A 144,179-nucleotide genomic window follows, 5' to 3' on the forward strand; every position below is an offset into this window, starting at 1 on the left:
ATGGATGGCTAAGGAAGGATGAGCTGTCAGGGATTTCCAGGGGATCCCACTGATTGCCCCAGGGGACTGGGAATCACAGTGAGTTCTTTCAAGCGTTGAAGAAAGGACACAGAGCCAACTTCCTGAAGCCTCACCCATAGAATGCTTTATGCATGGTCCTCCCTCTCCCAGCTTTACACCGGCCTCCCTGTTTTCAGAAAAATACAACTGAATGCCTGAAATTTGCAAAGACTTCAGGACTTGAGAAATGGCAGCAATAATGGAGGCCCCAGAAATGCACAGAGAGCCCAGCTGTTCAGGCAGAGCTGCTCTTACTGCATCCTGGTACAGGTGATTGGAGGAACCAGAGAGGTAAGACATCTGTCTCCACAGGCACACCTGGAATCAACAGTGGCTAATTCCAAGCCCCGAGTAACTGCATCAGAGCAAGGAAAAATGAGTGAAAATGAAAGGCCCGGGGCTGGACTCTAGTTCAGGGGTAGGTAGAGTGCTTGCCTAACATGCTTGTGGCCCTGGGCTGATCCCCATCACTACAAAATTTTAAAAAAGAGAGGCCAGGAAACTTAAAAGGACAAGTTGGACACAGTTGGTTGATTTCACTGTCCTGCTTAAAGGTCTCTTTCGGAAGAGAACTCCTTATGCCACAGTGTGGAGAAGAGCTTTGGATTGGCAGCTAAGCAGACATGGATTTGAATCCTCACTCTAACACTTACCAGCTAGTGACCTTGACCCACTTACTTGACTTTTCTGAGCACCCAGGTCCTGTTGCTAAAGTAGAGCTAGTAGTTCCTGTGTCCCATGGTTGCTCCAAATGTAAAATGTTCTTTTAACTAAGATCTTGCACACACACATGTCATTTATTAGAAGCCACGGCCCCACAGTCGTCACCGACAATGTATGTCTGGGGCTGAGATGTTTCATTAGCTGAGCAAATGCTCTCAGCTGTCATTGTTCAGCTCAGCTCTAGATCCTGCTTGTTCTTGGGTGGTGACTTCAGAAGCTGCAAAGACATTCCTGCAAGCTGTTGAGAGGCCATGGGCTTGGATTTCACTGAAGGCTTCAATAGGTATTTTTGCCTTTGGAGGCCAGTGTCCCTTTACCATGTTTTTTCCATTTATTCTTGGCCTTTGGGAGAAGGGTTTTCATCTTTCTGTTCCCCTGAAATTAATTTTTCTCTGAAAGGATTTCTTACCACCAAAGAAGATCTGGGCCTGTCCCCAAACAATCTGCGTAGGGCTGTGGCAGGCACGACTGGGGATGGTTGGGAGAGCCAGAGGAGGAAGAAGTTGGAGTGAATTCAGGAAAAGCCTCAGTGTGAGAGCATCAAGGACAGAGTGTGCAGGGAGCTACAGGTGACAGTAGGGGTCTGTAGCTGGCACTACCTAAGTAACTGTGGGAATCAGCAGTCCCTGCGGACAGGCTTTTGGTCACAAAGAGATGCAGAGGTGCCACACAGTGGTACACACCTATAATCCCCCCCCCCTCAGGGGGGCTGAAGTAGGAGGATCTCAAGTTCAAAGCCAGCCTCAGCAACTTAGTGAGGTCCTAAGCAATTCGGCAAAACCCTGTCTCTAAATAAAATATTAAAAAGGGCCAGGGATGTGGCTCAGTGGTTAAACGACTGTGGGTTCAATCCCCAGTACAAAAAAAAAAAGAAATACAGATGGAGAGTAGGGTGCAGAGCAGCAGCCCTGTGGAATTGTGCAGGAGATTCTGCCGATGTGACACTTGGCCTTTAGAGACCTCTAATCCCCCTTTCTACATGTCTTTGACCTTTTTATTTTATTTATTTAATTTTGGTGGTACTGAGATCTAACCTAGGACTTGGGCTATGTCTCTAGTCTTTTTCTTTTTAAAACATTTTTAATTTGAGACAGTGTCTTGCTAAGTTGCTGAGTCTGGCCTTGAACTTGTGATCCTCCTGCCTTTGCCTCCTGAGTAGCTGGAATTACAGGCATGTATCACTGAACCCAGCCACTTCCTGTCACCTCTAAGAGGCCAGGGGATACTTATGCTATCTGCTCTAGGCCCCATCTCACGTGCTGCCTATTATTCCCTAGCACTGAGCCAGCTTCCTGGGCATCTGCCCTGAGTAGTTGTAAAAGATCTTGAGTTCAGAAGGACCTTGCCAGCTTGGCTGTCTGTCTCCATCTTGAAATTCTTTTTTTTTTGTCATCTTGAAATTCTTAACCATTTTCTTGGAGACAGGTCAATGCAGCGGAGATAAGACATGGGATACATGCAGGATGGGGCAGGCACCAGGAACACAGTGCCAGGTGGCACACACGCATAGGCATGCCTGTCGCAGTCTGAAGCACTGCTGGGCCCACATTGGGCCTTGCTACTGAGACAGCGGCAGCAACCACAGGAGTGGGGCTACACAGGGGGCAGCTCTGGGACCCCAATAGGAAGTCTGCTTCTCTGTCCCTGGCTGTATAAATAACTCAGGTCTAAGTTCCAGGAAAGGAATTGCTGTTCCTGAGGCAGTAAATGTTATTAGTGAGTTATTACAAAATAAGTGTATATGTGAACATTATTAAAACTCTTCAAAGAGTTTAGAATCTTTGGTTTTGAAAAGTGCTGCAAAATTACAACAAATATTCATAGATTTAGAAAGAGAAAGTAAATTTAAAGGTGAATGCATTCAATGGAAAAGAATATTTTCCTAAGAAATCAAAAGTACTTTCATGCAATCTGTAAGTTTACATTGTTACTCATGTAAAACTATTATCCCTGTCATATTTTATTTTATTTTATTTATTTATTTTTTAAAGAGAAAGTGAGAGGGGGGGGGACAGAGAGAGAGAGAATTTTTAACATTTATTTATTTTTTCTTAGTTCTCAGCAGTTTGTATGTGGTGCTGAGGATCGAACCCGGGCCGCAGGCATGCTAGTCGAGCGCGCTACCGCTTGAGCCACATCCCCAGCCCCCTGTCACATTTTATAAGTAGGTTTTTTTTTTTTTTTTTGATACCAGGGATTGAACCCAGGGGGACTTAACCATTAAACCACATCCCCAACCCTTTCTATGTTTTAATTTGAGACAGGGTCTCACTGAGTTGCTTAGGGCCTCATAAGTTGCTCAGGCTAGCTTTGAACTTGTGATCCTCCTGTCTCAACCTCCTAAGTCGGTGGGATTACAGGCATGCGCCACCGTACCCGGCTAGGAAAAATATATTTTTTAAATTTTTTTTTGTAGTTGTAGATGGACAGAATGCCTTTATTTTATTTGTTTATTTTTATGTGGTGCTGAGGATCCAACCCAGTGCCTCACGCATGCTAGGCAGGCGGTCTGCCACTGAGCTACAGCCCCAGCCCAGGAAAAATATTTTTAAAGGCAAAAACTCTTTATATTCTAACTTAATGGCACCATTTCCTGCTCTTTGAACAAGGGCACCACATTTTTATTTTGTACCAGTCCCTATAAATTATGTGGTTAAGCCTCCACCCGTAGCTTGAAGTCTCTCAAAGTGCCAGGGAAACTCATAGACATCTATATTTCAGAGTTCCTCTAAAATCCTTTCAATGGCGGATTTTGCCTGTCTACTGGCTCCCCATGTCCCGCCCCGCAAGTAGGGCATCTGGCAGATAGAGGCCCAGGATGCAGCTAAATATATTACCATGCACAGAATTGCTCCCACTAGGACTCAGCCAGTCCAAAATGTCAGCAGGCCCTAATTGAGAAACTTTGCTCTAGGGTCTTGTTATACACCTGCCCCACTGGATGGTGGCATGCCTGGTAGTCTTTTTAAGAAACAACCTTCAGGCTCCAGCCTAGACCTACTCCATCAGAACCTACATTTTAACAAGATCCCCAAGTGATTCCTGAGCACTAGAAACTTTGAGAAGCAGTAGGCTAGGGGATGCAAATCTCTAATGATAAATTTCGGCCATGCACCTGGTGCACACTAGTAATCCCAGTGACTCGGGAGGCTGAGGCAGGAGGATAGCAAGTTCAAAGCCAGCCTCAGCAACTTAGGGAGGCCCTAAGCAACTCACCAAGGCCCTGTCTCTAAATAAAGTATTTTTAAAAAGGGGTGGGGATGTAGCTTAGTGGTAAAGTGCCCCAGGTTCAACCTGGTACATAATAATAATAATAATAAATTTCAGACATTTAGAGGAGACCTCTTCTGCTTTTTCAGGAAGGTAATGGTAGGCCAGCCCTACAGGAACCCTGAGGACCACGTTGTTCCTACTACTTTTTTATGTTTCTTAGTCTTCTCCTCAGGCCCTCCCAGGCATAGGATAGGCAGGCCCTGGGTATAAGGACCTGTGAACTGTGTGCCACAGCACCTCAGCCCTGGTGCCCGGACGTTGAACTCATACTGACGTCAAGCAAGCATGCAGAGCAGAGCAGGCTGGTGTCAGAGCTGGGAACTTTTTTCTTTCTTTCTTCTTCTTCTTCTTTTTTTTTTTTTTTTTTTTTTTTTTTTTTTTGAGACAGGGTATCTCTAATTTACTGAGAGCCTCACTAAATTGCTGAGGCTGGCTTCAAACTTGTGATCCTCCTGCCTCAGCCTCCAGAATCACTGGGTTTTTTATGTGTATGCCACCATCCTGGGCAGAGCTGGGAACTTTCAGGCTCTGGTCTGTCTCCCTGCAGTTCCCAGGCCTCCTCCTGCTGCAGCAGGCCTGTGTGAGGAACTGGTCCTCAGGCAAGCCTCATCTTGAATGGTATGGGCCTTTAAACACGCCAGTCTTTTCCCACCTTATTAAGCCCCACTTATCTGTTCCTCCCAAAGCTGCCGGGTTTTCTCAGATTCCACAGCTATCAGCAGACAGACTTGTAACAGGGCTCCAAGCTGTTAGGAAAAGTAGCCTAAGGTCAAGTAGGGGCTGTGGCCAACACAGGACTCCTGACCATACAAATTCAGGCCTGCTGTTGACAAAGCTTTGGGTTTTTACAGAGAAGAAGAAAATCTAGGTTTTACTATATGAAATCATCTGATTTTTCAAAGACTGGCCAACAAATTAAAAAAAAAAAATTACAACAAGCCACAAAGCAGATCAAAGCCCTCTGCTGGAGGCTGGGGCCTGAGATAGCCATTCTGCTGTCCCTGGGCTGTGTCAATACTTTTCTGTGGCATTGTTTTTAATCTGTGGACTCCTTTGTCTCCCCGCTTAGCAACTTGAGAGCAGGATGTGGAACAAAAGCCATCCTCAGCTGTTCTTGTGCATGAAGGTTTGCAGGGTTCTGCTACCGACAGTCAGCTCTGGTCATCCAGGGGTGACCAGACAGACCTCCGTGTCACCCCTACAGGTTGTTTGGACATCTGTGGGAAAGTTTTTGATTGTTGATGATGCGGGCACTCTTGGCATTTAGAGGGTGGGGTCCAGAGAGATACAAAGAGTATTCCGCACTGATTTTGTGTTCATGGTGTGCTAGGCACTGATCTGAGCATTTTAATGAATGAGCTCATTTAATCTTCATGACAGCCTTACCCAGCAGGTACCCCTGCCATCCCCCTTTCACAAATGGAAGGAGGACTAGGCCTGCAGGAGACAGGTGAGCCCTACCCAGGAAAGAACCATCCGTTTCAGATTTCTGCATGTCCACACTGGATGTTTATGTAGAATCATCCCTGCGAACCCTCTTAAGATCCAAAATACAACTACCACACATCAAAGGAAGAAAAAAAATCATAAACGATTTGGTGTAAAAAATTAATTGGCTTTATTTTCAAGTCTAGAAACAGGCTACCCTTCATCAAATAGAATAAGGGCTCTATTTGAGAACAGAGAAAGTTGAGTTTTGAGAAGGAAAGAGCTAAAGAAAGCAGAAACAAAACAAAAAGTGAATCCATCATTTCAAAGTTGCTTTTCTGGTAAGGCAGGGGCAGGGAGACAGAAGAAGAGAAAAATAACTGATGGGGTAACATCAGGTTACTTTTGTGTGGGTCTGTCTGAGGATTAAAGCAGAAGGAACTTAATTGTCATGCCAATTGATCCCCCCACCACCACCCGCTGAGGATTAAGCCCAAAGATATAAAGCAATAGCTTGAGTGACTCCATTTTTTTAGTCTGGTCTATTGGGACCCAGTGTAGGAGCTTAATCTAAAACAGTAGCTCCTTGTAATTTTCTTTTCTTTTCTTTTTTTGGAACCAGGGATTGAACCCAGGGGAACTTTACCATTGATCTACATCCCCAGCCCCTTTTATTTTTTATATTTTTTATATTTTTTATTTTTGAGGCACGATCTAAGTTGTTGAGACTGGCCTCAAACTTGCAGTTCTCCTGTCTCAGCCTCCCCAATCACTGGGATTAGAAGTGTGCTTCATGGAACCTGATCCCTCCCCCTGTAATTTTTTTTTTCTCCCCCTGTAATTTTTAAAAAATATTTATTTTTAGTTATAGGTGGACACAATAGCTTTATTTTACTTTTATGTGGTGCTGAGGATCGAACCCAGTGCCTCACACATGCTGGGCGAGCGTTCTACCTCTGAGCCACAATCCCAGCACCCGCTTCCTGTAATTTTTATCTAACACATGTAAACTGCAGAAAGTGTGCTACACTTTTAGCACTTTACAGAGAACTCAGTATTTCAGAATTTTACCAAACCTGCAATGACATTGCCCAATGCAGTTAGAGCATTGTGTTGATTGGTTTTGTATAAATTTTTTGTTGAATAATTATATACTTTTAAAAAATATGCAAATCATAAATGTACAGCTTTTCAAACTTTTCCCCAAACAAACATACCTCGTAACTAGCACTCAGATCAAGAAGCAAAACACATGGAGTGTGGGGGCACACACCTATAATCTTGGCTATGCAGGAGGCTGAAATAGGAGGATCCCTGGAAGTCCATTTCCCAGCCACAGATCCTTCTGAAGGTAGCTACTATCCTGACTTCTAACACGTTAACTTTGCCTACCTTTTACCTTGAGATAAATGATGACAACATAAAAATCAAAATGGTTGCAGAATGGTCAAAGAGAGAGAAAAATATTCTTTTCTAAGCCGTAAAGATTTTTCTGATAGGGATAAATTGCCACATAAACCTATTGTCAGAATCTGAATCTCCCAGACGGAACAATTTTCTAGAACCAGATGCTTAAAAACCTGCTAAGTATTAGATTAGCCAGTTTGCTTCTTGATTGGGACATTTCAAGGACTTAAACCCTGGTTTCCAAACTGAACATAGCTCAGTCCTGCTTATCTTCCCCAAAGAATGCTCATTTTTGTTATAGAAGCTCAGCTCTATTTATCCTTTGTGACGCACTTGACTGTGTTCCCGATTTGCAAATCTAATCTGCACCCAAATAAAACTGTCTGCTTTTACTTTAGCCTCATATATATTTCTTGGCTTACAATGGAAACATGTAGTACATTATTTTTGTGTATGTCTGGCTTCTTTCAGAATTCTATTTATGAGGTTCATTCATATTGTTGTGCAAATTGGAAGTTTATTCATTCTTACCTGCTGCGTACTACTTCATTGTATGGATATACCACAATCTATCCACTCTACCATAAGTGGACATTTGGGGGTATCTCCAGGTTTTAGCTGTTATGAATAACAATGCTATAACCATTCTTGCATATGTCTTTTGGTGAGCATATGCATTCATTTCTTGATTTCTAAAAATCGTGTAAGCAGTTTTTATTTTATCTATGATCTTCATTTCATGGTAGTAAGAGGGGTGTCATCAAATATTTGCTGTCCAAAGGGAGCACAGACAGGTTCCGAGACAATGGTTGAAACCCTATGATTTGAAGGAAGTGCTTCTGTCCATGGCCCATTTGTCTATCCCACAAGAGTTGTCCCTGTGATCCTACACTCCGTGACTGGGCGCACTGTGGCTGTGCCCTGTGGAGGAAGAGGTTGAAGACAATCTTGCCATGGGCCTGAGGGCAATGGCCTGCATTCTCAGGCTCACCACTAGAGGTCAGGCATTCACAAGGCACCGGGACTAGCCGCTGCTTCTTCCGGGCAGGCTTCCTCCCGGACTGGTGCACCTTCATGTCCCCTGGTATCAAGATACAACTCTATTGGGGGAAATGAGAATATAACAAAAGCCGGGCTTGGTGGCACAGGCCTGCAATCTGGTGGGGCCAGAGACTCGAGGCTGAGGCAGGAGGATCCAAAGTTTGAGGACAACCTTGGCAATTTAGTGAGACCCTATATCAAAACTAAATGAATGAATGAATAAATAAATAAATAAGTAAAAACAAAAAAGGCTAGGGATGTAGCTCACTGATTTTGTGCTATTGGGTTCAATCCCTAGCACTGCCATTAAAAAAAAAAAAAAGTCTTTATACTGCATCTCAATGGACCCAATATCAAACATTTATTTTTTTCTTTGTGTGTGCATGTGTGTGTTTTCCCTTTACTGTGGTAAAATGTGGATAATATAAAATTTAACATTTTAACCATTTTAAGTGTACAGTTCAGTGGATTTAAGTTTTTCACATTATTATGCAACTATCAGTATCTTTCACCTCCAAAACTTTTAATCTTCCCAAACTGATACTCGACCCATTGATCGCTAAATCCTCATTTCTGTCCTTTCAGAAATTTTATTTTTTTGCAATATGATCCTTGATTGGAGTCTTTATAAATAAACTAGGTATAGAAAGCAATTAATAAATAATTAGAAAAAATATTTTTAATTGAAAATTAAAATCACATATATTTGTGGTATAAAATACTATTTTTTTTAAAGAGAGAGTGAGAGGAGAGAGAGAGAGAGAGAGAGAGAGAGAGAGAATTTTTTTAATATTTATCTTTTAGTTCTCGGCGGACACAACATCTTTGTTGGTATGTGGTGCTGAGGATCGAACCCTGGGCCGCACGCATGCCAAACGAGCACGCTACCGCCTGAGCCACATTCCCAGCCCCAAATACTATGTTTTATATGTTTTTACAAAATGTAAAATTATTAATTTAGGCCAATCAATGAATCTGTCATGTCACCTCACATATACATTTTTTTATGCTGAAAATTTTAAACCTATTCTTTTAGCTATTTTTTTTTCTCTACGTTTATCTTATTGGTGCAATAGAGTTGTACAGAATTGTGGGATTTGTTGTTACATATTAGTACATGTACACAATAGATCAATATAATTTGGCCAATATCACTCCCTAGCACTTCCTGGGTTCCTTTCTTCCTCCCAACCCCTGGTCCCTTTCTTCTATTCTACTGATCTTTTGCTTTTCACGAGAACCCTCCCCACCCCCTTCTTTCCCTTTTTCATCTCTAGTTTTCACAAATAAAAACATCAAGACATTTCCTCTGGAGTCTGTGGACTTACCTTTCCTGTTGCATGGACAGACTCGGGGTATGGATGCCTTGGCAGGGGTGGGGGAGGTAATCCACCATGACCTTGCTGGTAGAGTTCAGCTAGCCCAGGGCCACTGGTGCTGGGTTCACCTCTTCTACTATTCCTGCACATGGGTGTCTGCAGATGCACCCTGGGAAGCTTTCAGTCTCCAGTTGTAAATGTTTCATATTTCCTTGTGAATGTTTAACAAGTTGTTCGAGGGTGGAGGCTGATTTATAGCATTTGGTAGTTTCTTTTTTTTAAAAAGAGAGAGTGAGAATTTTTAGTTCTCCGCGGACACAACATCTTTGCTTGTATGTGGTGCTGAGGATCGAACTCGGGCTGCATGCACAGCGAGCACTCCACGGCTTGAGCCACATCCCCAGCCCGCATTTGGTAGTTTCTGTGGTGTACATACTTCTAGGCTGTCAACCTGATGTTACTGAATGTGGAGTTGGGAAGAGATGCTCAGTACCATAATATTACTATCTACAGTATTCCTAGCATACAGATAAAATAGATGTAGAGCTGGGTGTGGTCCCACAAGCCTGTAATCCTTGGCTGAGGCAGGAGGATTCCAAGTTCAAGGTCAGCAACTCAACGAGACCCTAAGCAATTTAGTGAGACATTGTCCCAATATGAGAAAGAAAAAAGGACTGGATCAGTGGTTAAGCACTCCTGGGTTCAATCCCCAGTACAAAACAAAACAAAAAATAGATGTAGATAACTTAAAAACCTAAAAATAGATGTAACATATAATAGCACAACATAGCCATTTTTAAACCCAGACACATGGGAGGATGAAGTAGGAGGATCACAAATTCAAGGTCAGTCTACACAATTCAGTAAGACCCTGTCTCAAAATTTAAAAATAAATAAATAAATAAAAAAGGGTTAGGGAACCAGGTGGTGGTGCATACTTATAATTCCAGCTATTCTGGAGGCTGAAGTGAATTCAAGGCCAGCCTTGGTAACTTAATGAGACCCTGTCTCAAAATAAAAAATAAGGGATGGAGATGTGGCTCAGTGGTAGAGTACTTGTATGGCATGTGCAAGGCCATGGCTTCTATCCCCAGAAACACACACACACACACACACAATGCAGTAAAATAATTAGGAAGTGATACGTTTTGAGTATTTATTATTTTAAAATTAAAATTTATGGGCTGGGGATGTGGCTCAAATGGTAGCGCACTTGCCTGGCATGCGTGCGGCCCGGGTTCGATCCTCAGCACCACATACAAACAAAGATGTTGTGTCCGCCAAAAACTAAAAAGTTAATATTAAAAATTCTCTCTCTCTCTCTCCCCTTCTCTCTCTCTCTCTCGTTCTCTCTTAAAAAAAAAGACTATTTAAAAAATTTATTTAATTCTATTTGTATCAATTTTTTAAAGAATTTTATTTTCAAATTTGTAGACAGGGTCTTAACTAAGTTGCTGAGGCTGGCCTCAAACTTGAGATCCTCCTGCCTCAGTCTCCCAAACAGCTGGAATTATAGGGATGAGCCATCACGCTGACAACAATTTAATTTTTTAATGAAGGCTGTGTTTAACAAACAGCTCACAAAGATCTTGGAAGTTTGGTTCTTTTTAAAAAATTTTTGGTGGTGTTGGGGATTCAACCCAGTGCCTGCTCCTGAAATATAACTCTAGCCCAACAATTGGTTCTTTTTTTTTTTTTTTTTTTTTTTCATTTTTGTACACTGGGGATTAAACTCATGGGCACTCAACCACTGAGCCACATCCCCAGCACCTCACTTTTGCTGAGGCTGGCTTTAAATTTTCACTACTGTACCTGGATCCAACAACTGGTTCTTGAGAGATGGTAGAAGCAGCTTCCAAAATACTACTGCAGGTAACCTCCTGTTTTTGTTTTTTTTTTTTAAATCACATTTGTAGGTTGGGGTGTAACTCAAATAGTAGAGCATTTGTGTAGCATGCATAAAGTCCTAGGTTCAATCCCCAGGATTACAAAACAAAACAAAAAAAAATCACATTTTTTTTTTTTGCAGTGCAAATCATAGTCAGGAATGGCTCTGTTACTCAGTAATTGTGGCCTCAATCTTATTTTTAACCTTTGTACCTCAGTTTCCCTATCTATAAGATGGTAAGATGGAGGTAATTGTATCAAAAACAATCATCGTTTGTTTTTTTTTTTGTTTGCTTATTTGTTTTTTGATACCAGAGATTGAACCCAGAGGCACTTACCACTGAGCCCCTCTGCCCTCCGCCCATTTTTAAAATGTTTTATTTGGAGTCAACCTCAGAGTCAACTTAGGGTCTCACTATGTTGCAGAAGCTGGCTTTGAACTTGTGATCTTTCTGCCTCAGCCTTCTGAGTTGTTGGGATTACAAGCATGCACCACTGCACCTGCATGACCTATTTTATAGATTATTGCAAGAGTTACATGAGATCATGTGTATAAAGTCATTAGCACAGTGCCTGGCAGACAACATGTACTTAATATAATGGCATCTCTTTGTTGGGGTGCTGATTAACATGGCTGAGAATAAAGCTACACTTAGGTCTTATCATCACATCTTCAAAATACTCTTAACCAGCCAAAAAGGGACCTGACCCTCCTGGGCCAGCCAACAGGTCCTGGAGCCAAGAGCCCTTGTGAGGCATGGTGGCCCCAGTTTCCTCTCATAGTCTGAAGGAGGAGGCCTCCCCACTCCTCCATTCACCAACTGCTCAGAGCTAGCAGTACCAATCATGCCGCCCTCTTCTCACCATTAAATCACAGGAAAATGAGCCATCAGGGCAACTCTGAAGAAGACAGTCACCAAGGGACTGCGGTGTCCTAGGCTCTGGAGCTGTGGGGTGAGTTTCTGACTGTGTCAAGAAAGGTCTCAGGTCATTAGCTGCCCATAGTTCCTTCATCCTTTCACCCAGGCTGTCTCTCAGAGTCCCTGCCCAGCCCTGGTGCAAAGGTAATCAGTTTGGCTGGCCCCCAGGTGTGTGTGCATGTGTGCGTGTAGCCAGAGCATCTGGCGATCTTCTCCTACTGGGTCACCACCTGGGGACACAGCAGATGGCTGTTCCTTTTCCATCTTGGCTTTCCCTCATATAAAAAACGGGGCCAACACGCTTACCCAGCTTACCTGGACTGTGTGTGGGATGAACCTGTTGCCAAAGATGTTTGAGTGCTTCAGAAGAGCAGAAGGAGTTGGGTTGCCCTCTCACCCACACCTGCAGACTGCGCAGCCTCCAGTGCACATTTTCCAGAGCCCAGCCCTTGTGCAAAGGTGACCCGTTTGGCTGGCCCCCAGGTTTTTTTTTTTTTTTTTTTTTAACTAGGGATTGAACCCATCCAACTTTTTTTGCAGGGGTGGGGAGATAGGGTCTCCCTAAGTTGCTACCTATGTTGCTGAGGCTGACTTTGAACTTGCAACCCTCCTGCTTCAGCCTCCCAAATCACAGGGTCTCACAGGTTCTTGACCAGCTCTAAGGATTGGTACCTTGTTGATGATGCTGGCTGGAAGATTCCGGTAACTGCCTGAGCTTAGGATCTTCCTCTTCTGGAGAGGGAGCTGCCCCTGAACTCCGGCTGACTAAGCCCCGCCCGGCCCACCCATGGTGGACTCTGACTTGCTTAATGGGAAGGGTGGACTGAATACTTCTACCTCCCTGGGGTCAATTGAGTTTACTTTGAGGGCTGCCCAAGGAATCTTGAACTGAAAGAGAAACTCATGCTAATTCCTGGTGAGATCACACAAGCCAGTTACCTGCTCAGTGCCTTGACTTCCTTATAGGTAAAATTGAGGGGTCATAATGTCTCCTCATTTGGGGGATCAAACAAGCAGATAGTCGAAAAAAGCACTTTCAGGGAGATCAAGAGAAACATAAGGAAAATTTGGGTTATTCTTGCGATTTTTGTTGGAAATAGGAGGGGCTATGTGGTTTATTTGAGTAAGTGTGACCTTTAGTACAGACAAACAAGAATCAATTCTGGTTTTGCAACATACCTGCTATGTGGTTTTTGATAAGTCACAAACACCTCTCTGAGCCTCCCATGTGAATTGGTGTTGATGATACTTAACATGGAGGATTTTTGCCAAAACAGAGGTTACAGAGATTAAGTTCCTACCAAGTACTTGGCACACAGTAGGTACTCTATAGATTATTATATGTAATAAGCATAGCAACAGAGGTACCACATATTTATTCTTTTCTCTCCCTCATTTCTCAAGGAATCAAACTCCTCCGTCCTGCTTGTAGGTGGTAAAGCACGCATGCTCCTTATTAGATTCTCAGGGGATGAAGAAGCACACCCTGCCTCCTGACTTCCTACAGGAGGGACCAACTCATCCTAGTTTGCTGAGACTGAAGTCCCACATCCCTAGGACCCTTTCATCCCAGTCAAACTGGGATGGTTGGTTCCTCTACTTGCTCCCAGCCAGGGATAGGCTAACTCCTCTGGTGTTCTCCTGTGCTTAGATTGTGAGCCTTCAGATTTGTACTGGGGGCTGTGGGTGTAGCTCAGTGGTAGAGGGCTTACCTAGCACTCTTGTCTACTCCTCATAGGCCCAGGGTAATCCCCAGTACTGTCAAAGAAAAAAAAAATTGTATCAAAGTTCAGGCATCTTAAATCCTTTCACAGTAAAGCAAAGTCTAAATAAATAAGTAAAAAAAAAAAAATTAGTTTTGGGGCTGGGGTTGTGGCTCAGTGGTAGAGTGATCGCCTAGCATGTGTGAGGCACTGGGTTTGTTCCTTAGCACCACATGAAAAATAAATAAATAAAATAAAGGTATTATATGCAATGACAACTTTAAAAAATTCTTAAAAATATTAGCTCTGGTCTTAAAATTCATTACTAGGTATAACTAACAGAAAACAAAACAAAACAAACAAAAAAATCAAGCAGGGTTTGGTGGTGCATGCTGGAATCCCAGTGATAGGGAGGTTGAGGCAGGAGGATCCCAAGTTCAAAGTCAGCCTCAGCAATTTATTGAGATCTAAATAATAAGGCATTACCCTGTCTCAAAACAAACAAATAAACAAACAAATAAAAGGGCTGGGGATGTGGCTTGATGTTTAAACCCCCCTGGGTTCAATCCCTAGTACCCCCTGCCAAAAATCAATTATGTAGCTACATATTGTATGCTTCAATTTATACAAAGTGCTCAGAATAGGTAAATCTATAGAGATAGAAAGTAGATTATTAATTGGAATGGTAGGAAGTGGAAGGTAGAGAAGAAGAAGGAAGAATCTCCTACAGTTTCTTTTTGCAATGGTTGTACAACACTGGAAATATACTATAAACCATTGAATTGTACATTTTTCTTTGGGGAAGGGTAATTGAACCCAGGACCTCACACATGCTAGGCAAGTGCTTTATATCACTGAGCTCCATCTCCAGCCCTTTCTATCTTTATTTGGAGATAGATCTTGTTAAGTTCACAAGGCTGGCCTCGAACTTGTGAACTTTATGCCTCAGTCTCCTGAACTGCTGGGATTATAGTTGTGTGCCAAATTGTGCTGGCAAATTGTACACTGTAAATGAATAATTGTACATTTAAACTGTGGTCTGGTGGCATGTTAGTTATATTTCAGTAAAATTGTTGTGCTTTAAAAATAGTTTTAAAGATTTTAGACCATTTTTTATTTTTATTTTTTAAAGAGAGAGAGAGGGAGAGAGATAATTTTTAATATTTATTTTTAGTTATTGGCGGACACAACATCTTTGTATGTGGTGCTGAGGATCTAACCCGGGCCGCACGCATGCCAGGCGAGCGTGCTACCGCTTGAGCCACATCCCCAGTCCCCATTTTTTTTTTTAATTAAAAAAAATCAGGGCTGGAAATGTAGCTCAGTGGTGGAGTGCTTCTTAGCTAAGTGGTAGAGCACTTGCCTAGCATGCGTGAGGCCAGGGTTCTATCCCTAGCACTGTAAAAAGAGAAAAACAACAGTTTCCTCTCACTTCAGAATATCTAAATCAAATTATTCTTAACACTCAGCTTGGGATATCTCTTCAATGGGATAAAAATTATATTATTCTGGTTTAGGAAGTACCATCCCCATTTTGCAGATGAGAAGAGCAAGGCCCCATAAGCAGAAAGGACTTTGGCCTTGGTTTATAAGGGGGCAAGTGGAACCTCAGGCAAGAGGGGCAAAGGGCAGGGAAGAGGCTGGTGTGCCAGTGTATACTGAGGGAGTAGAGACTCACCCTGATGCTGACAAGGGAGAACAAAAGGAAATGCACACTGAAGTGTGAGGCTTAACCAAAGTACCACTCCTTTTGGTAAGTAGAGAGGGCATTCCAAGAAGAGGGAACAGCTGGGCACAGGCTCTGAGATGTGACAACAGTGGCTTGTTAGAGACCAGTAAGTGGTGTGGGGAGGCTGGAATCTGGGTATGTGGAGGGAAGGGAGGATTTAGGCCAGATCTTGGTTAGCACTGGTCTCTTGGTCCTAGCTGGGGAGTTTGTGGTACTAGGGATTGAACCCAGGGGCACTCTCCCATTGAGCTACATCCTGACACCCCACCTACCCTCTTTTTTTTTTCCTAAGACAGGGTCTCATTAAATTGCTCAAGCTGGCCTTGAACTGTGATCCTCCTTCCTCCTGCTGGGGAGTTTGATTTCATCCTGTGGGCCTGGGTTTCAGGGGAGGATTTTAAGTAGTGATTAACAGCTATTTAATAGGGTCTCAGAAGCCATCTTGCAGGTTTTGCATGAAGTCACCTGTTAGTGGTCAAACTGACTGTGGTGCAGAGTCAGGGAATTAGCTGTTTTCCTAAATAATCTGACCTGCATGTTGATGCCTACTTTTTTCTCTTTCCTCTTTTTTTTTCTCTTCTCCATTTGTCTTCTTCACTTATTCTTCCACCCTTTCCCCTTGTTTCCTTTGTCCTTATTCCTTTCCTGAACCTTGCATGGGCCCTGGCCCTGAACTGTTCCAGCCTGGGCACAGGTTTTGCTGAGCTTAATTCTGATATTTGCTTTTCAACCCCCTGATGGTCTGGGCAGTTAGCTCCACTAGAGGGAGGAAATGAGCAGGAAAGGAGGGTGTTCATCTTCCCCAAGGAAGACAAGAAGAAAGAAGGCAGAGCAAGGACCGTCCTAAGAGAAAGGTAGCAACTTGCTTCAGGTTGCTGTGGGGCCCAGGCAAGGGCTCTCTTGGGAATGTGTGTGTGTGTGTGCTTGCTTTGTTTGAGCTTCTTCAAAGATATACCCTGTTGATTCACAGCCTGAAAGCCTTTCTCAGAGGCCTTGAGGTGTTGTATTCTTGCCAAAGGGCATCTGGCAAAAGAAAAAAATAAAAATTTCGGGCCTGGGGGTGTAGCTTAGTGGTAGAGTACTTCCAGAGTATGCGAGAAACTTTGGTTTCCATCCTCAGCACTACAAGGGGAAGAGGAAAAAACAAACACATCTGGGAGGATAGGCCTGCCTGATCCAAGATGCAGTAAAGGCATAAGTGTGTGGAGTTTAATGTGGCCTCTGCCACTGCTTTTCAAGGTGGAGTGCCACCTCAACATTTAAAAAATATATATTTATATATTTTTAGTTGTAGATGGACACAATACTTTTTATTTATCTATTTATTTTTATGTGGTGCCGAGGATCCAACCCAGTGCCTCATATATGCAAGGCAAGCATTCTGCCACTGAGCCACAATCCCAGCCTCCACTTCGACATTTATGAAGCACCTCTGAGAGGCAAGGTTCAAGGGCCTCAGGCAAAAGATAAGTTTGTCATACTCCCTGACCTCAAGGTGCCTGAAGCCTTGTAAACACATAAGCCCAAGAAGCATCTGTAGTGAGAAGTCACCACCACATGACGTAGCCTTACAGTGCACCAACTGCTCACATAGGATTTGCTGGAGTAGCCCTAGGAGGCAAGGCTCGGGAGGGGAAAAATAGCTAGGAGCATGGTGGGGTTCTAGCCGTGGCTCTGCCAGTCTTTGCTCTGAATTTCAGTTTCCTTAACCTTGAGATCCATCGCGTGCTTTTAATATGCCTGAGAGATCACTTGCTCATTAAAAGAGAAGCGTGAGGCTGACCCCAGATTTATTGAATCAGAATAACTGGAGGTGGTTCCCCATCTGTATTTCCACACCCACCCACCGCTTGAGGCAATTTTGAGGTTAGCAGGCTGCTCACCAGAGTTTAAGGAGTACTGCTTTAATAGGGGATAATAACCTGCTTCAGAGATTGGTCAGGCGAGCTAACAAGGCAACATGCGTAAAAGTCTTGTAAACCGAGAGCAGCTCACTTCTTTGCAAATGATTATTCAATTATTGAAATAATTCAATAATGTAAAATAACACCTAAATAATAATAACAGTACAACAACTGGAGAGCGCACTGCAAACTCTGTGCAGTCCGAGTAGTTACTACAGATGGTCCACACCAGCTCACTCAGAGGAACTGTCCCTTTAAGGCACCCCCATCGCCGTCTCGCCTCCCGTGGGGCGTCAGACCCGGCTGGCGACGCGTGCGTGCGAAGCCTCTTCGCTGGTCGGTCGCGGCGGCGCGACGCCGGCGCTTGTTGCGTGCGCGCCTGGCTCCGCCCCCTCCCCGCCCCTTTCCCTCCTCCCTCCGCGGGGCCTCCCCCGCCCGCGCGGTACAGCTGGGTCAGTGACGCTGGCGCCGCCGCCGCCGCCGCCGCCGCGTTCCATTCTCCGGAGCCGGCGACCGCCTCGTTGCCTCCCTCCCTCTCGCCTGCCTCCTCCTCCCGCAGCGCCGGCCAGCGCAAGCTAGACAAGGGCACGCGGGGCCTCGCCGAGACCCGAAAGGGTTGCAGGCTCGCGCAGCGACGGAGTGGATCCCGCGGCGCGGAAGCTGCGAGTGTCCCCCTCCCGGAGGTCTCCGCGCCGCTCCCGGGTGAGTTGTCACAGTGGCCGGGGCCGGCATTGTGTCGCTGGCGCGCCTGGCCGGCTGTCAGGGGCGCGGGTGGGCGCGCACCGCCCGGATGGAAGCTGGTGGGAGCCCTGACCGTCTGCTCCCCGCGACGGCCTGCTGTCACCCGGGTTGTGAGCGGCACCGGCGGTAGCCCCGCGCCGGCTTGGCTCGGCCCGGCGGGGTCCGGCGGGACTGCGGGGTGGCGGTGTGAGGTGTACCGGGCTGAGAGGGGACCGGACGGCTGACCGGAGGTCGGGCACTCGGTGCCCGCACTCCGGGCAGAGCCAAGAGGGCCAGCGCTCTTTATCGGGTCGGTACAGAGGGGTAGGCGGAGGCCCTCTTTTTATTACTGTTACTCTTTCCTTCCCTCCGAGTAAAGCTGCAGGTCCTGCGCTGGGCAGGGCAGACTTAGCGGAGGTGGATTTCCTGAGGAAATTGTGGAGTCGCCTGTGCGTATGCGTGAGCCTTCTGGAGCCCCTGTGCCTCTCATCCGCTCTTTAATCTAAAAAACTTTTCTTATTATCTGGGCTGAAACTCATCAAAGCCACACTTCCTGTCTGAATTTTTTTTTTTTTTGTGGGCATACATATAGACTTCCTTTTTTAGAGACTGGTTTTTAGAGACTCCAAATATTAGTGTGAGTCTGACTGTCCCGCACGATGGTGGCTGTGCAGCTGCCAAAGTGGAAAAAGTTACCTGTAACGGGATTGGGAGGGCAGATGGTAATGGGGACTGTAAGACTCAGGAGAAAAGAGGCATCAAAATCAAGTATTTGGCTGGTTCAAGGGAAATTCATCTTTCAGCAAAGAGGCCTAATGTTGCTGTTGCCACAGAATTTTTTCTCGATGGCAGGCAGCGTGCAGGGCTCTGTTGCTCTTGCTAACTGGGGTTGTTTGTGCTCTCTACAGAGGCGGGGAAGATTACCCAGTTCAATTTAACCACATTGAAGGTGTTTACTTCCTTTTTAGATCTACAGAGTGGGGAGTTTGTCTTTCCAACCTTTTCAGTGATTAGTGCACTTCTTTACTGTTTGAATCCCTTTGGGTTAAAAAATATGTATGAACTTTTTCTGTCTTGGGAATTCCACACCCAAATTGTCACCATCTAGTGGAGGCTAGTAGAGACATGCCCTTGGCACTGAGTTCTGAGTGTTCTGAGCTTTGCATTTTTTAGTTAGATGCATATTCAACAAGAAATGAAGATTTTTCTTACAGTTGGATATTCCCCCCTCAGTTAAGGAATATTTTCAAAGAGCAACAATAATAGCAATAATGTGGAAGATTTTTTGACTTACTGTGTGCCAAGTTTTTGCTGAGAGTTTCGCTTTTCATTCTCATTTAATAACAAATTTTTGAGGTGACTATTGTCTCCCCATTTTTTTCAATTGAGACCAAAGCTAGACAAGTTAAATAACTTGCCCAGGGTCACAAAGATATTTTGGGAGACTTTCTAGAACTTTCTTGCACAATTACTTCAACCCGTTTCTGAGATTATATATATCCTTAACACTCCAAGATACACATATGGTATATTTGTACAACACTTATTCATTTTCACAAGTATTTAGGTGATACAGAATGTTTGCCAGACACATTCTATACTAGGTGTTGGGATACTGCAGTGAGTAAGACAGAACCCAGTCATGTCCTCTTGGAGCTAAGTAAGTCAATTTATTTTGGTTTATGTTGTTTGCTTTCCTTAATGGCCCCTTGCTGCTTAAGAAACTTTTGCCTGATAAGTTAAATAGAAGACAGTATCAGTATGAAGCATGTAGATGGGATTCTGGTCTATAGAGTGAGTTCTTGGATACTGTAATAGAAATGGTATATGAAACATATCCTCACCTGCTACTAAAAGGTCTCAGGTCTCCAGGGGATCAGCGTTTAAACCTGAGAACAAAGCCACTATCCAATGGCAGAGTTTTACTTAATTGCAGAGGCTAGCCTTCTCAAAACCCAGAATTTATCCCACTGAAAGAAGAGGAAGATAGGTAGAATAAGGTGCTACATGCAGGCTAGCAGGTGAGGAGACCTCAGCACTTTGCTTGGTTTCCTGGCAGGTGTCCATGGTGCTGTGATTGAACTTGTGCTCTTATGTAATGGTGCATCTCCTGGCAGGGGATTTCCTCCTTGGCTGTTGCTGGGGCAGCAGTTCCTGCTGCTCCCCTCCCCCTCCGCACATACACATACATTTATTCTCCTAAGGTAATAATTCACCTGGCTTCTAAAAGTAAGACTTCTTTCAAGTTTATTGTTACTAAGCATTGTTTCACTTCTGCGAGCTTGTCCATCCCACAGATAAAAACTTGCCTTTTGTTTCAGAACTTTCCTTGTGTTCTTGATCCATATTCTTAGCTTTCCTGACAACCAGGTTACTGCTGGTATCCTCTGTGGACTCAGAGAGATACAGCAGCTTTACAAAACAAACAAAAAGGGAGGAACATAATATTCCTCATTGCAGCAACAGGGGAACTGGGAGAATAACAGGGGAACTGGGAGAATAAAACACTTGCTGGTAGAGAGGAAAAGCCAGAGAGCACAGGCTCTTGTCTTTCCCTTCTAGTTCCCCGTTTACCAAGGGACAATTCATGAGAGACAGTGGCTGGGCCATTTGCAGATCCACTGGGCCAGGTTGCATAACTGCCATACATAGAGCATTTTACTGAACTCCTGAGCTGACATGCAATCTCCAGGCTGAAGCTGACAAGCAGGATTCATTTTCCCTTCTCTGTCTGCTTAGACTCTAGGGAATTCTTGTTTGGGGAGCATTCTCTCAAGCAGTAGGAGAATGATAAGGAACAAATAGAGAAACGAATTCTGTGGCTTTTTTTTTTTTTTTTTAACTGTTAAAGCAAACATTGCTCTCTTGCAGACATGAGTATTGAGGATTAGGACATTTGGGTTAAGGGAAGCACTTAAATAAATGCATGTGCGATGAGAACACCCCCCCCCCCCCCAGTTTCTCTTCAAATTCTATAGTCCCTTTTATGTTGGTTGCTGTAACAAAATACCTGGAGAATCAGGTAATTTATTAAGAATACAAGTTTATTTGACTCACAGTTTTGGAGACTGGGAAGTTCAAGAGCTTGATGCTGGCATTCCGCAGCATCGTAGGTTATCACATAGTGAAACACAGCAATCTTGATAGCTTGGGTCTCTTCCTTTTCTTAAGCCACTAATGCCATCATGGAGGCCCCACCCTCATGACCTCATCTGCACCTAATTACCTTCAGCTACCTACCTCTTCCTGTCCCACCTTCAAATAGCATTAACATATAAATTTGAGGTTTAAGATTACAACACTTGAATTTTTAGAAGACACATTTAAACTAGAACACCTATACACCTCACTGTAGTGAAGTTTCATTTAGTGGACTAATCTTTTAAAAATTCATGTTCTTAAATTGTGTTACCACATCATGGGATACTTAGAAACTAGAGCAGTGAGAAATATTGCCTATAATGTGGGAGGGCTGTTTCTCTGTTGATGGGAGCAAACGCTGTAGCTTGAGGTTGAGGTTGGGGTTGGGGACTTTGTGATGGGTATTTGAGGCTGTTAACAGCTGTGGATCTGAGATCCAGGAGGCAATCAGGCAAGCCTTGGGGTGACTGCCTTCAAGCATCAAGGTCTGCTCACTGGACCCTGGCTCAAATTCAGTGTAATCATTGTTCCCTTGGATGACTGTAAATTCAGGAGTATTGTTGTATATAAACCTTTTATGGGAGAAGGTAGAGGTTCTGGTAGACCCTATATATTCTTCCTTCTTGTGCTCATGACTGTGTGTAAGATTCCCTTTTTCTTTCCCTTTTATTTTATTTTATTTTTTGGCCTAGAAACCAGCAGCGCTCTCATCCTGGTTCTCACTTGGGTGTGGAAGTCTCTGTGCTGTAGACCTCAGCAGCAGCACTGGGCTAGGTCACTGCATCTGTGAAAGGCCAGCTGTGCTACTGTCAAGGTTGGGGTGAGCAGTATCTCTGAAGATACTGGGTATAGTAAGCAGGAAGTGCAACTGCAGCGAGATCTGAACTGAGAACTAGAGTCTGGTGTTGCTTGTGATGTATTCTCCCTCCCTGAATCTTACATCTTAAAAAAGGAAAACAGCCACCCTTAATATCTGAAGGCTACATGCCAAGAATTCATGCAATACTCCCGAAACAGGATATTACTGAAGCATTTTCTCAAGCAGAAACAGATGTACTTCCCTGTTAGTGTGGCCATTGTTAGTAGATCCTTAAAATTACCGGAGAGTGTGTCCCCTAATGTGTACGCTCCCATGCATGGCAGTATTTCATTTAATTTAATTTTTTTTTTTTAATAGAGTCCCATTTCTTGATTTGGGGAAGTTAGCCTGGGATTCCTGATGACAGTAGTAGATTGTCAGTAGGCTTGCAGACTGCATAGGTGGTGACTGACAATTCTTTATTACTCAAAAGAGAATCTTCTATAGTGAAAAATTAAATGATTTAGGATTCTTTTCTCTTGCAATTGGAGATTGGAAATAAAATCTCAGAGAAGAGACATGAATAGGGACTCTTTCCCAGCCTCATCTTAAGTACTCTTTTCTTAAGGAGGAGAAACATCTATCTAATCTTTCCAAATATAACTTAGTTGCCAGCAGTGACTTGTCTTCTCCCATAGAAGTTTAAGATCAGAGTGTGGAGCTGCTTAATTCCTCCCCCTCCCCCCCAGCTAGAAGGATTCAGCTTCTAACAAGGCCAGTAAAAATGAAACTGGCTTCTGGGACTGGGCTGTTTATCCTTCTTTGGGTTGTTCTCTGTTGATCTCGATAAACTAAGTGGGTGGAAGTTTGAAAAAGAACAAGATGGTTTTGCTTATTTTGCATTTTAAATTGTAGTAGTCTGAGCAAACTGACTGAGGGGGATTGAATTCTCCAGTGACATTGTTTTCAAATCTTTGATGCAGAACTTTACACATCAGTGAGAATTGACAGATCTATCAATGCCTAAATTTTGTGTACATATACTACTGCTTTAAAAAAAGAAAAAGGATCCTCATTCTTAAGCCTCATTTCTATATCATGTCATTGTGTTTTACAGGGAACTTTACCATCCCCAATAGGAGTCTTCCTTATCAGGTGAATTTATAGTTCTTAGAAGCTTTTCCTTTCTTTGTGAAAAATTTCATGCCAGGGTTCTATGCACCTGCTTTTGCTAGTCTGGGAAGCCAACCAGCAACGTAGGGAGGAGAGAGAGACCTTAACTGCAGTGAAAATGCAGGGTTGATGGAAAATGCTCTTTAGCACAGCTTTCACAGGCTCTCACAGGTGGACCTTGGTTACACCTGAGGTTAAAAAATACAGATCAGGCTAGATACCAAGAGGAGCAGATGGTACTGCTGAGTGTGTCATTTCCTCTACAGGATCTACCCCTGAGTGATTTTATATCTTACCAACCATCTAACTAGAATAATGCAGCCGTGTGTCTTCTTTTGCCCTTGTCCTAATTAGAACTATGTTCATGATCAAAAGCAGGTCTTCCTTTCCCTGCCTCAAGATTTCTACTAAAAGCTCTTGAAAATGTACACATATAGGTCACCTAATTATTTTATCAGGGAGTCAAAATGGTTCTACTCTGGAGAGACATTTGGAATAGGGTACATGCCCTTTGTCCAACAAGATAGTCAAAAACAAAGAACTTGAATTATTTTTTCTGGGTTTCTGTATCTGTTACCAAGCCCAAGTATTAGTCCTTCCAGAAAGCTCCCTTGCATGTGTAAGTGTGTGTGAATGTAGTCATAACTTTACTGCCAAATTCACTGCCCCAAATTTTGGGATTTGGAGCAGATCCTGCCTGTTAATACAACTTCTGTTCCCAAGTCCTAGGAGTTTCCAAAGGCTAAGTGAGGTGACGTGACACTCTTATCTGAAGATTCAAATTCTTGACTGTAGGTATCTAGTTGCTACCAAAATTCTTGCACAACAAACCAATTATGTAAAAAGAAACACTGTAGACCCATGAGATGTTAAGAGTTGGCAGAATGAGACTCAGGGGATTGTTTTATTCTACCTTCTCATTAAAAAAAAAAAAGAAAGAAAAATGGGCTATGAATGCTCAGAGCTGACTTGTCTGAATGTTGAAAGGACCAATGGAAAAGCCAGGTTCCACATTCCTAGTTCTTTTTCTACCCTAGTGTGATCATCTTGTTTCTCTTTCTCTGGGTCTGTCCCATGAAAGAGAACTGTGAACCTAACAGAGTTTGTGGTTCATATTGTTTTGAACAAAATTTGTGTCTTTTCTGTGATTGTGGTTTTGAGTTGAATAGTTGAGATACAAAGGGAATGAGTCTTTAAGGTCAGTTTGTCTCAGGGAGAACTATTCTGGCTCTTTTTGGGTGGTACTGGGGAATTAATTAAACTCAGTACTTGAAACTTCAATGTTCCAGGCAAGTGCTTTACTACTGAGCCACATCCTCAGCTTTTTTTTTTTTTTGGAACCAGGGATTGAATCCAGGGGCTCTTAATTACTGAGCCACATCCCCATCCCTTTTTATTTTTTGTTGAGTCAGGGCCTTGCTGAGGCTGTCTTTGAACTCTCAGTCCTCCTGCTCAGCCTCCTGAGCTGCTGGGATTATAGGCATAGGCCACCATGCCTGGGTCTTTTTTTAATTTTTATTTTGAGACATAGTGTGTCTTCTTTTGCCCTTGACCTAATTGGAACTAAATTGCTGAGGCTGGCCTGAGACTTAGGATCTTTCTGCCTCAGTCTCTCGAGTTGCTCAGATTACAGGTTTGTGCCACCATGTGTGGATTATTGAGAACTATTCTTAAAATGGGTGCAGTTGTACCTAGGCAGGGCCTCTTAACTATTTTATCTCTATGCTGTGCTTCTTTGCAATTCAAAGTACCACCTGACTTCAGGCCAGTGAGATAGTTCTCTGCCATTTTTCCCTTTGGGTCCCTCTGGCCCAGGTGGGACAGAGGCAAGTTCAAATGAACATCCTAGACATAGTAGTATTGTTGAGGATTGTCCGAGAGACAACAGGAAGCCATCTGGGAGAGCTGATTCTATCCTCCACCCTTACTCTTGCTTCTACTTCACCCCACCCAGCCCCACCTAACCCCTTGAATAGAACAAAACCCTCTCAGTTGCAATTCTTACTTCCTCAGGCTTATTTTATGTGGAATCAGCCACTCACTCAAATGCAGTGTGAATGCACATCTCTAACTGTATGTTTCTAACTACTTAGGAAGGAAACAGGTCATATATGCTGGCCTTCCTTATCCCGGAAAGCCAGTGAGCACAGTTTTGTGTTCAGTGGGTGCTGCTGTTTCATTGGGCATGCTTGAGACTTTACTAGAGAATCAGTGAATGGAATATTGGCTGGTCCACTTCTTTATCAATCCTTAATTTTCCATCCCGCCTCCAGATAGAAACTCTGCCGTGGGAAGGCCATCTCCCTCCTTGTTTCAGTCCTGTGGGGATTTTGTTTGTTACCCAGGATGACAGCAAGAAAAACAGGCTGTGGGTTTCATAAGAGTTCATCTGGCCATCTTTTTTTCCCCTTTATATGCACCCTCAAGTCATGATAATTTGTGAATTGATTATCTGGTTGGGCTCTGATGCTGGGCTGGTGGGAGGTGAGTAGATGGTTGCTACAGAAACCAAAAGGAAGTAAATCTAGTCATTTGTTTGGCATGTCTTTAGTGAATGCCTGTTCTGGGCACTAGGTATACAGGTGTGACAAAGAACAAAATGGGCATAGTACTTGCCTGCATGGAGTTAGTGGTCTGGGGAATACCAGGGACTAATTTGAGATGGTGCTGGAGGATTCTGCTGGTGTGTGGTGGTGCACACCTGCTATGTGTAGTAGACTCTTAGCCTGACTGCTCTGGCTTGTGCATGACTTCTGTCCACTAAGCCTGCAGTCACCCTGGAAGGGACAAGGATGTTTGAAGAACTATCCCCTTGGCAAACAACTTTCCATTCTCTGGAGTGAGCCAGTCTAGGAGTTTGGTCTGTCCTGAGGATTCCTGCTGTTCAGCTTTGTTTAACCAATCAGATTTTAATCCACGAGTGTTTGGAGGCCCTGAATATATATTTTTCTTTTTCTTTTGAATTAAGGGAGAAAAAGCAGGTGAGAACTCAACAGTTGGAAAGTAGACAGTAGACAGGATGAATAGCTTGAATTCTTAAGGGAATCCTTTCTCCTTCTGTTTTCTCCCCCAACCTTCAGTTTTAGATATGAATATTTATTTGTGAAATCTCTTTTCCTGTTTCTTTATTTCTATGACTTTATAACTCCTTGGGGGCAGTTAAGGGTCTAATCTCTCAATAGACATAGGTACCCCTGTATTTTACCTTTCTGGGCAGCTATGTCTGTGGTAGGTCCAGGTTTCAGGCTGACATTGGAAGTTCCCTAAAGTCAGTGACTGTCTTGTTCACTTCTTTGTACCCACTTTTCAATTAATAGGTTGATTAATAAGTGATCAACCAGGTGTAAAGTCTGGGAGGGCAAGTTGACACTGAGGCTCTGAGTCTTGATGGCAAGGAATGAAACAGTGGTATTGTTGATAAAATTTTATTTTATTTTATTTTTAAGAGAGAGTGAGAGAGGAGAGAGAAAGAGAGAGAGAGAGAGAGAGAATTTTTAATATTTATTTTTTATTCTTGGCGGACACAACATCTTTGTTTGTATGTGGTGCTGAGGATCGAACCCGGGCCGCACGCATGCCAGGCGAGCGCGCTACCGCTTGAGCCACGTCCCCAGCCCTGTTGATAAAATTTTAAAAAAGAAAAATATTTGAATGGAGACTTGGTTTGAGTGAAAAACAAATACAAACAAGGAGGTAAAAAGCTGTTGGAATTTGCCAAGTTCATTCTGGTGGCAGGAAAAGAAGACTGTTTAGGAACCATGGTGTTGGGAAATGAAGGAAAGAGGAGATGTTAGAAATTGTCCAGAATGTTTTAACAGACCATAGACAAACTGCAGTGCCTCGTAAGTGTCATGTGAGAATACACCAGAGAGGCATTTCTGCTAATTTTCATGTACAGATCTTTATATCTAAAATATTTTAGTTTTTGTAAAAGCCTCAGGAGGTATCAGTCACTCCCTAAAACCAAGTTACACATTTGCTCCTGCAGTTTGGAGAAGTAAAATATATTTGATGTCCAGCATGAATCCACTTACAGGCAGTGAATATTAATATGGGATGGCTCCTTTCTCTCTTTGTTCTTCAGCATTGAACTCTTTTGGTGGCACTTCTGTTATTTATGGAATTATAGAATATAATTGTGTGAGTCATCATCCCCTTTGATGGCCTGTGTATGCTTTTTTAAAAGCACATCTTTGAAACAGGAGCTATTCTGTACAAATGCTGATATGTATTTCTAAGAATTCACATGAGCAGTAGTAGAATGAAGAGCCTTTGGTGTTAGTGTCACCATCCATCAATAGACAAGATATTGGTAGTGTGATGTTAAGGTGACAAAGTGAAGAATTTTTCCAGCAATGCATCTGAACCTCATTTGTTAATTGAACAAGTAGTTATTGAATGACCTCTACCATATAGTTATCTCCCCACTGTGATTCTTTGCAGTAGACAGTTTAATACCTAATTATACATTTTTGATTTGTTCTCCACAGTTTTGGTTAGTCTTTTCTCTTTGTAAACTTCAAACCCCTTGAGGATTATTTAAGTTTCTTCTGTGTTTAATATGCAGGCTGGATTTCTATATTAATATCAGAAAAGATTTCTTCATATTACAAGATGCTTTCACTTAAGACATCTCACAAATAACAGGTGATCTTCTGCAACTGTTGGTTCTGAGTCTACAGATTCAAGCAACCTTGAATTGAAAACGTTTTTGGGAAAAGGTTGTGTCTGCACTAACCAACGTGTATAGACTTTTTTTTGGGGGTCATTATTCCCTGAGCAATTTAGTGTAAAAATTATTTTATAGCATTTACATTATATTAGGCCTTATAAGTAATCTAAAGATGATTTAATATATATGGGAGGGTAAGTGTAGATCATGTGCAAATACTACACCTTTTTATATAAGGGATTTGAGCACCTGCAGATTTTTTTTTTTAATCCATGGCGATATTGTTATCCCTGTGGATAATAAGAGGATAATTTTAGTCCCATATTTCAAATGGGAAAAAGAAGATCCAAAGTTGGCAAACAGTAGGTATTTAGCAGCTACTGTACTTGTATAGTAGAGATGCTGAGTCATCTGGGGCTCAAACACTAAATCAAACATTTGTAGCTCATACTAGGAAATGGGGAACCTCTAGGGATTGCACACATGATAAACTCACTTGCTGAGAAACAGCAATATAATAACAGTAGTTCCTTTCCTATTCCCCCACCACTATCTTAACAAAAATCAGTATGCTTTTGTGTACTTATGGGACAAAACTGAATGTCTACTAATTTTTTTTTTTGGCACTGAGCATTGAACCTAGGAGTGCTTTACCACTGAGCTGTAGCCCCAGGTCTTTTTTTATTTTTTATTTTGAGACAGGCTCTTGGTAAGTTGCTGAGGCTAGCCTCAGACTTGGGATCCTTCTCTCTCAGCCTCACAAGTTTCTGGGATTACAGGTGTGAGCTACCATTCCAGCATACATGTATAAATTTTAAATGACGGTCTTCTTATCCTAACTGAGGAAATGTGTTCCTGTACAACATAAGAGGTCTTTATTTTTATTCTTTTGGAGGAGGAGGGAAAGACCATAGGGACAAAACCTTTTTATCCAGAAACATGTGTAGCTGACAGATTATTAGAGGATCCAGATGGAAGTAGAATAGCAGGAATTCTGAGTTCCTTGGTGCCCAAGGATTGTGCCATGGGAATTTTGAGCAGCTTTGGAAGCTTACTCTGAATCAGGCATTGTTGGAATCTTTGTCCTAATTGTTCTTCTGCAGGTGTGTTCTGACTTAAGCATCAAGGTGGGTCTAGGGCCCACTCTTGAAATGCCTCCATGCTATTTCCAGATGGAAACTGTCTTTGCATGAGAGTCTATGGGCTCCCAAAGATACTTCCTTGCTTTTGCTTTTGGCATCAGGAGCCCAGTAGCTCCTATAGACCAGGTTCCTCTTTTTTATTGTATTGCTCTTTTTTTTTCAGATCCCCAAGAAGAGCTTGTGTAGACACTGAAGAAGTTAGTAATGGAGGGACTGCCTCACCCACTGGCAGCTTAGAGCTGAAGGACTGTAAAGCAGTGCTAATGCTCTCGGGCAGGAATGTGCTGGGATGGTCCGTTTTTCCCATTTAGTTGGAAGAGTGGAGGAATAAGGCTGGCTGGGCCTTGCAGTTTACCCATTCCTATGTCCAGTGAAAATAGACAGAAGTGGGTACTTAGTTGGAGCCAGTAGCGGGTAGTGGGCTTTGAAATTAGAGTGATCCTGCTTTCAGCCTCATCTCTGCTGCTTACCAGTTATATAATCTTGAGCAAATTTAACCTCTTTGAGTCTCAGTTTTATCATTTGTAAAATGGAAATGGGGTGTTAACACTACCTATTTCTAGAAGGGTAGCTACCAAAATATTAATGATTATCTGGGTAGGGAATTCTTTGTTGTGAAGATAAGGGGAATTATAACTGCTTAAACTTCCTTGTTGTATCATTTGAATTTTTTACCTAGAATTTGGCATACAGTAAGTGCTCAGTAAATTTTAGTGTTGTTACCTTCATGACTATGCTTGAAATGTGGTGGGAGTCTTTAAAGTTACTGAAAGTGAGGCATAACATAATTAGGTGACACTTTAGAGGCCTGATGTTGGGTTATAGCAGAAGTGGTGCTTGATATCCAGTCAGTGCTTGCTTTGTCAGAGTGGAGGGTGGCAAACCCAGAAGTCCCAAAGGTGTGCATGTAGGAGTCTGGCCAGAGTTGCAGACTTGGAATGCAGCAGAGCACTGCTGATCTGCACAGAGGGGTTAACAAGGGTCAGTTTGGTGGGGTGGAGGCCAGCCTCGGACCACATCCTTACCCTGCTTTCCAGGGCAGATGGACCACATCCTGAATGACTAAGGGAGGGGCTTGTTTCTTCTCCTTTTTCTTCCACATCCTTCTGTTTGGTAGGTGACAGACTCCCTGCCACAGCTCTTGTTGTGATTCAGTTCTCTGAATTGTCACATTCGGGACATTCAATTCTGGCCTTCTCTGTGAGGCTGTCAATGTTCCTGGAGGACACCCTGACACCCACATCACAGGAACCTGTGCATTCTTTCCTTCCTTTATCCTGGCAGGCCTGCAGAAGACAAGTACAGCTTTTCTAGGGGAAGGCCTCCCTCTCCATCCACTTTGGTGCTATCATGATGGCTGACCCACTACAGTGACCATCTGCCTGTATTTAGGGACTGAATGGTGGAGCTAAAGACATTCTTGGTAGAGAATATGTTCTGAACTTCATTGTGGAGTTCTGTATGTTCACATTTGGAGAAGAAAAATCTTTGAGTGGTTTTTACCCAGTGTTGTTTCCATAGAAGAGATTTTCATCCCCAAATACAGCTCTGGAGTCAGAGCCAATTAAGCCCCAGCTTCCCACCGTGGGTTTTTACAGTACACTTCTCACCCTTGCCCTTTCTGTTCTTTTCATATGAGGCATTTTCACATTTGCCCTGTTTCCTTCCTCCTTCACAGGGGTCCTGAAATACTTACCAGTTAGGGAAAATATAGATAATATAATGCCAAAAGTTTTGCCAATCTGTGCTGTGAACTCTACGAAGTAGTGTGCAAATTTTTATAGATTCTTGCTTTTGATTTCTTTTTTTTTTTTTTGTATTGTTCATCTGTGTTTCAATACACCCTTTGCCAAATTTGCTTATAGCAGTGGTTAGCCAACCCTGTGGTCCATTTTTCTTTGGATTATCTTCTCGTTGTGGGTATTGGGTTCATAGTTCATTATTTCCCAGCAAGATCTAAAAAGTATAGGGGTCTACCCTTGAGTCACCCACCCTTTTATATGCAGTGCTAACCAGGTGACTGTACCTCACTTCTGTTGGGTTGGATCTTAAAAACTTCCTGGAAGGGACCTTCTTTCTCTTAACTAATTGCAAAATAAAAATCTTCAGGAGAGAAACCACCCACCTCTGGTGAAAGCTCCTCAAAAACACAAGTTGTTCAATACCTTTGTTATGTTTCCCTAGTATTCATCTGGGTTTTGAAGATAGTTTTGCTTGACCTAATTCTGGTTTTAAGGGTGATGACTGAAAATTTTGGAAGAAGTGATTTTATGAAAGAATCGAGTTCTGTATTTATTTTAGAGCTAATCATGGGTTTGCAGGAGCAGCTTCAGGACACCAGGGAGAGAAGCATGGCACACTGCCTTAGAGCTGTCATTAAGGATGTCACCTTTTGGGAACCATATTGTAGGCCGTCCCTAGCCTATGTAAAGTCGTGCCTGTGTCTTATCAGAAATGAACCAGATGGTATTTCCAGTAAAATTGGCAGATGTTCTTTAAGAATTAATTTTAATTTTTTACATGTAAATGTAGAATTATGGAACTCTTGCTTTTGGTATTTTGATCATATTGTGGAGGGGTTGCCCTTACCTTATAGAGATGTAGTAACTCTTAACTCTGTTTTCCCATCCTTTCTGATTACTTTTTCCTCTCCAAATGGGTAATTTGTTGGAGAGAGGTACAAAGTGTCGAGTCTTCTCTTTAGTATTAGTTGAAGATTGCTGATGGGACCAAGTGCTGGCTACAGTGACTAAAGTGGCCATCATTTGGTTAAGACTTTTGGATTTAGCATGTATGATACCTAGAAAGAGTGACTGTATCTGAGTAGACCAGAAAAGGAAGAAGAAAAATCCCCTGGGGAGTGGAACTACGTAGGAAGTATTGAGTGCCAAGCACTGTGCTAGGTGCTTTCCCTAGATAGTGGTCTTTACTTTGATAGATCAGAACACCAGGCTCTGCAATATTAAGGGCTGTAATTTACTTTGTTGAAGTATGGACAAGGTTGGAGTAATTCCAAAGCTTGTGTTTCTTTCATGGCAGATAAAGTTTTTGTAGATTAGAAATTTGATATGGGGGACAAGGTGGTGAAGGAGACAGGAAAACAAATGCCTGGATAAAGGTGGGTGGTGCAGGGGGTGGGAAGCTAGTATAGGGGTGTGTGGGATTGAATTGTCCTGCTGAAGGGTATGGAAAGGAAAGATCAGCAAAAACAAGCTAAATGGAAAAAGAGAGGGTGAGGTGTAAGGCGTCTCTTTGAGGGGATACAGCATTGGTTGGTGGCAGTTCTTCCCTCAGGGGCACCCCGGGGTTTGCTTGAGGCCCACGACTAGATAGCTTCTGTATTTAGGCAGGTGGCAGTTGAGCCCCCCACAGGAAACCTCTTAATCCCTGGTATTTATAGATTGGCTTGTGCTCTGTTGAAAGGCAACTACCATTTCAGTTACCAAGGCAGCATTATCTGCTTTTGAACTGCCTCTTTATGGATCCCCATTTGGCTCAATGGGAAGGTCTGGGGAATGCCCTGCTAAATTATCCTGATTCCCTGTAGCCCCAGAGGTCATGCCAGGACAGTTCTGACATTTCTAAGTGACCTCTGGCTGCTTCCTTTCCTCTCATGGATGAGTTAGAGTAAGGCCTGGGAAAGGTAGCCCTCTTGTCTCTGTTCAGGTTAGCCAGGAATGCCCAGGAATGATGATTCTGGTTTGTTTACAGTTTGACCAACCCTGCAGTCAGTCAGTGGAATTATGGAGTACCTGGTAGCGTGTGTGTATATGTGGGTTGTATACAGAGAAGACCAAGACAGGTCTGTAGCAAAGAGGGAGACTGTTGTGTGATCAGCCTCTACAGCCCAGCTACTTCCTTTTCCTTGCAGAGGGAAATGTCCATAAACTTTCAGTCTTATCTTATTTACATGGTTATTTTTAGAATTAAATGTAGTCATAAGGAACTGAGACTGCTTTAGAAAATATAGAGCCTCAGATTCATACAAAAGACTCAATCTAAGGTAGGTGGATAATAAATATGAACATGTATTGAATGCTTTTTGTGGGCCAGGCACTGTTCTTAGTGCTTTACATATATTAGTTTATTTAATCTTCACAGCAGCTTTGAAGTAGGTCATTTATTTGTACCCATTTGGCAGTTAAAAGAGGATTTTAAAAGTTTGCCTAGCATGACTGGTAAGTAGCAGAGCCAGTTGTCTGAACTCTTGACCACATGCTGCAGCCCCTGTAATAACCATGTGGAAGTCAGAAGAATTGAGGTAGGCCCACCCTGAGGGGAAGTAGCAGCCCCCACTTACACTCAGGAACTGGAAAGGAGCAGAGGAAGGTCAGGCTGGTGCCCAGTAATCTGACAGCATTTCTGCACAACTTAATTCAGTTACTGAAACTGTTTCAGAGCTTGGAGCCATCTTTCTTGGAGAGTAATAAAATTGAAATAGATAAATTAAGTCAAGGAGGAAGGACAAAATTGGTGAGCTTACTTAGAAGGACGGACATTTCCTGATGCTAACTAAAGTGCTGAGTGGCACTACCTTGGAGTGCCTGCCATCTTTAATCATTTTACAAATGAGGACAGAGACTCCAGCAACATGCTTTCGTGTTTAGACTCTTAAAAAGCACATTTCAAAAACAAAATTAAAAATTGTCTCCTCTCAGCCCTTTTCTATTGAAAATTTTCTTAAGAATATCTGAATTTGGGGCTGGGGATGTGGCTCAAGCGGTAGCAGGCTCGATTCTCAGCACCACATAAAAATAAAAAAAATAAAGATGTTGTATCCGCCGAAAACTACTCTCTCTCTCTTAAAAAAAAAAAAAAAAGTATCTGAACTTGGAGCTGGGATTGTAGCTCTGAAGTAGAGAGCTCTTGCCTAGCAGCTGCAAGGTACTGGGCTTGATCCTCAGCATCACAAAATAAAGGTATTGTGTACAACTACAACTAAAAAATAAAAATTTTAAAGAAAGAATATCTGAATTTGACCATCAACATGCAGTGTATCCATTTTGAGCAGCTATTTTCCAGAGAAATCAAGCTTATATTTTTGAGGAGGCCTCTAGCTAGGTTATTTCAGATGTGAAAGACTGAGAGCAAACAAATATGCATATCATGGGAAAAGCAATCTCAGACTTATGCCTTTAAAGACAGCTCTTGAGGTTAATATTTTTGAATTCCTTTTTCATTCCACTCCATTCTATCAGTGGCTTTAACATGCTGCACTTTGACTGCAAAGTGATTATCCAGCTTGTTAGCAGTTCAGGGGAGTTACCCATCATGTAGTGACCTATATTCCCAAATCTTAGAGCTATCTCAGAAGTCTCCTAGAATGCCCTAGAGCAGCTTCTCTCTAAGTGTGCTTTGGAATCATCTGGCCCATCTTATACCTTCAAATATCTGTCCCCTTGAGGGTAGGACCCAGGCTGCATGTGTTCAACAAAATTTCCTCTGCCCGAATTCTGAAGTAGATCTGGAGGAGGGTGGATAGCTTTAAGTGTCAGTGTGAACAATTTTCAAAACTTCCTGTTTTATTTTTTTGTGACGGTGCCTCCTAGTTCACAATACATCCAGAATGATGGTAACATTTAAAATGAATTACATTATATGACATAGAATAAATTTGAACTTCTACCAAGATTGCATACTGTGGGGTCAGGCTGCTCCGTTTGAAATTTTAGCCTTATCCCTAGGGAAGCCTAACATGAGAAATGCTTGCCATAGCAGATATTCTCAGGAAACCTCCTAGATTTAATTTTCTGAGGTTCCTATGTGGAAGAATATAGCATGACTATTATGGGGGTTGCCAAACTGTCACAGGTGGGAGGAAGTACTTGTTTAGAAAATGTCAGAGAATCCATCAAGTTTTTATAATCAACAATTTGTTCTTCATTTATTTCCCCTTATGCCTGTATAATATAGTTAGGAAAGGGCCAGATTGCACTTTTCTTTTGTAAAGAAGCACATCTTAAACTTGTTTTCTCTGGGAATTGATTTTTTTTTTTTAAATCTCTCTTGAAAAATATTAGGAAATGCAGGTTAATCATAAATCATAGCTGTTTCATAGATGGTCCCTGTTCACCCTGCTTTTACACTGCTTCTCTCTCTGGTCTAGGATGGTCAGGGATGGCAAAGTGGCTGACAGGGTGTTGGGCTTCCTGGTAGGTGGAGTGGACTTCATTACTAAGAGCCAGGTTGACCGTCCAAGGGCTTATAGCTTTTTGCCACCACAGCCCTATTTGAGCCAGGTACTTTAGAACATTTATGCCCCCTTGTGTCTTCTTCTTTCCCCATGGAAGTCCATCTCCCTGTTTGCTGTGTACTTGGAAGTGTTTTGTCCTCGTGCATGTTGACACTGACCTCCTGATTTTGTGCTAATTTTTCACACAACTAGGCAGCAAGGGGTAAGGGATCTGGGGCTTCTCTTTTCTGTAGGGATTGGTTCCGGCTTTCAAAGTGGGTACTGAGTCTCCTCCCTTCTCCTTCACTAAACGCAGCTGGGGAGGCTGTGACTAGGATGGGAAACTCTTGCGTAAAGAGAACACTTCCCTCATGGTTTTCAAAATGTAATGCTTCCTTCCCCTTTTCTCCTCTTCCCAGAGTAAGAGCTGCCAGTAAAACGGTAGTGCAGGAATCTTGAGATGTGTTTATAACAGTGTGATGGACAGGAATTGTCAATGCCTTCATTCCTTATCTTTCCATCGACCTCCTTCACCCCCTGACAACTGGAAATTACAGGAAATCACGGCTAGCATTAAAAAACCACAGGCAGATGGGAAAGATGGAATGTGTTTCTGCCATTCCCAGAAATAGGCAGAATGACCGAGCTAACTGACCTTAACATTTGGTGGTCAGTGAGCCAAAGCATTACCTGAATCTTATGGTACCATCTGGGAATGAAAATCTTGAGTCTTCCTGCTCGGTCTTGCACTCCTTCTGAGCCCCTCAAGTCTAGTCTGTTACCAGCCCCTGCTACCTTCTGCAGGTTCCTGTTAATTGGTCCTGACTGAACCTTGCCATCTGACATGGCCTTCCAATTGCTTTAGTCTCTCTTACCAGTTAGTGTTTACCTCTGGGAGACTAGGTAAGACAATAAATAAAGCCCTCAGTATGTGGGAAGTGGCGCTGCTGTTCCTTTCCCTGGTGAGGTCCTCTTTGAGGGCCTTAGTAAATACTGCGGAATTGGATTAGGTTAGGTTTCCTGCCCATGAACATTATTGATCCCTGAAACTACTGACTGAAGGCTGAATTTCTCTGCCTGTTTTTCATAGCTGTGCAAACTGGCCTTACCTTAAAAAGTCAACTGAATACTAAAAACTTTGTGTAATAACCAGAGTCTGCTAGGTGGCAGAAACTAGGAAAACCAGTAAGAATTGTTTCTTGCCCTGAAGAATTTTAGAGTGGAATTTATTTTCTGCAAACCTCTCCCTTTCTTACCACCCCACAATTTGGTGTACTTACTTCAATGTTTCTGCCCCAGAAAGAATGTTTGTTTGTTTATTTATTTATTTATTTATTTCTGGGAATTGAACCCAGGGGTGCTTTACCAGTGAGCCATATCCCCGGCCCTTTTTATTTTCAAACAGGGTCTCATTGGTTTGCTGAGGCTGGCATCAAATGCTTAATCCTCCTGTCTCATTCTTGCTAAGGATTATACTTGTACACTACGGTGCCCATCTTGAAATGTTCTTTCCTAATATTTTCTCCCTCTTTTTCGGCTTTCAAAGCTTTCAGGTCCCATTTCCCTCCCTTCCTTCCTTTTTTTTTTTTAAGACCCTCTTTCATTATCTTGGTTTAATCAGTTTTGCTGTTCTTTATTTCTTCATTATTTTGTCCAGAACTCACAAGTAGCTGCTGCTTGTCTTTCCTTATTTTCTAATTATTCATATCTCACAATTCAGCATTTGTTGCACTTACATAGAATACTGAAATAGATATTCATGTGTACTTGGGTGTGTTGGTTATTTTAAGACCTTGGGAACCTAGACCTGAGAAAAAATAGGGTATATGGGATCAGACTTGTGCCCCAAAAGGTCATCCCATCTTGAGATTGTCCTAGAATTTGACTAGAGTTCTTGGGGAATGGTGTTGGGCATCAATCCTCTGTTTGATCCAGGTTTTTTGTGTGATGCATCACCTCAAAAGGTGGTGTGAAAGCTAGGCACAGGGAAACTTTCATAATTGAAGTGAATGGACAGTTAGAGGTAGGAGGTAGTGGACTTGTTGGGCCGAGGATTTGATTTATTTGTATTACTGGCATTTGTATTGATTTCTCTGGGAAGTTTGGAGATTTAATTATATTCTGCAAATGTAAACATTTTTCTTTACCTTTGTCATTTTGCTTATGTTGCATTTTTTTCTTTCAATAATAGAATCTTGCACGAAATTAAAAGCAGCGCTCTCCACTTTTGACTTGGGGCAGAGTTAAGTATGCTGACTTTCCCCCTATCCTTCCTTTCATTTCTCACATCCACCTAGAACTGCGGAACATGTTGGTAATCTCTGTGGGCTGGGACCAGTTTCAGCCAGCCTAATTCCTTGATATCAGTTTAAACCAGTGGGCACATCTAAATTTACTGGAATTCTAGATGACAAGTATTGTTGCAAAGGCAAAACCTGTTTAATTCTAACTTGTATAAAAATAAAACCAGCTATCAGATTAAATTTTCTTCTCACAAACTTTCTCTAAGATCCATCTTAGGATCTTTTTTTTTTTTTTTTTTTTTGGCAAATGGGTTTTAGGTAGCAGCCCTATTACTATTGTGACGGAGGGAGGGATAGAAGAAATCGGTGGAGTCCCCAGAATCCTGAGCTCTTAAAAATTGCTGTTGCTTTTGGAAAGTAATGAGTGCAGAGGGCCACCTGTCTCAGGTTTATACACTCTTCTCATTCTGTCCTCAACTAGTAAATTTTGTGGTCTTAATCTGCCTAAAAAGATAATGACTTAGATTTATCTGAATGTATGTAGCAGTTTAATGAAGTTCAGTCCTTTGATGATGATGGCAATGATAGACACTCAGTAACAGGTACATTGTTTGAACTGTGAATAAATGCTTTCTAAGGAACCCAGGAAGAAATTTGCCAGCTCACTTTTTATGTGAGGTTCTTAGTGTCATATAGGAGATAATGCAGCCCTGAGGGTGGAGAGTGCCCAAGTGTTGCATTTTAAAGAAGTACTTTGAATAAAGTTGTGTGTTTTCTATTTGGAATAGGGTGTTGCTTCTTTTGAGAAAGCCTTTACAATAGTACAATGGTTCCTCTGGAACTCATAGCAGGCTTCTTTTCCCACCCTCTCCTGTGTTTAGAGCTGCTTTTTCCCCAGGGGAGCATTCATCTGTTCTAAAAAGCAGAGAGAGAAAACAAGAAGTTCTCTGAAAATCAGAACTGTATTTGCCTTTCAGGAGGGTGAGTTCAGAATGGATTTTTGAAGAGGAGGAAGTGTGGTTGTAAGTCATCACTCACACACACACACACACACACACACACACACACACACACTCTCTCTCTCTCTCTCTCTCTCTCTCTCTCTCATTTTCTCTTGCTCTCTCGCTAGTCATCACTCACACACACACACACACACACACACACACACACACACACTCTCTCTCTCTCTCTCTCTCTCTCTCTCTCTCTCTCTCATTTTCTCTTGCTCTCTCGCTCCTCCACCCAGATTTTTTTGCTTCTTTTGGAAGATGTGAAGGAGTTTGGGACACAGGGTACACCTTTGACCCCTTTGTTGTACCAAAACATGCCCCTGAGAAAGTCAGTCCTTTTGGTAAGCCACTTTATTTTAATTTATTTATTTTTGGTGCCAGGAATTGAACTCAGGGGCACTCGACCACTGAGCCACATCCCCAGCCCTATTTTGTATTTTATTTAGAGACAGGGTCTCACTGAGTTGCTTAGCACCTCGCTTTTGCTGAGGCTGGCTTTGAACTCTTGATCCTCCTGCCTCAGCCTTCCAAGCTGCTGGGATTATAGGCCTGTGCCACTACACTCAGCTGGGAGGCCACTTTCTTGCCCTGAATATCACTGGCTGATGTTGACCTTAAGGCCAGGACCAGCCTTTGCAAAATGTTTCAAAATGTCTTTTTTTTTTCTTTTTTCAGTGCTGGGAGTCCATCACCCAGGGTATAGTGCATGCTAGGCAAGCACTCAGGCATGAGCAAAGGCCTGTCTTTGGTGATTGCACAGGAGTGTGCAGAGACAGCATCTGAGGATGTTTTGAACAACAAAGATTTCTGAGCACTAGGATGTTTTCATCACACTCTTGCTTCAAGGTCTTAAAGCTGAGGATCACCAGGCAGTAATGGGTTTGTAAGTGGTTTTAACTCTAGTACCCCTTAGCTTCTTTCTGTACAGTTTTAACCAGCTAGCTGGGTGTTGACATGGATCTTTGCATTTTTATGAGCAAAGGAGAAACTCTACTTTGGCAGTTGAATAATTGCATCTTCTATTTAAGTCGTATAGGCAGTTATACCCAAAGCTAATGAGTGTTCTCTTCCACGCTACGCATGGCCTGATCCAGCATGGCAGTAGGCAGAGGACTGTGGGGATTGAGGTGACAATAGGGCAGCTGGGTCCTCATGCTCCAGGGGCTTGGACACCTGGCTGCTGGCCCACCCCAAAGAGTAGGCCAAGAAGAAGGCTGGCAGCTTCCCTGAAGTGACTGCTTTTCATAGTTAAGTTAGTGTGACCAGCCAGAGGAGGGGGTGGGCTCCGGGAAGAAGGTGGGGGAGTCTTAATTATGCCTTCCTTGTTTGGCACACCCCAGTCTTGCCTTCTCTTCTGTGCTGGCAGATAGTTTCCCTCAGCTCTCAGAATAATCATCCCTCATTTCTGAGGGGAGGCCCATTTCTGCCAATACTGTATATATGTGCACACACAGAGCCTACCTCAGGTACTGTTGTGTGTGCCTTCTGCCTTCCTTCCAGAGAGTTGGGTAGCCACTCATTTTCTCATGAGCCACTTCTGCCACACTGATGTTACTGGAGGCCTGTGCTGCTGACCTTCTCTTCTAACAGAGGACTGGATGGGAACCATTACTTGGATGCTCAGAACAGACCTAGCAGTAGTGGTGCCTCCTGTGTGTCCCAGAGGGCTCTGGCAGTGGTCAGATTCTGTTTAGGAGATAGCCATAGGAACTTTGGAACTAATTATAAATAAATAAATAGATAGATAGATACAGTTAGGAGAACTGGGTTCTGATTTAGCCATTCACAAGCCCTGTATCCTGGGGCAATGTTATCCCTCTTCAGGGCACAGTTTCCTTTTTTTTTTTTTTAAAGAGAGAATTTTTTTAAATATTTATTTTTTAGTTTTCAGCAGACACAACATCTTTTTATTTGTATGTGGTTCTGAGGATCGAACCCAGGCCGCACACATGCCAGGCGAGCGCGCTACTGCTTGAGCCACATCCCCAGCCCATTTTTTTTTAATATTTATTTTTTTTAGTTTTTGACGGACACAACATCTTTGTTTGTATGTGGTGCTGAGGACCGAACCCAGGCCGCACATATGCCAGGCAAGCGCTCTACCGCTTGAGCCACATCCCCAGCTTTGGCATATGTTGTTTATACTTGCAATGTTCCCCCCCACCCCCCACCCCATTCCCAATCCATCTATCCCTCCATCCATTCCTTCATTTTTCTCTCCCTCCCTCCCTTCCTTCTTTCCTTCCTTTTTTTTTTTGTACTGGGGATTGAACTCAGTAGCACTTAACTACTTTTTATTTTTTCAATTGAAGCAGGGTTTTGCTAAGATGCTTAGGCCCTTGCTGAGTTGCTGAGGCTGGCCTTCAACTTGGAATCTTCCTGCCTCAGCCTGAGTTGCTGGGATTACAGGCATGTGCCATTGTGCTGACTTCCAGGCCCTTTCTTTACCTACCTCTTCTTTACCTGGCTAACACTTTCCTAAAACCAGAGTTAATTTAGACTGCTGCCTGCCCCCCTACTGGTGTGAGTGCTGACACATTGCCCCGTGCTCAGCACTTCCTTATAGTATAACCGAGATTAGAATTTGGGGATATGGAAAAATAAAGATATACTGACTCTCAAAAACAAGAACCCAGAACTGGTAGAAAGCAGGAAACATCCGTGAACGTTTAAAATACAAAACAAGCAGTTAGTGAGCAACCCAGCCTATGGCCTTAACCAAAGTCTTTGGCCATTGCCTTGGCCGATGTTCTTGCCTGTCCCTGCCACAGAAAGTAATATGATCCAAGAGCAACACACATAAACTGGCACTAAATTGTGTAACTCTACTTGTATAAGTCCAGCTCCTGGTTATTGTCCCTCTGTAAATATTAATACCCCAGACCAAGGGATTGCGGTCTTTCCCTCTGGAGATGGCCCATATTCTCCCTTGAATGTGTATCTGCTTTCTTAAATAAATGTTTTTGGATAAGTGTCTTGGATAGGCACATGCTGAAATTCTTTTCTGTCACATATGCCAAGCATCTCACTTGTTCTGAGTCAGGTTCCCCTCTCCAGGAATTCCTCTGATAACAATACCATCTGTTTCCTTGCTCATTTTGACCTTAGCATGAGCTTCCGGAGGGCCGATTGTCTGCTGTCACCAGTTTCCCTAGTAACTGGTACTGTGCCTGCAATGTGGTATATACACAGTAAATGTTAAGTGAATGTGCGACCCCTCCTGGGCGAGCACATACCAGTTCCCATTGTGGGGACTCTGCTGGATCCTCCCTTAACCCCAGCTTTCTCACTCCACTCAGTCTCTCTTTCTGAGTTGTGTGGGGGTGTTTGGGAGAACCTTGGATAATGCTGAGCATTGTTTTTAAAGTTGTGCTGGACAAAGCACTGGGTGAAGTTGCCACCCCCATCCCCAGGGCACTCAGTGGGCCTTGACTTTATCCTGCTCCTTTCTGTCTTCAGCCCTGGGGGAGGGGCCTGCTGACTTGTGCAGACTGCTGTCCCCAGCCAGCTGCCTGGGCCATCTGTTGCTGGTGGTGAGTGACCTTAGCAGGGGAGGGAGTGTGGATTATGCTGCAACCTCACCTCTTCCAGGGCCCCCCTCCATGGCAGGGTCCACCCCTTTCTCTCTACGTTCTGCCTCCTATTCCAGTACTCTGTTATGCTCACTTCCTCCAAGTCTAGGTTTTCTTCCAGATGCTGTCCACCCCCGACCCCAGGAGAACCCTTGCTGTGTTTTTCTTTGCTCAGAGTGTGTTCTTTGCCCTTTTGCTCTTGTCCCCGAGAATCTTTATGTAATAAGACAGCAGCAGCAGGGGGAAGAGAAAAAACTTTATAGATATGAAACTTTTTGGATCCCTATTGATCTTTGTTCAGATAAAAATGATGAGTCTCTTGCTGGCAGAGTTGGTACCTTTGGGTTCACCACCCTGTTTTCTGTCCCTCCTGGGGAATCTTTGAATGGCGGGGGTGGGCTGATTGACTCACTTAGAAAAGGTGTAATTTAGCTTGTGCTTCTCTGGCCTTGTGTGAATATAGGAAAGATGCAGGGGGAAAGTTTGGAGATTCTCAGTGTGCGGCTTGCAGTTCCTCCCCCCAGCTCATCGCGTGTGTGTGTGTGTGTGTGTGTGTGTGTGTGTGTGTGTGTGTGTGTGTACGCACACATGCTTGCTCAGAGAGGTAGGATTAGGGGAGAATGTAGATAGAAATAGAAGCCATGTTTTTTTTTTAACTAAATAACAAAGTGACAAAGCAGGAACTAGAAAGTCAGCATACCCTAAAGTAGGGCTTCCCAGACTTTAAGGTGCATATGAATCAGCTGGGTAATCTTACTGAAATGCAGATTCTGATTCAGTGGACCTGGGATCAAGGCGAGGTTGATGTTTCTAATAAGCTGCCAGATGATGCCAATGCTGCCTTTGATGAACTACAGTGTGACTAGCAAGGCCCTGTCCTTACTCTTCCACCTCTTAATACTTGGTTAAAGAGCTTGACATGAGGAATGAAGGGGAAAGACTAGTTCTGACTTTCATATTTTAAACCTGGAGGCCTGGGCTGATTATTGTCTGCAGAGCCTTTTCCTGGGTTCCTCTTACCAGAGTTCCTGTCTTCTCTGCAGTTCTTTTGATTCAGTTTGATTTCCATGTTATAAGAATCTCTGTCCTTCAGAGGATGGATGTGCTAATACACAAGACTGGATCCTGGTCCCATCGCTGTGGTTCATTATAAGTAGATAAGACCATTCCTAGTAGTTAAATTTTAGAATTTTACAGGTGGTATTCTTATATCATCTTTTCTAACTCCTCCAGTTAGGAGAAAAGTGGTCCTTGGGAAATGGTCCCAGAAAAGTTATGTGACATGTCCACAGTCTCAGTCAGTGGCAGAGCTGGGGCCAGATGTCTTCATTCCCAAGCTCCTCTTTCTAAGAGACTGTAAGCTTGAGTTTGAGGCGAAGGATCAAAATGTTGGCTTGTGGACCTGGTAGTAGGATAGAAGGCTTTCCAGTGGTGTGAGGGAGTTGCACTCTTTGTGCATCACCAAGATAGAGCCCCAACATCCTGCAGCTCAGTATTTATTCACTTAGGTCAGGGTTCTCAGCTGCAACACTGATAACCTGTTGGGACTAGTAATTCTTTGTTTGGTGGTTGTGGTGGTGGTGTGTGGAGGGGACATCGGGAGACTGTCCTGTGCACAAGAGAATGTTTAGAAGCATCCCTGGCCTTACCCATTAGATACCACCCCCAGCCCCCATCACGTTGTGACAACCAAAATATGCTGCCATGTGAAGAATCCACACCAAAATTCATTTAAAAATTAATGAATCGCCACCTTTCATGGCCCCTCTAGGATGTAGAGCTCCAAGCTGAACTCTGAACTTGGGCATTTACTGAGGCAGAGATTTTGCAACCCTGGGCTGGATTACATAGCTAAGAATTGAATATCTCTATTCACATCTGAATTATTCTTGTCTGTCACTGTCAAGGAGCATTCTTCCATTTTGACAGAAAGCTTTTGTCTGAACTTGTAGAGGCCAGAAACATTGACTAACAAATGTCTGTACTTGAAGGGAAGGAGACCTACTTATACCTGATGTGGGTAGGCTACCTCATTCCTTATAAGTTGTGTGTGTGTGTGTGTGTGTGTGCGCGCGTGTGTGAACTGATCATTGAACCCAGAGCCTTGCATATGCTGACAAGTGCTGTATAACTGAACTACATCTTAAAAATTTTAGTTTTGAGACAGTGTGCTAAGGCTGGTCTTGAACTTGGGATCCTCCTGCCTCAGCTTCCTAAGTAGCTGTAATTATAGGTGTGTGCTACCACTCTTAGTTTCGTTCTTATTTTTTATTTCTAAGTTGACTTTATTCTGTGGTGAGGTAAATATTTTGATGGACCTTTCCTGTCTCTTTATTATCACCATAAGACTGCAAAGGACAGTGGGGTCTGCAGTATTGTGAGGAAATAGGAAAATTCCTTTTATGTGAGCCTAAAAAGTTTTTATCCCTTTTTATTCTTCAGCAGATACTGGGCTTGCAAATATATATGTTTATTTATTTATTCTAATTTGTTATACATGACAGCAGAATGGATTTCAATTATAGTACACAAATGGAGCACAATTTTTCATTTCTCTGGTTGTCCACAAAGTAGACTTACACCATTCATGTTTTCATACATGTACCTAGGGTAAGATGACCATCTCATTCCACCATCTTTCCTACCCCCATGCCCTTTCCCTTCCCCTCTGTCCCCTTTGCCCTATCCAAAGTTCCTCCATTCTTCCCATGCTCCCTCTCACATCCATTATGGATCAGCATCTACTTATCAGAGAAAACATTTGGCTTTTGTTTTTTGGGGATTGGCTAACTTCACTTAGCATGATATTCTCTAACTCCATCCATTTACCTGCAAATGCCCTGATTTTATTCTCTTTTAATGCTGAGTAATAGTGTGTGTGTGTGTGTGTGTGTGTGTATATGACATGAGGAATGAAGGAGATGTGTGTGTGTGTGTGTGTGTGTGTGTGTGTGTGTATCCATTCATCTGTTGAAGGGCATCTTGATTGGTTCCATAATTTAGCTATTGTGCATTGTGCTGCTATAAACATTGATATGGTTGCGTCACTGTAGTATGCTGTTTTTAAGTCCTTTGGGTATAAACTGAGGAGGGGGGATAGCTGGGTCAAATGGTGGTTCCATTCTAAGTTTTCTAAGGAATCTTCATACTGTTTTCCAGATTGGTTGCACCAATTAGGACTTTCAGATATTTTAAAGCCACTGAGTCAGCACTAGGCCTCCTTAAATATATTTTGGCCCACAGAAAGCATTAGGGATGGAATGGAGCCTCCATTGTCTCTTGTCTTGCATGATTTCTGATTTTAAGTCTGCTGTAGCTCTTCCTTCCTCTGTGTGCCTTGTCTCTCTCTCCCCTCCCATCACACTTTTAAGGTTTTTATTTATTACTGGTTTTAACATTTTGATTGTGATGTGCCTTGTGTCTGTCTTTTGTGTTTCTTGGGGTTTGATGAGCTTCTTAGAGATCTGTGGCTTGATAGTTTTAATCAAATTTTTAAAATATTGGGCCATTTTCCCTCAAAATACTATTTCTGAGCCTTGCTACCTTTCCTTTACTCCCCACTCCAGTCAGATTAGTTGCTTGATATTGTCCCAAGGTTCATGCCATTCTTTTTTTTCTTTCTTTCTTTTGATTCTCACTTTTCTTTTTTCCTCTATGTATACCTTTTTGGACAGTTTCCAATGCTATATATTCATGTTCACTAATTTTTTCTTCTGCATTATCTAATTTTCAGTCAACTTGATCCTATTTACTTTTCATTTAAGAAATTTGTATGTTTCTCTGAAGAAGTTCAGTTTGAATTTTCTTTGTCTTCCATTTCTCTCTTGAACAGGTCGAGCATATTTTATAATAGAAATTTTAATATCCTTGTCTACTAGTTCTATCATCTGTATAATTTCTTGGCCTATTCCTATTATTTGATTATCCTCCTAACTTTAGATCATGTTTTGTTTCTTTGCATGCTTGTTAATTTTTTTTTTTTAAATTGGAGTCCATACAGAGTAAGTTTTACCTTGCTTATGTGCTAAAACTTTTTGTTTTCCTGTAAGTATGTACTTTGGAGCTTTGTTCTCAGGAGTTCAGTTACTTGGAATCAGATTTTTTTCAAGACTTATTTTTATGCTTTGTTGTGGCTGGTTCAGGACAGCCTTTGGTCAAGAGATAAAATGGTCCCACTTTTAAGCCAAAACTCTTCTTGAGTATTCTCTTTGTCTTAAGAGATTTTTCCACTCTGGCTGGTGGCAACACGAAATATATCTCTCTCTGAGCGAATTCTGAAAATTATGCACCTAATTCTTTTGGTGGTTATTTCCTCATCCTTGCAAAAGTTTCCTCATGGGCATATCCAGGTTAATAGTAGGCCAAAAGCTTAAAGGGATCCCTCTGCCAATTTCTGAAGCTTTTCTCTTTGTAGCTTCCTCCTCTCAGTTACTGTGCCTGCAAATTCTAGCCACTTTGACCTCTCCAAATTCTCAACACACTGAGGTTACTGAACTCTTCAAGTCTCTTCCCTCTATAGCATGGGGACTTGGGATTGTTAGCTGGGGTACTACCTTTCCCTTTTCACTGCCCTGTGTTGCCTGTTGTCAGATGTCTGAAAATCATCATTTCCTATGTTTTACCTGATTTTCTATTGTTCAAGAAAGGAAAGTAAATATAGTCCCTGTTATTTTATCATGACTGGAGATAGAAGTCCCTTAGACTTTCACTTCAGACCTTGAATGTTATTTTCCTCTTGTGTTCATTTGTTGAAACATGGACTCATTCAGACAGATTTATTGAGAGTTCATTCAAGTTCAGATCATGTCAGGTTGTCCAACAGTCATTGAATACCTGCTATGTCTGAAAAAAATGGCATGACCCAATATCTTGCTGTATGTAGTATAATCTGTCACTTTACCTGTATTCTGATGCTGTATTTTCTTAGCATGAGACTGGGCTTGTGTTTCCAGATGTTATCCTGGCAAGCATGTGACATATATACACTTGGAGCCTTCTTCCTGATTGAGGTCCCGTTAAACTTGGGGAGCCAACTGAACTCTTTTTTGGTCCTAATTGATGAGCAAACAGCAAGTGCTTGGCTGACTGCCTTTCCATGAGTCAGGCCCAGACAGCCCTGTGAGGGGCAGAGAAGAGAGCATTATGTCTGTATGGTGGGCCTTACTTACCTGGCCTTACTGTGTTCCCGATACAAGAGACTCTGATAGAAATTAGTCCAGAAGCCCTATCTGGAGAGAAATATCAAAATTCTTTCACGAATTTATGATGTTTCTTCCTCATTGGCTCTGCATCTACCACAACCCCTCTTTACGTCTTTAGGATAATCCCTGGACTTTATGAAGTTCTTTCGGTGCTACTGCCTGAATTTTGACATATTGGGGATTACTTTTGACATTTCTGAAGATTTAAGGGAATACTCTTTGATGTGAATTAGTTTCATTCTTTGGTTCCTGAACTAGGGCCTCAGGAACTGAGGAGGGAACTGGAAGTATTGTTGGGGTTAGAACTAGAACATGTAGGATTTGGTAGAGGCACTTTGTTGTACAATTAGGAGTTATATAGGACATAGGAAGGGGTTGGGATATGGGACTAATCAAAGGGAAGGAATAATTCACAAATTCTTACTCTGGTTTTTGCCTGGGCTTCACAGTTTACCCTTAACATTCTATAACAAGATTGGGTAATTTATAAGAAAGAGGACAGGAAGAATCATGAATATAAATTAGGAGACTTACTGGAACTCATACAAGATGGAGAACATTTGGAGCCAGAAGATAAGATTCTTGTTTGGGTGAGTGTACATCTCATTGGGGTTGCTAAGCTTCAGTAGATGGAGGTGGAGAACATGCTTCTAGACTCGTTAATTTGAACCTTAGGAGAAAATACTCAGATGACCTTGGAGTAGGAAGAAGGGAGATGGCAGAAACTAGAACCATATTTTCGGAGAACCTTAAGATCTGAGAAACACTAATGGAGTCACTAGTCACAAGAGTCACTGCTTTGACTCTGCCACTAGAGTGACTCTTTTTTATCCCACTAGTGAATCCTGCAGAAGATTTTGCAATGTTGGATAGAGAGGCCTTTTTTCTTTTTGTTTTTGAACACCAAGGAAGCATTCAGCTCTCTGATAAGCACCAAGAAAACATTTAGCCTCTCACTAGCTTTTGCTACCCAAAATGTGTGAAAACCTTAGTTCATGTTAGTCTATGGGTTTTCTCTAACCTGTCTAGATAGTTCAGGAAGCCTTAACTAAAATCAGTAGGTTAACTGAGAAGACACAATTGTAAGACTAAAATTCATTCTAGCAACTATCCAGTATGTTTTCTCCCTTTGTTTCTAACCCCTCCTCCTGAACAGTTTTGTTCTTATTATGTCTACTTTCTCATTTTGAATTCATGTTCAAATCAATATGATCTGCCCTCACCACTCTAATAAACCTAACTGCTCTTGATGGGGTCACCAATGATCTCCTAGTGGCCAAATCCAACAGGCCTTTTAAAGTTTTCATCTTACTGAACCTTTACTGTATTCACCACTCATCCCCATATCCTCCTTTGACTCTCTGTCCGTCCCTTAGCATCTGTGATGCACAAGCTCCTGGTTTCTCTGTATGTTCTGGAGTGTCTTTCATGGGTTTTCCTTCCTCTGTATTCCTCTTACAAATTATTGTTCTCCCCAGAATTCTTTTCTTAACTCTCTTTTCTTCTCACCTCTTTCCTATGTGAGCTCAACTATTTTATTTGGTTTCAACCTGAGCTGTCCCTCAAACTGAGTGCTCTTAGGGTTTTATACTCATTCCTAATTTGTCTACTAGAACTTTCTACTGATTATTCTTCACGTACCTCCAATTCAGCATGCTCATGAATAATCTGAACCAAGTTCATTATATTCCCTGCCCACATCTGCTTGTCCACCTGCATTCTTTTTCTTCTGTGGTAGCTTCTACCATCTAGTCAGTCACTTGAACCAGAAACTTCAGTATCTGCTGTGCTGTGGTTTGAGTGTGTCCCCTAGAATTTATGTGTTAGAATTTTAATTCTCAGAGTCATATGTTAATTGTTTTTGGAGGGGAACCTTGGGAGATAATCAGGATTAGATGAAATCATTGAGGATGAGAGCCTGTGATTGCACTGGTGGTTTTCTAAGAAGAAGAGGGACCCGAGTAAGCTAGGATGTGTGTTAATGGGCTGCCTTGGGACTATATAGAGTCCTCACCAGCAAGGACTCATCAGATGTGGCCCCCTGACCTTGAACTTCCCAGCCTTCAGAACTAGGAGCTTTCTTTTTTTGTACTGGGGATTGAACCCAGGGGCACTTTACCATTGATCTGCTTCATCCCCTGATTATTTATTTATTTATTTTTAAAATTTTGAGATAGGGTCTTGCTAAATAGATGGAGATTGGCTTTGAACTTAGCTATCCTCCTTCCAAGTTACTGGGATTACATGTGTGCTCTATCACACCCCTCTTAAACCTTTATCCTTTATAAATTACTCAGTTTATGATATTCAGTTTGGCAATAGAGAATAGACTAAAACTATTCTTTATTGTTTCATTCACCCCATTCTTTTTTTTTTTTTTTTTATGTGTGTGTGTGTGTGTGTGTGGCCTTTTTTTGGCGGGTGGGGGGCGGGGGGGTACTGGTGATCAAACCCAGGGCCTTGTGATTGATTAGAGGCAGGCACTCTGCCACTGAGCTATCTCCCCAAACCCCATCCTATTAGTTTTTGATATTTTCTGTAACATGGCACATCAAGGGCACTGAATTAATGAAAAATTGAATGAATGAAACAAAACATTTATTATTTTCCCTGAATTTAATTACAGTTTAGAACCTTGCCCTTGGTAAAACTGAATGCTCCTGGTTATACTGTAACTTTTGAGAAGGACATTTGATCTTTGACCAAGTTAAAGTTACATTAAAGGGCTGGGGATATAGCTCAGTAGGTAAAGTGTTTGCCTTGTATGCACAAGGCCCTGGGTTCAATCTCCAACACTACAAAAGAAAGAACAAACAACAAATAAAGTTAAAAAAAAAAAAGTTACATTAAGGATAAGATTTTTTTTTTTTTTTGTACTGGGTATTGAACCCAGGGTACTTTACAACTGAACACATCCTCAGCCCTTTTTATTTTTTGTTGTGAGACAGGGTCTTGCTAAGTTGCTTAGGGCCTTTATAAGTTGCTGAGGCTGGCTTTGAGCTTGCAGTCCTCCTGCCTCAGCCTCCCCAACTGCTGGGATTACCTCTGTGTGCCATTGTACCCAGCAGCTTCAAGAAGACTCTTTTTACACCAAAAGAGTTGGTAGAGGATTAGTCATTAGAAATGGGTGGGTTGTGTTTTAGGGCTGCCCTAAGGAGCTGCTCAGAAAATCCTTTAAACGTGAGGTGGCTAAGGTCAGATTGTGGTGGCTCCGCGGGTTATTATCCTTGGGGTTTGTGGGAGCACAAACAGTTCATTGTGGGTGAACTTGCCATATGCTGTGGGTTTAATGCAAGAAACAGGCAAGTCTTTTCCATTTTAGCTACTAATAGATTTCCTAATCTTATCCCAATAATTCTAACATAAAGGCTGAGGATATATGTTTAAATATCATGCTAGTTTATCTCCCTTTTCTTGTCTAGCCCCCTTAAAAAAAAAAAAAAGATGAGAAAACTACTTCAAGAATCAGGATTTGGAGCCAGAGGAGCTTTTCAGGTAGAGATTATCTGTCTCAACGCTGTGTTTTCTTTTTTGAACCCAAACATGTTCCCGGGGGGCCTTACATACTCTAGGTAAGCATTCTACCACTGAGCTATGCTCCTAGCGCCCCCCCCACCACCACCACTTTTTTCCTCTATCGTTCTTTTTTACTTAGAATATTTGAATTGAACTCAGAGGCACTCTACCACTGGGCTGTACTTCTGAAACTTTTTATTTATTTTTTACCATATAGCTGAGGCTGGCTTCAAGTTTGTGAACCTCCTGTCTCAGCCCCCTTAGTAGTTGGAATTACATGTATGTATCATTACATTTGGCTCTCACCCTATGTTTTCAGTACAATGACAATAATAATGATGGATGTGATGACTGTAATGGTAACTGCCATTTGTGATGACTCACAGTATACCAGGCATTATGCTAAGTGTTTTGTGTACATTTCCCTTTAAAATACTTAGAAAAGCCCTGAAATAGGTTTTATTGGTACTGTTTTACAAACAAGAAAGCTAAGAACCAGAAAGGTTGGATAACTACATTGGGAGGAGTAGCCAGTTGTGGTGACTTCCAAAGACTGAGGCAGGAGGATCACTAGTTTGAGGCCAGCCTCAGCAACTTAGACCCTGTTTCAAAATAAAAAAATTAAAAGGGCAGGGGATGTGACTCAGTGGTAGAGCAGCCCTGGACTCAATCACTAGTAACCCCTGCCAAAAAAAATATATATGTATACATATATACACATATGCACAAGTAGCTGTTTTGCAGAGATGAAGCATCTTGCCTGCTCAAGGTCAGTTTTTCTGGATAGAAGTAAAACACAAGTAGGTTTCAAGTCTCTTGTCCTTGAACTTAGTTGGGCACATAACTTTTTTTGTTTTGACCTGAGGGTTCATTCTCTGTGGTCATTTTGTCTCATTTTTTGCTCTGCTCCTTTTAATTTCAATGAAATTGAATGAAATAGAGGGGAAGGGTGGTTTACAGTTGGGATTTTTGGTGAGATTTTAAAGTTTATTTTTAAATAGGCAGCCTTCCCAGACTGACTGGGAATGTAGCAGAAGGCCTGAGAACCAGGAAGTGACACAGACCTGTTTATATCATCCCACTTGGTGGCTTTATGAAAGCCATCCACAAAGATGGTAAAAGGTAAACATAACTGCAGCAGACAGTTCCCTTGGGTATGCTATTTTTGACCTGGAGGAGGTATTTCCTACACAACTATAAGTACTTTGAACACCAAAATCTAGCTCCTAAATATACACTGAGTGAAAGTATATAGATAGATCTTTCTTTTCTCTGTCTTGTTTGTTTGATTTCGGGTGTGTGTAGGGGGGTGGTGGTATTGGGGATTGAACCCAGAGATGCTCTACCACTGAGCTACATTCCCAGCCCTTTCTATATTTTATTTTGGTACTAGGGATTGAACCCAGGGATGCTTAACCACTGAGCTATATCCCCAGTCCATTTTTATATTTTATTTAGAGACGGGTCTTGCTAAATTGCTTAGGGAATTTCTAAGTTGCTGAGGATGGTTTTGAAACTTGTGATCCTTCTATCTCAGCCTCCTGAGCCACTGGGATTACAGGCATGTGCCACCACACCTGGCTTATTTTTTTAATTTTGAGACAGGGTTTTGCTAGATTGCCCAGGCTGGCCTCAAACTTGTGATCCTCCTTCCTCAGCCTCCTGATTCTCTGGGATTACTGGCATGCACTACCACATCTGGCTGATTCTTCTTTCTTTCTTCTTTTTTTTTTAGTCGTAGATGTACACAATATCTTTATTTTATTTATTTTTTTTAACATGGTGCTGAGGATCAAACCCAGTGACTCATTCATGCGAGGCAGTCGCCCAACCACTGAGCTACAACCCCAGCCCCAGATTCTCATTTCTAATTACCAGACAGCAACAGTCAGTGGTTGGTTCTAGGCAGACAGAATGATCAGTTCCTGTATCCCAAATGTTTTTGGTGAATTGTTCTTCTGTTTCTGTTTCTTTATCTTTCAGGTAGCTCTCTACATCCAAAACACTGTCTGATAGCCCACTCTAAAGCTGGAGTTGAGGTCCAGGGTCCAGTCAAAAGTTTTCCATTTCCTCTCTCCCCTATTGGTCTCTGAAGTCTTTGTTCCTATCCCCTTTGTGTTCCCATAGCACTCACTCTCTTTTTTTTAAAAAAAAAGAGAGAGAGAGAGAATTTTTTAATATTTATTTTATTTTATTTTTTTTAGTTTTCGGCAGACACAACATCTTTGTATGTGGTGCTGAGGATCGAACCTGGGCCGCACGCATGCAAGGCGAGGGCGCTACTGCTTGAGCCACATCCCCAGCCCCCCATAGCACTCTCTTTTTAAAAGATTTTCTTTTGGGCTCTAGTAACAATTTGAGTACTATATAGATAAATATGTAATTTCTCTCCAGTACACTGTGAATTCTTTGAGAATAAGAACTATGTTCCACTTCATCTCTGAGATCACCCAAACTTTGCACAGAAGACAGTCAGTAAATATTTGCTGAATTGCAGTGTAGTTACTGGAAACACAGAGCACTAAGAAGTCAGTTTGAGCAAGCTAGCTTCATGGTCTTATTTGCAAAGTCAGTACTGGAGCCTGTTGATCTTGGCTCTGTTGGGAACCAAGCAGTAGGGTGTAATCACACATAAGATCTATCTCTAGGGTCTAGAAATTGATTATAGCCACTTGTGCCACGCATCTGTTGTGCTACCTAGCCAAACTTGAGGATTTATACCCTTTTTTCTCTTGTTTTATTATCTGCTGCTGCATTGTCATCTTGTGTTTTTTATATAGATATGTCTTCTGGGTTTATCTTTTTTCCCTCCATGCAGCAAGTGTTTATTGAGCATTTTAGAGCATGGGCCTTGGAGAGAAACAGAGTTCATGGTCTCTGCAGGCATTTTTACCTGTGAGTGTATGTCGACTGAAAGCTCAATAGCTCTGAGTGGGCTTCAGGGAGTGTATGCTTGGTTGTCCTGTTCATGGCCTGGGTGTTGATGTATGGGTTCAGAAGAGCCTCCTAGGCTATGGGCTAAAGGGACAGGTTTTCCAAGAAGAGATGGACTGGAGGTTGACCTTTTATTTGGAAAACAAAAGATCAGGGAATCCTTTTCATAAGGAAAGCAGGAGGAGGAAAAACTTACAGATCCCTTAGATTCCATTTACCCAGAGCATAGGGGTATTATCACCTATTTATTTAATGAGGGAGGAAGTTGTGTGTGTAGATATATTCCTATGACTCTCAGACACTGTAGTAGAGTTACAAACTGTGTTTAATTTTTGGTGAAAGAGAGATAGTGCTACAAGCTTTAAAAATATTTTGGAATTTGTTGGAAAAGAATCTGGAACTACTTGAGTGCCCATATTTTCAGACACCATCCACCGTCTCATATCTGTCTCTTTTCCATCTCACAGAATCCAATGAGATGGGTATCATTTATCCAGTTTTTAGATGGGAACTGAAATTAACTTGCCTAAACTACCCAGTTAATAGTATTCATCAGACCAGAGATTCTGGACTGGTCTTTCAGACTCTTTCCATGATCCCAGCCTCCTTGAGCTATTTAGTTGAACTGTTTCCTTTTTCAGATGAGGAAGCAGAGGCATGGAAAATGAAGTGTTTGATATAGTCAGCCTATTAATCCATGTGAAGTTGGGCCAAAGGAAGTGGTTTCCTGCTTTCAGGTCTGAAATGGATGGCAGGCTAAATTCTGCTCACAAGTGTTCAGTCTCCTCTCTTGTTCCTTTCTCATATTGGGCCTCTCTTCTATCCTTCTTTTGCCTCTTGTTTTCTTTCTCCCTAGGCTCTTACAGCTCTGCTGTGATCCTTGTGTGTGTGTGTAGGCTGGATTTTTTGTTAGCATTTGTTATTTTTGGAAAGCACTTTAGGACACTGTGTACGGATGGCCCATACAAATGTGCTGATGGATTGATTAAATTCTAAGTGGGAAAGTGGACTCTTCCTGGGTTTGCTGCATTGCAGAGAGAGATAGATGCTAGGGATTGGTCTTACAAGATGAAAGGGGAAAGGGACAATGAGTATATTTTTAACATTTCTTCCTTCTAGTATAGAATTTTTGTTGACTTATTAGAGGAAATACTTTTGGGCCCCTCCTATTCCCTAGAAGACATTCCATATTCCTTAGAATGGAAAGGGCCTTTGAGGATCATCCAGGTCCACCCCAGAGAACCAAGAAGACTGGCTGACTTGCCTGAGGCCAAGCTACTGCTTAGTTGTAGACATGAGACCTGGTTCTGCCTCCTATTTACAGCTCTCTTTTGCAGTCATCCTGTTGTTAGGCTCTAAAAAAGAGACGTTGGTGGAAGAGTCAACTTAGGGAGGGCATGGTAGTGGGGTCTACCTGGAGTTCTTGCCATCTGAACATTGGGGAATAATGTGGAGGGAAAGTGTGATGATGCCCAGAGGGTGCCATGAGTGAATCTGGGGAAGACAAGAATGCAGGGAATATCAAGCCAAGAATGTAGCTTTGTGGAGGAGCGCTTTCCTAGTGTGTGTGAGGCACTGGGTTCAATCCCCAACACTGGGGAAAAAAACTTAACAATTCAAGAAAGTGTCTGGCACCCTACAGTGGTTTAGGGGGCTTATGAGGAAAGCTGAGGGTAATTGAGGGTAGTTTTTTTTTTTTTTATGATTTGGAGGGTGTGAGATTTCAAATTTTATGCCTTTGGGACTAAGCCGGAGATTGAAAGGAAAGAGATAAGTTATGTTCTGTCAAAGGATCTCAAATTCCAATAGAAGAATTTATGGCTGTTTAAACACTGAGGTGTTAATGGCACAATGGAAATAGAGGATAGTAAGATTGGAAAGAAGTTGGTTGCAGTGGCATGCACCTATAATCTCGGTGACTTGGGAAGCTGAAGCAGGAAGATCACAAATTTGATGCCACCCTTAGAAATAAGGTTGGAGATGTAACTTAGTGGAAGAGGGCCTCTAAGTTCAATCCCCAGCGCCCCCCCCCCACCCCAAGTTTGGAAGGAACCATAGATCCAGAGGGGAAGGAAAAGAAGGCATTTACAAACCTAACTTTGGTCTTTAATTTTTGTGGGGGGAGGGTAAGAGATATTTAGATTTTTTTCCCCCTTTAAACATGTAGCCTGATCATTTTAGGGAAAGTGAGAGAAGAGAGAGAAGACATTAGAGGGAAGAAATGGAGAGGTAAGGGAGGGCCTGGTTACACTTTGGTCTAGCTAGTTACTTCTCTTGTCATTCCCTTCTGGGGAACTTTGGACTTCTTGTCCTTATACTCTGAGAGATGTAATTAGCTGGTTAAACTATTCATATTTCATGAACTGATCTTTGTTTTCTCCCATCACGTGGTAGCATGGGGGTTGATAAAGATGGTTGATCAAAGGAATAAGCTCTCTTCTTCTAGACTCTCACCATGACTACCACCACCCAGTTTCTGGATTAGTCTGAGGCATGAAAAGGATTTTAGTTGCTTTTGTCTTCCTAGTTCCCTCTCCCAATTAATGGATAGATGAGCCATGGGTTAGGAAGATTTGTCCTAATAATTAAATTTAGAAAGGCTAGCTTCTGCTACCATCTGCTTGGTGTGGGGATACATGCCTCTAATCCAGCAGCTCAGGAGGTGGAGGCAGGAAGATTTCAAGTTCTGTCTCAAAATGAAAAGTAAAAAGGGCTGGTGATGTGGTTCAGTGGTTAAGCACCAATGTGTTCAATTCCCAGTACTAAAATAAATAAATGGGAACTGAGGCTGGCTTTACCTGCTCAGCATGTGGGAGCCAAGCTTGACTAAATCAGACTCCACTTGTGTCCACAGAGGAGAGCTCAGTGTTTCAAGACCTGTAACTCCAGCACTACTGTGGTATTCTCTGTGGGGATAGACTCCAAGGCAGCCAGGCACAAGGGCTGAGAACATCTGGGCCCTGGCTGCTTAGGGAACAGGGTGCCATGGTTGTTTCTTGGCTGGCACTATACTGCTGCCACCTCCCTAAGCTAAGAGCCAATTTTGAATGTGACTCTAGGGTACCTTTAATCTTAGGTTGTTGGGTTAACCTGGAAGCATCTGTGACAACAGCAAGCAGTAAACCATGTGAACTTTGGGCTTGAGTTGCAGGTTCTCCTTAGCACCAGAAGCCTGCCATGTTTGGCTTCGTTTCTCAGATAGCCCTCTCCTCTCTTGGCTCTGGGTCTTTCTAATTTACAGAGCATTTCCTTGCCTTTTGTCCCTTCTTTTTTTTTTTTTTTTCCTGGTCCTGGGGATTGAACTAGGGCCTTATGCATGCAAGGCAAGCACTCTACCAGCTGACCTATATCCTCAGCCCTGTCTTTTGTCTCTTCTGAGCCTCATTAGAGTCTAGTAAGATAGTCAAAACAAACAGTATCCTCACTTTCAAACATGGGAACAGAGGTAGAGATGAGATAAGTGGCTTCCTAAGGGTCATATCCATGGCTCAAGGGCAGTGTGGACTGCAGGGCTCAGTCAGTCACCCAGGTTTTGCTGTTTAGTTCACCAGTGGGAAAGGCTAGCTTCTGCTGCCATCTGCTATTGGGTCAGCAGCACTCATTCCCAAGAAAGAAACCTGTAAGGGTAAATGCAGGTTTTCCTTGTCTCGTCTAACCTGTGTTTTGGAAGGGAAAGCCAGCTGCTCCAGGAAGCCATGGGTTACATAAAGAGAAATGAAGAAGCTGAGGCAAGGTCAGAGTGGAAAGTAGAAGTTTATTAAAGGACAGCAGAAAAGACTTCTAGAGGAAGAAGGGGTCCCAAGAGGTAGAATCCATGGAAGTGCAGTTGTTTCTCCATTTTATAGTTTCTTTCAGTGATGGAATGTAGGTGGGAAGACCTGAGGGGTGGGACACAGGTGGGCCAAAGAAGTAATCTGGTCAGAAAGGACTTCTGAGTCAGCACCTTCAAGTTTGCTGGGGGCTATTCATTAACACTTCTTTGGGATGGGCTATCTTCATGTTTACTTTGATGGGCTCTGGCCTTGGGCTTTTTCCTGGACTTCATTAACATTCCATGAGTTGTCCTGCGTTTCCTGGAATTCATTCTCAACATGGCCTCCATTTTAGATCTTACTCCATATTAGACCCGATTTACCTAACTACTACCTGACTACGCTGACTACCTAACTTTAAATCTGGCTTCACTAGGCCCTCCTTTTTGCACATTTCTTTTTTTTTTTTTTTTTTAAAGAGAGAGTGAGAGAGGAGAGAGAGAGAGAGAATTTTTCAATATTTATTTTTTAGTTCTCGGCGGACACAACATCTTTGTTGGTATGTGGTGCTGAGGATCGAACCCGGGCCGCATGCATGCCAGGCGAGTGCGCCACTGCCCGAGCCACATCTCCAGCCCCCTTTTTGCACATTTCTAAGTTTAGATGTTATATTCCTGCAAAGAGTGCTAGCTTTGAAAATGAGACTTAAGTTTCCTTTTCAGTGATAACTTTTTAAAATTAGAGGATGTGGTCACTAATGTACCAAAAGAATACTGAAGTGAAATGGTTTCTTCCTTCTTTTTGAACAAAGTTTAAACCTCAGTATTTTTTCTAGGGATAATGAATACCCACTCTTTATTTTCTGTGGTGCTAGAGATCAAAACTAAGGGCCTCAGGCATGCTAAGGAAGCTCTCAACCACTGGGCTACATCTCCTGCTTTTTTTATTATTTATTTTGAGACACGGTCTCTTAAGTTGTTCATGCCAGCTTCAAACTTACTATCCTTCTATCTCTGCCTCCTGAAGTAGCTAGGAATATAGCTGTGTGTCATCCCCCCCATCCCATATGCCTGGGCACACATGTGATTTCTAAGAACAGATTCTAGAAGAATTGATAGCGAATGTGTGCATTTTTTGACAGATGTTATTAGGTTGTCCTCCAAAGAGGTCCACATTGATTACAAAATAGGAAATTTAAGACTATCATTTGGGCACCGACCTCTTTTCCTCCCACCCCCACCAGTTCTCTAAAATCACTGCCAGAGTGACCTTAAATGAATTTGATCTTGTAACTTCCCTGCTTATCATCCTTGTTAGCACCATCTGGTTGTGTTTGGAGGGGGGCAGAGGGTAGCCTTAAGACTTCTCAGTTGAGCTCTGTCCTGCTCCTGCCTTCTGCCAGGAGTGTTGGCTCTCACAATATTCTTTATTTTTAATTTAAAACCTCGTTTACTAGAAGACATGAAAAAAGATGAAGGCAGCCCACATGGTAGAAGTTATGTTACATAGGCAACAAATGATAAGTACCCAAAACACATAAAGAACTACAAAACAATGAGAAAAAGGTGAAGCAGTCCACAAGATAATGTGCAAAATGCACCAACAGAAAAAGTTAATGAACATCAGTGCCTCGAGGTTGAGTGCTGCCTGAATATAGAGGAGAGTCACGTTTTTTCCTCACACCTCTTCTCTGAGTTTGGTATCATATGCATTACCCTCCAGAAGCAATAGAAAAGTATTACTGAAAATAAAAATAAATAAAAGAAAATAAGTTAAGTTTTATATTTAGCTACATGTAGTAAAATATCCTATATTTTCCTATATGATTATGTATTTCCTGAGATATGTAGAGATAATATAAAACTTATATTTTCATTTCCTTCTTTTTTATCCTAGCATATAGGACCAGTCTTTGCTTCCAAATATTGTATGTGTGTACACACACACACACACACACACACACACACACACACACCTTTTATGTGTGGTGATAGAGATTGAACTCAGGGCCTCCTGCACACTAAGTAAGAACCATATCCCCAAAGTCACACACACACACACACACACACACACACACACACACACACACACACACTCATACACACACACACACACACACACTCTCTCTCTCTCTTTTTTCTTTTTCTTTTCTTTCTTTCTTTTTTTTTTTGTTACTCGGGATTGAATTCAGGGGCACTTAATCACTGAACCACATCCACATCCCCAGCCCTTTTTAAAATTGAATGAGACAGTGTCTCCCTGAGTTGCTTAGTGCCTTGCTGTTGCTGAGGCTAGCTTTGAACTCTTAATCCTCCTGCATCAGGGTCCTGAGCTGCTGGGATTATAGGTATGCACCGCTGCCCCAAATACATACATATATTAATATTTTTTTAGTTGTTGATAGACCGTTATTTTATTTATTTATATGAGGTGCTGAGAATCGAACCTAGTGGCTCACACATGCCAGGCAAGTGCATTACTGCTGAGCCACAGTCTCAGCCTCCCCAAATATATTTTTAAGCTTACCACTTTTATGGAAGCAGTGATCATTTCTACTATTGTCTCTCACAGCCTTCCACATACCTGTGCTAGGTGAGAACTGGTATTCAATAAGTGCTTAATGAATTTAATTGTGGAGGATATGCATTTTATCCTTTTCCCACTTTCTAATCTGGTAAAGTTTTTATTTCTTAATTTTATTATTTATTTATTTATTTAAAAATATTTTTATTTACTTATTTTTTTTAGTTTTCAGCAGACACAACATCTTTGTATGTGGTGCTGAGGATTGAACCCGGGCCGCACGCATGCCAGGTGAGCGTGCTACCGATTGAGCCACATCCACAGCCTCTATTATTTATTTTTTTAAAATTTGAGACAGGATCTCCCAGCTGGCACTGAACTCCTGGGCTCCTCCTGCCTCAGTCACCCAAGTAACTGGAATTATAGGTATGAACCACAGTTCCTGGCTTGGTAAAGTTTTTAGACTTTACCCATTTTTTAATCAAATCTCTTTTTTAGGATTGTCAATCTTTCACACTTTATCTATAATCCTTTATATTAGGGTTATGACAAACTGAGAACTGAATAGTTATTTACATTCATTTTGGTTACTCATTGCTGTGATGATCCCTAATTACTCCAATCACTTTAATTCTTGATTTTTTTCTTAAAATAATAGTTCAAAATTCATTAAAAATTGGAAATCCATTATTTCTTTCATATTTGATTTGTTTTAACAGAAATTCTTTACTTCTTTTGTCAATATGATTTGGAGAGAATAGATTAAATACAGGAATAAAATAATGCTCAAGTTGTTCTGTCCTGAGACACTCAAAAAAGAATGTCACACAGTTATCAAAGCAGAGTACTAGGTCTTTGAGGTGCTACTGACTGCCCTGTGGGTTCTGGGTATATACATGTAAGAAGGCAGTTTTCACATGAGAAGAACAGAATTTATCCAGTTCTTTTCAGTGTTCAGGCTTTTTTTTTTCAGCTGTTCCAAAAGGAATTTCATTAGTTTTAAACAATCTTTCCTGCAACATTTTATTCCATTAGTTTCATAACATATTTTAGTTTGCGCATGGTTTTTCAAAATATCCTTTTCAATATGAGAGAAGGATAGCTGCCATGTCTCTTCTTGAAAACCATTTTCTTTTTTTACATGCGTGGGTATCAGGTAAAATGGCTCTTAATTTGCTCCTAACTCTTGCTCCAAGCCAGTTATTGATGGGCAGACCTTTTTGGGTGCTAGTGGGCCAGTTACTTTTTGATTCCAAAGCGAGAATTATATCCACAGATATTTCTTCAGGTTCTTAATAAGAAGTCTTATAGCAGGGCTCCATTGTCTTTTCCTCTCCACAGTGACATCTATATCTTCAATGTTTTTTTTTTTTAAAAAATTCTTCTTTAATGATTTTCCTAAATTTTGACAGCATCTTAGAAGCTGATAATATTTCCTCTTCTAAAACTGCTTCAGAGAATTTCCTTTGGGATTTCTTTTGAACTTCACAAAGCAGTGAGCACCACTGTTACAATATTCTTCTAGCCGAATTCTGGGAACTTCCAGTTTAAACATGACATCAAATTCATTAGGTTCAGAAATCTTCACCTGCTTGTAGTAGCTCCCGGTCCCCAGCAGGATGACACTTTTGAACTCAGAATCGCAGTTTTTTGCAATCTCTGAAGTAGGTGGCCTCTGACCTTGTTCTAACACGACCGCCGCTGAGATTTCCTTGTGCCTGAGCCTCAACTTCTCCAGCACAACCTGGGGCTTCCAGCTGCACAGCACCTCCTCCTGCCCAGACTTGGGGCGCAGACCGGTGTGCGGGAACAAGACACTTCCGTGGGTTCAGGCGCGGGGCGGGGTCTCTGTTGGGGAAGGAGTTTGTGCCTCCCTAGCTGCAAGATTCTGCCCTGGGAGAGGGCGGACCCCGGGCTGCAGGAGACTCCAGTGTCTCCGCCAGAACCCTCTCAGCTCCCTCAGCTTGGCTCTACTAAAGCCTGGGGGTGGTGCACCTTTCACGCAGAGACGCCTTTTTGTAGCGGCTCTGGGCGCATGTTCCTGCAGTGCTCTTGGTCTGTAAGCACTGCGACTCCCGGAATGAGCTGCTCTTTGCCGCGTTGGGCTGGGCGGCCTGGGGAGTAGAGGACACTCGTAGGGCTCTGTCAGGGTGACCCTTGTACCTTTCTCTGAAACCTTGGGGGTGGCAGCTCCCCCTTTCGAAGTTCTCTGAGTGGCCTTATCCGAGTACGGGGTCCATGGCTGGTGCTGTTGCTAGAAAGAAGAGTTGACTAGGGAAAAGGCCACAGGAGGAGGAACTTGTAATGACAGAAACGAAACTTTAAAATGTGGCACAAACACAGCCTCTGTGGCCTGGGAACTAGCACTTAGGGGAGGTCACATGGAGCCACGTGCTCACCTGATCCACTTGTTTTTGATCCCACCTCCTCTTTTCTCCTTTTTTTTCCCTACTAGACATATCCTACACTTGTAGACTCAGTATCCCTTCCTCTGAGTAGTCTTTACTGATTGCCTGCACTTGTGCACCGAACACTCAACTACCACCTTGTACATGTTCATCCACTCAACCCTTAAATATGTGCTGTGACATGACATGGCACGGAAAGATAGCATTCTTGATGATGCCACAGATTGTTACCTTGAGGAGATGATGACTGTCTCATAGGATTACCTAGTGTGACTGCATCTGAAAAGGCAACACGGTGGGGCACATTGCCAACCTGTCACTAGCCAGTTGGAGCCCTAGGCACATCTTTAACATCTTTGGAATTTGGTTTGGACATCTGTCAATAAGAAGGTGGGCTTGGTGAGCTCAAACTTCCTTGCCACTCCCGTCTTGTTGGTGGTGTAATAAAACAGCAGCCAAGGGTTACTGAGGAATTAGAACAGGATAGGCACTTTACCAAGCACTTTGAACCTAATTCTTACATCAACCCTATGAATTCAGTATGATTTCAGTCCCCATTCCCAGATATGGAAACTAAGAATAACTGAGGTTCTGTTACTTGGGTACAAGGTCACAGTAGAGGAAACGGATTTGATTCTGTCATTCTAAACTACATAAATGTACACACATTCCACACATTTACACATGCATAGTTTTGTGTACTATTTGAGTCACTCACAGACTGTACCACAGATCACTTCACTAACCACCTGTCTATAACTTTAAAGGCTTATCAAGTTGGAGTCTGGGTAAAAGCAAGAGATGAAGATGTTGTGGTTAAGTTTTCAGCAGGAATGGAAGGAGGACCAGTGGCTAGCTCAGGTTTTTTTTTTGTTTGTTTTTATTTTTGTTTTGCTTTGTTTTGTTACCAGGGATTGAACCCAGGGGCACTTAACCATTGAGTCACATCCCCAGCCCTTTTTTGTATTTTATTTTGGGGTCTCACTAAGTTGCCTAGGGCCTTACTAAGTTGCTGAGCCTGGATTTAAACTAATGAACCTCCTGTCTTGGCCTCCCTCACTAATGAGATCACAGGTGTGTGCCACCATGCCTGGCCAGCTCTGTTCTTAATCCCTGGCTAATGCTTATTTTGAATATACTGATAACTGTTCTCCCTTGAACTGAGAGAACTCATGTTACTGTTTATAGTTGCCTTCCCTACAAGGAGCATAGATCTGAGTCAAGGCTTTGGTTGTGGAATTAAGATCAGGTCTGCTTCGTAGCTCAGACAGCATCTCAGATGTGTCCTTTATTAGGGCTGTGAATAACAGGCTCCCTTATTTATATGAACATACAGCCTTATTACTAGAGAAGGAAATGTGTGGATTTTTAAAAAAGGAAGTATAATCTTATTATTTGGAGTACCTATTAAAACTAGAATATATGAGTAGCTGGCAAATGAAATTGAATAAGTTAACTAAAATATAGTGGGTCCACATTGTAATATATCATCAACCCAGCTTCTTCCTTGAAGGAATGTAGGAAATAACCATTAAAAGTCTTTACTCTGTTTTTATTTTTTAAAGATATTGGTTTCTCCTCTTTTGGAGTCTCTGAACCAAAGTAGGTGGCAAGGCTAATTAGCAAGTATAGCCTATTTTCCACCCCGTATCACTTTCAAAGACAGCCAACAGACTGTGGTCTCTCTGGTCATAAGTGTATTAGGTGAGTCTTGATTAATTAGCCATTTTTGAGATTCATGGCTGTCGAGTCAGATCCTCAGGAGTTCCTCCAGCCTCTGGCAGGTTAGCAGACAGGTGGGGCCTTGGCTACTCCTGCTGCATTCCTTCTCTAGGCGGTATATCTCTCTCTTTAAGAAGATGTGCTTGCGCGCGTGCTCTCTCTCTCTTTTTTTCTCTCTCTCTCTCTCTTTCTCTCCCCCCCCCTTTTCCCTTTTGATTAGTTGAACTTGTTCTGAGTCCAGGTGGCAAAGACAGAGTCTGACAGGTGTAGCCTCTCTGTGTCAACAGCTGCCTTTCTGCTGGAGTCTCAGAGGCTCCTGGAGGGGCAGGGCCCGGCAGTCTAGAAGCCACACTGTGCCTGAGGGATGTCCAGGTGAGCTGGAGCTGTCTCCTAGCCCAGGTGAGCTGGAGCTGTCTCCTAGCCCTATCACAAGAATCTGGCTCCAGAATGGGACGTTGACAACAGTTAGTGTACAGGCCTTAGTGTTTCCAGGAATGGAAAAGCTTCTTTTATACTGTTCTCTTCAGGCAGCAGAGATTCAGTGGTTAGGATTCTTTTACATTATATGTGATTATTTGTATGTGATTTGTATGTGCTTGCTTCTAACTTAATGGCAGAAATTTTCACTTTATTCAAGTCCTTGTTTTTTGTTTATTTGCTATAGGTGAATTTACTCCCTGACTGGCATTAGAATTCTTCTGGAATTTTAAATTTTTTCTTTTAAAAACACTTGGACGGATAAAAGATGTGCCATGGCAGGATAGCACCAAAGAGCACCTCAGCATTTGCCGTGGCCTTTGTGGGACATGGAGTGTTCCTTCCACTGGTGATCCTTAGCACCCTGCTTGGAGACGGTCTTGCCTCTGGTAAGTTCCGACCTGCCTTCTGTGTGTGGGAGGGAAAAGACTTCATACCATTGTTTCTTATGGAACCTGGGGTACAGTGACTCTCTTGGCAGGCAGTTTCAGGGAGAGTAGGGAGTTAGGGGCTTTTCTTTTTTCTTTTTCTTTACTTTTTTTGGGAGTTGTGGGCTTTTGTGCTATGGTGTATATAGCAAGGAACCAGTCCTTCTTGGGGACTAGTGAACCAGCAGCAGGAGGTGGTGTGGAGAAACTGCTGGTGGTAACATTACTTCCCCTCTGCCCAGCTGTTGTTATCATCAGGCAGGATAAAGGTGTAGGACCCAGGGCCTGATGTCCAGGCAAGGAGGCAGGCTTTCATATCAGACTGCCAATCTTCAGAGCTCATTCCTAGCTTGCTCTGTGATGCTGAGCAAGTTGCTTTGCTGCTGTAAGCTTCAAACCTCCTCAGCTGTAATGGGACAATAATAGTTACTATTTCACAGTGTAGTTGTAAAGATTGCTAGGATAACATAATAAGCACATAGTGATGGTTCACTCTTTTGGTTTGTTGTCTTTCTTTTCTTTTTCTTGGAGTGAGTGCATAGTTGAGGTATTGTGATTTAGTCAGAGTAGGACCTGGTAACTGACTGCAAACATTGTAATCTTGGGCAAGCCACTTAACCATTCTATGGCTTAATTTCTCCATCTGTTACATGAAGGTCTCTTCTAGCTCCCATAGTCTATATTCATGATTCTAAGGACTTTCTGTTGAAAATGGTGAGCTAGAGAGTCCCTAACAGAGGTTAGAAATATAGCAGTGAGCTCTTTTTGAGTTTTTAAAAGGTCCTTGTTGCCTTTGAGGATGGTCAAAAGACCCTTCTAGCTTCTCTTTGTGTGGTCCTCCAGACTTGGCATCCTTTTCAGCGAGGACATTTTCCAATGTGTCCAGAAGGCTTCTGGGGGATGTTCCAGAACCTGCCTCTGTATCTGTGAGTCCTAGTGTTATCACTGAGCTCAGTAGTAATGGTGCCCCTAACAGACTTCCTTAGAAAGACTTATATGACTGGTTCCTCAGCGTTTCCCCAGGAAAACACTAGGGATCTTGGAGATTAGGTTCTGGAATGGGTGGCAGGGCAGTTACACATTGTATAGAGTCCCTATAGTGTACTGCTGTCTTTTCTTACCTTTCTATTAACTTCTGTCATCCATTTACCCAACACATAACAGATAATGGGGTAAGCTCATCTAAATCTTATTTTTTTTCTGAATTATTTGAAGAAATATTTTTGTTATTGTTGTTTTATCGTAGCCTTCCCATGTATACACCACACATGTATACATTTCCTTTTCTGCTGCCTCTCCTTCCACCCCATTCTGACACCAAATCCAAACCTTTAGTCTCTATCCATGAGGAACCCTGGCACAACCCCCAGGGCCATGATGGTTGGGACCCTATAGTATGGGCATCGTGGTTTCAAAGGGACATAAGACCAGACTATACAGTGTGTAATAAAACGAAGCAGGGCCTACATTTATTGGGTTACTCCAAAGCTAGAGGAATCCTCTAATCATGGTAGTTATAGAACCACAAAGTGTCTTGTGCTCACTTCTATATCTCTGGAGCAGAAGTTAATAACTACAGACCTCAGCCAAAGCTTGCCCTCCATCTGCTTTTACTGGTGGGAAAAAATAATAGTATTTCATGACATGTAAAATTATATGAAATTCAAATTTTAGTGTTTGTAAATAAAGTTTGGAACATAGTAATGCTCATTCATGAATACATTACTGTGTCTGCTTTTGTGCTACAGTGGCAAAGTAGACTAGGTGTGACAAAGACCATGTGGTCTACAAAACGTTAAATATTCAGGCTTTAAAATATTTGTTTTTTATAAAAGAGGTACTCCCCATCCCTAGCCATCCCAGAACAAATGATGCTCAATAGATATGTGCATGAATGGAATGACTTTCGGAGCAGGAAGGACTTGACAGGGCCAAGTTGTTCTTCAGAGGTTATGCACTTGCCTAGATTCTTATAGCTCTCGGTAGGGCCAGGACAGAACCTGACTTAGTGCCTGGCACACTACTGCAATCCTCCTCTTCCAGAGCTCCTCTGGGAAAACTGCCCTGGAATGTTAGGGAGCAGTATTAGTGGCAGAATGTCAGAAGTCTTGAGCTTCTTTAGCTTTATTAAGCCATCCCACCTACCCCTACCCTCCTTTTTATTGGCTCCATGCTTTACTTCTTCCATTTCCCACCCCATTTTCCATCTACCCACACCTTCCCACTTTCCACCCAAGGTCTGCAATCAATTATCAGGTTCCATACTGGCTGGATAAAGGGATTATTATTCTCCAGTGTGGAAAAATGTGTGTTTGTAGTGTGGGCTCAGACTAGGATGGGAAAATAGGCTCTGTTATTTTCTTACCCCTTCCCTATTGAAAAGAATACCCCCCCCTGCCCTGACACCCAAGCCCCAAGTTTTTTCTGCTCCTCAAAGCAAGTTTTTTCTGCTCTTCAAAGCAAGGTAGGGAGAGAGGTTTCACCATTACTTAGATCTAGTGCTTGAAGTTGCTGCCAATGTTTTCCTCTCTCTCTGGAATGACTTCTGGGGGAGGAAGGTGCCCACCCTTGGCCTGAAACTCAGAGCACAGCTGTATGACTGGGTCTGCCACAAGCAGCATGCCAAGTAAGTTTGCCAGGAAAGCAAGACTCTCAGATACTGGAAAGCCAAGGAAAAGCAGTTGCATTCAGGAAATGCCCCTTCTTCCCCTTCCTGTGTTTCTTACCTGTTCCTTTAGCTACTCTTGAATGCCCATTCTGGGAAACATTTTTTCCCCCTTAATACTGGGGATTGAACCCAATAGTTTTCTTCCACTGAGCTATGTCCCCACCCCTTTTTAGATTTTCAGTTTTATTTTTGAGACAGGGTCTTGCCAAGTTGTCCAGGCTGGTCTTGAATTTCTGATCGTCCTGCCTCAGCCTCCTGAGTAGCTGCATTAGTGTGCACAATTCCAGAAACATTTTACATGGGGTGCTTGTAAAATACACAACCTTCTTCCCCGGTGAGCTTTGGTAGACCCTAAATGTGCTCATGTCCATGCTCATTTTGAGAATTCCAAAGGACCATAGGTTAATGGACCTCCTCAGGGTGGCAACTTGCCCACAAGTCTCTGATCATAAATAGCACAGTCATGCTCCAGTCATGGTGTTAATCTCAGGTTGAATAGAAAAGAATTATGTGTTAAGAGGCATTTTGAGAGTTCTGGGGTAGAAACAGCTCATATTGCAGGGCCAGTTTTCATACTATTTTGTCTTATCTACAATTTGGGATTGAGAGTTGTAGCAGAGAAGGTGTTAGAGGCATTGACAAGAGGTCCAGTTTTTCTGTTGGTTTTTCCTTTAAATGGGGAAAATTCTTGAAGATTCCTTTTTAGTGGCAAAGGAAATATATCTTATTTTTCACATCCAGTCACACCACGCAGTGGGAAGAAACAAGAACTAAAAATAGATGTATGCACATGCTACACAACTTGCCTTTCTTGGACTGGGGAGGGACTAGGATCCTAGCTGTGTAGCAGCCTCTCCCATGTCTCACAGCTCCTTTACTGCTGTAACCTTAGGTGAATCACTTGACCTTTTCATGCTTCTTACAAAATAGAAACAATGATCCATCCTTAAGAATGTTGTTGCACAGACTAATAAAAATGATTGGAGGACATTTGGCATGTAAAACATGCAACGTAATTCCCAAATAACAACAGAGTTGGTATGTGACCTATTGTTGAGTCACATCGTGCAGGAGACTTTATGCAGATGACGTCCTTTCCTGTCATAAAAACACAACTGAGCCAGGCGTGGTAGCATACACCTGTAATCCCAGGATTATTCAGGAGGCTGAGGCAGGAGGATTGCAAATTCAAAGCCAGTCTCAGCAACTTAGTGAGGCCTTTAGTAACTCAGTGAGACCCTGTCTCTAAATAAAATACAGAAAAGGGCTAGGAATGTGGTTCAGTGGTTGAGCACCCCAGGATTCACTCCCCCGATACAAAAAAAAAAAAACAAACCAAAAAACCCCACAACTGAATATGCAGAGTCACTATTTGGGTTGAGGGTAAGGAATTTAGGAGCAGGTGTCAAATTTGATCAGTGAGGAAAGTTGATTATTTCAGGAATCCCCTTTGCCTTCCAGAAAGCTCATGTTTGCATAGCTTGATGATCTCAATCCAGCAGGCCAGCTGACTCACATAAAAAGCTTTTGCTTTGCATTCTCTCTTTCCCAAACATATTTACTGAAAAAACTCAATATTTTCTTTGTTTCTGATTTTTCTCCCCCATTAAAATGTAGCCATGACACATTGGGCCATGTTAAATATCAAGGGAAAGCATCAGTATTCATTTCTGCACAACAAAATGAAAAGGCTAGTCACTTAGTTTTTTTTGAAGATGGAAAATCATGAGAACCAGGTTCTTTGGGAGATGTTGTGGTTTTCACCCTCAGCATTACCATGGCAGAGAAATACTGGTGGACATCATGGCTCTCCTCACCATCTGTGAAGGGACCTGGAGTCAGGTGATATACACTGAACTGTGGGGGCAAGACAGACGAAACTCACATATGTAGCCATCATTTAGGTGTTAGGTTCTGTACTATTGCCCCCATGTAAGCTCTTAGAACACATAGGCTAGGTGGTCATGAGACCATTTTACAAAAGAGAAACTGAGGCAGAGATGTTAGATTGTCTACTTGGAATATCATTGTAAGTGGTAGGGCTGGCTGGGGTTTATGACCTGTATCTTACTCTGCTGCTCATTATCTTTGCTGGAAGCATACTATATGTGCCTAATGGCAGGCATCTGTTTCCTGATTGAAGTGCTTGGCCCAGCCTTCAGAGGATTATTCTGACAAAGGAAAAAGACCCTGTCTGAGCTGGATGTGATAGCTCAGGTCTATAATTCCAGCTACTTGGGAAACTGAGGCAGGAGGATCCATAAGTCAAGGCCAGCCTGGACAATTTAGTGAGATTGTCAGCAACTTAGTGAAACCCTGTCTCAAAGTTAAAAACAGAAAGGGCTTAGTGGTAGAGCACCCCTGGGTTCAATCCATAGTACTGCCAAAAACAAAACAAAAAAACCCCAAACAACCAAAAAACAAAACAAACAAACAAACAACAACAACAAAAACCCTGCATTCTTTCCTCATGGTTAAAAAAATATATAGGAGTCATCCCTGGGTTGCCATGTTTCTTTCTCTAGTTATTTATGTTCTTATCCACAATAGCCCTTGGTTGTTTGGTTCCACTTCGGGCACAAGGTTTGCCAAGGCACTTCTATTCTTAGAAAGGAACAATAGGGACTATAGCAAAGTGTTTGCTAAATGAGGATGTAGTTCCCAAAACATCCGCAGAGCATCTTCCTGTCAGCTGCAAACCCGGCTGACCAAAGTGATGTAATCTCTCCATGGGATAATTAACCTGTGACTATAAAAAGACTTGGGGATTGTGGTAGGAGGCTGGATGTGTCATTATAGGGCTTGTTGAACCCTGGTGTCATGAAAAACATTGAGAAGTTACCTTCAGCAGACTAATTGCAGTATATTACAAGTACATGGTACTGCCCTTGACAGTAACTTTCTAACAAAAGAACCTCAGAATCTATGAAACTCCACACTTACTTGGGTCTCATTGGGGTTAAACCCCTCATCAAACACAAATTTGGAGCAGTGGTATTTCATTACCTTAGTCTAACTTACCAACTTGGATATTATTCTTACCTGTCTAACTCTTCCAGCAAAAGAGATTCACTGGGTGCTGCTAATAAAAAATTAGGGTTGGTACTCTAGGTAGGTTTCCAGATGAACTCTTTGCATTAACTCTTACCACTAGAAGATTCCATTCTGCAGTGTCACTCAGAAGTGTGAGCCTAAACAGCTCTCCCATTCCAGGTGGCCCTGCACTGGTATGGCTGGTTGCCAGGACTGTGGCCAGATTAGGAGTGAGCTTGGCCAGTCTTCTGTTTAGCTTTGGGGCCCAGAGAGACAGCAGCATTTAAAGACAACCTTTTCTTTCTTTCTTTCTTTCTGTCTTTCTTTCTTTCTTTCTTTCTTTCTTTCTTTCTTTCTTTCTTTCTTTCTTTCTTTCTTTCTTTCTTTCTTTCTTTCTTTCTTTCGACAGCAGCATTTAAAGACAACCTTTTCTTTCTTTCTTTCTTTCTTTCTCTCTCTCTCTCTCTCTCTCTCTCTTTCTTTCTTTCCTCCCTCCCCTCCCTCCCCTCCCTCCCCTCCCTTCCCTCCCTTCCCTCCTTCCCTCCTTCCCTCCTTCCCTCCTTCCCTCCTTCCCTCCTTCCCTCCTTCCTTCCTTCCTTCCTTCCTTCCTTCCTTCCTTCCTTCCTTCCTTCCTTCCTTCCTTCCTTTCATCCTAACAAACTCATACATGCATGAAAATCAGTTTCAGCTCACGATTCCCCTATTTTCATTCTCATCCTCCCTCCCCTCCCCCATCCTCTTTCTCTACTCTGCTTGACTTCCTTTTGCTCAGCTATTAATTTATATTTGATGATTATTCTATTTGTTTCCCCCTTTCCTTTTTTTTACTTTAGCCTTCTGCCTATGAGGAAAAAAACATTCTATCTTTAGGTTTCTTGAGTTTTGCTTATTTCATTTAACGTGACATTTTCTATTTACATCCATTTACCAACAAATGCCATAATTTCATTCTTTTTAATGGCTGAGTAGGAATCCATTATATATGTATACCACAGTTTTCTCCATTTATCTATTGATGGGCATCTGGGTTGATTTCCATAATTTAGCTATTGTGAATTGTGCTATTATAAACATTGATATAGCTGTGTTGCTGTAATATGCTGATTTTAGATCTTTGGGGAAAATACCAAGGAATGGGATAGCTGGGTAATATGGTGGTTCCCTAGTTTTTTGAGGAATCTTCATACTGCTTTCCAGAGTGGTCATACTAGTCTGCAGTCCCACCAACAATATACAAATGTACCTTTTTCCCAACAATCTTGCCAGCATTTATTACTGTACATATTCTTGGTCACTGCCATTTTTATTGGAGTGAGATGAACGCTTAAGTTTTGATCTGCATTCCCTGATTGCTAGAGATGTTGAACAATTTTCATATATTTGTTAGCCATTTGTGTTCCTTCTTTTGAGAAGTTTGTTTAATTGTCTTTCCCATTTATTGATTGGATTATCATTGTTTTTTGTGTGTGCGTGCACACATGTGTGCTAAGTTTTTTGAGTTCTTATTTCCTTTTCTGTGCTGAAGTTTGATGGCATCCCACTTATTGATTCTTGGTTTTATTTCTTGCACTTGGGGATCTTGTTAAGTTCAGTGCCAGAATTTACATGATAGAGTCTTGACCCTATGTTTTATCTAATAGTTATAAAGTTTCTGGTCTAATTCCTAAGTCTTTGATCTATTTTGATTTGATTTTTGTGCAGGGAGAGAAAGAAGGTTCTAACTTCATTTTTCTGTATCTAGCTATCCAGTTTTCCAGCATCATTTGTTAAGAAGCATGTCTTTTCTCCAAGATATGTTTTTGGCACCTTTGAAAGACAATCTTTTTGGGGAGTCAGTGTGAATGAGGGGTGCTCTGGTGGTCGACCTCATTGACCTTACCCTAAGCCAGTTTAACATATGGAAATTTGAATTAATTGGAAGATGAGAGTGAAATTATTTAACTTTTTTTAAAGGATTATCTCTAGAATTTTCCTTCACATACCTATCTCTTGCCTAGTAGAATAGGATCCAATTCATATACACTTTCAAATAAGCAAATGTTACCTGCAGCTTCTATGGAACCACTGAGATTACTAAATGTAGCTCAGTATAGCTCTTATTATGCTTTACCTCCCTGCCTTGATTTTTTTTTTTTTTTTAAAGAGACAGCATAGTGTGATTAAAAGCTCGGGCTCCAGTTGTGCATACTGGCACATGCTTGTAATCCCAATGATTTGGGAGGCTGAGGCAGGAGGATTTCAAATTTGAGATCAGCCTTGGCAACTTAGGGAGGCCCTAGCAACTTAGCGAGACCCTGTCTCACAATGAAAAATAAAAAGGGCTGGAGATTTAGTTCAGTGGTAGAATGCCTATGGGTTCAATCCCTAGTACAAAAAAAAAAAAAAGCATGGACTCCAGAGCCAGGCTGTCTGGGTTTGAGTATTGCCTCTGTTTCTTGCTACTTCTGTTAATTTGGTTAGCTTTCCTGACCACACACTGTTTCCTCAAATGGAAATGTAATAGTGCCAACTTGATAAGGGTTTTTTTAGGATTAAATAAGATTCTTGGAACATTGCCTGGTGCACAGAGAAGTAATTTCATATTGGAAGATCAGATTCTATCTAGCATCAGATGATACTATGCTATACTTCTTGCTTTGATGATGCCACAGTTAATTGATTCAGACAAATGCAGGATTAGAAGATGTTCTTTGTTCCTTCTGTATCTCTTGGATTATCTGATTTAGTCTTCAGTACAGTACTGAGTAGAGTTAGATTGGTATTTCTGTGGTTTCCCGGATTTTCTAAATTCTCAAATTCTACATGTAGACATTCTACACATGACCACAAGTACAAAAGAGTGGGTAATGTGCCTTTGAGATATTGATGTCCACTAAGTGGTCTCACAGTAAGCCATTCCCTTTTGAGAGATTTTTTTAGCATTTCAGGGCTGCTGTTGGTTAGGAACTTTGGAAATCTTCTTTCTTTTTTGAAGAACTAGGGATTGAACTCAGGACCTTGTGCATACTAGGCAAGTGCTTTACCACTGAGCTATACTTGCATCCCTTTATTATTTTGAAACAGGGTCTAAGTGGCCCATGTTGACCTCAAACTTGCTATCCTCCTGCTTGAGCCTCCTGAGTAGCTGAGATTACAGGCTTGTACCACAGAGCTGGTGGGAATCACTTTTTGAAACCTTAGATAATAAATTTGAGAATGCCAGGAGCCTGTTTTTTTTTTAAAGGACATTTATTTCATTAGCAAAGTGAAATAAATGTGATTGGAGGATTTCATTTTTAAAGACTTGAAAACACATCTGATAGAATACAACATTGGAATTTAAAATTTATGCTGCCTCCATTTGGCTGCACCCCTTTTTTGGTACTGGGGATTGAACCAGGTGCACTTAACTACTGAGCCACATCCCAGCCCTTTTTTATTTTTTATTTAGAGAAAGGATCTCACTAAGTTGCTTAGGGCCTTGTTAAATTGCTGGTGCTGGCTTTGAACTCGGTCTTCCTGACTCAGCCTCCTGAGCCGCTGGGGAAGCAGCTGGAATAGGTTTGACTTCACTTCCTCACCCACTGCTTTTGTAACTACAGTACCCTCTCCCTCTGTTCCTAATGGTCAAGACTAAGGGGACTCATTCCCCTTTCCTTGAACATTAACAACTTCAAGCCTGTTCTTACCATGTTCTTTCTATAACTAGAACCCTACTTCCTCCCACTTCCTTTCATACTTCTCTGTATCCTTCAGCCTATTTTTGAGTCAACTCCTCTGTGAGATTCACCCCTGTCTTTAACACTGTGGTTAACAGGATTGAAGAAAGGAGAGTAGGCTTCTGTTGTACTTTTTTGAATAGAATTAACAGGAGGTCCTAGTCCTGATCCTTTCTCTTGGGAGGATGTCCCAGAGGTTTTCCTGGCAGAATTCTAATGCCTAGAATCTTGACTCTTTTTGATTTGAGGGGATTGGGCAACTTGCTAAGACTTTGGGAAATTGCAGGTTGGGAATCCTGAGTCCTTTGTCCTGCAAACCATGGAATACAAACCTTATAAACTTACTGCAAACTCTAATGAACCAGAGTTGCCAGGGTCACTGTGAGACAGTTGGGTTTGGTGTTTTCATAATTAGCATTAAGTCTTTCAGCAAGTGTGTGATGACATAAGGTGAGTAGAGAGGGCAGCAGAAGGTATGTAATGACAGGGAGGGCTTTCTGGGGACAAAGTACTAGACTGGCTGTGGACAGAAATTATCACATATATTTGCCCGCACATCCCACCTTCATCGGCCTGTGAGAGAAAGGCAGTGAAAGGCGGGAGCCATGTTTTGTCTGCTTTGGAAGGAAGGCAGAGCTCATCGTGCAGCACAAGTGCTTGGTGAGCTCCTGCTGAGTGCTGAATTTGTGCCATTGCTAGAACTATGGCGGTTCCATGTGCTACCTGCTACCTGCTACGGTCAGGGAAGTCATTTCCCTGTTCTGGAATAAAGGTAAGAGGGGCTCTTGACTCAGATTGGGATGGTAATGGAAGGCTTTTTCAAAGGAGAGAAGTCTACACCAAGATTTGAAAGCAAGTAGGAGTTAGAAGGAGTTAGTGGTCAGGGGCCACAAGATTGCACAGGAAGATTAAGAATGCAGTCTCTTGGGCCAGATGGCCTGTTCTGAGTCCTAGTTCTGCCATGAGTGTGTTGTGTAATTTTAAGCTAGTCCCCCGAACAATATGTGCTCGATCTTCATATCTGTAACAGTGGGATGGTAACATATGTACTACACAGGGTTGTGGTGAAGGTCGAGTGTTGCAATACTCATCACTGTTCTTGTGTGGGGCAGAGAGAGGAGAGTTAGTTTAGTGTCCTCTCTCCTTCCCTTGGAACTTGCCATATACTTCCATTGAAACTTTGGGAATCTAGTATACTATATCCTCTAACTGATTTCCCCTTGCTCTGTGAATGAATGTGTGGTCTCCTCCGCTTTGAGGGAGTGTGTTCAGAAGCTGGTGTTTCCAAAAAAAGAAAAATGAAGTCTAGCCTTAGCCTGGGAACTCAGGGATTTAGGCTGAACATCACCAGAGGCACAGTTTGGGGAAGCATCTATAAAGGTGGGATTCTGCTAATGGGAGGCAGGTCCTCCTCACAGCTGAATTGTCAGAGTTGAGGAGGAGGAGGAAGAACAAGCTCTGCTGGAGTATCCAAGGATCAAAAGATGAAAGCAAAACAAATACTAGTTAATGAATCAAGGGGTTAAATGCATCTAAACAGGGAAGTCAAAGGTGTTAGAGAAGGATGTTAATTTTAAGTACAAGTTGTGGGAGAAGATGGGGATGCCAGTAGCAGTCAGCCTCCTATTTGCCCATAGGACAGGAAATGACAGGCTGGTGAGGTGATCCTTCCAGTGTGTTTGAGGGGAGAGGCTGGACAGGCAGCCAGAGCCCACATCTTTTGCCCAGCCAATCTGTGGGAGACATGTTTGACAAGGGTTTCTTATTTCCCTGACCCACTCTGCAGGGTCCCCTGTGGGTATTAGTTGGCGTCAAGAATTCCATGGGAAGGCTGGAGGGTGTGGGACGTTCTTAATTGATTGAGGAAGGGAGAAGAGTGGAGGAGCAGCTGGTGTCGGGGCTATGTGGCCAGATTCCAGGGTTCATCATCTTGGATCTGCTGGGGTAATTGGAGAAGGTGGGGTGATTGGAGAAACTGGAGTGAGAACTGTCTGTGATTTGATGTGTTTGGGGGTGGTGGTGCAAAGAACAGTTGTGACTTCCAGCAGAGATGGGTCTCAGATTTCTTTATAGAGTGGATTTCGCAAAGGAATCCATTCTTTGCTCTATTGTTCTCTGTACCTTGTTGTTAGGCAGTTTAGAGGCTTTGCAGTTTGACTAGCCACTTAATGGCATTCAGAGAATTGGTTGTCGGTAATGGCAGGCCTTGGCTTTGCAGGAATGGCAAAGATTGTGAATAATGGGATTAAGTGAGACAATGTATATAAAAGTGTTGATTGAAAAATCAGTTAAAGTATACTCCAATGGAAAGGATTATTGTAATTTTTTTAAATATCAACATCTCTTTTCTGAGTTACTCAAAGCACTTAGTTAACATTAATTGATTAATCCACCATCCATTCTTGAGTGGGATGCTGGCATTCAGTTGTCCCCTTTGTATACAAGATTAGACTAAATTTTCCAGCACAGCCCCAGATCTTGAGTTTGCATCCCAAATATATGAAGTCTATATCTGGAGTTTAGATTTCTAAATGTGATGATTTCCTTATTTCTGGGAATAAAAAAGACAAGAGGAGAAAGGGAGGGATCATAAAAAGAAAATTTTCTTCATGAATAATTGGTCATGTCAGACAAGGGTGTCATAATCAGGGGTTTTAGTGACCTACCTGGAAGACTGATGTTCATTCTCCTCTGAGAAACTACAGAGATCCTATTGGGAATGAGACCTGCCATGGGCCGGAAAAGCAGAAGGCCAAGAAAAGTCGTTATGGGAAAAAGAATAGAGGAGCAAATAGGGCCCTGGCATATTTCTTAACTCCGCTATGTTAAGCTTGACATGTCATGGGACCCAGAGCAGATTCAATGGTGAAATCCCATGGGAATGTGTGCAGTAACTTCCCTGAGGGTTTGGTTCAAGCTAATTTTGCTGTAGAACAAGTACTTAGCCCAGTTTGACAGGATGGGATTTAGGGAGAGGAACCTTATGCCAAACTTCCTAAGCCCATCAGCTTACCTGTGATTCTTCTGGAGGTTAGTCTAACTAGCCTAGAGTTAGTGGAGAGTCCTGTTTTGCTCACATAACCAGGTGAGGTCCTTTGGGGTCGCCAGGACTTTCCCCTAAGCCCATGTTTTTTAGCCTCTAGTCAAGGTTTAAAGAACAGTTCCATTGTTACCTTGAGTGCTTTCTTGAACCAGGTCTTGAAGCCTGGAAGTAGGCGGAGGATGTGCTGAGTCAGGAAGCTGTTTCTTCCTCCAGTGGCAGCTATTCGAGCTCCCAGGCTTAAAATTCTAGAGATCTGAATGAGGTTTGAATATTTACATTTCTACTGTGTTCTTCTACTAAAAACTCAGTAGAGAAGTCAATAGAAATGCAGCAACAGCTGTTGCAGTCTGGAGACCACACTTTAGTAACCACCAATTTACAGAATTCATGATATACACAAACCTGTCTGACCTTTTTCAGAATAAATTTTGATAAGGTGGGACAGAGTGGTGGAATCTTACACTCAGTGAAGAGAGAGGTGGTTCAGAATAGGAAGCTACAAGTGGACCGACCTAATTTTAAAACTGGAAAAAGGCTAAATGATTAAGCAGGAATCTGGAAGATCAATCTCTTACATTTTCAGGGTGATTTAATCTTTGCAGACTATCCTAGAGAGAGGAGCCAGACATGATCAGCTCCTGGGCTAGCTAGGTCACCTTGGGCATTTCCTCCCTCCACTTACCTCTTTGGCAGCAGTGAGCTCTAAAAGACTGTATTTTAGGGAGCCTTTTCTCAGCTTTGTCTCTGTGGTATGAAGAACAGCAAGAGCCTAAGGTGGGATCCTAGGCATCAGCCCCAGCACTACCTCCAGTAAGTTCCTCACCTTGCTCAGGAGTGATGATCCTCAGGGCTCTGTAATACTAGGACGGTTTTTCCCCCTCACAGGGTCGGGTTGCCTATGACTTGCTTCTAATTTTTTAATTTTAATTTTTTTCTGTGAGAACTGTTGGTAAGCAGTACCAAATCAGAATTCTATCCAAAGACTGGCTTGCCAAATGTGAAACTACTTGTGCTGCTTTCCTAATACCTGCCTCTGTCACATCCCTGCCCCTTTACTCAAGATGATCATCACTCTACTGCAAGGCTACACAGGCTGTCCAGGATGCCCAGGACCTGTTTCACAGTTTCTGCTGCCTGGCATAGTTTGGCTCTTGGTATGCCATGACAGAATGGGGGCTTGTATCCAAGTACCTCCTTTTCTTCCTGCACTACTTTCTCCCTTTGTAACTTGGTCCAGTTGTTTTCTGCTGCCTCCTCCTGTTCATCCTTATCCCCTTCTCCTTCCTCTGCACTCATCTTAATTCTTCAGCATTCTGGCAGAGCTGGCCAAGTGTGTGGAGTGTGTTAGGGATTGAGGCATGCATAAGGTGATAACCAAAGACCCCTGTGTAAACCACCGGTGTGAAGGGTCCCTCAGTCTTCTTTCCCTTCTCTTTCCTGCCCACTTCATCCAGGGTAGCTGTGAGTTACAGAATGTTTTATTCTGGGAGAGTTTCCTGTTCTGCAAGTCAAGTTTGATCCCATTTTCTGCGTTTATTTCCTGCTGGAACCTGACAGTGTTTGTACTGGCAAGCTAAAGGACTCCTCGTTTGGAGGGAATTAGCAAGGCTCTGCCTCAGAACCATTGTCTGGCCTTGTCTTTCTTGCCTGTGTCTGAGGGGCCAAAAGGAAAATCACCCAGTCATCATTAATTGTCACTTATCCTCTCTGATCCAGCCTGGGCAGCTTTGAGGCAGCTCAAGCACTGACTAGTTTGAGATCTTTGTTGAAACAGGGAAAGACTGAGATTTTTTTAATTCATTTTAAGTAAAAGCATGGGCCTTTTGATGATTCCATTAATTTCCTTCCTCATGAACACCCTCCTGTTAGCAGTAATTTGAAATCCTAACTGTTCCTCACTTCCCCCACCACTGTGCTTTAATCTGAGATAGCTGGATATGCTGCTTCATTTACTGCAGAATGGTTTGAAGCCAATTTTAATGTCTGGCTTGGGCAGCATTTCTAGTAGCTGAGACCGTTCCTGTGCTTAAGTTCATGCCCACCTGGGTTCTCAGTCTTACATGCCTTGCTCCTTCCTGTACTATTGCTTGGTTCTTGGTATGCTTGAGAAGTGGTGACAGGGGTGTGAAAACTCTTTCTTGTCCCATGTAGTGTATGTACAAGCTTTGCATCACCCTTTTTTGGTGGGGAGGGAGGTATTAGGGATGAAACTAGAGTTGCTCTACCACTGAGTTATAAACTCAGCCCTTTATTATTTTTTATTTTGAGTCAAAGTTTTGCTAAATTGCACGAACTTTTGATCTTCCTGCCTCAGCCTCCCAAGTAGCTGAGATTGCAAATGTGTGCCATTGTGCCAGCTTCACCCCCTATATTTCTCACCCAGTATTATAGATCTTCCAGGGTTTCCCTGTCACTTAGTACGCTGGTACTAATTATGCCCCTAGTACCTCCTCTGGGCCTGGGTAGGAATGCAAAGGCCTAAGCAGGTGAGCTTCCAGTAGAGCAGTAACTACACAGAGACCTGGGCTTTGTTGTCCCTGGGCTGTGTTTCTGTGGTTCATGATTGCAACTCTTGTTTTCTTGTGTTTTTTTTCCTTTCTTGCCTCTAAAAAGGAATAAATAATGTAAACCATCTCTTGAAGCCAGAGAAATAACAGGTAATAATGGTTGTGATAGCTAACCAGTGACAATTGACAAGATGTAATTGACATTGACAATTGACAAAACTAGAACAGGAACCTAGGTCCTTCTGTTGCAAATCAAATACTTTTGGTACTATGTTGTTCAGTTGGTTTGTTTTGTTTTTAACACTGACTTCCCATGCCGTTGTCTGTAGAATTGTTTCAACCTCTTAAGTGTTAAGAACTCCATTATGTATGCACTAGGCCCTTTGCCAAAAAGGAAGGACTTACAGCCTAAAGAATGGGGGGTACAAAGACTGTACATTTTAGTACCCTGTAAGTTGGTAGGTACTGAATGACTTTTATCTAGGGAAAGCTTCCAGAAGAGCTGAGACTTAAAATTTGGGCCTGATCTGAAAAAAACAAACAAGGGAGAACTAGGAAGGATAATTTTGGTTAGTATTTAATTGGGTACAGAAAAGGTACTGAGATTTGGTTCTTTTATCGCACTTATAAGACCATTCTCTTTAGGGTGATGCCTCTCCATCTTGCCTTTATTTATTTATTTTTTTAGGTACTGGCGATTGAACCCAGGGGTGCTTAACTATTGAACCACATCCCCAGCCCATCCCTACCCCCCACCCCACCCCACACACTTTTTTTGAGACAGTGTCTCACTAATTTAGGGCCTTGCTAAGTTGTTGAGGCTGGCCTCCAACTTGTGATCCTCCTACCTCAACCTTCCCATTGCTGGGATTGTAGGCCTATGGTCTACCACACTTGCTTTACTGTGCTTTTAACATCTGATTCTCATACCTTTTGCCCATGAAGAACCATTCAGTAGATCTGGGGTACACCAGCAATCTGCATTCTTTCAAAGTTTTTTAATATTATGAAAGCCTCCTGGCACCTCAGTTCTGAGTAGAAGAAACCAGGTGTACAGATTTCATTTGTTCCTTTCAAAGGCAGAAACTGATTGTTCAACCAACTGTTCCCATAGTTATGTGGCAGATGGTGAAGGTGGTCCATGCTGAGACACACTGTAATCCAAGGGCATTCTTGGTGCCTTTCATGTTGCAGGAAGCATTAGGGATTAGGATTCGAGTTTACCACAGAAGTCCTGCTTCTGAGTCCTGATTGGGTTTATGGTGAAACCAAGGAAGAAAGCAGGAGTGGGTAATAAAGGATATATGTTAAGTTGACTGACAAGCCAGGACAGTCTGACTGCCAACTTGACTTGAAGGTTGGTGGTGAAGCCATTGAAGCTGAGTGCCTTTGGACAAAGTTGTGGCCTGCTCAAAATTACTTATGTTATTCCAGCAGTGTAAAAAAGTGTTTTTTATAGATACTGTTTGTTAGCTTAGCTTTCAGATGAGTGTGTTTGGAGAGGGGGCAAGTGAATGGGTAAAAACAGGTCTATCTATAACATTTAGCAGCCTTGATGAATTTCAGGATTTCTGTCTGTATTTTGGGGCCAAGTAGAATCTAGGGTGGTTGTCAAGATTAGAAAATGATTACCAAGTTACCAAATATGTTTTTTTTTTTAGTTGTAGTTGGACACAATATCTTTAATTAATTAATTTATTTTTATGTGGTGCTGAGGATCAAATCCAGGGCCTCGCCCATGCTAGGCAAGCACTCTACCACTGAGCCACAACTCCAGTGTAACATATTATATTGTTAAGAAACGATTTGCCTTAGTTTGGGGGGCATTGTAAAATAACATAGATGAAAAGAACACTTAAATGTGTAGCATATTTTAAGTAATAATCACTTTAAATGTCACTTCAATTTTAGGGTTTTTTTAATGAAAAACATTTTTAAAATATACAGATTAGAGTTTGGCATAGTGGCAATGCCTGTAGTCCCAGCACTAGGGAAGCTGAGGATAATTTGAGTCTAAAATATTGGGGCTAGCTGCAGCAAAAGAGCCAAGACCCTGTCTCAAAGGAAAAAAAAAAAAAAGACAACAAGCTGGATGTAGTGGCACACACCTGTACTCCCAGTGCCTTGGGAGGCTGAGACAGGAAGATTTCGAGTTCAAAGCCAGCCTTAGCAATTTATAAAGGCCCTAAGCAACTCAGCAAGACCCTCTCTCTAAATAAAATACAAAAAGGGCTGGGAATGTAGCTCAGTAGTTAAGTGCCCCTGAGTTTAATCCCTGGTACCCCCCCCCCCCCAAAAAAGTCAACAAACCCATATAATCATACCTGAATATTTGCCACCCAGATTTAATATTTTGCCATATTTGTTTCAGATCTTTTCCTCCACAAATAACCAATATCCTAAGTTGATATGCATCCTTCCAATTGTGTTTCTATATTTTTGCATACTTAAAATATGCATGTTTTAAAATGTAGTGACCTTCCATAGCTCCTTTTCACTCAACATTGTTTTTGAGATTTGGCCATGTTAAATGTTTATTTAACAAAGAGTGCAGCATTCCATTGATTATTTATTATATAATTATAATATTGAAACTATATTTAAGCTAGGTGTGGTGGCATATACCTGTAATCCTAGTAGCATGGGAGGCTGAGGCAGGAGGATTGCAAGTTCAAAGCCAGCCTCAGTAACTTACCTGAGCAACGTTAGCGAGACCTGTCTCAAAATTAAATATAAGAAAGGGCTGGGATGTGGCTCAATGGCTAAGCACTCCTGAGTTCAATCCCTGGTACCTCAAAAAAACCCAAAAAACATATGTGCGCGCACACACACACATACATATATTTAATTATAGTTCCTAGTTATAAATTATAACTTACAATTATATATTATGATATAATCATTCTCATTGGTGGCTATATAGGTGACTCCAGTTTTTCACCGTTGCCAGAAATGCTGCAAAGAACAGCCTGTACATGTGTCATAATCATGTGTACAGAACTCCTGTGGCATATATCCTTAGCAACAGAGTTGCTGGGTTGTTGGAAATGCACAATTTCAACCTTTTTGCATTTATGCCAAATAGCTCCGCAAAGTAGATGTACCAACTTACACTAGTACTGATGTTTAAGAAATTCTTATTTCTCCACATGCTTTTTGTTGGCAGCGTATTATTAGATATTGATTTTTGCCTGTCTGATGGACAAGAAATGAAATCTCCATGGAGCTTTAATTTTGTATTTCATTGGTTATCTCTTCCCAATTTGTAGACTAACTTTTTTTATGACAGTGGTTCTCAGTGGTCCCTAAGATCCTTTCAAGGCATTAACAGGGTTCAAACAATTTTCTTATTAAGATGCTGTTTGCCCATTTTTTCACTTTTTCTTTTATGATTTGTTTTATTTAATTTACAGAGGCTGTATGATGTCATGATCTCTCTAATGTTAATGAATTTAAAGAGACAATCTCGCTGAATTGTGTAGGCTGACTTCGAGGTCCTGGCTCAAGCATTTCTCCTGCCTCAATCTCCCAAGTAGCCGGGACTATAGCACATACTACCACAACTGGGATATTTTTCTTCTTCTTTTTCTTCTTGGTACTGGGGATTTAATCCAGGGGTGCTTTACCACTGAGGTACATCCCCAGCCTTTTTCACTTTTTATTTTGCAACAGGGTCTTGCTAAATTGCTCAGACTGGCCTCGAACTTGCAATCTTCCCGTCTTAGCATTCTGAGTCATTGGGATTACTAGGGTGTGTCACTGTGCCCAGTTGGCATCTATAAAAAAGATACACATAAATATTTTTTCACAGTGCTGCGAATTTATAATTTTTAATAGTTTAAAGAACCCTGAAAGGCTGGGGCTGTAGCTCAGTGTCAACTGCCTCACATGTGTGAGGCACTGGATTCAATCCTCAGTACCAAATAAAAATAAGTAAAGATTTAAAAAAAAAAAAAAATCCTGAGAACAAAGTGTTTTTCACCACTGCTGTTTTGCATTGTTAATTTTATTAATATTTTTTTGTCTCCTTTAAAAAATTCCTATCCCAAATCATAAAGACTGGTTTTTATCTTTTCTTTTTCTTCTTCTTTTTTTTTGGTACCAGGGATTAAACCCAGGGGCACTTAACCACCACATCCCAGACCTTTTTTACTTTTTTATTTTGAGACAGGGTCTTACTAAGTTGCTGAGGCTGGCTTTGAACTTACAATCCTACTGCCTCATCCTCCCGAATTACAGATGTGTGCCACTGTCTCTGGCTTTTATATTTTTCTTGAGAAATGTTAGAATGCATTTTTTATGGTTGGCACCTACCATTTCTCAGGCCCTTTAGCCACTAGGAATAGTTTGTGTATGTGTGTTACTGAGGATTGATCCCGGAGCCTGCAGGCTAGGCAAGGTCTCTACCCTCTGAGTTACACCCCTAGCCCAGGAATAATTTTAAAATTTTATGCTTTCTCAAAAAACACTCTAGAGCCTATCCTTATAATATAAATTTTCTTTTTGGTGGGGAATGGCAGTAGGGTAGGCACGGAGTTAACCATGTTCTCCAGACCATCTTTGTGAGAGTCTCCAAGCATTTTATGGAATATAGCAGTCTCTCCTTGAGATGTTGTACACCCACAATTTGGTCCTTGGGTTCACTGATTTTGCAACTTGCTGTCCAGAGCTCTAGAACCTACCATCGACAGGGATTGCATAATCAAATCCCTTCTCCAAGGCCCCCAGTTGCCACTTCACACCCTAGTTACTGGAGAGGCATTAGTACTCTTACTCTTGGTGGTGTCTGTGCTCAAGTGTGTGGGTGGGCAGGCAGACATCAACTGTTAATTGCAGTCAAAGATATAAATTGATGGCCCCCTCCAAAGAAAAATAACATTGCTGATATCCAAGAGCTCGTCATCTCTCATTGGTTTTCCTGTCTCCAGTATCTTCTCCATCCCTCTCCACAAAACTGCCTTCTGTGGTGCTGCCAGAACAATTCAACATCTCAGACTTGTCATGATACAAACAAAAGAAAACATACTCAGTTCTTACTGTGAGACTTGTGGTAAGGTCTTTATTGTGTAGGAACATGATCTTAGCTGTACTTTCCGTTTTCTACCCAGGCACTTTTTGTTCCCTTCTTCTACCATGGTATGTGCCCCCTGTGCTTTGCTCGGGCTGTTCCCTTCAACTCCATTGTTGCTCCCCAGTTGTCTGCTGGGGAGCTCCTTTTTGTCTCTCAGATCCCACTGAACTCAACAAGTGTGAATTAGTCTCTTCACTGACTCAGCCTTTCCAATTAAAATGAAGCCTTAGAGTTAATTTCTGTCTTTGTTTCACTTGTAGATTTGTTAGAGGAAGAAAGCTGACACATCTCTACCCATTCCCGCAAGTTCCTTCCCCATAAATTCTATTTAAAGGACTGGCCCTTGTCATATGCAGCCCAATTCTTTAGTGGCTAAAAGAGAAGGGGATTTCTTTTTTAGTGGTCAAGGAGCTGATATACACATGGTAATAAATCGTCTCCCGGGCACATCTTGCCTGCGGGGAGAGAATGCACTGAACAGACTGAGGAAAACACCTAGTCTTTTCCCTTCCCCACCACCAATTCACTTATTGCTCATTTAGAAAAATAATAATAAAAAGGCATCTGGCATATTTAAAAAGTGGTGGATAAGTTGCATAGACTTCAGTGTTGCCCATAGAAAGATCCTGCTCGGGGAAAGAACTCTAGATGGTGCTCGTTTTTCTCCTGTCACCACACCCCGCCTCATGTCTCCACTTTAGCAGACTAAAAAAGCAAAACTTTATAAGCCCTGGAAATCTGTTAGGCATGCAGATTAGGCCAGTTAACTTAAATTTTTTGAAAGAGCTTTATAGCAGAAATTCACATGAAAATGGAGAAAGAAGGCTTCTGTTTTGAGTGGTCACAGGCTAAGTGGCTTCAATAAGAAGGTGGGCTAGAGAAGGGGAGGGCCCTTCAGGGGAGTTTGTGGAAGACTGTAACCTTCATATCAAAGAAAGAATTAGCTTTTTTTGAGCATCTTTTGTTAGTTCTTGAGATTGGTAACCATAATATAGGTGGGGAAAATAAGACAATGAAAGGAGGGGAAAGTTACCACTCAGTGTCACTGTGATCAGGGAAAGGCAAGGATTTGATCTGTTGCGCTGTATCTTTTAGTCCGCTCAAACAGTCTTGATGGAGAGGGGTATATGCCTAAGAAGTGTGGTCTGAATCTTCATGAACGCTGTGTTGCTGGGTTAAATTCTGTGTTGACTGTTATTGAAACATAGATCTTCCTGTGGACATGGACCTGAGGAAAAAAATCTCCTTTATGGGTGGTGTTTTTCTTGCTTTCTGCTTGAAGAGTAACTGCCAGTGTTGCTATAATATTCAGTTAGTAGTGGTTTTAAAAGTGAAATATGAGGAATAGATATGCCTTGCATTTTGAGTGGAATGATATGAATTTTCTCCTTCTGCCCTAGTTAGCATTTCTTTCCTGTTCTGAAACTCAGAAAGCTGGTACATTTCTACTCCTTCTCATACAAGTTATTTCCCATAAATTCTATTTAAAGGATTGACCCCTGTCATTTTGCAACCTATTTCTTTAGTAGTTGCAAGAAAAGGGAATTTTTTTGTGTGTGTGTGGATGTAAACATTCTAATAAACTGCCTCAGTGTATCTTGCCTGCAGGGAGGGCATGCAGGGAAGATACATGTGAGAAAACAAACCTTATAATCAAACCCAATATATGAAATACAATTACCCCTCCCCCCTTTTTTTAATGAGAGTGGTTATTACCAAAGAATTTTACCATTTTCCAATGGAGTCACTACAATTGTATTTATTTATTTATCAACTTACTTATTTTGTGGTGCTAGGGGTTGAGTCTGGGGCCTCATGCATGCTAGGTCTACCACTGAGCTACATCCCCAGCCCTATGCAGTTGTTTTTAAATAGCAAGTGCTCTGGTGTATCTAAAATATGATTGCATTTGCACCCAACTTTTTAGATCACATCTGTCATGAAAAATGAAGTAGGGAACTCAACTCCCGGGGGCACCTTGGACAGTATCAAATGCAGCATTTGATGGAGCTGGAACTCTGTAATCTAGAATTCCACATCTGTCCTATGGAGCCGCCTCCATTCCCCTGCAGCCTCATCTCTCCTGTTCCTACATAAGAATCTTTGCCAGGGATGAAGGCCCTGGATAGGAATTCCTTTCTCTGTACCCTGGCAGGGAAGCTGTTCTGTTTGTTTTCCAAGAAGACTTTTTTGTACTTGGGGGATTTTTTTCTCTCCTCTTATGGGAAGTTGCTTCATCATTTCCCAAAAAATACTGTACCTCTTGTTTAAACAGGGTGTCCTTCAAGAGCTCTAGAGCCTGCAGCAGGGGTGGGGTGTTGTGAAATCCTTTGTTCAGTGCTTTGATGCAAGCTGGAATGTGGGCTCTGTAGGCAGAAAAGAGTTTACCAGAACTGTATCATGAGTGGAGAGCAGGGAGAAAGGACTCCTAAGAAACAAGAGCTAAGGTCTTTTCAAGTATTTGGATTCTCCATGTTATGAAAAATTTAGCCCCTTTGGGTACAGTCTGCATCAGGTATTTGTCCAGAATCTTAAATGTGCCCAGAATGGTGAAAGTGAGTGCTTTGCCTTTTTGAGGAATTTGTGGTGGCACTCTGGAGAGGTAAGACCCACTCACATTTAGAAACAGTGAGCATAGTGTTGCACTAGATTGCTTTAGTTCTGCGAGAAAGGAAATTCCTATCAAAGAAGGCACTGTGTCCATCCTTGTATTTGGGTTGTATTTGACTTGGTGGAAGAAGGGGAGGATATTGAGGGAGAGGAGGAAAAGAAGAACTGAGAAGAGCCGGAAGACTGAGCCAAGGCCAGTAGTGGTAGCTTTGTGGAACTGGATGTTGAAGAAATGGAAAAAGCCAAAGTGCAGAGAGACATATCCAGCAGAAACACTGAGATCAATAAGGAAACTGACAGCCTTTACAAGACTGAAAAGAAAGCATCTTGAGGAAGATGTATTCTCAGGGAAGTTGAGACTAGGAAGGTAAATTGGAATATGCCTCCGGGTGGGCAGCAGGAGGGAGCCCCAGCTCTGTCCATAACTTGGAAGGAAGGCATGCAGTTAGGCACTGGAAAGGTGTGGCCTTGTGGAAGGCTGCTGCTTTTGTCTTTTGTTTGGGGTGAGCATGGTCTCACAGTGGCTGTTTCAACTTCTCTGGCAGAGACCTAGCTTCCTCTGAAGCCAGAGGTTGTGCTGGCTGAGTAGGATAAGCTGATGGGCACCACCCTCCCAAAAGCTGTGACCAGGTCTGGTTCCAAGTGGAAGTGATATCTCCTGGTGGGTCCAGTGGGGTCCAGCATAATTATGTCATCGTAGAATGAGATTTTCCAGGGATTGCTGCCTACGTACGTGCTAGTGATATCAGTCACCCCCAATCTAGTGAGCAGTAAGAGTGCTGTTTCCTCAAACCCTTGCCAGTGTTCAGGGGCATTACTTTCCCCTTGTGCCATGTACCTCCTTGAAATTTTAAATAAGAAATTTGGGTAATTTTGCATTGTGAGTAAAATAAAAGAGAATAAGTCAAAAGTATCCTTCTTTAACAGAGTATCTCACAGTTGCTCTTGGTAAAAAATGGATATTGGGAAAATGAACTTTTATTGAGAGAGTTTATCAGTGGAAACAAATAAGTATAAACACATTATTCTTATCCCAAGATCTATTAATTTCCCATAGAAGTGGTGAAAGTAAATGATGCCAGCTGGAGGCACTGCCCACAGAAAGTGAATGACAGTTTCAGTTCTGGCTCTATGCCTGGGCAGGGCTGCCACTCCCAACAGACCCACCCCAGGTACCTGGCACAGACCCATGCGTGGCCTGTAGCCCTGGGAAGTGAGTGGTTCCTCTTTGGGGATCAGCCCAGCTTGTTGCCAGGCTTAGGTGCAGAACAGGCCAAGGCTCTGCTGCTAGCTGTTATATTCTTTGCTAAGGAGTTTGGGGCTCTCATAGTAGAAGAGATAGGTGCCAAGGAATAGCATTAACATTCATCTTATTACTGCCTTTAATGAAGACCGGGGCTTTCTTCCCCTTGTCTTAAAAGTTGCTGTTTAGATTGCTGGTAGACCATTCCAAGGTATTTGTTACCATCTAGTAAAAGGGTGTCCCCCTAAAACATGCTTGACTTTTAGTGGCTTTGTCTGCATTGTACAGAATTCCCAGTGGAACTTTTTAGTTTTTTCTTTCTGAGCCAGGAAGATTGAAGATTCTTGAGAAGTGTTGAAAGAGAAAGCCTCTGGTCCAGAGTTCAAAATCCATTGCTCTGTAGCATCCGTGCCTTTGGTGGATGGCTTCCTTTGGCTTTGCAAGGGATTGACTGCAAGTACAAATGGATTGGCCCTAGAGTAGTATGGAAGGCACCTTGATTCTGTTTACTATAGGCCAAGTTGATTCTGGTTTGGAAGGAACTGTTCTGTTACTGATGTTATTCCACTGCATGATCTGGCTGGAGGCATCTGCAAAGAGTTTTTAGGGCCCTGATTGCAGGTTTGATAGATCATTTCCATCAACAGGATATAGGGGCTAAGGAAATAGAGATGAACTGTCACCCTGAGTAAGAAGCTCATACAGGTGCCAACTAGCTTGACTTCCCTCAGTGCAGTGCTGAAAACTTCTGGGCTTTGGATAGAGGCCTGGCTTCTGTGAAACATGGGTGTGTGTATGAGTACCACAGATAATTGGTCTTGGACATGTTCCTCGTTTGCATATGGGCCTCTGTAAGAATATATTTCCTGTAGGGTCACCAAAATGATTCTGGGCCTTTGGGTATAGGGAAGTGAGGGGCCAAGGACCCTAAATTTAGTAACCTTGAGGCAGTTCTAAGGTAACATGGAACAGTCTACTTCTAAACATTTGTCTTAGGAACAATCTGTACTGTGGTGCATTGTAAATTGACACCCAGTCAACTTTGTATAACGAATTTGGACTTTTATGTGGCAGCTGAGGAAAAAAACTCTTAAGTGGTTGTGAGGTGTGGCTGCCAGCCAGCCAGTGGTACACTCTGAGCAATGCTATCTGCTCCATTTGTGTCACATCAGGGACTTGAATCATGGGACCTTTATTTTGAAAGGCTGAGTTGAAACAGAAAAATGAAATTTCTGATAGTAGTTATAAGAAGGGTAGGTCTTTTAAAGATGACATAATTGAGAGATTTTGGAATTTGTCGAGCATGGGGATGCGTGTAGGATACTCATTGACCAGGTTACTAGCCCTACTCAGCTATGAAGAAGAAAAACACAATGAAAGAAAAATGTCAGACAGGAACTGGGGTTGTGACCCAGCCATAGAGCGCCCACCTAGCACAGGTGAGGCTCAGGGTTTGATCCTCAGCACCACATTAAAAATAAATAAATAAATAGATAGATAAATAAAGGATATTGTGTCCAACTACAACTAAAAAATAAATATTTAAAAAAAGAAAAATGTCAGACATGCTTAGATTACAGTGTTTTAAGTGACAGGATGTAAGCTGGGCCTAGTGACACATACCTGTAATCTCAGTGACTTAAGGAGGCCGAAGCAGGAAGGTCGCAAGTTCAAGGCCAGCCTCAGCAACTTAGCAAGACCCTGTTTCAAAATAAAATTTTTAAAGGGATGGAGGTGTGGCTAAGTGGTAAAGTACCCCTGGTTTCAGTCCCCAGTAAAAACACACACACACACACACACACACACACACACACACACACACACACACACACGGGTCCGGGGCGGGCAGGATATTTTAGACATTTTGTGTTTTTGTATTTTTTTCTTAGTATACAAGCTTCGTATAGTGTGTAAATCTACTGTTTGACTTTGAGGGATCTTTTCAGGGTAGTGAAGAGTCTTCCTGGAACATGCTCTGTTGTGGCTAAAAGGTGTGTAAAAATAAACCCTCTTTATAAATTCAAAAGACTATTCCATAACTCTGAGTCTGTTCTCTGGAATACATTACATGTTGACCTAGGATCTCCATGTATTGATGTCCCCCTCCATTGCTTCTGTTATCTTTTTTCTTTCTTTCTTTCTTTTTTTTTTTTTAAGAGAGAGAGTTATTTTTATTTTAGTTTTCAGTGGACACAACATCTTTGTTTGTATGCGGTGCTGAGGATCGAACTCCAGGCCTCAGGCATGCCAGACGAGAATGCTACCACTTGAGCCACTTCCCCAGCCCTGCTTCTGTTATCTTTATTCCACCTAGATACCTTTATATATCTAAGTGGTTTTAAGCTGTGAGATGAACTTTATTTAAAAGGCTGGCCTGAGATGGGCGCAGTGGCACATGCCTATAATCCCAGGCTGAGGCAAGAAGATCAGATGTTCAGGGCCAGCTCTGTAGCTTAATTGAGACCCTGTCTCAAAATAAAAAATAAAAAGGACTGGCAATCTAGCTCAGTGTTAAAGTGTTCCTGGGTTCAATTCCTAATACCCAACCCCCGAAATAAAAAGCCGGCCTGCTCAAACATCACAAGCCTTCTCTAACTGGTAAAGCCTCAAGTTTGGGGAGTTAAAAGAAAATCACCACCAAAAAGTAAGCCAGCTGTTAAGACTATGAACTTTTTCATATTCTCTAGTCTTAGTCCCTTACTTTTGGGTACAGAATTATTATGTATGTGCTTTAAACAACACAGATTTTAGGAAAAACGAACTGACATCCCATACTGGGGTACCGTTATAATAGAAAAGAAAAAAAATCTGTAATTATAGCAGGCCTCTTCCATGCCTGGCTGGCCACTGCATGGAGTTGATAAGCATACAGAATCTTTCATATTGCTGTTACAACATGTTAATTAAGAGAATTCAGCTGTGGCTCCAGCTGGGGATGTCTGGCTTTGTGGAAGATTGCAATTAGATGCTTTATTTTCTATTTTCTTTTTCCCCTTTCAACTTTGGTGGAATGCCTTTGAGTAGGGGCTTTTAGTCTCAGCAGTATAAATACTTTAATGTGCCTAATTATGTAATCATACAGTTATACTCCTCTGTGTACATACACGTCATTTTATGGATTCTTATTCCTCTTCTAATACATGAAACATTTAGCCTACTTTTTGGTTGGAGCCAGACTCCTCTGTGCATTGCAGAGGTAGTTAGTGACTTTCTCTCTGATTATGTCCTGCCCTTCTTGTCTCCAGCTCTCCTGCTAATGGGCGTCTCCTTTATCTCCCGAATAATTAGCATCTCAGTACTTTCTTAGCAAAGTCAAGGTAATTTATAAACGATTGGATTTTATAATACTCTTTCCACTAATTTGCAAATGTAGTCTTTCAAAGTGTACGGTATTATTTTTCCCAGTCCTCTGTTTCAGGCAGGCATAGAGCATGAGCCTGGATGTGAGCTCTGCATGCAGGCACAATGCAACCCATTGATTTCTGGCATTCAACTTGTGCATAGAGGACCTGTGACCCCAGCTGTTAGAACCAGGACCTTGGAGCAGCTGGTTTCTGGGATCCAGTTCTCCAGGGATAGACCATCTGCTGCCATGTGAGAGAATCCTGGGAAAGAAAAGATCACAAGACCTCTTTGTATTCCTTTACTTTGCACCAGCTCCTTCTGTTTTCTTCTTCTTCTTCTCACCTAGTAGAACGTGAGAAGCAAGATGAATCAGTACTGAAGACTCGCATGATTTCCCTGTTTCCCTTTCCCCACTCCACCCCACCAGCACATTCGGCTCCATTGAAAAATACTAGTTTCCAAGGTAGGCAGGCAGACTTCTATGGCTGGATTCTTCAGTAAATTAGTGCTATAGAGCAGAATTCATTTTATTGTGAATAACAAGGCTTTGGATTTTAGGACCAGAAAGGCCCTTAAAAATCCCAACACATTGGGGCTAGGATTGTGGCTCAGTGGTAGAGTGCGTGCAAGGCCCTGTGTTCAATCCTCAGCACCACATAAAAATAATAAGTAAAATGAAGATTTTTTTTAAAAAAGTCCCAACACATGCAGAAGAAACCCAAGATTTCACATTCTTTAGCCTTGTGCCCAGGGCCTTTCTTGGCACCAGCTTAGATTTTCTAAATCGCCATCTATTTCCTGCTAACCCTGGAAACATGTGCTACTTCCCACCACAACCATCTCTTCTTGCTTCTCTGCTTTCTTTTTGCCTTTATCTCTTGCTAGTTGGTTCTTCCCGTACTCCTTCATCCTGTGGTTATAGTCCTACTTCCCCTAAATTGGAGTTCTGATACCGTATCTTCCCTCTTCTCCAGTCTCTTCCCCATTATATTAATCTTCCTTCAAGAACCTCTAGTGGCCCATATTGATTCCTGTTATGGTCACTTACTAGACAGGAGGCTCTTAGAGAATAGAACCAGGGACGTTTTTCATCATTCCACCTGCCTCCTTCTATTGTCTGCCACAGTGCTTTGGTATTTAGTAAAATCTTGTCAAAAGAACAGATGAATAAATGTACTCCTTACATGAAATCTAGAAGATTAACAGAGCAGATGTTATGTAATTATGTAGTTAGATCATTGTAACTTGGTTGGGGCTCCTTAACTGTACCCTCAGAGACACTGAAGTCACCACAAGGATAGACTCTGTATAATTTGCTTTACTATCTTCTGGGTAAAAGTTATAGCTAGTTTTTGGAGGACAAGAAATTAAACAGTGCCAGATGTAGTGGTGCACACCTTGTAATCCCAGTGAAAAAGACAAGGCACGTACCCCTGGCAGCTTCAACCACCATCTCCAAACCACTGAAGTACCCACAACCTTTTATTGTCCCTTTTAGTCATTGTCTCTGTCTTATGGTACGGCCAGGCCCAACATACACCCCATAGAATGTACAAAGCTCACTGCATGCTCTGCCCTAAACTCAGTCTCATCTCTTTCTTCAAAAAAGACCAGTTGGACCTCTGTGCCTCAACTACTGGTGAGTGCTTTTCAAAAACATGGTATTTCGCAGGGTTTAGGTCACTGCCTCAGCAGATCTGTGATCCAGCCATAACTAGCTAATGTTTCATTCTTTGCAGCTGTCCAGGTCTCTGTGAATATCAGTGGCCTCTTGAGCACCTGAGTGAAGCAAACAGTGCCTGGCTCACTGATGATACCTGGCATGGGCTGTTTATTTGGGTCTTTGGCAGAAAGGTTTCAGTGATCCTGTGTCTGGCTGGATGGCTGACCTCTGATTCTAAGTCACATCCCAGTTCTATATTGTCAGCCTTCTTTTCACATATTCATCTTAAAAAAAATATGTTCTCAGCTGAAAATTATTCCATGTCTTCTAATTGTATCCTTGGTATCTGTGATCTTTAAATATCCTCATTTTTCTTTTTTATAGTGAGCAGAGATTAGTAAAAGAAATGGGCCTTTTCCCTCCACTTCTCTGGGAAAATGTAGTTCACTTAGACATGAACCAAGGCGTGTGTGCACAGGTAAACTCCTTAGTCCATATTCTTCTCCAGACAGGGGGAGCTTTTGTCAGTGTATCCTGCCACGTAATTTGCAGGTCTTGGAATAAATGCCCTAGTAGCTTCTTTAATCAAGGAGCTCCCCTGTGGCAGGGAGAAAGGTAAGCCCAAATTCAAATCCAGACTCTGTTACTCAGTAGCCATGAAACCTTAGACCATCACTAAAGTTTTCAGAACCTTAGTTTAGTTTTTTCATCTGAACAAATTGAATCTTATACCACTTTCTTTGTAGTGTGGGAGAACTCATGAGTGATGATTTTGAGGTGTCAGTATAGTACCTGATGATAAATATTAATTTTCTTCCTCACTTCCACCCATTTGAAAATTTAAAGGTTCCTTCTTAAAGACCTGCTGTGTATGCTTGGCACGAGGAATTACTATTAGATGGTAGAATTGGAAATTAAACCACAACTTTGACCTTTGTACCTAGAAACCCAATTCTCGTTTAAACTCTAAACCTTCAGTTAATTGTCATCAGTTTGTAGTTACCCTCTGAGGTTGGTCAGTGCCTAAGCAGATGACTGGGGTCTTCCTTCAGGTGGGGCATTCAGAAAGAACAGAGCACACAGCTGACCACTTGGTGTAGATGATAGGGTGAAGGAGAGGAAACCAGGTAGCCATTTCTGATGAGAAAAAAATGAACTTCCTCTGCCTTCTCCTCACCCTTCTTGTACCCTTAAGAGAAGCATATAATATTTGTTAACACACATGGAATAGCCTAGCTCCCTAGTTCTGTGGTCACCCCACCTTCCTGGTGGGTAGAGGTAGGGGACAGCTGTAGGCTCTGTTTTTTAGGTCACAATACTGGGACTTTAACACTGAGTGGCCCAGGCCTGGACCTGGAGCAGCAGGATAAAGGAGGGCATCTTCTTGCCTGCCCCTTCTTTTAGCCAATCATAATAGTGGAAGGGGAGTGGGGAATCAGTCACAGCTGGCAGCCTGTTCCCCTGGGGTCCCTGAACTGCAAAAACAAGGAGAGGTGAAAGGGTGACATGCCATATGGAGGCCATTTGTCAGCCAAGAGCAGCCTGGATTGTACAGCCAAGAAGGGAAACGGGAAGGGGCTGCTTACTGATGAGCCTGAGTAAGGGGAGAGGAAATAAAGATCTTCCTAAGTGCTCATCTTGCTCTGCATTCTGCCTACTTCCTTTCCAAATACCCAGTTATTTCTGAAACAGTCCTTTTCCTTTGTTTTGCCAAAAGCTTTTCCCTACACCATTCCAAAAATAAGAGACAAGAGTATAGTTTGCTATGTGAAAATAAATGTAAAAACTCATCTGTAGCGGGCTGGGGATGTGGCTCAAGCGGTAACGCGCTCGCCTGGCATGCACGGGGCGCTGGGTTCAATCCTCAGCACCACATAAAATAAAGATGTTGTGTCCACCAAAAACTGAAAAATAAATATTAAAAATATGTAATGAGAAAAAAAGTGTCACATTGGATTGGATAGAGAGAAAGGATGGGGGAGGAGTAGGGAGGATAGGAAGGGCAGCAGAATAAAATAGACAATATGATTGATGTGTGTACATTCCATGTATGTATTATATATCAAAATGCATTCTACTGTCATGTATGACTAAAAAAATAAATAAAAATTTTTTTAAAAAATTCTCTCTCTCTCTCTTCTCTCTCTCTCCTCAAAAAACTCAGTACCTGTACATGCTAGGCATGATACAATGATGTAGTTTTATTATTTTAAATTTCTAACTCCATGCTAGAGAGCAGTACCCATGGATCTGGGTATTGCTGTTGAAGAGTAAGGCTCAGAGAAGACAGGATGGTTGATAGGCTGAAGAGCTGGCTCCTGGGGCCAACCAAGATTCATCTGTCTGACCCTGTGCAACTTGATCCTGTTAGGGACTGTATTTTCTTCCCCTTCCCTCTTCCCTCCCTGCTTGCTTTCTTCTTGTTTTCTTTCTTTCTTTCTTGGATTGAACCCAGGGGCATTTTACCACTGAGCTGCATTCCCAATCCTTTTTATTTTTCATTTTGAGACAGGATTTCACTAAATTGCTGAAGCTAGTCTTAACCTTAGGATCCTCCTGCCTCGGCCTCCCAAGTGACTGAAATTGCAGACTTGCATCTGTGCATCTGACTACAGGAAGTATAATTTCATGGTTAAAATACCAATTTAGAGAAAACAAGATAAAAACCCTGGAGAGGGATTCTCTTTGCTACAGGCTGTTATTGACTCATCTCAAATCAGAAACTATTGTGTCCTGTTGTAGTTAAAAACAAGACAGAATTTTCAAGTAGGCAAATTTTTGCAAGTCACAGCACTTTTCTATTAAGCATCTACTACCTTCCACATTCTGTACCAAGCACTGGAGATACAAAAATGAGCTCTAGGTCCTGCCCCCCTAATACAGCTTGGATGGCTTGGATGGGTTGATAGGTGGGTGGTAGGGGAGTGGGAAGATGGAAGAAGGGCAACCCATGAGAAATTGCAGAGACATTAATATGGTGGTAGTTTATAGAGAGGAATGAAGATGTTATGGAAACACAGAGGAAGAATAATAAAGCTACTGTTTATTGAACACTTAGTGTGTGACAGACCATTTCTAGGTACTTGACCTGTACAATTATAGTTAATTTGCATAGCAACCTCACAAGGTAGATACCTTTTGTGTCCTCGTTTTACTTACAAATGAGGAAACTGAGGAATAGAAGACATCCTGAGACTGCACAGTGGATAACCATGCCACAGCCTGGCACCCCAATACTTGGGCCATGCTAGAAGGCTCTACCCTGTGCTGCTCATTAATCCTCTCTGGCAATGCCTCTGGGAGGTATCCTGGAGCAGGTGGCCTATTAAGCATCTACTACTTGGAACATTGGAGTCAAAAGGAAAAGCACTTTTCTCTGAATGACCAAGGATTTTTGTGGCTCTCTCCAGGTGACAAGAGTTTCCATGTTAGGGGCAATAAAGACAATGGTTCCTCCTCCATGAGGTAGAGGGAGTAGGGAACCCACTCCTAAAATAAGATGGTTAGGCTTTGGGCCAGACCTACCTGTCAGTTGCTGATGTCCTAGAGCAGGGTCTAGGTTGGGCCTCTCTTAGGAAAATGACAGTGGGGACTGAGAGGAGATACAGAGCTAAGTACTTAGATAGCCTAAGCCTTGGCAGTTTCTCCCTGTGTTCTCCACCCCAGCACCAATGCTACACCCAGAAAGTCATCCCCCACACAGCATTTTTTGTTTATTTTATTAAATTTCTGCCACTGATTTTAATTTTTTGTAGTTTTTTTTAATTTCAAATTGGTAAAATGACATTTTTTTCTGAAACAGACAATGAAAAGATATTAACTGCAGTCACCAATATAATCCTAACTATATGCTAGGTACTTTAATTGTTTTGCATATATTATCTCATTTTATTTGCTAAAGTTCAATGATTTTTAACTCCATTTTGTGAATGAAGAAACTGAGGCATAAAGCCACTAAATTGCCTTAGACTTACACAGCCAGAAAAGAGTGCATCTGAGATTCAAAGGATGAGAAAATGAATCCAGGGTCCAAGGTCTTGAGCATCCTTGAATGCTGCCTCCCAATTATAGAAAAAAATGAATCCCTCAAACATGTAGTATTTGCGGTATCTAATTCATGTGGCAACTGACAAATTTCATAGTGGCCACATGTTAAATGCCTTACCTTCCTGTATTTAGAACATTTAGGAAAAATTAGGCATTTGGGGCAAATAATGATGCAGAGATGCATAAAGGCTTTCTATTAGATGGCATTTATAGTGTGGGTGCTCTTTGCTGTGTTCCCCACTATCCTTTCTGCCTGCATGCTTAATAGCAACAGAGGGAAATAATTCAAATGCAGTATATTACTTTAATATATAAGAAAATGCCCACATTCTAAAGTCTTTTTTTAAAATTTTTAATATTTATTTTTTAATTTCCAGTGGACACAACATCTTTCTATTTGTATGTGGTGCTGAGGAACGAACCCAGCGCCCCGCGCATGCCAGGCGAGTGCATTACCGCTTGAGCTACATCCCTGGCCCCTAAAGTCTTAATGTAATGCCTTATTTCACACTCCTAGAGTTTGTTTGTTTATTTATTCATTCATTCTAATCGGTTATACATGGCAGTAGAATGCTCTTCAATTTATTGTACACTAGTGGAGCACAATTTTTCACTTCTCTGGTTGTACACAAAGTAGGGTCACACCATTCGTGCAATCATACCTAGGGTAATGAAGTCCGTCTCATTCCACCATCTTTCCCATCCCCATGCCCCCTCCCCTCCCCTCCCACCTCTTGCCCAATCCAAAGTTCCTCCACTCATCCCATGTCCCCCCATTATGGATTAGCATTCACTTATCAGAGAAAACATTTGGCCTTTGGTTTTTGGGGATTGGCTAACTTCACTTAGTATGATATTTTCTAACTTCATCCATTTACCTGCAAATGCTATAATTTTATTCTCTTATTACTGAGCAATATTCCATTATGTATATATATCACAGTTTCTTTATCCATTCACCTATTGAAGGCCATCTAGGTTGGTTCCACAGTTTGACTATTGTGAATTGTGCTACTATAAACATTGACACCCAGAAAGTTTTGAGATACATAGGCTATGCTTCCCTACTTCCTGCCTCTGCCCTGGGGTGTGTGAGAAGTTCTGAAAAATGGGATTCTGGCTGGACAATGGGCTTCCTGTCTGACTGCTATGAAGGTTTGTCTCATACAAGGGGCAGGTTGCAAATGGCATAAGAAGTCATCTCACTTCCTTTTCACTGCAGCCTGTTTTAGACTTTAGAATGTTGGACTGTAGGAAGGCAGAAGGCTGGGAAAGCTGTGGATAGAAGCAGCCCCGACTTTAAGTAACTGGACTCCTGCCTGCTTTCCTGCTCCCACTGCAAGCCTTTGGTAAGAATCTGCGCCGGTGACGGAACTTCTGCATGAAGAGAGGTGTCTCTGGCCCCTCATGTCCTGTGTCAGTTTGAAACCACATGACTACAATGCATTTACAGATAAGCCTCAGAGAGATGGTGAGGCCAGCCACCCAGACAACTTCAGACGGAAATGCAAACATCAGAAGAGACCTCAGATGTGGTCTGGTTCATTGACTTCATATATTGAGACTGAAGCCCAAGGAGACAAGTGACCATAGCCATTACCCAGATTGTCCTTGTCCCTGAAATCTCCATGCTAAGCTTCCCTTGGCAGGTTTTGGATGTTTGAAGAAAAGCCAGATTCCAAGACTCTCTGATGTATCCAGTGCCATGGAGCGGGAAGCCAGCCTTCTTAGGTTCAAATCCTTTCTGTGCCACTTATTTGTTGCGTAACCATGAGCAAGTATCTTAACCTCTCTCACTTCATTTGCTCATCTAAGAGCAGGTTTCTTACAGGGCTTTTATAAAGCTTTAAGGAGTTGCACATGTCAGGTCAGTAAGGAGAGACTACTGACCTTTCTTTTTTTTTTTGACAAATGGTCCTTGGGTTCTTTTTTTTCTTTCTTTCTTTCTTTCTTTTTTTTTTAAGACAGAGAGAGAGACAGAATTTTTTTTTTAATATTTTTTAGTTTTCGGCGGACACAACATCTTTGTATGTGGTGCTGAGGATCAAACCCCGGCCGCACGCATGCACGCATGCCAGGCGAGCGCGATACCGCTTGAGCCACATCCCCAGCCTGACTACTGACCTTTCTAAAGGAGGCCTCAGAAGAAACCTTTTGACTAAATCGGATGGTCACTCTTTCTCCCACTTTGTATTTGTCTGGAATGGTCTAATTCTGACTTGCCTGAGAGATGCCACCCTCCCTCCCACCCCACTTAGAGGAGCAGAATCACCTCCCATTTGAACAAGGCAGCTCACAGCGGGAGTGTAACTTTCAGCTCACTTGCAAAGTAGCTAAGTGTTGCTAAAGCACAGGCTGAGTGCATGGGGGCAGGGGTGGAGGGCGAGCCAGAAAACCCCAGGAGGTTTTCCTGGTGTCCTGCCCTCCTCAGCAGGCCCAGCCTAACTTCATGGCCAAGATTGCAGTCTCAGAGCCATGTGGCTGTGGCATCCACCACTACCTTTTACATATTCATCTCAACTCAGCCAAGCCTCCTTGTCCTTAGCTGTAGAATGGAGAGACTGGAGTGCCTGCTTCATGCAGGGAAAATTTTTTGAGTGCTTGGCCTGGGTGGTACATTCTGTTTACAGTAACTACCATTTTCCTTGTCTCATAAATTGCACATTTGAGCGCCTTTGTTCTCTGTAATCTCCTTGCCTTTTCTTTGGCTCTCTGCTCCTAATAACCCATTGAGAGTGAAACAGAAATTGGAGCTTAATATACCAAGAAAGAATCTGAGAGCAAACACATAAACAGGGCTGTTCTAAACAGTCACCAGATGTTCTATTTTATAGAAATCTCAAGAAAGGTTATTTAGCAGTTAACATCTTAATCATTTAAGTGAAGCTTCTCTAAAACAACAGCAGAGGGCGAAGGGCAAGTAATTTTATAAGCTTGGGGCCCTCAGCGCCAGATCTTTCCATATCTGCCTTCCCCCACTTCCCCTTTTTTATGGATGCACTATAGTTCCACATCTGCTTTTTAACTGCACATTTTATGCCTTATATTGTAGTTCTAGATTCTTTCTGCTGTTTAAAGATCCCCAGACCCATTTGCTGAGTTCTAGCCAGGAACTCCTTCATTAAAACTCTGCTGACCACTACACTGGCCTTACTAGCTCTGTATTAGGCAACTTTCTGTCACTGTGACAAAATACCTGAGAAATTCAACTTAAAAGGAGAAGATTTACTCTGACCCATGATTTTAGAGGTCTCAGGTCTCACTCAGTCCATGGTCACTTGGCCCTATTGCTTTGGGCCTTTGCAAGAACTTCATGGCATGTGGTGAGCATAGCTGTTTACCTTATGGTGGTTGGAATGGAAAGAGAGAGAGACAGAGAGAGAGAGAGAGCGCACACACAAGCACACGCAAGCATGCACCAGGACCTAAATATCCCTTTAAAGGAAAGAACATCAGAACTTATTTATACTATCTGACTGTAAGTTAGTACTCATTTATTACTGGACTCTGGTCTGTCTCACCTTTGGAAATCTAATACTCAGACAAGAGTTGGTAGGTAGAAAAATCAAGTTTATTTAAAGACTAGCACCCTAGAAGATGGGGAGAAGCGATCACCTCCCTTTATCCCAGACCCCAGGCAAAAAATAAAACCTTGGGGACCTCAGGTATATGAAAAGGGTATTATAAGAGGAAAAGAGGAGATTCAGGTGCTGCTGAGCATGAAGGATGGATACTGGGCAGGCACTATCTCCCCACCACTTTCTCTGTTGTGAACATTGCAGTGTATCTTGACCTCCTGAGCCTAGTCTAGTCCCTGTAGTTCCTTAGGGAAACATTACTTTTCTGCAAATTAAACTTCACAGCAATTTGCATTATCTATGTTAGCTGATGTATAGAACCAAAGAGTAAGGAGGGACTTACATACTATTCTGATGTAATCTGAAAGTCACCAGATGTTCTATTTTATAGAAATCTCAAGAAAGGTTATTTAGCAGTTAACATCTTAATCATTTAAGTGAAGCTTCTCTAAAACAACAGCAGAGGGCGAAGGGCAAGTAATTTTATAAAAGGATAGCTTGCGAAGGATTAGCTATAACCAGCCTTTCCTCTTTTTCCCCCTCTCTTACCAGCCCCTGGTAGCCACTGTTCTGCCCTGCTTTCAATTTCTGTGAGATCAGCTCTTCAAGATTGCACATATGAGTGAGCTCATATGGTATTTTTCTTTCTGTGCCTGGCTTATTTCATTTAATATAATGCTTCCAGTTCCATGTTGTTCCAAATGACAGGATTTCATCATTTTTATGGCTAAATAGTATTTGGTTGTATAGATATTCCACATTTTTTTTTAATTCATTGACTAGCTGATGGACTCTTGGGTTGTTTCCTTTTCTTGGCAGTTGTAAATAGTGCTATAGCAAACATGGGAGTGGAAATGTCTCCTCAACATACTGGTTTAATTTCATTTGGACATAATTGGGGGATTGCTGGATCATATGGTAGTTCTATTTTTTTATTTTTTTGAGTGATGGTTTCAATTTACAGTGGGTTTATCAGAACATGATCCTATATTAGTTTAAAGAGAATATATTATTAAAATAGATTTTACTAATTTCCTTTTACCTTTTTAATATGTCTACTGGGAAATTTAAAATAACCTCTGTGACCCATGTTATATTTCTGTGGACTGTGCTGTGCTAGGATGTGATTTCCCTCCGTTCCTTTCTCCCCCACCCACCTTAGTTTGTGCTCCTGTCCGTCTGTCTTTTTTTTTTTTAATATTTATTTTTTAGTTATTGGCGGACATAACATCTTTGTTTGTATGTGGTGCTGAGGATCGAACCTGGGCCCACTCGCTTGAGCCACATCTCCAGCCCCTGTCTGTCTTCTTTACCCTGGGCTGTCATCCCTCCCAGTTGCCAGATAGTAAGATTGTCTGCCTGGAAGGACACCCTGGGCTAATAGAGAAGCTCATACTCAAGCACTTAATGTCAAATCATTGATTTACCTTAGAGTTGGCAGTGTGTGTGTGTGTGTGTGTGTGTGTGTGTGTGTGTGTGTGTGTGTGTCCGTCCTCTTTAGATCTTAAGCTCTTGGTGGGTGTGTGGTTCTGCTACGCTTAACCTGTACAGCCTTCCTAGGGTTTGGGTGGAGAAGACCTATCTTTCTTTTCTCTTCTTTCTTTCTTTTTTTTTTTTTTTTTAGTTGTAGATGGACACAATATCTTTATTTATTTTTAGATGGTGCTGAGGATTGAACCCAGGGGCCTCACGTGCACGGTGGATGCCCTACCCCTGAGCCCCAGCCCAAGACCCACTCTTTCTTGTTTGCTGGATTTAAAACCCAGCAGGGACATTTACAGATCTGCAGTTTGGGGAGTTAGGGTTTGGAGGAACTCCTTCCATGAATTCTTAGGAAAGTTTTTCTCTGGCCCTCCTTTCTTTCAGTATCTTCATTAAACACCTATTTCTCTGTGCTCCCCTGTGTCCTAAATGCTAATATACCCACGCTTTTGTCTAAAACTACGCATCTCAGACCTGTGAGTGAACACTTGACCCAACACATTTTCTGAAGTCCTCAGTTCCTGTTTAGGACTCTAGTGTGTTCTTGATGATGTCTAGAAACCTCTTTTGTTGAGTCTTCTGGGAGTGCACTAGACATCAGATTTTTTCAGAGGCTCTGGGAGTGCATACTTCCCACACCTTGTTTTGAAGGGACCAGAGTATTTGTTCCTTTGTTAAACTTAACACTTTGACCCCAGGGCCTTTCCTGGAGCTTGTTTTACTATGCTTGTTATGGAATGTTATAAAAGTTTGTTTTGTTTTGCCTCTTCCTCCTGGAAGACTGGGCCCTGAAACAACAAAAGCACAACACAGAAGGGCAAATGAGGCCTGTGAGAAGGGTGTTAGGCTGAGGTGATTCTAAGGTGGAAGTCTGGCCAGGTTATCTTGCTTCTCTCCCATCTGCATCTTCACAGATGACTGGATGGACTCTCCCTGAATGTCTGTTGTGCGCTAGGCACCCTGAGGGATTGTCTCCCCTCTCCCTGTGCACCCAGGGGGCCCAAGTGCCTGTGGCAAAAATGAAATGCAAAGAGGAAGCTAGGAGGAGAAGTTTTTGTTGTTGTTTTTTTTTCCCTTTTCTTTTCTCTAATACCTGGCTTTCTCCCTCTCTTTTAAAAATTATGGGCATTGCCATATCAGATGAGTTCATTATCCTGTTGGGGTCAAGGAACTTGAATTCCTTCTGTGGACTTGAGCATCAGAGAGAACCCAGTATACAGATTGTTAGCCTCCGACTCAGGATAGTGGTGGCTTCTTGAAGCCGCTGATTTATTTGCTGTGTGGGTTTTGCTCTTCCTTGATGTTTTTCCCTTTTCTGTTAATCCCAGGTATCACTGAAGGGGTCCGCTCCAGCTAGACTCTCCCACTCTGCTCTTCGGACAAAAGAGCCATGTGTGCTTGTGGTGTCTTAAAATGCCCTTGTCCTTGTTTATTTCTGACCCTTCTAATTTTTTTCTTCTTCCTTGAACCTGGGATAACAAACATCTTATGACACTGGCCCTGACATGCATATTTTCTTTGTGTGACCTTCATGGATAAACATAAAAAGTTTGCCTACTGAATTTATTTAGTATATAAGGTTGCTATACTGTAAAGAGACTCTGCTGCCTCTGGTCCACCTCATGTAGGGTTTAACACACATTTTCCCACTTCAAACTGCCACCTCTCTTCATGATGAAATGAAAGCCTGTCTGAGGTGCCACTTCCTCCCAGAGCCACTGTGAGTTTCCCCACATGGGATGCAATCTCTCCTGCTCTCAGCTTTTCCTCTCTGGCACATGAATCACATTCTTTGACTTGTGTCAGAATAAATCTGTATGCAGAATATCTTTGGAAGGATGCAGTAAAGTCGGTGTGATGCCTTTTAGGGAGAAGAGCTGAACAGCTAGGGCACAGACGAGGGGCTTGCTTTAGGCTATATAGCCTTTCTTTTGAATTTTATACTATGTATGTATATACACACACATATATATTATACATACTTCCCATGAAATATATAAATATATATTTAAATATATTAAATATCTTATATTAATATAGTCTATATTTACATATGTGTATGGATTTTCCCCAGGAATTGTTTTTGGTAAAAGTATTATTTAAATAACAAAAACTCAATCTATAAAACATTACAAGAAAACATTGGAGGGTATGTTTTATAACCTCTGAGTAGGGAAAGTGTCCCTAAACCAAAGAGAAACCCGGAAACCATGAAGAAAATGATTTTTTTAAATGTATGTGTGTGCATATCTGTTATATCCCTATTTGGCTACTAGTGCCAGAAGTGCTTTTTATCCTTATTCAGAACTATAGCATACTGATCCCTACACAATAATCAATAAATATTAGCTGAATTAAAACGAAATTGAATTGCAAGTTGCTTCATTGTAGACCTCACTTTTTTTCACTTATTAAAATGAGTGCTAGATGACCTCCAGGGTCCTACTCAAGATTCTGTGGGTTTTATAGGCAGAAACACATACCAGAGCAGAAGCGGCCCTTCCCGGTGAGAACCGCTTTCCCAGAATACTGGCCCTGTCTTTGAGTCTTTGCTGCTCTCAGGAAATGAGCTAATTAGACCCAATCTGAGGAGAGCCAGGGAGTAAGTCTGGGAGGTCTGTGACAGCCTTGCTGCCCTGATCAAAAGAGGGAAAGTGAAGGGGTAAAGCAGTTCATGACTATTAGCTCTCTGAATAACTTGGCTCTCCTGTCAGGACTCTGGGCCAGGTATACCATGGGGAGATCAGAGGTGTGTTTTTTAAGGGAGCTGAGTAGCTTATTTGGGCTCATCTCTTAAATTTCAGAGAAACTGCCAGACTTCTGGATCCTTTGGCATCTGTGCTAGCTCTGTTTGTTAACAGCTTTTTGAAAATAGTACGTCTGGGTGGACAACTTAGTAGTAGAATGTATGCAGAATATCATGTACAAGGTCCTGGGTTCAATTCCCCTGCACTACCAAGAATGAGTAAGTGAAAGAAAAGAAAAAATGGCCTTCGCTCCTCATCTTCAATTATATGTAGCTTTAGCCAGTTGCAGTGGCACACACCTGTCCAGTGGCTTGAGAGGCTGAGGCAGGAAGATTGCAGGTTCAAAGACAGTCTCAAAAATTTAGGGAGACCCTGTCTGTAAATAAAATATAAAAAAGGGCTGGGGATGTGTTTAAGTGCCCTTGGGTTCAATCACTAGTACCAAAAAACAAAAGCAATACAGACCAATGATTTGAAGCTTGAAGCAGAAAACTGTCATCTCTCTTTGTACCTGGAATCTACCTCCAACCCATTTGGCAGTCAGCCTGCTAATAACATTCTGGACTAGAGAAAGGTGATCCTGGGAGAGGCTGTAAGGAGTTTGGGGATGGGAGCAAGCCTGCACCTTGTCTTGGATAGTCAGACACTGCCAGGTTACTCCCAGACACTCTGGGCCTGTTAGAGGAAGTTTAAAAAAAAAAAAAAAAAAAAAAGAGAGAGAGAATGACCATTACAGTTCTCATACAGATAGATGTCTATGGTATTCAGGATTGGGGTGGGTTATGGTCAGTAAAATTGAATTTCCTTTGGAAGAAGCTCAGTCAATCTTGCATTTTAAGATGTTTGGAAAGTTGAAGTTCATGGGTGCCTCGCCATCCTGCCTTCCCACAGCCCACCCTTCCAAACATTGATCTCTTAGTGTCCTCATTGGGCCCCTCTCATTTTGTTGGCCCTAGCGTCCAATGTACTGTGTGGAGCTTCAGTTTTGCAGTCTGTCCCCAGGAGAATGAGAGGTCACCCTCTTCTTCCTGTAGGCTACTCAGACCTTCTAGGTCCTCTTAAGTTATTTCTACAGCTTATCTAGGCCAGAGTACCACCACAGGTAGGCTCCACTTGCCATCTCCTTAACTGACAAATTTGAAGGGATGAAAGGGAGATGACCTTTACACATACACCCCTTACAAGCTACTCTGCTCCTGGGTCAAGAGTAGAATCTGCTGGTGGAAAGAACTCAGGTTCAGAATCAGAGGACCTGACTCTGCTCCCAAGTCTGCCTTCACCCTGCCTTGAGTTTGGCTAAAAGTCACTTCATTTTTGTGGGCCTTATTGTTCTTATCTTCAAAGCAGAGAAAGGATATCTACTACAGTTGTAAGGCTAAACAAATAAGACAGGAGGTAAAGGTGCTTTTAAAACTAGATTGTTGTGTGGACAGAAAAATATGGGACATAACTGTGGGATAGAGACAAGCGATACCAGAGCATGGAAGATGCACAGGGCTTGGGAAGCCTCCCAAGAAATTCACCAGAAATTCCCTCAGAAGCCAGAGCATTCTTCTTATTCCTCCAAGTTCTTTCTGACATTGATGTCAGAAACAAGGCTAACGTTGCCCCCGTGGGCTAACAGTATTGAATCTCCTCTCACTCTGAGTCAGAACCATGTTTTAAACTGAGAGTGGTGGCACGTGCCTGTAATCCCAGCATCTTGGGAGAATGAGGCAGGAGGGCCTCAGTTTTGAGGCTAGCCTGGGCAATATAGTGAGACAAAAAATAAAAAGGATTGGAGCCAGACAAGGTGGTTCAGATCTGTAATCCCAGCCACCAAAGAGGATGGTAAGTTTGAAGTCAGCCACAGAAACTTTCTGAGACCTTGTCTCAGAATAAAGAATTACAAGGACTGGGGATGTAACTCAGTGGTAAAGCACCATCTGGGTTCAATACCTAGTACCAAAAAAAAAAGGGCAGTATCTCCTGTGGAGTTATGGATACAGATCCCTTAAGACAGTGGGGAGGGAGAGGGAAATGTTGGGAACAGGGGCTGGGGATGTGGCTCAAGCGGTAGTGCGCTCGCCTGGCATGCGTGCGGCCCGGGTTCGATCCTCAGCACCACATACCAACAAAGATGTTGTGTCTGCCGAGAACTAAAAAATAAATATTAAAAATTCTCTCTCTCTCTCTCTCTCTCTCTCTCCTCTCTCACTCTCTTTAAAAAAAAAAAGAAGAAGAAGAAGAAGAAATGTTGGGAACAGACAGACTTCCCTGTCAGTGGCGACCTAAATTCCAGGGTTCCTGTTGAGGCCCTCAGAGCTGTGTCATCAAGTGGAGACACCCACTGAAAGCTTCACTGCTCTCTCTGTCTTTGCAGTGTGTCCCCTGCCCCCGGAGCCAGAGAATGGTGGCTACATATGCCACCCCCGCCCCTGCAGAGACCCCTTGACAGCAGGCAGTGTCATCGAGTACCTCTGTGCAGAAGGCTACATGTTGAAGGGTGACTACAAATACCTGACGTGTAAGAATGGCGAGTGGAAGCCGGCCATGGAGATTAGCTGCCACCTCAACGAGGGTCAGTCTGCAGAGGAGAAGGGGGTATTCTGGGCCTCTGTTTTCTTTCAGCTCCTGGGAAGTGGCGCCTTCCGCCTTCAGAGAGCCTTTGGCTGTGCTGCAGCACAGCTCTGCTTGATGCCCTGCAGCTTCCCTTCCTTTGGGATTTCATGTCTTTGTGGAAAACATTGGGGTTGCTGGTGCATGTCCCATTAGATTCCACTGAGTCACCAGTGGGCTCCCTATCTTTACTGAGGCATCTACCCTGCTATGTAAAGCTCCTTTGATGTTTAGGATCTCTTATTTGCCCAGCCAAGTGCTGGTGACCTTTGACCATGTTCTGCTAGCACAGTGAGCGCAACGCTAACACTTCTCCAGTGGCTCTCATTTTTCCTTGAATGGAAATGGACTGTTTTGTTATGGAGCTATAGTCCAGCTAGATGGATGCCCCCTCTCTTCTCCTGCCTCCTTCTCTCTTGCATGACAGGAAAATTCAGCCACCTGAAGAGAAGTGAGTGTCATATGGCCGTCTTTGTGTTTTATACATGGGCTTCTAGACCAGAACACATGGGGCCCATGACAACCCAGAGAAGAGGGGGCACCAGCCTGATATTTAGAGCCAGAGCGGTGGGACCTCATGGTAGGGCTTGTTGCAGCTCAGTTCTAAATTACCCTGCCATGGAGGGGAACATGGGTTACTCAATAAGTTGGAACAATATGCCCATTTTAATGGTTGGTGTTCATCAACCTACTACTGAAGGCAAGATCAGAGTGGTTTATAAAAGTAAGATCTCCAGGGTTAAGTGAACTTAGCATCAGATGTACTGAAAAGGCTGGAAGTGAGGGAAATTTATTATTCAGGGAACAGAAGGAAATGTTTCCTTTCCAGGAGCACCATATATACATAGGCCATCCACATTGTCCTTTTGAAAAGGTGCAGCCACTGGATGACTCTGTATGACTTTCTGCAGGTGACATTTGACTGTATCAGCTTTGGGGCTCATGTTTTATGTGTCTGGCTACAAAATGATTCTGACAATGGCTTGTTTTCATAGACAAAGAAACTCACACATCACTTGGGGTTCCCACACTATCTATAGTGGCTTCCACTGCCAGCTCCGTGGCGCTCATTCTCCTCCTCGTGGTGCTGTTTGTGCTGCTGCAGCCAAAGCTGAAGTCTTTCCATCACAGCAGGTGAGCCCAGCACCTCTGGTGCTGCTTTGGGGCAGGCAGCAAGCATCACCATGGTTGCTAGCCTTAACTGGCCTTGGGAGGCTGTGGTTTACCAGGTCTGTGTGTCCTAGGAAAATGGATGGGGAGGGCCCCGGTTTCCCTGGCATTGTGCTTGATGTTTTGCATATATTATCTCAGTCCTCTAGGAACATTGCAGTTGAGGGAAGAAACTGAGGCTCAGAGAGATTGAGTTGTTCGTTCAAGGTCATACCCTTTAGATGAGAGCAAAGCTGAGGTTGGTCCTAAATTTGTTCTGCTCCAAAGCCATGTTGTTTCCCTGTCCTCAGTAGCTCTCAGAGTGTGGTTCCAGAAGTATCATCACGGGGTTGTTAGGAATGCATATTTCCATGCCCCACTCCAGAGAGACTGAATGAGACACTCTGGTGCTAAGGCCCAGGGATGGGGTTTCCAAGCCCTCCAGATGATAGTGATGCACACCCATGTTTGCCAGCTACTTCTTTCTGTACTCTTGGCTTTTACTCCTGGGTGTATCTAAACCTCTCTTGCTAAACATTCTGATTTATTTGGTTTAGCATGGGACCCTCATGTACAGAAAGCTTCTCAGTAGTTTTAATGTGGTTTGAGTGCACTGCATTGCACTATGTAAGAGACCAAGCAAGTAGGATTCTTGTCTGCCTCCATCATTTTCCTTTTTCTAGTATAGTACATTATCTATAATCCGTGCCAAACTGAATGGGGGAGGTGGTTGGGGTTGGGGGCAGCCAGTGGTGGGGCCCTGATGTATGTATCCTTGATGGCAGACTTTCCCCCATGGGCTGTCGCAGCTTTCCAGGTTGCTCATCACCCCCTGTAGGTGCCTCACTGCCTCTTGAATACATCTTTTAGGTTCATTCAGTACTGCATCAGTCACTGTTATATTCACTGACAAGAAGAGCCAAGCTAAACCACAGTCTATGAAATACTCTAGGTTTGGAACTTGCAGATAACAATCTGGTTAAATTTAGTTTCTGTGTCCTGCATGTGATTTTTCTTCTTTTTATTTGCTTTGGAGGGAGGGGTAGCATTTATTTTTAAAAGTTGTTTTTTTGTTGGTTGGTTTGTTTGTTTTTTGTACTGGGGATTGAACTCAGGGGCACTCAACCACTGAGCCACATCCCCAGCCCTATTTTGTATTTTATTTAGAGACAAGGTCTCACTGAGTTGTTTAGCACCTCGATTCGAACTCATGATCCTCCTGTCTCATCCTCCCAAGCTGCTGGATTACAGGCATGTGCCACCACACCCAGATAGAATAGGGGATTTTAAGGGAACTATTTCTTGAATGAATCAGCTATTTCTACTTGAAGTCACACTGATCTAACGTGCATTTCCTTTACGTTAAGGAATTTTCTTTTCTCTATATTTAACTACTAAGCTTATTAAAATAACCACCCATTTTTTTTTCCTGACTTGAGTAGAAAGGAGATTTGATTTCATTGTGGACCTCATTTAAACTTTTTACTGTATACGTATTTCTTTTTAAACCACAAAAATTTATTTAGAATAGCAAATGACAAGCACACACCAGTATGCATGCTGCTTTTATGCCACCTTGCCATCAAAGTTTCTCTTCCTTCCAGTACTGTTAAGGATGCCACTTCTCTCAATCCTAAGGGTGTGCATTATTTGAATTAGCCATGGATTTTATCTGCAATTTCACGTAAGAAACTTGAGAGCTACTAACAACAGTGAAGCAACACTAGTTTGGTCGATCAGCAGATTGTAGTGTGATGAGCTGAGGAGACAGAGCTTCACCTGTGTGGCAAAACTTGGCAAAAACTGGCCTGAATCCAATCTTGAAAAAATGGTTAGATACATCCAGATTATGGGACATCCCACAAGACAGCTGGCCTGTATTCTTCAGAAGATATCAATTCCATAAAAGAAAAACTGTTATGGACTATTCTAAATTAATGGAGATGAAAGGAACAGGGCTGCTAAATGGAGTGCATAATCCTTAATTGGGTCCTGAACGAAAACAAAAGGGACTGCAGCTGAAATGGATGTATTTTTGGCTAGTCTGGGGAATCTTTATTACAGCATTACACTGATATTAAATTTCTGGCATATGCTGTTGCAGCAGTTGCATAGGAGAAATGGTGCTTAGGAGGTACATGCTACATAATGTGCCTTACTTTCAGATGGTTCCAAAACAATGTATGTGTATGTGTATGACAAAAGTGTCTGAATAAATTGAGTTAAAGAAATCAGAGACATATCTAGCACATAAATTCACCCTGTATCCCATTCATATAAGAGCAAAAATGTGCATAACTAGTGCTGAAAGATTCATAATAAAAGGTTCATATTTAAACAAATAAAACTATTAAAATAGAAAGCAAAGGAGTGATTTCCAAGCAAGTCGGGATAGTGGTTATTGTAGTGGTGAAGAACAGGAGCAGCTGGGGCAGGCATGACTTGTCTAGAGTATGGCAGAGCTCTCTTCCCACCAAGGGAGGGATGTGCATTTTTGGAGCAAACCGGTAAGTTTTGTGAAGTTTGTAAAGTTTAAAAAAAAAAAAAAAAAGAATAGAGTGGGGAGTGATTGAGTCAGAAGATTGTTCTTCTGATTTCCAGGCTGGTTTTTCATTTCAAGACTATAGTGCTTTTTCTCCTCCTTTCTCCCCCCACCCCATCCTTCCCCGCTTCCCATTCTTCTTTCTAATAGCTTTATGAAGATATAATTTATATCCCATTCAACATACCTTTTTAAAGTGTGCAAGGAAATGGTTTTTAGTATTTTACAACATGTGCCACCATCACTCTGTTATTTTCTTACCCTAGCTGTGCTGGCTCTATTCCTAGGTCTCTAGGCTCTTGGCTTTTGCACAAAAGTCTGGGTGCCTGTGTACCCACAGGTTAAGAACACAATCTCTGAAAGTGGGTGAAACTAGATTCAAGTCTCAGGTCTCTCTCTGACTGTTGGGCAAGATTCTTAACTTCTGAGCCTCATCTGTGCGCACTGAGCAAGCGCTTATGACTAAGCCACATCCCCAGCCCTCTTCCGCATTCTTGGTGGACCACTACCTGAGAGCTTAAGTGAGGATCCAGTGTGGTAAAGTGGGTTTTTTTTTTTTTGAGTGTTCAGTAGTGGAAATGGGCCTAGGGCCTCACACATGCTAGGCAGCTGCTCTACCACTGAGCCACACCTTACCCCTGCCAAATGTCTAAAGCATCTAATGCTATGTCTGATACATAGTAAATGCTCAAAATTTGAGGTTTTTGTTGGTATTGTGGTATTTATTTACTTATCTGGGTGTTCTGATTCTCTCTCTCTCTCTCTCTTTTCTCCTTCAATCCAGGCGTGACCAGGGAGTATCTGGGGACCAGGTCTCCATTATGGTGGATGGAGTCCAGGTCGCACTACCTTCATATGAGGAAGCTGTGTACGGCAGTTCCGGTCATTGCATGCCACCCGCTGACCCCAGAGTGCAAATTGTGCTGTCAGAAGGGTCTGGGCCTAGTGGGAGGAATGTGCCAAGGGATCCACAGCCGCTGGGCCAAGGGGCCTGCTCCTCTGCAGGTGGAGAGGATGAGACCCCAGGCCAGTCTGGACTATGTGAAGCCTGGGGCTCCCGGGGCTCAGAGACTGTGATGGTGCATCAGGCAACCACCTCTTCTTGGGCAGCAGGCTCAGGGAGCAGCCGACTGGCACACAAAGAAACGGCAGATTCCGAGAATAGTGACATACAAAGCCTTTTATCCCTCACATCGGAGGAGTACACAGATGGTAGGTAGTGTATGCTAAATGGGAACTATTAGCTATTTAGAGTCCTTGCTAGGAGTGAGGAAGGACTGTAGGCCTCTAATCATTGGTGTATTTTCAGCAAGGAAAGAAAATACCTAGGGCCTTAGCCTACAAAATAGGATTTCATCCTCAGAACACCAGGGAGGACTTTGGGCTTTCTGTTTGGAGACATGTCACTGTTGTCTGTGAATGCTGATAGATTAGAGTCTCTGATGCTGTTGATGGGCTAAATGAAAAGGTGGATGTTCAGGGTGGGGGGCTATCCTATTGTTGTAATTTTTATGTTCCCAAGAGGTCAAGAATGTCAGGGAGACTTGGCCAGTGCAGACAGTAGCTTAATTCTGAATATTTGGGCTGGGATGTAGCTTAGCAGCAAATGCTTGCAAAAGAAAAGACAAAAAACAAAAGAATCCCACCAAAAAAAAAAAAAAAAAAAGAGAGTATGCCTGGTTCTGTGCTCCTTAGTTTCCTTGTTCTATCTCAGTTAAACCTACAGTGATTCTGAGAAGTAAATATTTATTATTATCCCAAGTTTACAGATGGGTAAATAGGCACAAGGAGGGTAAGTCACTTGTCCATTGGTAAATGACAGTTGGGATTTGAAACCAGATGGCTCTGGCTCCAGAACTTGTATTTCTAACACTACTATGCCATGCGGCCTCCCAGGTAACTCTAGCTCCTTTGTAGCAAACCATCCAGGAAGTGAAACTACTGCCTCTTTACATTTCTGCATTTGCTAGAGCCTAGAGAGTTTAACCTTGGGCTTGAGCCTTTCACTTTATAAAATAACTGTGAGGGGAAATCCCAATATAGTTCAGGATGCAGACTAAGCCTAGAAGTTTCCCTTTCAATGGCAATACCCTCTGTACTCAGAGAGCCTGAGAGGAAACTTCATACCTCCTTGGTATCCTGGGTAGAGTGTCTAAAAGTTAAAAGTTTTTGATATCATGTTTGCAGTTTCCCAACTATCAATAGCTTGCACTCTTTTTTCTTGGTTGGCTAGAGAGATGGCAAGGGACCTCAAATAGTTGACCCAGGTTTGGATAGGGGGACATTGACTCTCTAGACAGTCAACCACATATCTTAGGGGATGTGTCTAAGAGCAAATTGCATCCCTTACTCTCTCTAAGGAGCCAAAGAGGTGCGTGCCCTTCCTTACAGCCTTACTTTGTTTAGTATTGAAGAAGCATTTTTGAGAGCCCATCTTACTCTTGGTACTAGATGAGATTTCTGAAGCAACACAAAGAAATGCAAAACACACTCTGTTAATGGAGTGTTAGTCAGTTGGAAAATATGGTGGGGACCTGTACTAGGAAAATAATGGAACTAGGAATTTTAGGGTTCTCATCGAAATGAGGGGATCAGTAAACACAACATGAAGGTTAGTGAGTTTGTGGCAGGCCAGGTCTGAGCTGTCTAGGACTGATGGTGTCAGAGGATGTCGAGCCTCAGGCACTGGCCTGACACTGCCTCCCACTGATATATGAGAAGACCAAAACCCAGAGAGGGGTGACTGTCCAAGGTCACACAGCTGGCAGATGGCTTTAGGAGGAGATGAGAATTAAGCAGAACTTTGTGGAGGGAGGGTTTAGGAGAGAAATGGAAATGACTAGAGCAGCAGAGCAAAGGCAGAGAGTAGGTTCAAATTATTGGACCCAGAAGGGATTTGAATACCAGGCTGAATGTTCAGTTTATTAGGCAGTAGGAGGGATGAGCCAGAAAGGCTTATAAAAGAGGCCGGGGATTTTTGACTACCTTGAAGTGTCTGAGTAGGACATGTCTTTAAACCAGGGGCTATATGGGAGCATGGAGATGGGGTCACGAGTGCTGTGGAGAAACCCCCTTGGGATAACCACTGTCCTTCCCCTCCTTGTCTTCCTGCAGATATCCCACTGTTAAAAGAAGCATGAGGCCTGCCAGCAGCCTTTCTCCTTTTCTGCAAGGGTCCTCTCTGCCCTTCTTCCCTCTCCCACTGGGTCTGAGCACCCTGTACTCTCCAGCCACCCCACCTGGACACCTGAGCTGCCACCTGAGTATCTGTGTGTCTCTGAAGGCCTGCAGGCCACCTCGCTGGAAACTCAAGGAAGATTCTCGCCATCTGCCTGGACAGCTGGAGGAGCTGGCTTTTTGCCCAGCTCAGCCTTCCCATCTGTCGGGGACATATTTGAATGTGCTGGATCGAACTCTCCCTTTTCCTAAGCTTTTGGGTCCCTTCCAGCCAGCTCTCTGGTGGCAGCCCCCACAGTCCTTGTGGGCCTGAGTGCCACCGTGTTTACTTGTGCCTTCCCTCACCCCTTCAGTTTCCTGTCATGCAGGCATGTTGCTGTCTATAGGCCTTAATGGCTGCTGCCCTTGTACACAGGGCATGGGCCTGGGGCTGGCATTGGTGCCCCTTGCAGGAGCAGATCCAAGAGTAAACTCTCAAGGCAGGAGTGGCTCTCGCTGGGGCAGGAGTGTGGGTCCCTGGGCTTGTCTTGAGCTGACACTGGTGGCACATTTCCTTGACTGAAAATGGAGGATTTGGAAAATTATGCCAAAGCTGTCCCGGCACCCAGTTGTCCAGCTCAGGTGCAGCTTCCTCACTCTGTCAAGTTGAGAGTTTCCAGAAACATCCAGAAGATCTTGAGGGAGAGAAGGAAGGTGACTGATAATGATCTTCTTCCTAATATGCAAGTTCTCACTTCCTGCTTCCAGATCAACTGCTTGGGCCACCGCTTTTCTGCCTCCCTGGATAAGGGGAAGTTGCATGCTGCCTCCTGGGCTTTATCTCAGGCAGCTCTGGCTTCCTGGATGCCCACAGGGGCCTGAGGCACATCATGTCTAGGGCAGGAGAGTTGCTGAGATGCCATCAAATGCTCATCTGGTCACTGGCAGTCTGGGCAAGTTGCCCCTTTATGAGTTTGTGGTGATGGAGGGGAGGCCAGGAGGCACAGAACAAGTCCCCGGTGGCTGCAGGCAGCTCCAGCCCAATCCTGAGGATCCTCCTCACCACGGTCACGTGCCTTAGTAACTGTGCCCAGGAAGTGGCCTGTTCCTGCTGCACCACTGCTTTTCCTACTTCTGCCCTTCCCTGCACCCCTACACAAATCCTGTCTGACAAGCCACACCTTGTCTTCTCTATACCCTAGGGAAGGGCTGAGAAATGGTAGCAGCACCCCTGGCCTAACTGGCTAAAGTGGGCCAGCAAGTGCCCAGTTGCTTGGCTCCCAAGGCCCCTTTAGACTGAAGCCTGGGTGTAGGCCCTTGAAAATGGGGTGGTAGGGGGTTGTTCCAGCCACTGCTTCCAGGGTCCCCCTTCCCCCCATATTGAATGCTAATAAGGCTGGGTGGATGAGCTCCAACTGGCTGCTACCATCTTCAGAAGATAGATGTGGCATTAAGGAATGTTTGCTTTTGCTTTTTTTTTTTCTTCCCCCCCTCTGAAGCACTAGGGCTGGGAAACTTTCAAGCTGACCCTGTGCTGTACCTCTGCTCCTCCCCTGACCTCCGGGGTAGTGAAAATATTAAAAGGTCCAGTGCATTTTCAGTACCTGACTTAACAGGGTTAGCTCCAGGTGTGGGTGTCCTTGAACAGAGGCACAGCTGCCTCCCAGCCCACCACCCCTCTGCCTCCACTTTCACAACGCACTTTACTCCCTGGTCGTGGTCACTCCCGGCCTCCTGCCACCCCTCATCTTCCTTCCTCTCAGGGTTAGGGCAGTGCCTGCTGGCCACTCCCACATGTCCCCTACCCAGGAGCACCAACTGCTGCCTAGAGTCCAGGCAAGTGTGGTCAGCTGGGAATGAGGTGGAGAAGGTGCTAGAACTAGAAGGCTGAAGCCTGAGGGAGATGAGACACACCTCCCAGGAGTTGCTGGCATGCCCCCCTTTCCCAGGGGTCCTAAGGCCCTCAGCTGCATTACAGACCCCGGCTCCCTTGTGTCCACAGTGCCGTCCTTGTCTTCTTCCAGGACAGAGCAGGGGGAAGTGAGTAGGAGGGGGCTGAAGTCTCACTGTGGAGCCTTTAGCTTTTATTTTCCACTCTTCCAAAACCTGGATTCTATTCTAGAATATTTTTTAAATAGAAGATCCTACCCTTTTCTATCTGGTTACTCTAGGTTTTTGCCCCTTGAGAGATGTTTGGGGTTTATTCAGCCACCTAGGTGACTGGTGTGGCCCTTAGTAAAATGAACAGCCTTCCTTCTCCTAATGCCGCCTTCCCTCTCGCCATGCTTTGACACCACTCTGGGGATCACAAGCCCAGGCTTGTCTGCCTGGTAGGAAAGTAAGAAGCCTGAACAAGTGGGCCCACCCCCTCCTCAGGTCTGAGGAGGCTCTCTCCTGAGGCTCCTGGGCTTGTGCAGGCATTGCGGCTCAGCCTGTCTTGCTGCTGATGTCTGGATCAGTTTCTTCCTACAGTTATTTCTCTTTCCCCCAAAGCAAATCTTAACCATCAGTCATGTGCTACTGTTCCTGGGGCTTCTGGGCTTTGTCCCTTGTTAAGGGGGTTGGGGACTCCACAGCTGCCTTGAGGTGGGGCCTGGCTAGAAACAGGGCCAGTGTCACGTGGCAGGCTGATAGGAAAGAGGCTGCTGAGAGCCTGGAGCAGATGGGAAGAAAGAAACAGCCACAGCCCTGCTTTCCCGAGCTCATCTCTAGGGGAGTCCTGCAGACTATGCAGGAGAAATGGTCAGCACCAAAGGACTTATTTTTGTTTTGTTTGCACACTTGAGCTGACTCAGTGCAGGTTTTATATCCTGGTGACTTGCAGTCACATTTTAGCAACTTTCAAGAGCCAGAACATGGTGAAAATCATTTAAAATTTCCGTCCCTTCCATGCCTTAGTTTAGCAGGTAGGCTCTGTCTTTTGCCATTTCTGTATTTCGTGTGCTGTGTTCCTGTTTCACTGGATGTGAACTGTGAAATGGGCCGAGTCCTGGCTACTCTGTGAGTTTGATTTTATAACGCATTTCAATATACATTCTACAAGCACTCCGTTTGCAAACAGAACTTAAACTAAGATTGTCTTCCCCATACAACTTGCCCTCCTCCTCCCAGCCCCAGCTTTAAAGTTCTGTGGAGAAACCAGATGGCAAGAAAGACAAAGGTATATGATTCCTGCTTCATGAGTGGTGGCATGGGGATAGGTGGCACTTGCCCTTTTCCTCCCAGTGCCCACCGAGTGCTCAAACCACTTGCTTCCTACATAACAATGTTGCTTCCATTTCTGGGGAACATCTTTTCGTAGAGAATGGAATATGCTGCAAACATTTTTAGACTTTTTTTTTTTCTCTTCCCTTCTGAAAGAGCAAAAAGGGGCTGGAAGGGAAGTTCACAGCTGAATTCCAGGTTCACATGCCAAGGACAGCAAGGCTAAGACCTTCTTGTGAGCCAGTGGGGCCTGCTAGGCCTCCTGCAGGGCTTACAGAATGTTTTTCTCAACAGATGTTTGGACTGAGTGGTATGGTAGCTGGTTTGCTAGAGGGAAAGGTGGCAGGCCCAGCTTTGCTGGAGAGTGACTCTTTAACTTCCATTTGGAACCCTAGTAGAATTTTGAACAAAAACCCCAGTGTTGAGCCCTCTGCCAAGCAGCAGAGTTAGCCAGAGGGGCTGCAGGGCAAAGCACTTGGATTGCCAAGCAGGGAGGCGAGATGGTTGTGGGTTGTATGGCAGTGCCCACACCTGCCCTGGCTTCTTAAGATTGTTGCGCCACTCTGGGATCCTTTGCAGAATGGTACTCTTGTAATGGTTTAAAACAACACATGCATAATTGACTCTGTGCAGGATGTCACTCAATCAGTTTGGGTTTGCTTTATTTTATTTTATATATATATTTTTTTGGTATCCTGTACATTGCAGTGGGTGTGAAGATAGTATTTTAATATTTGTACAAAGTTTAATTTAATTTTAATTGTTCTATGTATATAACTGCATTTCTAAATAATAATAAAAAAATTCTTATGGAAGCAGTTGTGGGAGATGTGATCCTTCCAGAGGATTTTTGCAGAAACCCTAGAGTGAAAAGAACAGATATAAGTAAGAGCTCTCCAAGGGCTGAAGCACTGACTCTGGGGCAGGGTACCTGGCAAGACGGATGCAATGGGGAGGTAGTGTGCAGCACCACCAGCGTCATGGCCTCATTCCTTGTTCAAGCGCTCTCAGGATGCCAACCTGTGTTCAAGCTGGAATTCAGCAGAACACTAGACATTATGTTTTGGGCCTATGTGGACTGCCAGATGTGCTGGGAGGGCAGACTGCCACAGAAGCACAGTGAGTGATGTGATCAGGAATGCACAGGGCGTGATGGGCAGCCAGAGAACTCCTCTGGGATGGGATGGCATTTAGGCTGACATGCAAAGGGCCAGTAAGTGAGGTTAAACAGCAGGACACTACCTGTGCACCGGTGCAAATGGAGTAGACAGCACATCTGTTCAAGAAACCAGAAGGATCCCTGTGTAGCAGCGCTGCAGGGCTGGGGAGACAGTGGCTCAGAAAGGGCTGTGGGAATTGAGCACAGTAGTGAATATCTGTGATCTCAGCAACTCAATATGCTGAGTCAGGAGGATCACAAGTTTGCTGCCGGTCTAGGGAATTTAGCGAGAACGTGGTTCAAAATTTAAAAAAGGGCTGGGGATGTAGGTCAACGGGAGTGTCCCTGGGTTTAATCCCTGGTACCTTCCCCCATACCTACACACATACACACACATTCTCTCTCTCTCTCTCTCTCTCTCTCTCTCTCTCTCTCTCTCTCTCTCTCTCTCTCTCACACACACACACACAAAAAAAAAAAAAAAAAAAAAACCAACAAGCTGAGGAGGGAGGCAGGGACTGGGATGAGGGCCCTTACCAACCGGGCAGGGAGGGAGTTTGCACTAAGAGCAATAGGAGGCAGCATTTTAGCAGTTTTCAGTGACAAAGTAGCTTAGCAAGATCTGCAGTTTGGGGAGCCTTGCCGGTCAGAGTATTTCCAACCAGTGAGCTTCAGAGAGATGAAAAACAAATTTCAGCACAGGGAAATGGCACACTTTTCACCAGAGGGAAGCGCTCTCCTCTGGTAGTGAAAAATGGATTTGGGGGGAATAAGCATGGAGAGAAGTTGGTAGTCAAAGAGATATTAAGAAGATAGAATCAACAATTTTTTATACCTTTATTTTGTTTATTTTTATGTGGGTGCTAAGGATTGAACTCAGGGCCTTGCACATGCTAGGCAAGTGCTCTACCACTGAGCCACAACCCCAGCCCCTAGAATCAACAAATTTGTTGACCAAACTGGATGTGGAAGAAAAACAGCATCTAGATTCTGCACAACATCACTGCTGGTGGTTGAGAGGAGAGTGGAAAGGAAAGGTCTGCTGTTCACTAAGCACTTCATCAACTTAAAATTAATGGTGATGGGGCTGGGGCTGGGGCTCAGTGGTAGAACGTTTGCCTAGCACATGTAAGGCCCTGGGTTCGATCCTCAGTACCACATAAAAATAAATAAATATATAAAGATATTGTGTCTATCTACAATTTTTTTTCTTTTCTTTTTTTTAATATTTATTATTCAGTTTTTCGGCGGACACAACATCTGTGTTTTGTATGTGGTGCTGAGGATCGAACCCGGGCCGCATGCATGCCAGGCAAGCGCGCTACCATTTGAGCCACATCCCCAGCCCCTATCTACAATTTTTTAAAAAATTGTTGGCGGGGTGGGACTGGGATTGTGGCTCAGCAGTAGAGCGCTTGCCTAGCACCAGCAGGACCCGGGTTCGATCCTCAGCACCATATTAAAAAAGGCATTGTGTTGTGTCCATCTACACCTAAAAAAAATAAATATTTTTTAAAAACTATTAAAAAATAAATAGGTTTTTTTTTTTTTAATTAATGGCAATTGGCTGGGTACAGTGGTGCATACCTGTAATGTCAGCAACTCTGAAGGCTGAGGCAGGAGTTTCACAAGTTCAAAGCCAGTCTCAGGAACTTAGTGAGACCCTGACTCTAAATAAAATATAAAAAAGGACTGGGGATGCAACTCAGTGATTAAGCACCCCTAGGTTCAATTCCTGCTTTCAAAAAATAAAAATAATGGTGACAATAGCCGATACTTAAGAACTTCCTGTCTACCAGGCAAGCCTCTGTGCACTTTGTGTGTGTAAGCTCATGACAGCCACACAGTGACTACAGAGGCAGGTGCCTTTATTGCCTGTATCCCCTTGTCAAATATTCTGAAACTCGGGAATGGAGAGGCAAAATGGCTTTTTCAAGCTGCAGCCTTGAAAACCCCATGTAGGTCTGCCGGGCTACCATTCCTCCCTCATCAGGCACTGCCTGCCTCTCTTAAGGGCCTCCTGGGTGTTACCACCTCCCTTCTGCCTTTCAGAGTCTCTCCAACCAGTGAGCTTCAGGGAGAGGAAAAACTAATTTCAGGACAGGGAGATGGCACACTTTTCACCAAGAAAATTAACTCTTAAAGAATGGTGGTGTTTGGGAGGAGGCTTTGAGACATGCATAAAATAAGAAAACTTCCTCCACAAGAAAAAAAAAATTAAAAGGGAAAAACTCTTCATGATGGATGTGTCTCCTCTGTCCCTGGAAACAAGTACAGACAGGTGTCCCTTCAGGTAAGGAATGCTGGCCCCACACAGAAAGGAACCGAGAGCCTGGGGAAGAGAGATTGTCAACGAAGGGTCAGTCAATCACGGACCTTGGCCTTTTTTCTTGATGACAGATAAGGTGGGGCAAAAGTAATAAAACCTGCAGATGGGGGGGGGGCTGTCTGAAGTGGTTGACTCAGGTGCAAAGAGCTTGGGTGGAGAAAAGAGGAATCTCCTGCCCTATTGCAGAACCTGAAAAAAATGGAGACCCCAGACAACAAAAGCAGTCTCATAGGTCTTAGACAACCGAAAAATAAATACACAAAAGTAACACATTCATTTCAGATAATCTAGGAAAAATATTAAAACCACTCATAGTACCACTATGGTACTAGTAATGTATTATATATTTGCCTCTTGTGAAAGATCACTTTAGCTGGGTAAGGTGGTGCACACCTGTAATCCCAGTGACTCAGGAGACCAAGGCAGGAGGATCATAAGTTCCAGACCAGCCTCAGCAACTTAGTGAGACTCTGTCTCAAAACAAAAAGAGCTGGGGATGTGGCTCAACGATAGAATGCCCTGGGTTCAATCCCCAGTACCACCACCAACAACAAAACTCTTTGGTAATATTTTCTGTGGATTTTTTAAAAACTTTACAATCTATTGTATTCACAAAACAGTCATCAGTATTATTTTAGTGACTATGTATATTTGTAATTGGGATTTTAAAGTTGTCAAAAATTATTTTTTCCTTAGGAAACAGTCCTGAAAATGAAACTGCTGGATCCAGAGATATACATTTTAATGACCTTTAATATATCACAAACTGCCCACCCTAATAGTTACTCTAAATTATATTCTCATTGTCAGAGTGTTTCTTTTCCTACAAGCTCACCAACATTGGAATACTGGAATTGAGATTTTAAAAACAGTTTAAAGAGAATGGTATTGTTTTAACTCACTCCTTTTTTTTTATTATTCCTGAAACTGAGTATTTAAAGTATGTTTGCTCAATCTTAGCAATAAAGGCATCTGGGAAATTGTAAAAAAAAAAAAAAAAAAAAAAAAAAGTCCAAATTTGAGATGACAAAAAGTCAAAACAATGATTCACAATGATTTCCGCTCTCAATTCTAAGTACTTTTGTATGTTTAAAAAAAAAAAAAAAAAAACCTGCAAGGGTTGTAGCTCAGTGGTGGAGCATTTGCCTAGCAGGTGTGGAACCCTGGGTTCGATCCTCAGCACCATATAAAGATAACTAAAATAAGGGTCCATCAACAACTAAAAAAAAACCCTGCAAGCTGCCAAGAGAAAGCAGGCTGCTACCCCAGGACTTGAGATGGAATTATTACTAACCAAGTTTTCCAATGGGGTTCTATTCCTGCTTGATTAAGGGCAAGCACATCTTCGACTGGGGTGTCTGGACAGCATCTGATACTGTCTTAAGAACTTTTCTTGGGAAAATTAGCCAAGATGGGTTTGGATTTACCCAATGAGGAGACATGGGCACCAAAGCTTGAGTGTGTGAGTAGTGTGGGGGTGCTTGGGATGGAAGGGGATGACAACAGGGAGATGCAATCTGGGCAGAAGCCATAAAAGCTTCCATGCCATCAGGAGGGCATCTGATCTGGGCTCACAAACATGGCACTTTGGATGACATTTCTGGAAAGGGCAAATATCTTGGAGCAAGAAAGAGGAAATAAACCGTGGTAATGGCTTTCAAAACCCTACAGATTGGGGGGAGAAGACAGGGCTGAGTCAAGGGAAGCATTATGCTTGCCTGGGAGAAGCCACGGCAGTGGTAGGCACCGCAGGCCCATCAGTGGGAAGGGAGCCGAGGAGCACAGGAACTCAGGGGGATGGTAGGGACGCATCTGGGAAGCCAAAGGGCAACTGGCAGCATAGCTTGTACTGAGCATTCCTATGCACCAGGCACACTTCTAGGCTCTTGGGCTGCAGGATAATTAATCCTAACCTTGTTTTTGTTACGGTGCTGGGGATCAAACCCGGAGCCTTGCACATGCCAAGCAGATGGTGCTCTACCACATCCACATCCCCATCCCTTGGCTAACCCTAACTTTGTAAGGGAAGAAACCAGGCTCAAAATCCTAAAGTGAAACTTTGTATCACGAGGTCACACAGCTCTGACACCATGGGAGTGGGGCCAACATGACTGTCTCACAGTCTAACAACCAGGAACACCTGACTGGCTGAAGCCACAACACCCGACTGAGGCCGGAGGTACCAAAACGGCTCAAATAATTGCTCTTTCTTCTTCTGAAACTTTCCATGAGTCTCACTTCAGTGTTTGAAGCAGGAAAGAAAAGAAATCACAAGCCCCCAGTGGTCATTGGTAAAACGTCCAGTTTTACAAACACTGGATATTGATGTGGATGGCTACATGCTGGCCCAGGCCACGCTGCCAGTCGGCAGCAGAGCTGGGCTGAAATTCTAGGCTCCCTGTCCAGGTCCAGTACGTGTCCCAATCCAGTATGTGTCCCACCACCTTCAGCAAGGCTTCTCTTCTGTTTGGCTTTTGAGTGCAACTCCATGGTCATCTCTAACCCAACTTCCCACTGCAACCTGAGCAGCCACTGCTCGTTGCTCCAGGGGACACCATGCCAGAGTGGCTGGAGGACACCAGAGGATGAACCTCCTCAGGCCAAGTTCCAAAAGGCCCTCTTGGCCGAAAATCAAACTGTCTCTGGCCTAGGGAGCTCTTCTCTCCCTTCCAGGTTTCTTCAGACAGGAACCCAAAGCAGGAGGCAAGAAGGAAGAGTCCCCACCTAGGGGCTGAATGCATTCCAGCCTCTAAGATCTGTGACAACACTTTCATTTTAATTTCTGACTCTTCTCCTCAAGGCCAGATCTCTGGACCTTAGGCTAAGGCTCATCTGCATCCTGGATTAGGGAAAAGGGAGGGGGGGCGCGATGATATGACACTGGGTGACAAGCAGCCTCTATCCCCTGTGTTGTGTTGGAAGTGGAGGATTTTCCTGTTCCTGCTGGCCACAGGCAGTGCCAGGGGGGCCCCACACCGGAGCTGGCTGGTCTACCTTCCCAGCAATGACCCAGAGTTAGGGAAAGGAACCTGCCTACAACCCCACCCATGTAGCCAAGAAGCCCAGTCTCCATGGAGAGGGTCTCAGGGTCTGAGAAGAGAGATGACTGGGGCCAATGCAGTTGTACCCCAATAGAGATACCGGTCCGGGGAAGAGTGGTATGGGGTGTCAGCCAGCCTAGAGCGTCTGTCATACAACCTCCCTTTCTCTGCCCTTTCCTGATGTTTGCTGAGCACCTGTGAGGGTCTCAAGACTGGGTATGGTACCTCAAAGATATGATTTTATTCTATCAACTCAGCCACTCTTGCAAGAAGGACATCAGCTTGCGCATGCCTTTAACCTCAGTGATGCAGGAGGATTGGAGTTCCAGGTTAGCCTGGGCAACTCAGTGAGACCCTGTCTCAAAAAATAAGAAGGAGGGAGGAGATATAGCTCAGTGGTAAAGATCCCCAGTTAAACCCCGCCCCCACCACCACCATTTCCCTTATATTACAAGTAAAGAAAATAAAACTCAGGTTCAGGCTCGGCTCAAGACCAGAGATGTGGTGGAAAATGGACTGAGCTGGGATTTCAGTCCAGGTGTGCCACCCTGACCTCTTGACCCACACTGCTCACCAGTTCGCCTCTTCTGTGGCCAACCTTGCTCCCTAAAAGTATCTTCCAGCACCTGACCCTGTCCCACCTATTATCTTGTCCAAGAATTCCTCTCAGGGATTCCTAAATCCAGGACATGGACTCATTTACAACACCTCAGTCTGAGTGCTCAGCTCTGCCTCTGCAGTCAGATGGATTCTGAGCCCCTGGGAAGGCCAGGGGAGCCATGAAATACTGGGAGTTCCTATCTGCTCTCGGGGCCTCACTGCGAAAAGTGGGGGTTGTCCTGGAGGAGGATCTGTATTCCCCGGTGAGTGGAAATCACCTCAAGATCTAGAACTGGGGGGTACTTGCTAGACTCTTCTCTGCCAAACAGGAAATTTCACCTGACTGCGGGACCTGGGGCAAGACATGACACATTCCTGAGCTGGGCTTGGATCCCTCCTCTAAGGTTGCCCGGTGACAATAATGGCACAAGGGAGTAGCCCATTACCATACTGCAGACTTGAACAGCTGCCTGACATTTCAGATTTCCTGAAACCCCAGTGTCCCTAGAAAATTTCACAGCATAGACTTCCTGGGCAACCTGTTGGGGCAGCTTTGACTTTCTAAGCCTGCGGTGGCAGATGAGTCTGGATCTCAGCTTGGCGGGTCTGACAGAAGGTTTGACAAGGCGGACAACCCCATGGAGGAGCTAACCTGGAAAAGCAATAGCACCGGCTCTAGCAAAGTCAGCCTGTTTGCAGGTAAAGTCTGCTGGCTGCTGGCTAGGGCTGAACATCTGAAAAGATCTGGGTGCATGAAGGAAAGTCTTTGGCTCAACACAAACACCCCAGGCCTGGGGCTGCCTGGTTTCAGGGGATTGTCTCTGGAAGCTTTTGAGCAGCTGAGCTGTAAAGATTTTCTACCACTTGGGGTGCTATAGCCTCTCTGTAGGATAGCCACTCCCCACTTCTGCTTCATTGTTCATTCATCCATTTGTTGAGTCATTCAACAAACTGTTTATTTACCTGACATTACACAAAGCCTCATATTAGGTTCTCAGGATACAGTGATCATTAAGACTCAATCTTGGTCCTCAAAGCTTTTGGAGACTAATAGGCTAGGCATGGTGGTGCATGCTTATAATCTCAGCGGCTCCAGAGGTTGAAGCAGGAGGAGCAGGACAAAGCCAGCCTCAGCAATGTAGGGAGGCCCTGAGCAACTTGGCTAGTCCCTATCTCTAAATAAAATATAAAATATAAACAGTGGCTCAGGAGTTAAGCACCCCTGGGTTCAATCCCTGGTATCAAATAAAAAGAAAAGAAAAAATTATCTAGCAGAAGTTTAAATTGGAACATTCTCTGTGGAGAGCAATTTGGCAATCTCACTCCAAATTACAATGTGGCTTGTCATGCTCTTTTCTTCTCTTCGTGAACAATTCATTCTTAAAGACATTATGAGGGGACAGAAGCAAAGTTACAAATTCAGAAAAGGAGAAAGATCTCCAAGGCAAACTCATCCAAACTAAACATAATGAAGCCTGCGATGCCAGGTTGGGATCGGAGGTATGGGCATGGACTGATAGTTTTCAATTACATAAAGTGACATAGAATAGCAACAGAAGTAACGTGGGCAGGCGTGTACCCACACACGCACATGCACACACAGATGCCCTTAGCAGCTCTTCGGGTGAGTGGGAGCGATGCCCCGCCAGAGCAGTGAGTATACTGAACATTCACATCATCGCGGTTAAAGACTATTTTGCACGTAAAGAAATCAGAGCACCTTGGAGAAGTTGTTAATTCCAGAGCTGAAACAGAAACCCTATGAGCCCTGAAGGTCTTGTATCAGAAGCAAGAAAGTGCCTCAAGAATGATGCACATGTACCCAAAGGAATCCAGCTCCAAGGTGCTTCTCCTGGCCAAATAAGAGAGGAGCTGATCATCGAAATAATGATAACAGTGGTAAAATCTGTTGAATAAAAAAGGAGACCATGTATCCATATTAATAAACTTCACATTGGAAAAGCCCAGCAGATATCACTTTAATCAAGAAGAAATATCAAAATCATCTAGATAACCCAGTGTCTCTTTCATGCTATTCCTAAATTTAATCTTGGGAGAAAAAACAGAGAAATACAAAGTAGGTGATCTTTTAAATGTCAAGGTCATGAAAACCAAGGGAAGACGGAGGAACTGCTCTAGACAGAAAGAGATTAAAGAGACCAGGAATTAAAGAGAAATGAAACTCATGATTCTGAATTGGATCCTTTGCCAGAAAAGGTGTAGCTTATTGGGCCAAAACTTGAACTGGTTGTGAGGATTAGATGGTAGTTATTATCACTGTTAACTTCTTGATTTGATAGGCTATTTTGTGGTGATGTAGGATAATGTCCTTGTTTGTCAGAAACACACATGAAAGTATTTGGAGGGGATTAGGTAACACTCAAATGGTTCAGAAAGCTTCCTGCAAGTTTGTGATTGTTTCTAAATAAAATTAGTTACTTTGATTAAAAAATATAATGACTTACGCTTGACCTGAACATTCTTAGTTTTTTCCCTATGCTATAACACAATCTCTCAGACTGGGTAATTTTGTTTTTTTCTCTTTTGGTATCGGGGATTGAACCCAGGGGCACTTAATTACTGAGCTATATCCCCAGCCCTTTTTATTTTTTTATTTTGAGACAGGGTCTTACTAAGTCGCTTAGGGCCTCCCTAAGTTGCTGAGACTGGCTTTGAGCTTGAGATCCTCCTGCCTCAGCCTGCTGAACTGCTGGGATTACAGGCATGCGCCACTACAACTGGCTAAATTGGGTAATTTATAAACAACAGAAATATACTTCTTATCGTCTGGAAGCTGAGAAGTCCAAGATCAAGGCCCTGACACAGTAGTATCTGGTGAAGTCCTAGTCTTTGCTCCCTTGTGGCATCCTCATGTAGTAGAAGTTGCAACACAGTTAAACACTGTGACCTCACATGACAGAAGAGATGCAAGGGCTAACAGGATCTAACTTGTTCCCTGGGGACCTTTTATAAAGCACTAATCACACTTATGAGGGATTAATGACCTCATCACCTCTCAAAGGTACCCCCCCCCTTCTAATACCATTATCTTGGGATTTACATTCCAACATAAGAATTCTGTAGGGACATATAATCAAATCCTAGCATTCTACCTGCAAGACTTTTTCCTACAGATATCTTTGTTCATCTGTTATAAATTATTCACTGCAATTATTATTTTTTCATTTTTTATTAGTTGCTCAAAACATTACTGCAATTATTTAATGAAGCAAAAATTTGAAAATAACCTGAATCATCATCATCATGTAAAATACATTTAATACATCCAAACATAAAATGGATACACAGGGGGAAAAAATAATAAAATAGCTCGGGACCAATCTGCCAAATACATTGTTGTATGAAAAAAAAAATCAGGTGCCAAACAGGGCGTGTAGAATGCTCTCATTTTTTTACACAAAGGGAACTGAAAAGGAATGTGTTGCTGGGCATGCTTTTAATCGTTTTATAAACAAAGGCTATCTAGAAACAGAAGAAACAGTCTCAAAGAATTTTGAAAATGTATTTGATCTCTTGTGACAAGATAGTCATCTGTCTTCTGGGAGGAGACACAGCTCCCTGGAGGCACGTGCTTAAGATTAATAAACAGCCCAGGCACACAATCCCGGCATCTGTGGAGGCTGAGGCAGGAGGATCACCAAGTTCCAGGCCAGCCTCAGCAATTTAGTGAGATTCTGTCTCAAAATTAAAAATAAAAATAAAAATTAAAAGGGCTGGTGATATAGCTTAGTAGGAAAGAATCCTGGGTTCAATCCCCCGTAGCACTACCCTGCCCTCCCCACAAAAAGAAGTGGTGGACCTTGCCCAGGAGGATGTAGGATACTTGAAGGACCAGGGGACAGCCCAGCTGTAAAGGTAGAACCAGAGACATAGAACTCTTCTACCTCCATCTCTCCCCACAGCCAGATCTTAAAGGCACAGCATCCCACCCCCCAAGGTCTCTGCCAGGTCTGACCCAGGTCTAGGAGGTATTTACATTTCTGAGATGGCAAGAGTCACAACACATGTGCTTAGGCCCTCGAACTTCTGCTCTGCCACCTGGTAATTATCAAACTGTGATTAGCAAATGAGTATCAAGTACCTATATTATGTGCCAAACTCTGCCAGGCAGGAGGACCACAGAAGGAAACTGGGCTGGTCAGCCCAATCAGGATGAAAGTCCTTGTGATGTGATGGTTGGGATTTGAAAATGCATAGGACAGGGCTGGGATTGTGGCTCAGTGGTAGAACATTCGCCTCTCTAGTGCGAGACCCTGGATTTGATCCTCAGCACCACATAAAAATAAATAAGTGAAATAAAGGTATTGTGTGCAACTACAATTAAAAATAAATATTTTTAAAAATGCATAGGACAATCCCCAGTACCCCCTACATCCCCCCCCAAAAAAGGACATAACTTTCCTAGCCTTGTATTTGAATACAAGACCAGAGTAACTAACTCTGCATCATGTACAGTGTACCCTACAAGAGTGGGATCCTAAATAGGATAAGTTATATTCTATGTATGTATTATTTGCCAAAATACATTCTATTGTCATGTCTAAAGAAAAAGAAAAAGAATTGGTTGGATGACCTAAAGGAGGAAAAATGCATAGGTATTAACTAGGTAGAGAGGGTTCCAAATATAGAAACAGGCCTCAGAAACCCCGAAATTGGAAGGGCTTGTAGGAGAAGAGTGGAGTGAGCTGGTGCTGGAGAGGCAGGAGGCATCTGGTAGGTCACCATAGACTGTTGGTGGGATATGGCCTAAGTGGGGTGATATCTAGTGGGATATCACCCAAGAGCCGTGGGGAGCCATGGAAGACTCTCTGCCGGGGAGGGAGATCATCCCTGACTTCCAAAGGTTCTTTTTACTATGTTGACCCTGGATGGAGGAAGGCAAGAGTAGGTGCAGAGAATTTTAGTTACCATGCCCTGAGGACACTCATGTCACACAAATTACTCAGGGAATTTCCTAATATGCAGGTCCTAACTCAGTAGGTCTGGGGTGGGGTGGAGACAGCATTTCTAACAAGCTCCCAGGTGCTGCCAGTGCCATAAGTCTGCAGACCACACTTGGAGGAGGCACTAAGGGTGAGCAATGACAATGGCCTGTACCCAAGGATGGCAGGGAGATGGGTAGAAGTGGACTAAGCCCAGACATTTTTTGAGGTAGGGTTCCAGAACTTGGATGTAGGGGAAAGAAAGAAAATAAAATACCAAAAATGATTTGCAGCCCCCAAGATGGCGCATGCTGTAATCCCAGCAATTGAGACAGAAAGACTGCAAGTTCCAGGTCAGCCTCAGCAATTTGGTGAGACCCTGTCTCAAAATAAAAAATAAAAAGGGCTGGGGATGTGGTTTAGTGGTAAAGAACCCTGGGTTCAATGCTCAGAACCAAAAAAAAAAAAAAAAAAAAAAAACCCTCGCTGGTTCTAGGGTGGATTCTCTGATATGGAGATGGGGGAAACGGATGAGGGGAGGAATTGAGAGTTCAGACCTGGACGCCAGCAGTTGGAGGTGACCATGACACATCCAAAGGGAGCTGCCAAGTTGGGATTGGAAAAATACCAAGGCCAGGAAAAGGAGTCGATGCTCCCCCTGTCCCTCCCCACTGCCATTTCCTGCGAAGCAATGGTCCTCCATTTAGGAAGCCCAGCCTGGAATCAGCCCAAAGCCTCGAGGCAAACTTTTTAGCCTCCATAGGTTTCGGAGCTCAGCGCCTTCCGGCCATGCCTGCTCCTTCTCCGCAGCCTGGGCAGCGAGCAGGGTCCTGCAGCAGAGGGCCCAAAGGAAAACGCCCTGAACAGCAGCTCAAAAGCTGAGGCTACAAAGGCGGATCCGGGTCGGGGAGTGGCGAGGACCCGGTTTCCTCCCTCTGGCTGGACAAAGAAGTCGGATGTCTGATCTTCAACTTGGATTTGGGATCCGGCTGCCCCATCATGGCTCAGCCCTCTGGCGCCATCTAGTGTCGGTGAGGGGGTGGCTCCCTGCTGGTCAGAGGAGATTTATGTCTGGTGGGATATCAGATAGCAGGAGGGAAGTTGAAACCCAGCCTCAGAGTTTTGGGTAGCTGGGGCTTGCAGGTGGTGGGATGTGATCTAGGGATCTAGGAGAAATAGACTCCTATTTAGGCTCTATTGGTTTTCTAGGACTTCTGTAACAAATTACCACTAAGTGGTCTCACGCAACAGAAACCTGTTGTCTCTCAGTTCTGGCAGCAAAAAGTCCAAAACAAGGTGTCCGTAGCACCATGCTGCTTCTGAAGCCTCCATGGAGAACTTTTCCTTGCCTCTTCCTAGCTTCAGGTCGCTGCTGGCCATCCTTGCAGTTGGTTGGCTTGTAGCTGTGCCACTCAGATCTCTTATCTTCACGTGGACTTCTTCCCTATGTCTCTTAGCCCCGATTTTCTTCTTCCTATTAGGGCATCGGTCACTTGATTAGAGCCACCCAATCCAACATGACTTCCTCTCAACTTGTTTACATCTGCAAAGACCCTATTTCCAGAAAGGCCACCTTCATAGGTGCTGGAGATGAGGTAGTACTCGAATGTGTGTTTGGTGGGACACAGTTCAACCCACCAGATTCAGTTGTTTCAACAGATGTTCCCTAAGCATCTGCAAAGTGCCAGGCTGGGCTGGGGGTGGGGCACCTGGGTCTGCTCTTACACATATGTGGTTCTTTAATAGCATCATCACTGATCTGTGGCTTCCTCTTCTACTCTTGGCTCTTCAGAGCCTGGAAGGGCCCCAGAGACTCTCAGAATATCACTGACCCAAGAAGAAAGAATGGAGGAAGAGCAGGAGAGAAGAATGAGGTCCACAGGAATGAGGAGGAGATGACACAGGGAAAGGCATGCAGAACAGTTGGTAAGAGCTTTCCAGAGCAAGTGGGATTTGAGCTGGGTCTTGAATCAATGAAGATTTTCCAGGCAGAAAGAATGGGCAAGGGGGAGAGGACCCTGGAAGGGATAACAGTGCTGGCAAAGGCCTAGGAGTGTGAGAGGGGCCGTGATGTTGGATAACATGAGGGAGTTAGGTAGGGTAGGGTTGAAAAGAAGAGTGAGGGCCAAATAGTGTGCATCTGGAGCCTACAGCTCTATGGTGGAGGAACTTGAGGACCCTTTTCATGGCTTAAGATGTCATGTGGGTCTAAAGGTACCCTAGAGGTTTTGATGCATGCTCTGAGTATCTTAATTTCCAGGGGTGGAGATGATGCAACAGGCTGAGATCTATGGAACAGGGCCCCACCTCCTAGGTAAAAGTTATTTAGATACCCAGAGCTTTCATATATCTAAACACACAGAGATTCCTAGAGAGTGGCACACCCAGAGAGAGCACGGAAGCTCTGCACTCCTTCCCAAATGTCTTGCCCCATGCATTGCTTCATCTATATCCTTTATAATATCCTTTGTTTTGGTGTGTGTGTGTGTGTGTGTGTGTGTGTGTGTGTGTGTGTGTGTGTGTATGGTACTGGAGATTGAACTCAGGGCCTCAAGCATACCAGGCAAACACTCTACCACTGAGTCACATCCCCAGCCCCCATAATACTCTTTAAAATAAACTAGGAAGCTGGGCATGGTGGCACACACTTTGCAATCGCAGAGACTTGGGAGGCTGAGGCAGGAGGATCTCAAGTTCAAAGCCAGCCTAGACAACTTAGTGAGGTCTTAAGCAACTTAGTAAGACCCAGTAACAAAATAAAAAAAAATAAAAAGGGTTATGGATGTGGCTCAGTGGTTAAGCACTCCTGAGTTAAATACCCAGTACCTAATAAAATAAAATAAAATAAAATGAACCAGGAAACAATAACTCCTGCCACTGTCATGAGAATGCACCCAATAAGTGTGCTTGGGAGAGCCCAGGACTGGGGCTATAGCTCAGTGGCAGGGCACTTGCCTAGCACGTGTGAGGCACTGGGTTCAATCCTCAACACTACATATAAATAAATAAATAAATAAAGCGAGCCCAATTGCTCAGCAAAATCCAACTCAGATGAACCAGGTCCCAGCCCCAGCTGCCTGAAGATGCTGGAGGAGGTGGGGACCCATCCAGGCTCTGTCAAAACTGGCAGAACAACTCAGCAAACCTATAAACTTATGAAAAATGTTGGATAGCGTAGAAAGACAATTATTAAAGCATCCACTCATAACTATTCCCACTTGCTGACACCACTAGTCCAGGATAAGACCTTATAAGAACTCCAGACACATAACACCAGTCCTACTTCTAAGACCAGTCTATTGTAGCGTCCTCTTACCGAGGTGTGCAATCTCCCCAGCAACAAGTACCTAGGAACCCCATCTGTGCGCCTGTAGCCATGCTCTTCTGTCTTTGGCCATGGTCATCAACATAGTGAAAGAGGTTTATTTTAATACATAGTTTGGTAACTGTAATGAATTATGAATCAGCTTTAAATTTTATCAAATGACTTTTCTGTATCTATTAAGACAACATGTTATCTGGGTATAGTGGCACATAACCTGGAATCCCAGCAGCTTAGGAGGCTGAGACAGGAGGATCACAAGTGTGTGGCCAGCCTCAGCAATTTAAAAAGGCCCTAAGCAACTTAGTGAGATCCAGTCTCAAAAAATAGAAAGGGCTGGGGATGTAGCTCAGTTGTAAAGTGCCCTGGGTTCAATCCCTAGTACCAAAAAATAAATAAATAAAATTAAAATGACATGTTTTTCTTTAATCAGTTATTTTGCGTATTGATAGAGTTTATTGCTATTAAACCATCTCTTAGATTCTTGCTGAAACCTGCTTGACTATAAGACAACTCATGTATGCATGTTCTGAAATACATAGCTGTATTTTACTTATGCATTCATGTTCATAAGCAAAAATGGACTATAATTTTCTTTTCTTGTCCTCATGCACTATCAGAGTAATACTAACTTTCTAAAATGAAACAGGTAGCTCCCTCTTTTTAGTTCTCAGAAATGGTTTGTAGGATATAGAGCTTATCAGTTAATGTCTCTGCTTGACAGTAGAGGAGTGTGGTTATATTTCTTAGCACAATTGTTGACTTATCTATTTCCCCTGAAAATTTGATCAGTTGTTTCCTGCCCTATATCAAGATATTCTCCTGCCCTATCATAATCACGTGTTAGGATGCTTGCTCTGTGAAAGGTGCATTTTTATTTTTATTGGTTTCCTTTGGGTGGTGTGTTGCTCAGGCACATGGCCTTATTTCAAATTAAAGTAAAAACATTGGTGAAGCTTAGACATAGGTACAGGTTCATAAAGGAGTAGTTGGACGTGGAAAATGGATCTGGCAATGAAGGATAGCAATTGTTTCAGAACATTTGAGGAGCTGGAAGTGATAGCTCATGCCTGTGATCACAGCTACTTGGGAGTCTAAGGCAGGAGGATTACAAGTTCGAGGCCAGCTTTGATAACTTAGCAAGATCCCACCTCAAAATAAAGTATAAAGTAAAAAGGGATGAGAATATGGCTCAGTGATAGAGCACTTTCCAGCGTGTGCAAGGCCCTGGATTCAATCCTGTGTGTGTGTGTGTGTGTGTGTGTGTGTGTGTGTGTGTGTGTGTGTAAAAGAGCAAGTAAGAAAAACTTTGAAGAGCTTTCTTACACCTGTGACCTCAGGACCCCAGATGCCAGCCATGGAGGAGATAGGACTGAGTATAACACTAGTATTCCACCAGGGGGCGCACTGAGCTCACTATCTGGAGTGCAGCCCACCCTACCTGGGCAAGAAAAGATTCCCATTAAGAAATAGCCAGAACGGATGGCGGTGGCTCAGACCTATAATCCCAGCGAATCAGGAGGCTGAGGTAGGACAATGGCAAGTAGGTAGATCTCAAGTTTGAAGCCAGCCTCAGCAACTTAGCGAGACCCTGCTTCAAAATGAAAAATAAAAAGGAATGCAGACGTAGCTTATTGGCAAAGCACTCCTGGGATCAATCCCAGTAAAACACACACACACACACACACATCCACACACACACCCCATACACACACACACACACACACACACACACACACACACACACACACGCAATAGGGTTGGGCACAAGGGTACATGGCCTGTGATCCCAGATACTACTAGGAAGGCTGAAGCAAGAGGGTTGCCATTTCGTGGTCAGCATTGGTAATTAACAGTTGGGGATGTAGCTCAGTGGTCAACACACCTCTGGGGCACAGGGGAGAAGAACACAGGGTGGAGTGGGGATTCAATGACAGATGAAGATGAGGGGTCCAAGTCCAAAAAAAATCTGTGTACTAGGACCAGAATTTCATAACAGAATGTGAATCTGGGCAAATCCTTTGGTTTGCCTTCTATTGCAAAGATAATCCAGAGTGGTGAAACAGCAAATGCTTTATTTCTGTCTCTCCACCTGTTCAGTATTTAGCTGAGTGTCATCACCAAGGACTTGTCAAGGTCACTGTTGGCTAATACTAGAACTTAGTTTAACGACCAGAACTCCTGGAGAGATAGTACAGAATCTTAGAATACTCCCAGACTCTTTTTATTTGCTTTTAGAAAAGGATTTTGGCATTCATTTATATATCAATATGTTTAGTATTTAGAAATATACAACAGTCAAAACAAATACAGAAGGCACATTGAGGCGCGTAGGGGAGGGGGACTGGAAGCCCTTAGATCTCTTTCTCAAGGGAAGAAAGCAGCTTACAGGGGTCCCCAAAGAGACATAAACAAATGTAATGTGTGAAACTTGATTGGTTTCTGGTGAGGGAGGGGGACATTTGTAGAAGACATTTTGTGGACAATCAAGGGAATTTAACAACAATTGGGAAAATTTTAATATGAGTACGGTTTGAGGTAATATTAAGGAATAGTTGTTGATGTTCTTACATGTGCTAATGGTGCTGTAGTTATGTAGGAGACTGTCTTCATATTTGGGAAATACAGGCCTAAATGTTAGGGGTTAAATATGACTATAACATCTTACTTTTAAATTGTTTAGCCAAATACACACACTCACAACACATTCACACACTTAATAAAGTGAATGTACCAAAGTTTTAGTAATTGTTAGTGGAGGGAACACAGATGTACTATTCTTTCGATTCTTCAGTGTATTTGAAAATTTTCAAGGCTAAAATTTGGATAAGGGTAGGGCTGGGGTTGTGGCTTGGTGGTAGAGCGCTTGCCTAGCATGTGTGAGGCACTGGGTTTGATACTCAGCACCTCATAAAAATAAACAAATAAAGGTACTGTGTCCAACTACAACTAAGAAGGAGGAGGAGGAGGAGGAGGAGGAGGAGGAGGAGGAGGAGAGAAAAAGAAAAGAAAGAAAGAAGCCAAGTTGGATGAGGACATGGAGTTCTCCAGGAGATTTGGACCTACAACTCCTGTTGAACCATGTGCTGGGCCTTTACAGGCATCTTTACCTTCCTGCAAATCAGAGGCGGTGCCCGAGTCCTTTTCTGTGCACAGGGGTGAGACATAGTGTACCTATTAAAGTCTGGATCTGCCCATCTGCTCTGTGGGCACCAGATAGATGAGAGAAGAGGTGACAGAATGTATGTAGGGAAATATCTGACTTGTACATGGTAGATGCTCAATAAATCAGCATGCATTGGCTCAAAATCAGCAATTGATTCAAAAACATTTACAGATGTCTTTGACCATTAGATGATAAAACTGGCCTTGTATCTGTCTGTTTAAGCATCTCCTCTTCTATGCTGGTGGTCTCCTTTGAGGTGCTGATTCAACTGTCCACCGGGGAAGGAGCCATGGCCACCTGCCAAAGTTACCCTGGCAACCTTTCTCTGCCCCTCCACCCCCGTAGTTGCCTAGAAAGCCCTCCAAATTGGGAGAAGCATGCATCCCAAATGACCCCAATCTACCCTTGGGATTAGGGGGCTCAAGGAAAGTAGGCAGGGGAATATCAAGGGCTGAGAGGTGCTTGGTATTCAGTAAGAACTCAATAACTGTTTTCCGGGTAGTAACCAACTACTTGTTGAGCACCCAGTGTGTGCCAGACACACGGTAGTCCTTTTAATCCTCTCAACAACCCTGTGGACTAGGATTCATGATTCTGGTTTCATAAACAGATGTAAGGAAGAAAGAATCTGAGAGTGGTTTGAAAATTCCTCATGGAGCTGAGTGGAAAGGGGAAGAAACAGAGAGCAGGAAGGTGGTGGTGAGCTCGGCCAGGCTTCTCCTCCACCGCAGAGTGCACAGTAAGAAGAAAAAGCTGTGGAGAATGGAAGAGGAAGCTGGAGAGGTGGCTGGCAGAGCACAGGGTGTGAAGTCCCAGGTGAAATGGACCACAGCAGTGTTCTGGGCAGAGGGCACTGACCGCAGGTGGACTGGTCAGGGTAGAGCCCTAGGCAGGGCTACTGAAGCCAAAGCAGCTACCAGTCTTGGAGCTCCCAAATCTTGCTGATCCCAACAGGACCCAGTGTGACTTGGGGGTCTCCACAGGTGATAAGACAGTGCACTGTGTGTAGGGAATTCAACAACAGTGACTCAACACTGCCATATAGCCTTAAGAAGTGCTGGCAAGTCTAACTGGTCAAGTATGCCTCTCTGAAAGAGCTCTGTGGTCTAAATTCTAAACCGTTCCTGCAGTTTCTTGTGAAGGTTTAATAAAATACAGGTAAGTTTTAAATCCACCTGTTTTTATTACTTACATCTGAACAGTTGTGGTTCATGATAAGGAAGTTAACCACCCACCACACCCAGATACACTCAGCTGCATGTGGGTGAATCAAGAGCAAGTTCATAGGGTTTGGAATGATTCATTCATGTTTAAAAAGAGTTTCCAAATCTGCTACAAGGGCCCAGGGATGGGAAAGGTGAAGTCACAGAACATGGGTCACTTTAATTCCATTGCTCCGTATGCTCATCACACCCTGACCCTGGTGGTATTTTTTTGGGGGGGAAATGTTTCTTTGTCTATACCTTCCCTTCTGTAAAATTTTGAAGAAACTAAAAGTATTTAACCCAGCCTAGTGCAGTGGCACACGTTTGGAATTTCAGAGGCTTGGGAGGTTGAGGCAGGAGGATCATAAGTCCAAAGCCAGCTCAGCAACTTAGCAACATCCTAAGCAACTCAATGAGACCCTGTCTCTAAATAAAACACACAACAAAAGAGGGTTTTTTTTGTGTGTGTGTGTGCGTGTATGTGTGCGTGCACTTGTGTGTGTGGTTAAGCATCCCCGAGTTCAATCCCCCCAAAAGTATTTAACCCATCATGTCTTTCAGTAATGTAATATTTTGCTTATGTTATAGATACAAATTTCAATGCAAGAAAAAGTTCACGATGTTTCTTTTCTGGCCATTTTTACTATTTGTTTCATTTCCATAATGATTATCGCATGTAATTTTTTGTTGTGTAGAAGATGGTGTTAAAAACCCACCTGCTCTGGCAGGCGGTCAGCTGTGCTGGGCAGCCTGGCCTTTTCCTCTGTCAACCAGGAATCCCAGTTGCAGGCTAAGCTAGATGATTTGCATTCATTCATTGGAATGATCCCTTGGCCTTCATTCAAACATGGATGCCTTATATTACATGAAGAAAGCCAGAGACGATCAAGGAGCTTGTCTCCCCTTTTGGAAATGTGAACCAGAGACTTTTCTCTGAATAGCACTGCAGGGTTGAGGCCACATGTGGGATTCTGGGGGATAAGAGTGGCTTTGTTGGTGCTGGGGTGGGGGTGGGTGGTGGAGGAGGTGCCTCCTGGCTTCTCTCTGTGGCCCTCCCCGAGATGTCACAGCCAAGGTAACCAGTTATCTCAGGTTACCCTGACACCTGGGGCTGGAGATGAAAGAAGAACCCTTCTCCATTCAGCTTGGAGTTCAGAGTCCTCAATGTGGGGGAACTGGTGAGGCTTGAGGGAGGTGACAGATCAGGTGAACCTCTCCCTTCTGGACAGACAAGTCTGGGCAGCCAAGAGCCTGAGGGTAGCCAAGTGGGCTGAGCCTCCCCTTCCTTCCCCTCCCACTCCACTTCTCCTCTTTCCTCTCTTCTATTTTATTAAAAATAAAGGCAAGACCCACTAAACTGATCTCAAGGACCACCAATGGGTTGGGACCTACCCATCGGTGTAGAAAACTCTGGACCAGATGATCTGCTGAACTCAGTGGGTCTAGTCAATGGTCTTGAGGTCATTTGTGCAAGCTGCTTGTGCAAACCTCAGGGATTGGTCCACCCCAGGCTGGCAACTGCCTCCTTTGACTCTTATTTTATTTATTTGTTTGTTTGTTTGTTTATTTATTTGGTACTGGGATTGAACCCAGGGGTGCTTAAACACAGAGCCACATCCCCAGCCCTTTTTATTTTTTATTTTAGACAGGGTCTTGTTATGATGCTTAGGGCCTTGCTAAATTGCTGAGGCTGGCCTCAAACTGTAATCCTTTCTCAGCCTCCCCAGTGGATGGGATTACAGGTGTGTACCATCACTGCTGGCAATTTAACTCTAATCTCTGTGACCTTGTGGTATGCTCTCAGAACAGTAAAGATGATATCTTTAAATATCCTATTTTAAAAATTATGATAGGAAATTTCAGAGGTATAAATAAATTAGAGAATACTTTAATGAACCTTTAGTACTTATTGCTGTGCTGCCCGTCACCACTATTCTATCAGTTTTATATAACTTTTTTTAAACGGGGAAGTTATATTTAGTGACAAAAAAGATCTTCCTGTTTTATAAAAAAAAAGACCTTTTATAAAATATCTGTGGTTAATGTATCATAATTCCAATCTTGGTAAAATGCAGCTTTAGACATTAGAACAGCAGGTTAAACACACAAGAGAAATGTGTCCAGTGAAATTCTTCTGTGCACCTCGTATCTGTGACTTGTTCTGGTGCCTTATGTTATTTTGTTTGAAAATGAAGGAGAGGGAGAGAGATGGTAATGAGAAATAAGACTGATCAAATTATGCACATGCACATGGCAGAATGAATCCCAATATTATGTATAAGTATAATGTACCAATAAAAAAATAAATAAATAAAAATAAATAAATCAAGGAGCAGTGGATGTGGCTCAGAGGCCCTGGGTTCAATCTTCAGCATGAGAGAGAGAAAGAGAGAGAGAGAGAGAAAAGAAGAAGGAGGAGGAGGAGGAAGAGGAGAAGGAGAGAGACAGGGAGAGGGAGAGAGAAGAGGAATAAGATAATTTTTAAAAATTTAATTGGCAGACAATAATTGTCCATGTTTATGGACAATGGTGTGACATTTTAATGCATGTGTATAATGCATTATGGCGTGTCAAGATAATTGGCATATCCATCAGCTCAAACGTTTATCACTTCTTTGTGTTAGGAACATTCAAAATTCTCCCCACTAGCTAATCGAAATGTATGATTATGGTGGCTCAAAAAAGAGCTTGTCTTGGACTGGGGAGGTAGCTCAGTGGTAGTTGGAGGTACACAGCTGTCACCTTCTTCAAAACATTCTGCCACCCACCATTCACCCACTCATTTCTGGTGTTGAAATATCACTGACAAAAACCCACCAGAATTTCAGTAATGCTGCAAACTGGATTCATAAATGCAATATGCCCACTTAATAAGTCATGCTGGAAAACATATTTGACCAAGTTAGGTGTCCTTGGGATATTCTTTGAAAAAAAAAAACTTACAATACTGTCAGCTGGGTGATGCTAATTTTCATTTTGATAGAATATTAGCATAGGAAGACAGCCTGGAAAGATGCCAAACATTAACAGTGATGTTAGTGGGGTGGGCTTATGGTAATTTTTAAAAATTTTTTTCTTGTTTATCTGCATGGTCTGCTTTTCTTTTTTTTTTTTTCTAGTGAGGTGCATATGGAAAAATGAAAGCAACTTAAGCATTCACACTAAATGTTTATCTTATCAGTTCCAATTATCATTGCATTTGAAAGCATGAAGAGCAACTGGGTCACTAAAGTCAAGGAAGGAAGGTCCCTGAGCTGGCAGAACCTGTCTGACAAAGAACCTGTCTTCTCTAGACAGATTTGTGGAGGACGCTGATAACCCCTTTGTTTCCTCAGGTGTGAAAGAGGGTGAATGTGGATGATACAGGTGTGGGCACTGCACGGCAGAAACAAAACACCCAACAGAACCTGGGCAGTCCTTTGGCATCGGGGTGTGTGCACACACACGTGTATCTGTCTGCGGCAGGCTTATGCAAAATAGGCACTTGGATAAAAGGCCCCGATCCAGTACAGTGGGTTTGAAACGAATGTTTGGCTCCTGATAAAACAAGGTTCCCTTCTTTATTGATGCTTCAAGCAGCTTGAATATGGAAAACAAAACAAAGTCTGGAAGTGGAAGAGTAAGAAAAGAATTCTTAAATAAGGAAGACAAATCATGCCTGTAATCCCAGCAGTTTGGGAGGCCAAGACAGGAGGATCGAAAATTCAAAGTCAGCCTCAGCAATTTAGTGAGATCCTTTTTAAAAATAAAAAAGGGCTCTGTGGTTGAGCACCGATATGTTCAATCCCTGGTATCAAAAAAAAAATTAAAATAAATAAACTTTCTTAGGCAATGATCACTGATAAAAAAGAGACATTTGCTTGGAGTCCCAGAATAGTATCTTCTGTGATGCTACTTGGTGACCAATCCAACATGGGCCAAGATTGAAACTGAAAACTGTCCTACTCTTTAACTAGCCACAAACCATGAAGCAGAAGGGAAGAGATAGTTTTACAGGAAACCCAGATAAATAAGATGCATGCTAACAATATCACTAGTAAGAGCAGCTGCCATTTATTGTGCTCTTGTTATGACACCAAGAAGTTTAATCTTAATCATTGTTACAACAATAATTAATTGCATCAACCACACAGTGCTGCAAAATCTTGTTCTCTAAAATCAGACTGTGAGAAACTTTGCTACTTGAATTTTTTCATCGAGAACGGAACAGCCCATTCTTTCCAGAAGGTTCTGAGCGATAAAGGTCACTATAACACATACCAACTTTGAGTTCCATCTGAGGTGCAGAGCTTCAGATAAGGGACTTTGGGATACAGCAGTCCACATTGAGCCTAATTTTGTAAATGGAAGGAAAAGATAGTCCTGAATTCATGTTAACAGTCAGTCCTGATGTTTTTAACAGAACCACAAACAATGCTTCTTAGAGGCTTAGTCAAGGCCACAGCACAACCTCTTTCCTTTTGAATTATTTCCTCCTTACCAATGACACTCCTGTACTTTCTGTCTTCAGAGCAGAAATTCCTGAGAAACCCACTTGCTAAACTCTCCTTTCTTCCAGAAGACCCTCAATCCAGAGCTGCTCCCGTTCCCTTAATTTCATCTGGAATCACTTCCATAAGCCCCACACCAAGTAAAAATCCCCCCTTTCTCTCTCATGATAAGATGCCCATGGTTTGCTATGGCATGTGTTACTCCCTCATCACCAAGTTCATAGCCCTAACTTTTTTGACTAACTTTTTAATCTATTTTCTGTTGCTAACAACGTAATGCCAGAGATTGAGTTAATTACAAAGAAAAGAAGTTTATTTGATTCATGGTTCTGGCCCAAGGTGAAGGGGCCACAGCTGATGTTTTGTTTGTTTGCTGACAGTCTTGAGATGGCACAGGACACAAAATGGCAAGAGATAGGGAGGGCCAGAGAGACCTAGCCAAATTGGCTCGTATGACAGACCCAACCTTGAGATAACCCCCTAATCTATTAATTGCATGAATATATTAATATATCCATGAGAGTAGAGCCCTAATCATCTCTTCAAGGTTCCATCTGGTAACCAGATGGACTTACTTCTTAATATCTTATTATGAGGGTTAAATTTCAATGAGTTTCCAAGGGGACAAACCATATTTAAACCATAGGGTATGCTCCAATGGTCTTTTTTTACAGAAAAAAAAAACATAGTATTTAATTTTTTTAAGTTGTGTTGAATGCAATACCTTTATTTCATTTATTTATTTTTATGTGGTGCTCAGGATCAAACCCAGGGCCTTGCACATGCTAGGTGAGTGCTTTACCACTGAGCCACAACCCCAGCCCCAAAAATACAGTATTTAATTACATATGTATGCATAGGAGTCCCACAAAAGATGAAATACCTCTAGGGGACTTTATGTTACCTAAAGAGTCTTATTACAATTTCATGAAGTCCAACATTGTTATTCCCATGTTTAAGATGAAGATTGAAGTCAAAAATAGCACCTTATAATAATAATACCTAATAATACCTAAAAATAGCACCCATCATTGACTGAGCCTCTTCTACACAGAAGGAACATGTATAAAGCCTTTATGTATGGAACTTGTAGCAGGTCCTAGAGTCAGGAGTATGATATGGCTTTGTTGAGGTCAAGACCCCAGGAAAAGCAACATATTTAGCTGTGATGTCTATCTAACATTGGCTTCTGGGTGTGAAAGAATTTGGCCAACAGACAGGTTTCTGTTTAGACAGGTGGGGAAGAACTGGGTGCCAGCTTGAATGTAAGTGTGCCATGGACTAGTTAGAAGAATGTTTCAAAACCTGAAGTATGGCCGAGAATCACCTAGAACAGTTGTTTAAAAATGCAGATTTCTAGAACTTCCCCACCAGGAGTTAAAGGAACTTTTCACACGTACAAATTACAAATACATGTCAAAGTTTTGTTTTGTTTTGTTTTTGCAATGCTGGAGATTGAACTCAGGAGTACTCTACCCCTGAGCTACATTCCTAGCCCCTTTTTAATTTTTTTCATCTTCAGACAGGGCCTCACTAAATTC

The 144,179-nt window shown here is 42.9% G+C and overlaps 1 protein-coding gene and 1 pseudogene across 3 annotated transcripts; one reads left to right on the forward strand and one right to left on the reverse strand.

Moving 5' to 3' along the window:
• The first annotated feature begins 16,325 nt into the window (after positions 1-16,325).
• On the forward strand, positions 16,326-119,198 carry Susd6 (sushi domain containing 6). Of its 3 annotated transcripts, none has more exons than XM_078050124.1 (6): positions 16,326-16,344; positions 64,759-64,960; positions 108,097-108,294; positions 109,328-109,466; positions 112,808-113,235; positions 115,138-119,198. In XM_078050124.1, exons 2-6 carry the CDS (start codon positions 64,840-64,842, stop codon positions 115,161-115,163), a joined length of 912 nt encoding a protein of 303 aa, XP_077906250.1. In that variant the 5' UTR covers positions 16,326-16,344; positions 64,759-64,839; the 3' UTR covers positions 115,164-119,198. The 3 variants fall into 3 exon arrangements, with proteins under 3 accessions (XP_077906250.1, XP_005322894.1, XP_077906249.1); XM_005322837.4 differs by lacking the exon at positions 16,326-16,344 and adding an exon at positions 17,960-18,096; XM_078050123.1 differs by lacking the exon at positions 16,326-16,344 and adding an exon at positions 60,235-60,255.
• On the reverse strand, positions 60,624-62,518 carry LOC144377641 (cyclic GMP-AMP synthase pseudogene; annotated as a pseudogene).
• Positions 119,199-144,179: the final 24,981 nt, after the last annotated feature.

The sequence above is a fragment of the Ictidomys tridecemlineatus genome, chromosome 5, assembly GCF_052094955.1.
Source record: "Ictidomys tridecemlineatus isolate mIctTri1 chromosome 5, mIctTri1.hap1, whole genome shotgun sequence".
NCBI lineage: Eukaryota > Metazoa > Chordata > Mammalia > Rodentia > Sciuridae > Ictidomys > Ictidomys tridecemlineatus.

Coding starts and splice junctions, on each gene's coding strand:
- Susd6 (XM_078050124.1), top strand. CDS start 64,840: ATGTGCCATGGCAGGATAGCACCAAAGAGCACCTCAGCATTTGCCGTG. Junction 64,961..108,096: donor TGGAGACGGTCTTGCCTCTG/GTAAGTTCCGAC, acceptor CTGTCTTTGCAG/TGTGTCCCCTGCCCCCGGAG. Junction 108,295..109,327: donor TAGCTGCCACCTCAACGAGG/GTCAGTCTGCAG, acceptor TTGTTTTCATAG/ACAAAGAAACTCACACATCA.